Source organism: Chenopodium quinoa, unplaced genomic scaffold (assembly GCF_001683475.1).
Source record: "Chenopodium quinoa cultivar QQ74 unplaced genomic scaffold, ASM168347v1, whole genome shotgun sequence".
Lineage (NCBI taxonomy): Eukaryota > Viridiplantae > Streptophyta > Magnoliopsida > Caryophyllales > Amaranthaceae > Chenopodium > Chenopodium quinoa.
In genome coordinates, this window is record NW_018744593.1 from 2,602,969 (window position 1) to 2,747,147 (window position 144,179).

At 39.5% G+C, this 144,179-nt stretch overlaps 7 protein-coding genes, 1 long non-coding RNA gene and 1 pseudogene across 20 annotated transcripts; 4 read left to right on the forward strand and 5 right to left on the reverse strand.

Moving 5' to 3' along the window:
* Positions 1-11,571: 11,571 nt before the first annotated feature.
* Positions 11,572-14,673, reverse strand: LOC110699651. The gene is made up of 2 exons (XR_002506957.1): positions 12,143-14,673; positions 11,572-11,848 (listed from the first exon to the last, which is right to left on the reverse strand). It is a non-coding gene; the product is annotated as an uncharacterized LOC110699651 (long non-coding RNA).
* Positions 14,674-21,109: 6,436 nt separating this feature from the next.
* LOC110699652 lies at positions 21,110-34,868 on the reverse strand (annotated as a pseudogene).
* A 1,656-nt stretch (positions 34,869-36,524) lies between these two features.
* On the forward strand, positions 36,525-37,168 carry LOC110699653. The gene is made up of 2 exons (XM_021877163.1): positions 36,525-36,707; positions 36,848-37,168. The coding sequence occupies exons 1-2, from the start codon at positions 36,543-36,545 to the stop codon at positions 37,148-37,150; spliced, it is 468 nt and encodes a 155-aa protein (XP_021732855.1). The 5' UTR covers positions 36,525-36,542; the 3' UTR covers positions 37,151-37,168.
* Positions 37,169-55,468: 18,300 nt separating this feature from the next.
* LOC110699654 lies at positions 55,469-78,316 on the forward strand. Of its 2 annotated transcripts, none has more exons than XM_021877164.1 (7): positions 55,469-55,873; positions 55,983-56,023; positions 56,142-56,205; positions 56,368-56,556; positions 69,889-69,960; positions 77,362-77,540; positions 77,645-78,316. In XM_021877164.1, exons 1-7 carry the CDS (start codon positions 55,718-55,720, stop codon positions 77,760-77,762), a joined length of 819 nt encoding a protein of 272 aa, XP_021732856.1. In that variant the 5' UTR covers positions 55,469-55,717; the 3' UTR covers positions 77,763-78,316. The 2 variants fall into 2 exon arrangements, with proteins under 2 accessions (XP_021732856.1, XP_021732857.1); XM_021877165.1 differs by having other exon boundaries at positions 55,730-55,873; positions 56,137-56,205.
* Positions 78,317-79,132: 816 nt separating this feature from the next.
* On the forward strand, positions 79,133-83,572 carry LOC110699655 (NDR1/HIN1-like protein 10). 3 transcript variants are annotated; one of them, XM_021877167.1, is made up of 2 exons: positions 79,133-80,098; positions 83,009-83,572. In XM_021877167.1, the coding sequence occupies exon 1, from the start codon at positions 79,364-79,366 to the stop codon at positions 80,069-80,071; it is 708 nt and encodes a 235-aa protein (XP_021732859.1). In that variant the 5' UTR covers positions 79,133-79,363; the 3' UTR covers positions 80,072-80,098; positions 83,009-83,572. The 3 variants fall into 3 exon arrangements, with proteins under 3 accessions (XP_021732859.1, XP_021732860.1, XP_021732858.1); XM_021877168.1 differs by having other exon boundaries at positions 83,020-83,572; XM_021877166.1 differs by having other exon boundaries at positions 79,134-80,098; positions 83,069-83,572.
* Positions 83,573-84,703: 1,131 nt separating this feature from the next.
* On the reverse strand, positions 84,704-86,401 carry LOC110699656. The gene is made up of 2 exons (XM_021877169.1): positions 86,015-86,401; positions 84,704-85,767 (listed from the first exon to the last, which is right to left on the reverse strand). The coding sequence occupies exon 1, from the start codon at positions 86,290-86,292 to the stop codon at positions 86,032-86,034; it is 261 nt and encodes an 86-aa protein (XP_021732861.1). The 5' UTR covers positions 86,293-86,401; the 3' UTR covers positions 84,704-85,767; positions 86,015-86,031.
* Positions 86,402-94,451: 8,050 nt separating this feature from the next.
* On the reverse strand, positions 94,452-100,919 carry LOC110699657 (pentatricopeptide repeat-containing protein At3g14730-like). Of its 7 annotated transcripts, none has more exons than XM_021877176.1 (4): positions 98,321-100,919; positions 98,116-98,170; positions 96,269-97,202; positions 94,452-95,407 (listed from the first exon to the last, which is right to left on the reverse strand). In XM_021877176.1, exon 1 carries the CDS (start codon positions 100,296-100,298, stop codon positions 98,394-98,396), a length of 1,905 nt encoding a protein of 634 aa, XP_021732868.1. In that variant the 5' UTR covers positions 100,299-100,919; the 3' UTR covers positions 94,452-95,407; positions 96,269-97,202; positions 98,116-98,170; positions 98,321-98,393. The 7 variants fall into 7 exon arrangements, with proteins under 7 accessions (XP_021732868.1, XP_021732866.1, XP_021732867.1 ...); XM_021877174.1 differs by having other exon boundaries at positions 98,116-98,225; XM_021877175.1 differs by having other exon boundaries at positions 98,313-100,919.
* Positions 100,920-104,522: 3,603 nt separating this feature from the next.
* On the reverse strand, positions 104,523-116,726 carry LOC110699658 (probable sugar phosphate/phosphate translocator At1g06470). Of its 4 annotated transcripts, XR_002506959.1 has the most exons (14): positions 116,138-116,726; positions 114,636-114,805; positions 112,652-112,737; positions 112,467-112,516; positions 111,379-111,446; positions 110,975-111,075; positions 110,745-110,757; positions 110,236-110,420; positions 110,044-110,130; positions 108,223-108,317; positions 107,318-107,457; positions 106,686-106,782; positions 106,477-106,577; positions 104,523-105,005 (listed from the first exon to the last, which is right to left on the reverse strand). XR_002506959.1 is itself a non-coding variant. In XM_021877177.1 (12 exons), the coding sequence occupies exons 1-11, from the start codon at positions 116,542-116,544 to the stop codon at positions 107,337-107,339; spliced, it is 1,383 nt and encodes a 460-aa protein (XP_021732869.1). In that variant the 5' UTR covers positions 116,545-116,725; the 3' UTR covers positions 104,523-105,005; positions 107,318-107,336. The 4 variants fall into 4 exon arrangements, 2 of the variants coding, with proteins under 2 accessions (XP_021732869.1, XP_021732870.1); XR_002506958.1 differs by having other exon boundaries at positions 106,477-106,782; XM_021877177.1 differs by lacking the exons at positions 106,477-106,577; positions 106,686-106,782 and having other exon boundaries at positions 116,138-116,725.
* An 8,910-nt stretch (positions 116,727-125,636) lies between these two features.
* On the forward strand, positions 125,637-126,222 carry LOC110699877. The gene is made up of 2 exons (XM_021877388.1): positions 125,637-125,883; positions 125,981-126,222. The coding sequence occupies exons 1-2, from the start codon at positions 125,665-125,667 to the stop codon at positions 126,176-126,178; spliced, it is 417 nt and encodes a 138-aa protein (XP_021733080.1). The 5' UTR covers positions 125,637-125,664; the 3' UTR covers positions 126,179-126,222.
* Positions 126,223-144,179: the final 17,957 nt, after the last annotated feature.

Below are 144,179 nucleotides of genomic sequence, written 5' to 3' on the forward strand. Positions count from 1 at the left end.
ATCATGTCTTCGAAGATCTTTTGCATTGCACGCTGATACATAGCTCCGGCATTTTTTAAACCGAATGGCATGACTTTGTAGCAAAATATCCCTTTTGGGGTGCGAAATGTTGTGGCTTCTTGATCTTCAGACGCCATGTGGATTTGATTGTATCCAGTTGTGCAATCCATGAATGACAATGCCTCATGTCCAGTGGTGGCATCGATCATGATTTCCGTGACTGGAAGTGGGAAGTCATCCTTAGGACATGCTTCATTTAAATCGCGGAACTCTTAGCAAATTTGCAGTTGTCCATTTTTCTTCCTTACAGGGACAATGTTTGCTATCCATGTAGGGTATTCGACTTCACGAATAAACCCAGCATCAATGAGTTTGTTCACGTCAGATTCAATTTCCGGGATCAACTCTAGCCTAAATCGCCTTTGTGATTGCTTCTTTGGGCTGACACCCTTTTTGATTGCCAATCAATGGACGACAACCTTCGGGTTGAGACCCGACACTTCTTTGTAACTCTATGCAAAAACATCTTTAATTTATACTCAAAGAGTAATTTGAAGTATTCTTGCTCTTCCGCTTGGGTGAGAAGAGCACTAATGTATACAGGGCGTAGGTCTTTTAGAGAACCAAGATTTAACTCTTTTAACTCATCTACTGTTTCTTACCCCCCGTATTCAAGTGTCTTGGGAGTTTCATCAGTCTCTATTTCCTCATCGAGGTTTGGCCCCTCTTCGGCCGTCACATGATTCGTGGAAACAATCTCCTTGTGTTCCTCTATAGCATGGTCTGACGACTCATTTTGGTTGGTGAAAACCACAGTGCGAACTTTTGCCCACTACTAGAAAATAGGCTATTACCGACGGATTGGTTCCGACGGACAGGAAATTCCGTTAGAAAAACCGAAATTACCGACGGAATTATATTCCTTCGGATATTTCCGACGAATTCAAAAAATCCGTCGGAATTCCGTAGGAAATTTTCGACAGAATATAATTCCGTCGGAATATTTATAATTTCCGGCGGAAAGCTAAATTTCCGACGGAAATTCCGTCGGAATATTTAATTAAAAAAATAAAAAATCCCCTTTCCGCCCCATTTTCTCTTTCCTCTTCTCTTTCTCTTTCCTCTTCTTTTTCTCTTTCCTCTTATCTATCACTTTCCTCCGCCTATTTCCTCTTTTTTTTTCCCGGATCCTCTTCTTTTTCTCTTTCCTCTTTTCTTTCCTCTTCTCTTTCTCTTTCCTCCTCTTTTCTTTCTTCTGCTTCTTTTCTGTTCCTCTTCTTTTCCCCCTTTCTCTGTTCGTCTTCTTCCTTTCCCCCTTTCTATTCTCTCGTCAAAACCGGCGCCATCCAACAACTACAACCACGACGCAATAACGGCTACATCAACACCGTTACGAGCCACCCAACAACAACAACCACTGTCAACAACAACAACCACTGTCAACAACAACAATCACAACCACTGTTGACCAACACCAACAAAAACGGCGCAACAACAATGGCGCAACAACAACAGCGCCACCCACCCTCAAGGTTTTTGTTTTGTAGATCTAGTTTTAATTTAGGTTAGATTGTAGATCTAGTTAATTTTTTATGTAATTGTAATGTTAATTATAAATTTGATTAGATAATTGTATATTTATATATTTCCTTTAATTTTTGTTGTTTAATTATCGTTTTTTTATTATTTTTTTATGAAATTCGGTTAAAATTTGTAGATCTACTGGTTTTGATATTTTTGTATGGTATTTTTCGATTTTATTGTGTTAATTTTCGTATTTTTGGGCTAATTTATGTTTTTTGGGGTTAATTTTCTATTTTTTGGAGTTAATTTTTGGTGTGGTGATGTCGGTGGTGGTGTGTGAAGGTGGGATAGGGGCTAGTGTGGGTGGTTTCGGTGGTGGTGGTTGGTGAATCTGGGTTAGGGTTCGGTGGTGGTGGCTAAGGGTGGTGGTGGGTGGGTGGGTAAGGGTTAAGGGGGAGGGTTAAGTACGGTGGTGGGTGGGTTAGGGTTAATAGGGAGGGTTAAGTACGGTGGTGGGTGGGTATAGGGGTAAGGGGTAGGTGTGGTGGTGGGTGGATTAGGGTTGTTGGGGCTGGTAGCGGTGGTGCTGGTTTTTTTTTTTTTTTTTGGCAGCAATTTCTGATAGAATTTCCGATCCGTCGGAATTTTCGGCGGATTTGTATTTCGTCGGAAATTTACGACGGACTTTTCGGTGCCGGAAAACCTCTTCTGACGAAAAAATTTCCGTCGAAAAAGGTCGTTTTTCCTACAAAAGGTTTTCTGACAACCGGTTCCAACGGAATTCAGGGTGATACCAATGGAATTTTTCCGTCAGAAATGGCCTGTTTTCTAGTAGTGGCCTTTAAAGGTTGTTACTCAGTGATATCTATGTCTTGCGTTCGCTTCATGCGGGAGGGAACAATGCTCTTTAGCTTGTCATTTTTCGTGACATTGTCTTCCCTTTTCTTTATACCACTAAAAGCTGACTGTCTTTTTTTTTTTTTTTTTTGCTAGAGGCATTTGTCATGCCTACGCGGTTAAAGACAGATACTTTCGCCTTTAAGGTTGAGAGCTTGAAGTTTCTTTCACCATATGGTCACATTCTCCAAGCCTATCGAACACTGATATATGAACCCTCGTAGTAGATCGTCGAAGTCGATCAAATACAGAAGTTTTAGGAGGGGGAACATCATTCTCACCTTCATCTTCCTTAAGTTCCTCGGCAGTAATGTACTATGAGGAAAAGGTGTCCACTTTACGCCACACACCAATTTTGATTGATTTGGGCCGGTGAAACCCTAGGCTTGCTTTGGATTCTTGATAATTAGAACCATAGTCAAGCGTTTTTTCTGAGTGTCATTGAGTCCGTTGGGTTTAATTTCAATGACCTTACCCATAGGTGTCCCGACTTTGCCAATAGCTTGTATGCATTTTGGCCGAACTTTGCTTTGTTAAGCTCTTTTGCCTTAGATGACTCTGTTGATAACTTAGAAATTTGGTTTTGAGTTCCTTTACCTAATGGCACAGTTGTTTTACTCTTCAAGCTTTGGAGAGTAGTGTCATTCATTGGCTTTGCTACCTTGGCATCAAGGTTAACCTCTCGACACTCCAAAGGTGACTCTCCCTCCTTGCGACGTGACTTTGGGATGTATCGCAAAATAGGAGTCGAGAACTTTGACTTTTCTTTTATGACGGGCTGAGAGTCACCCTTTTCGTCCACTTCTTCCTTTTGTTGTGGCTTCTCTTTAACTAGAGATGTCTTTTTGGCACTTGAAGATAGAACAACGCTCTCCTTAACTTCTCTTTTTCCTGTTGAGGAGACTTGTGAAGGCAGTATCTCACTTGACGCCTCTTCTTCAAAAAAAACTTGGCATCAACAAAGTAAGAATCTGCTTTGCTGAAGGGTTTAACATCCCCATTTATCTTCTTTTCACCTCCACGATAGTACTTGAGACATTGATGGAGGGTCGATGCAACAAAACCATTCTCGTGCAACCAAGGGCGTCTTAGCAACATTTTGTATGATGTCTTTGTGTCAATCACATAAAAGAGAGTCGATGACGTTAAATCTCCCATTGTGAGTTCTAGGCGTATTATGCCTATTGCACGCTCACTGTCAAGGTTGAACCCTTGGATCACTATGCAACTGTTAGACAATTAATCCATCTTGATTCCTAACTCTGTCATAGTACATTTTGGCATGATGTTAACAGCGGATCCACCAACAACTAAAATGCGACTCACTTTTTTATCACAGACGTACCCCGACACAAACAAAGGTCGATTGTAGGGTTTTGACCCCATCAACAAGTCATCGTCTTTGAAAGCTAAGGATGCATTGCACGACACACATTTTGTGGTATCCTCAACAGGTTCTCCAGCATTTTTCACCTTATCGGCATACAACTCTGGGTGTTGGAGTGCAAGAGACACCTGTTGACACATCTCCTTAGGCAAGTGAAAGATTTGCCTCCATCCCATGCGTGACGGAAGAGCATCCAAGACAGTAGATATTTTTGGATCTACTACCGCCTTAGATTGTTGTAAAGTTGATTTTGTTGATGTTTCATTATCAACTTGTTCCTCCTCACTTTCCACAAAGAAAACCGTATTTGTGGTAACCACAGTAAAGTAGTTTTCTAGGAAATATTCCTCCAAAGTTACAGGAGACAACGGCTTTTGCTCAAGAAAATCAATAGGGAGGACCTTTTTCTTGCTGGCCTCTTTTGTTTTCTTTTTCCCTTTTGAATGATTGGATTTTCTCTTCCTTTGTTGCTTTCTTCTACGATGTGAAAGTTGTGGTTTAGGAGTATACACTTGTTTCCTTGGCCTTCTCCTTGTCACCAATGTCGACCCATCGTCATCGTCTTCATTTTGGGAGTTAAGATGTGTAGGGTGTTCAACCTGGGATGAGACGTCATGTCGAATAGGTTGACTCTCCACAGGTATGATCACATGCTCCAAACTTCCAAATTGCAAAGTTTGAGCCTGAAAAGATGGTTCAATAGCTACTGAGGCATGATTTGACGTCACTGGCTCATCGACATCTAACTCGATTGTCCCATCCTTCGCCAATCGCATAATTTTCTACTTAAGTGTTATTTGATAGGATGACTGATCAACCTATGATACGGACAATAATAGGGATCGGATGTCTTGTTCATTTGCTCAGGGCGCTTTGACTCAGGCAATTCAATGACTTTGTTTTCAAGCAAGTTGTCTAACATGCCAAACAAGTTGGGAAAGGGTATTTCTTAGCTTGAAGCTCTTTAAAAATGGGTTTATCTTTCTTAACAAATCTTGAAGATGAACCCTTACTTTCTTCTTTCTTCTTCCCCGAAATCTTGATGGGTGCAGAAGAGGTAGTCACAGACAACGTCTCCTTAGTCGAACTTTTGGAGGACTTGTCATTTTTACGATACTCCTTCTTTTCTTTCTTGGCTTTCGAAGAAAGCCCTTTCTTCTTCTTGTTGTAGGTGATCCAGAGCTCCATGTCATGAGCTCTCATCGCCAACTCTTGAAAAGATTTTGGCTTGATGCCCTTTAAAATGTAATGTAGTTCCCAACTCATCCCATTAATACACATCTCGATGGCAGAGGTTTTAGTCACACGATCTTTACATTCCAAACTTAGAGCATGCCAGCGGTTGATGTAATCAATGACTGGTTCTTCATCCCATTGCGTTGTTTGAGTTAGCTCAGTCATGCTAACGACACACTCAGTGCTGAAGAATCGACCCAAAAACTCCATTTCCATTTGATCCCAACTGTCAATGGACTCAGCCTCTAAGTTAGTGTACCAGTCAAAAGAGGTTCCCTTAAGAGAACGAACGAATTGTTTAACAAGCAAAACACCCCTGGTACCACCATTGCTACATGTCTCTATGAAGTGTGCAACATGTTGTTTTGGGTTACCCTTTCCATCAAAGAGTTGAAATTTTGGAGGTTGATATCCGAATGGCATTTTTCAGCTCATCTATTCTCTTCGTGTAAGGCTTCACATAATGTCGGCTATCGTGCGAACCTCCCCCTCCAAGTTGGCTCTTGACAGCATCGGTTATCATAGCTTGAACTTGTTCAGAAGTGACTGAATTTTGTGGCCCATTTAGCTTTAATCACATCGATTTAATACTACCATCTGAATTGTCATCGCTTTCAGTCTCAATCGGTTGTTTCTCAAGCTTCTTTGTCAAAACAACAATTTGTTCATGTTGCTGTTTGATTTGAGCATCTTTTTCCTCCCCATATTTCTTCAGCTATTGAAGGAGGCTACTTATTTCAGGCAATTGTTCTTCAACCATCTTAGTATGCATCATCATAACAGCAACAACAGTAGGCTTAGGTGAGATTACACTAAACTCATTGTCATGTCCTTCATCAAAATGATCAAAGGATGAGTTTGTGTGGATGACAGGCTCGAACGAACCGAACACAAGACTCTCATGTGGTCCATGAGTGGAGGACGTGACAGACCTCACAAAAGCAGCAGGACGAACACGACTTTTTCGTGCTTTGGTTAGGACTGACGCGGCACGCAAGCTTGTTGCGGCGGAGTTAACAGCAGTTTTCTTCATCCCTCTAGTAGAGATGCCCCCAGTTTGGTTGTTAAGCATTTCAGCCAACTCTGCAGCCCTTTGTTGAGGTGTAGCAGAGGTCTTTACAGCGACAATGTTCTTTAAGGCCATTGCAAGATTTTTTTTTTTGAATGTACGGAAACAGAGATGAGAGGCAGAGATAGTCCCACCGGGCGTGCCAAAATTTGTTTACACAAATATTGAGTCTAAATAAATAAAGAAGGTAAATAAAGTAACAAATGAATTTATATTAATATTTGAATTTTGGGTACAATGTCTGTATAATAGTTTATAATAAAATAAACTAAGTCCACTGATTCTATTCCGCAGCTTGACGATGACACGTGTGTGAAACCTGTAGGGTGACGTTTGATGACGTCGATTTGAGCTTGAATGTAGGGTGACGTTGATGATGTCAACCTGTATTCAAGGGTTATTTGAATACACTTGAACGAGGGCTTATGAAGCTTAATCTCGTTCAGATATGTTTGAATGTATCTGAAAAAGTCGGCACGAATTTGATGTGCTTGTTGACTTACTTCATAGTGAATTCTGTTTGATTTTATGAGCTCTTGGAATAATGATTTCTGGATCCCCTCAACTGATGGAGGAATGGTGTATTTATAGGAGATGAGAACCCCTTGAGTGGACTTGGTAGGTTTAGGCTTCGCCCATTTAATGACTTAGAAGTCTTTTAACCTGGTCCATTTGATTTATTTTATAACCCGAATTGTATTTGATTAATTGTATTATTTATTTGGGCGGGACAAAAATAATTAGAATGGATTATTAATATGATTTTAACCCAAATGAATTTATTTAATTTAAATGTAAAACACTCATAAAATTTCCGTGTCTGCAGTAAGCCTTCAATCCAAATCAGCTCACTGGTGGTGTAGCTCATACTCTTGCACTCTGCCTCACAATTCTTTTGGATGTTGTTAGAGAAAATGGTCGACAATTGAAGTAATTAACAAAGAACAATTAAGAAATTTGATAGTAAAAGAGACAAGAAATTAGAAGGTGGGAAAATCCTTCAAGCAATTACTTGAAGACTATATAAAACCCACCCAAAGCAAGGAGAATAGTTGTATTGATTTCAATTAAAGTTTACAAGAGTAATCTCTCACTAATTTCCACTCTAAAGCACAAGGGTTTCAAGAACCCTAGCTCTAATTGTATTTCTCTCAATTTGGAAATAATGAACAAAATAACCCCAAATGGGTATTTATACCCCCGATAGATCTGGACAGAGTATCAGGTAGGCACGGATGTGCCAAATATGGCATGGACGTGTTAGCCCAGATAATCAAACCAGAAGCCACTGGTCGTCTGGAACTGCAGCTGCACGGACGTGCCAAATGTGGCACGGGCATGCAACCCCTGTTCGGGTCAAAGCTCGTAGTAAAACAGCTATAACTTCCTCGTTTTTCATAGGAATTAAGCTTTTAACCTATCGTTGGAAAGAACTTGAAACAAGCTTTCACCTTCAACTTGAATCACCTCAAAAATCCAAGTAGTTTGAGAGATATGCTCAGTTGAAATTGACCCATCCAATGCTTCCTTGTTTAACACAAGTAATTCATCCCCTTAGCTTATATGCCAAACCTCGATTGATTCTTGAGTCATATTCTAACAATTCTCCACCTTGACAAGATAATCAATCATGTCAAGTAACCACAACAACCATCCGAAAAACAACGGATGTAACCAACATCTTCAACAAAGATGAAACCACCTACAAGAGGTGTAACCACCCTTACAAGGGTGTAAAAAACAACATAGTGTAGACACCTAATTGTGTCTTCCCTAAAAAAAACCCAATGATGAGTACCTTTCACGTCTTTGATTAACGAGTTCGGTAAAGTGTTGAAAAGTCTCGTGAAGTTTCCTTAAGCCTTGACCATATTTCTACCTTACCTAAAATGTTTTAATCCAAAATCATTTATTTCGTGTCCTCAAAATCATTCATTTCATGTCCAATTTATAAAAACGTCCAAACCAGATTATTTTGGTCCATAATCCTATTCCAATTATTGTTTAGTTGGATGGGGTTGAAAAGAGCTTTCCAACGATTTATTATAAGTTCGAATCCGACTTAAAACGAATAAATTATGGCCATAATACTAAACCGAGCCCAAACCGAATTTAGGTCCATCTTAGCTATGACCCAATGATTATGTGAGAGTCCAAATACCATATTCCCAATCCTAAATCCATTAGGATTCATTAGGAGCTTCTAAAATCCTCTAGAAGGTTCTAATTTATCCTTTCCCCAAAAGATAAGATTAAAGAATTTGATATTGAATAAAACATCTCTTTTTTGATAATCCTAATCCCGGCCAAAATAGAATACGTACGGATATTTGATTAACGCAATCAGATTAGAAATCAAACTTTGTACGGATTCTTATCTTTAGAAAACCATCGTGGAACGACAGAACTATCGTGCCGCGATGGACCCTGTCGCGGCGCGATACTCTTATCGCCCTGGGATGAGACCTGTTTTATTCCGTTTCGAATTCTGATCTTTTCTGATCTCTTGGACTCTCTTTTTTCCCTATAAATAGAGGTCGTTTCACCCCATTTTCAATCATCAACAATCATCATCATCACCCCTAATCTTAATCATCCCATCTCTTCTCTCTCTTGATCCCATGTTTTTAGCCTTAGCCTAAGCACACCCTAAACATATCCTTGATACTCATCCAAATCAAACACCATACCTCCATCACAAGACTTGAATACTCCTAGCCATCCTCGATGTTGCCTTCGACCTCGACGTGAAAGGTTGATAGTTCTGAGGGTTTGGTCCCAAATATATATATTTCAATTCATAATTGATTTATTTACTTTCTTGATTTAACTTTCTTGAAGTTTACTAACGTGTGTATTGTTTTAATAGCAAGAAGATTGAGGCATCAAAGTGAGTAATTCGATTACGTAATTACTTTATTCTTTGATTTTGGAGTAGAAATCATGTTATTATGATTTCTAGTATCATGATTAGGATGTTGATTATGATTCCTAGTATCATGCTTGGGATGTTTTAATTATTTCTAGAATCATGTTTAAGATAATGCTTTCATTATGATTGTTATTAGTGACATGCTAGGATTGGTTATTAATTTGTTTAATATCATGCCTAGGATCTTACTATTAATGATATTTTGATGATGTTTTTATGATGATGATTGTTGTATTAATCATATGTTGCTTGATTATTCATGATTTATTGTTATTGCTTGACCACGCCCCTTTTTGGAGGTTTAAAGGGAATTTGTACTTGAAATCACACCTAATAAGATAATTAATAATTTGATTTTAGGTTCAATATGATTTTAATTTAAGTGATCACCAATATTAGATATGATTGTGCATTAATAGTCAACCAACGTAGATTAAACAGGTTTAGGATTAACTTGATGTATGTATGTTGATCGAAAAGCGCACATGAATATCATAAGAATTAAATAGAGGCCTATTTAGGGCGGGTTCAATCTCTTTTAGGTTGGATTCGTACCATCATCCCCGAACATCCAGTCATGGTTACGGACCACTATGGAGTTAGCGATCTCCGTGATCGTGAATGGGGTATAACCTTCACACCCGTGAACGGTTTACAAGTTCCTAAAACTTGTTGGTGACTCTTTTACCTCTAGCTTCTTTTCCTTGGAACAAGGTCATGCCTAAAAGCATGAACCACAGTAGGGCTCAAAGATGAGTTTGAAAAATTCCCTACACATAGCTAATAACAGCCAACCAAGTTTGAGCAATCAAACTTTGCAACCAATAAAGGCTTAGTTAACATGTCCGCCGGATTATCCGAAGTATGCACCTTCCCTAATGCTACCTTGCCACTAGCAATAGTATCTCGAATATAGTGATACTTCACATCGATGTGTTTTGTCCTCCTATGGAAAGAATTTTGATTTCTAGCTAAGTGAATGGCGCTTTGGCTATCACTATACATTATAGAAACACATCTCTCCGACCTCAACTCTCCAACAAATCCACCAAGCCATTGGGCTTCTTTGAATCCCTCCGTCAAAGCCATGTATTCGGCTTCCGTTGTTGAAAAGGCGGTCACTTCTTGCAATGCCGACCTCCAACTGATAGCCGAACCACTGAGGCAAAACATATACCCCAAAGTGGACTTCCGATCATCAAGGTCACCACCATAATCGGAATCCACATAACCAATCAAGTCATCTCCATTCCGCCCATACTCAATACAAGTGCTAGAAGTACCCCGCAAATACCTAAGGATCCACTTGACGGCTTGCCAATGTGCCTTTCCGGATTTTCCATGTACCTACTCACCACGCTTACGGTTTGAGCAATGTTCGGTCGAGTACAAACCATTGCATACATAATGCTCCCAACCGCAATGGCATAAGGAATGGATGACATGAACTCCTTATCCTCCTTGAAATTTGGAGAATCCAAGGATGACAATTTGAAATGAGATGCGAAAGGAACGGAAACGGGCTTTACTAGTACAAAAACATTCATTTGCGTCGCTCATTTAGGGTGTATTTGCGTCGTTTCTATGTGCAACACAACAGCTCACGAAGCAAATGACGCAAAGTCATTTGCGTCGCTCATTGTGTCACTTCTATGAGCGACGCAAATAACACTTATTTGTGTCGCTTGTTTACATATGCGTGACGCAAATAACAGTTATTTGGGTCACTCGTTTGTTAAATGAATGACGCAAATAACTCTATTTCATAATAATTGTTCAGTCATTTACGTCACTTATTTGTTAAATGAGTGACGCATATAACTCTATTTCATAACATTTGTTCAGTCATTTGCGTCACTTGTATTATAAATTAGTGACGCAGATGATTGGTTTGAGGAAGAGAAAATGAGTTATTTGCATCGGGTTTTTATTGGTGGTTGCGTGGGGGTTTCAAGGAGGGGGGATGGTGGTTTAGATGGTAGCGGCCGGAGCGGCAACTCTAGTGGAGGGGGAGGTCCGGCAATCCGACGAGGGAGGTGGCTGGGCGGCCTGTCGGAATTTCTTGGGTGGTTGGGGTTTTGGCTGGGTGGTTTTTTTTTTAATTTTGATTTTTTTGTTTTTTTTTTTATTTTTTTCTTTTTGTTATTTTTTTTTAATTTTTTGACCAATCAGGACTTGACACGTGTCAAGTGACCTGATATAACAGGTTTAGTTATCGGTTGGATATGAAGAATGATAAGACACCTTAAAGTTGGGATTATTGAGGAATAATCCAAAGTTGGGATTAATGAAAATAAATTGGTGAAAGTTGGGATTAAAAAACGGTATTAATCCTTCATTCAATGAGTGATGCAAATGATGTTTTTTTTTTCAAATTTATACATTAAAGAAACACTATTTTTTTTTCATCAATTGTATCTCTTATACTGTAATGTTATAATGTAGGACAAAATTAAATCTTAATAAAGTAATTACATAAGTATATTTTTCTGCAGAGTTTCCTTTGTATTTTGGCCAACCCATAAATTTGGAAATGATGACAATGTATTATTTAACAACCTGCCAAGAAGTTTACAACTCAACATTATTGGTATCATCAACCAACACAAGAACATAGACCAACCCAAAATGTTGGTAACCCAAAATACATTCATTTCAAGCCTAAGAACTAAGGCAAAAAAGTCTAAAAAATAAATGGAGTTAGTTTAAATCTAAATTTCAACATTGCTCAAACAATAGTTTGACCAAATATCTCAAACCTCATTTATCTCCTCCCGGTATAAGGTATTGTTCTTGAAAATTCCTGTTAACACAACACAAAAACCAAAAAATAATCAATTCAAGAGTACGTGTAGCCAATTTAAAATAAATTGATGAATCAGTAATGAAAACAGCCCATACTATAATAAGATCCTCACTACTACGATGATGTTGATGTTGAACTATTTCAAACATAAAGCGCAGGACATAGTAGCCACATCTCACGTCATCCCAATTGTTATATTAGCAAGAGCGTATAATGAAACTCTAGATTGTGAAATTGATATTAGGTGATGAAGAGCTATATTATGTTGCTTCAATTGTGATGTTAAATTACCTTTAATATGAGAGAAATCGAGTAAGAAATCAACTGGTACCTCAAACTATAGAACAATTAACCTGAAAATTCAATGAATAACAAAAAGATTAGAGTTAATCTGAATATGTGAGAGAGAAACCTTTACATTCTCCCCTGCAATTCACAAACAACTTAACAACAAAAGAGCTCTCCGTAACAAAATGCCGTTGCACCCAGCCACACCACCGCACTCACCAAAAACCACCAGCCACCTGCTGCACTTACACCAAAGAAAGTACAGATAAATAGTGATAGATTTTGTGAAATCAAAGTTTACATAAAATGTAAATGTCTGATGCTAACACCAATGTAAATGTCTGATGTTAGCACCTCAGTGAAAAAGTTGCACATCAGAGTAAACCATTTGCTTTAAAGAAACCCCGATCCATAATTAATCAATATTCAAACTAAGCTATACTTCATCGAAAATCAGCACGGAAAAAAAAACAAATCAAGCTAATGACCTTAACTAGCAAATTATCCATCTTTCAAGCAGCATGATGAAGCTTAAAGATAATATCAGATCAATTATATAATTTAATAAAGCAAAACATAAGATAGCAGCACAATCAACTTGAGTGGTTCAGGATCAATATAAAGAAGTAAATTGAAAACCCATAAAATCATGATAACAATTCCATAAATTATCATACCTAGAAGCGTAAAAGTTAAAAAAATAAAATAAAATAAAAAAGGGAATCAGAAGTAAAAACAACTAAAATTAAAATTCATCACTACGATCTTAAACCCAATATAAGTCACAGATCTGTTAACTATTACTAAAACAAAACATTGCTGACATTATCTCTCTTCAAAACTGTATACGTGTCGCATTTTTATGAAATTTTTTCCCACCTAAAACCATTGATGATGCCATCTTTTTGTGATAGTTTTTTTTTTTTTTTTTTCTTTTTCTTTCTCTGAAAGGATTTTTTTTTCTTTTGTGTGATACTTCGTAAACAAGCTAATTAAATTCTTTCAACAACTTTAATCTAGGAAACCAAAGTATAGTAAATTGAAATGACAAATGTATTCCTTTCTTTTGATTTAAAGATCTCTCATTCCCTCTCCTCAATTCCTTAACACTAATATTCAAACGTTTAGAAATTTCCTAAAATATTCAAACTGTATTTCTTTTAAAAAATCTCCTTCCAATGAATTTATGACAAAATTTGAAAATATTCATTGTATATACGAGTTCTATACTATAACTTTTTTTATTAAAATCGTGCATCTCACGGGGATAATGTATACTACGAGTACGATTTAACACTAGAGATTTCATTAACAATCCCCAATTTCTACCACACAATCAAACAAAAACCAAGGGTTAAAAACAAAAATCCCAAAATCAATCAAAATTTACAAATCAGATAAGAACCATAACTCAAGTCAAAGCTAAAAATTTTAGCAAAATTAACACTAAAATTTAAAGGGTAGAACATATAAATCACAAAGATCAGTATATAATCGAAACAATATAATTAATTGTAGATGAAATCTGAAAAAATTGAAAGATGGGTGATCTAATAATACTGTTAAAAAGTGTCAACAAGAAAAATGTAGGGAAAAGCGACGAACTTTGATAATCAAAGTAAAAGAAAGTAAAGATAATAACTTGTGGTAGATTTTGTGAAATCAAGGTTTACATAAAATGAGAAATTCAAAAACCCCTCGAACTCAACAAAGCAGGCGAGCGAGAACTCCAGCAACTTTACGAGCTACTCCACTCCACCCAAATCTTTACTACCTCACCAGTGCTGCCACCGCATAAATCAGCCATTGCTGCCCCTGCTCGCCACCAACAGCAACATCAACAAGTAACAATCTCTAAATTCTATGAAAATAGTGAAGAAAAAACAAGAAGCAATCTTACCTTGGGTGAAATCGACTTCACAAATTCACCAAATTAAATGTAGAGCCTAAATGCGAGAGAACCGAGTTTAAACCCTAGCTGCTATAGGAGGTCGAATTTCAATGCTTATTGCTCAAATTTGTTCGGATTTTTGGTCGAAATTTCTAGGGTTTTTGGGGGCGAAATTTTTTAGCTTTTGATTTGAATTTTTAGTCATTATTTGCTCGAATTTAGGGTATTTTGCTCGATTTTCTGCGGTTCTCATAGTTCGAATTTCGTGGAGGGTTTTGGGTCGATTTTTTGCTCGAAAATAGGGGATTTTGGCTCGGATATGGGGGGTTTTGGGTCGAATTTGCTCGAAAAAGGGGGCTTTTGGCTCAGATTTGCTGGGGTTTTGCTGTTGAATTTGATGGGGTTTTGAAGTTCGAACGGCAGCGAGAGTTTTTTTTTGTATAATGAATGGGATCGAAGGCAGCGCTGAGTGGGTTGAATTGCATACTAAGACTACTAATAGTGATAGTCATTTGCGTCACTCCATAAAGAAAGAAGTGACGCAATTTACTCACAAAGTTATTTGTGTAGCTTGTCAATAAATAAGTGACGCAAATGACAATATCATATGTGTTGTTCCTATTAATAAAAGCGACGCAAATATGAATAAGCTGAAATATATCAGATTTTTGCTTCACTTTATAGCTAATGTCCGACACATATTACTTATAATGAAGCCAAAATATATCATTTGTGTCATTGGTTTCTACGAGTGACGCAAATGAGCATTTTTCTACTAGTGTAGCATCTCTCCAAGACCTTTTCAATGTACTTTTCTTGGGATAAGTACAAACTCCATCTCTCACGATTTCTTATAATCTCCACGCCAAGAATTTTCCTTGCCGGGCCCAAATCCTTTATTTCAAATTCCCCCTTTAACATTTATTTCACCTTCTTGACCTCAAACATGTCTTTTGCCGCTACAAGTATGTCATCAACATATAGCAAAAGATACAACAAAGAGCCATCACTCACCTTCTTCAAGTATACACAACTATCATAGTCACTTCGGGAGAAACCATGCCCCAACATACATTGGTCAAATCGTCTGTACCATTGCCGAGGTGATTGTTTCAAACCATACAAGGACTTCTTTAATAAGCATACATGATCCTCCTTACCCTCAACAACAAAACCATCCGGTTGCCGCATGTATATTTCCTCCTCAAGCTCTCCATGCAAGAATGCGGTTTTCACATCTAACTGCTCCAACTCCAAATCATGCATGGCAACAAGAGCAAGTAATGAACGAATAGAAGTGTGCCTTACCACCGGTGAGAAAATTTCATTGTAGTCGATTCCCGGAACTTGGCTAAAACCATGTGCTACAACTCTTGCTTTGCACCTTGGCTCCTCAATCCTTGGAATTCCCTCTTTGTACTTATAGACCCATTTGCAATCAACAATTTTCTTGCCCGTGGTTTCTCTACAAGCTTCCATGTATGATTCTTGTGAAGAGATTCCATCTCTTCTTCCATGGCCAATTGCCATCTTTTGGAGTCAATCAACACACTCCATTGCTTCGGTATATGAAGATGGCTCAACATCGACTACATCACTAGAAACATTCAATGCATAGGCCGCCATCTCCTCAAAATCGAATCGAACCGGAGGCTTTATATGCCTCATAGCTCGTCCATGTGCAAGACTTAATTTTTGCACTTGGTGGGAAGATTGTTCCTTCCTAGGGGTGGTGGACTTCTTAGGGGAGGAAGTGGAAGGAACATCTCCACCTTTTTGTGGTGTTTCTACACCACCATCATCATTAAGAACTTCATCAACCTTCTCATGAGTATGTATCAACACCGTCAACATTCTCCACCTCCTTCTCGGCAAACTCAAAAGAAAAAGTATCACCCTTTTGAAGAAATACGGACTCATTAAAGGTAACATCTCGGCTAGTATGATTCTTGATGTGCTAGGGTCCCAAAGTCTATAACCCTTGACCCCATCCGTGTATCCTAAGAAGATACACTTCTTTGCTCTAGGCTTCAACTTCCCGTCATTCACATAGGCATAAGCCGGACAACCGAAGACTCTCAATCCGGAATGATATCTCGGCGTACTCGACCACATCTCCTCCGCCGTCTTCAACCCAAGAGCGGTGTGTGGTGACCGGTTTGCCACATGAGCCGCCATTTTCATCGCTTCGGCCCAAAATCCCTTGCTTAGCCCCGCTTGGAACAACATACACCGAGCCTTTTCAAGCAAAGTCCTATTCATCCTTTCTGCCATTCCATTTTGTTGCGGTCTACCGGTACAAGTGCGATGACGAGCAATGTCTTGGTGAATTCTTTCTCCACGAACTCAAGCCCATTATCCGTTCGCAATCTCTTTATTTGCCTTTCGGTTTTCTTCTCAATCAAGGTTTCCCAATCTTGGAACTCCTCAAAGACTTGATCTTTGCTTTTCAAGAAGAAAACCCACCCCTTCCGTGAATAATCATCAATAAAGGTGAGCAAATAGCGGTGATCACCTAAGGATGGCTTTCTATAAGGACCCCACAAATCCAAGTGAATATAATCAAGTGTACCCTTGGTTCTATGTGTGGCCGCCTTGAAGCTAACCCTTCTTTGTTTCCCGAACGCACAATGCTCAGAAAATTCCATAGAACCCGTAGCTTGATTACCCAATAGACCCCTCTTGGACAATTCCGACAAACCTCTTTCACTCATGTGCCCAAGCCTCATATGCCACAACTTCGTATTATCGGACTCAGAAATTGACGAAGACACTGCCGATGCCGAACCCTCAACCGCCGACCCGATTAACTCATAGAGTGAGCCAATCTTCTTGCCTTTCATCACAACTTGAGCCCCCAAAGCAACCTTAAGTTCACCATTTTCAAGAGTGCACCGGCAACCATTGCTATCCAAAGTGCCCAATGAGATCAAGTTCTTAGTCATATCCGGAACATGACGCACATTTGATAGAGTGCGGACCATTCCATCAAACGTCTTGATCCTAACCGCCCAAATCCCCGCAACCTTGCAAGCCGCACTATTGCCCATTAGTACCACTCCACCTTGAACACTATCATAAGTAGAGAACCAATGTCGATTGGGAGTGATATGATAAGAACACCCCGAATCAAGTATCCATTTGTCATTGAACCTTGAATTCGATTCAACCGCAAGAAGAATTGAATCATCACTATCACTGTGAGCCACCGCCGCCGAATCATCATGGTAAGATATACTAGCAACACTTTATCCTTTATCCTTTTTCCCCTTCTTCAGGCAAAACTTTCGAATGTGGCCTTTCTTATGGCAAGCACGACAAACAACATTCTTAAGCTTAGATTTTGATCTAGACTTAGAAGTACCGGATTTAGCACCGGAATTGTTCCTCTCCTTTGGTCTACCTCTCATCACAACAAGACCTTCAACACCATGACCAAGGTCATCATTTCTAGTTGATTGATTTTCAATTAACTCCCTTTGCAACAACACATTCCTAACATCCTCAAGTGACAATTCATCTCTACCATACACTACCGTCTCTCTAAAATGCTTATAATCAGGAGGCAATGAACACAACAAACGTATAGCTAAATCCTCATCATCTAAAGTAACATCTATATTATGCAAGTCCATAACTATAGAATCAAACTCATCAAGATGAGATTTCAAGGATTTACCTTCTTCAAGTTTGAGGTCATGTAGTTTGCTCTTCAACAAAAATCGATTGGTCACCGATTTTTTCATGTAGAGCGACTCAAGCTTCAACCATAACCCCGCCGCCGTTATTTCCTTCGCTACCTCCCTCAACACCTCATTAGAAACGCTCAATTGAATCAAGGAGAGAGCTTTCTTGTCCAACTTGTTGAACTTCTCCTCCAACATAGCCGAAGGCTTCTTCTTAATCCCAAGCATTGCCTCATCCAAGCCATTTTGAACCAAAATGGCATTCATCTTCAACTTTCATAATCCAAAGTTGATTGACCTATCAAATTTCTCAGTTTCAAATTTTGAACCTCCCATGACCAAAATACCTTCAATCTTCAATTAACCAAGAACAAGCCCTAATTATACCCAAAGATCTAATCTTGGCTCTGATACCAATTTGTTAGAGCAAATGGTTGATAATTGAAGTAATTAGCAAAGAACAATTAAGAAATTTGATAGTAAAAGAGACAAGAAATTGAAAGGTGGGAAAATCCTTCAAGCAATTACTTGAAGACTATAAAACCCACCCAAAGAAAGGAGAATAGTTGTATTGATTTCAATTAGTGTTTACAAGAGTAATTTCTCACTAATTTCCACTATAAAGCACAAGGGTTTCAAGAACAAGAACCCTAGCTCTAATTGTGTTTCTGGGGATAATGAACAAAATAACCCCAAATGGGTATTTATACCCCCGACAGATCTGGACTGAGTATCAGGTAGGCACAAACGTGCCAAATATGGCATGGACGTGCTAGCCTAGATAAATCAGACATCAGCTGCACGGACGTGCCAAATTTGGCACGGACGTGCAGCCCCTGTCCTGGTCAGCGTAGATAGCTTGTAGTATAATAGCTATAACTTCCTCCTTTCTCATTGGAATTAAGCTTATGAACTATCGTTGGAAAGCTCTTGAAACAAGCTTTCACCTCCAACTTGAATCACCTCAAAACTCCGAGTAGTTTGAGAGATATGCCCAGTTGAAGTTGACCCACCCAATGCTTCCTTGTTTAACACAAGTAATTCATCCCCTTAGCTTATATGCCAAGCCTCGATTGATTCTCGAGTCATATTCCAACAGATGTTACTATTAATTTATTTATTCGTTTCTTAGAATTTTGCTGAAAATTGGCATGCATGAATCCCAATCTACATCACAACATCCCTTGATCGAGTACAAAATCTGAAGAAGTAAGATAAAAAGAATTAAGGTTGATATATAGTACCTTTTCGATACTTAAGAACATGAAGAACAGCTAAAGATGTGATTATATAGGAGCACCAAAGATGGAATTAGCTGCTGGACTACTACATAAGAAATGTCAGGTCGAGCCATATTCAAGTACTTTGTATCAAGTTCCCCAATTAACCTTCTGTAAATTTCAGGTTCAACCAAAGGAGGTCCATCTGTTGTACTCAAATTCGAGTTCTTAGGATGAGGAAAAATTGCTTCACTACAGTTTAACATATCAGTATCTGTCAACAAATCAAGGATATTTTTCCATTGATTCAAGAGTATGTGTACCAGATTTATTCCTTGACACCTCAATTACAAAGAGATACTTCGAATGTCCTAAGTCTTTGGCTTGCCTTTCGTTTGGTTAGCGGTCATAAATCATGGAAATGATAATAAATTTGGGGTAAAACACCCAAGTTCACTACCATCAGTACCTTGGTAATGGAACTTCATACCCATACATGTGAATTTTTTCATAACCTTCCATTACCACTCAACACCACTTTGCATATGGTGGGCATCTAAGCACATAGGCCTTATGTGTTTCCAAAAGTCATAGGAGACTAATATAGTAATTTGACGTCTATATAGGCATTTTTTAAGATCTCAATAGTACTTTTCTTTGTACTACTATGCATATATGTAATACCATTAGAGTATAGGTTGTCTTAGTAGTACTATTATATCTCACAATGGTATAATATTTGATATATCATTGACATCTATTTGTATCATTAGAAAAATATTTATACCATTACACCATTTAGAGGTACTATATACCTATCTTGTGGTATTTTATATTTGTATGCATATATATGTTGATATTTATAGCTTTGCCATCCTATTTTATAGTTATTCCCATATGGTAATGGGTGGTAATGAAATTTTATGAAGAAAATTAGGGTATAAAGATAACCTCATAATAGGCTCACATTACCATTGATAACGACATAAACCTTTTTTCATAAATTTACACACAAATTCAAATCTTTTTTATTCTCATTTTATAACTATCTACCAAACGTGCCATTAACAGGCCCAATCTGCTACACGAAACAGGGCCTCCATCCATATAGGGCCTCCATCTACATATGTGTTGCTTCATTATTGCTTTGTGGAGTAGTAGTTGATTGATGGGTTTGGTTCAAACCTTGTATGAACATTTTTTTCCTAATTATTTTTTGGTTTTATTGAACTGTTTTGGTTTAATTGACAAGAACTTGTAATATTGGGGTATCGTTCTTTGATAGTAGAACAGGCCTCTGTGTGTATCGGGCTAGGCCTGCATTGCCCACTAAGGTACTAGCAAACCTACCCATTACCACGTCCTCATGACGGGAACCACTTCTCTCCTGATCTTCTCTAGCTCTTTACTAACAGCTTGTGTTACACAAAAAAAAAAATCTGTTTTTTTATTTGGCAGCACCGTACAACTGTACCAGATCATTAGTGTATATTACAATTATGTTGTTTGGGGACCTGTTGATCATAATTGATTTAGGTATGCTCGATGAGTCGATGCACACATTCAGTGTCCGTAGGCCGGTCTCTCACTCTCTCGGTCTACTTTGCTGCCTCATTACTACTCTGTACTCGTTAAACTGAATCTGCTTTTGTATAAGACAGTTGCAATCCCTCCTATATTCCTGTGTATTATGCTCACTTGGCTGCATGTTGTGCTCGATTTATGTCCAAGGGGAAGCCTATGACACTGCAACCTCAAGTGGGGGTGTGGGCATCAGCTCAAGTCTCAAAACCTGATGCTGAATATTAATGTACTTGTTAACTTTGTTTTGCGTGGATTAGCCCTCGTACAGGCTTATTGAGATTACAATTACCACCTTTCTAAAAATGTACAGTTTTTTAGGTTGAGATCGTCTTTGTGTTATTTTCAATATATATTCTCGCAACATGTGATATTTGAGCTGGTATGGCAGACATTTTGGTGGGCGACTGTAGTGCTCAAAACCATTACATGATCAGTTGGTCACTTAAAGACTCATGCAGATAAGTGACTGCTAGTTAAAGGCTTATTTATCATTTCTCTTGGTATATGTAAATACATAACCAGTTACTTCCCAGTTCGAGTCACTTCATATCAATTTCAATGTACTCCTGTTCTTGATGAAAATTGAATATAAATTAAAAATACGGAGTTATACACAAGCAATTCTGTATTGAAGCAAAATCACAGCTGCGATTGTATGGACATACTTTTGCTATTATCAACAAATTCACTAAACTAATACTCGTATTGATCGCATGTACAAACCTATAAACACTTCTCTTGGCATTCCAAAAGAAGGGACTAACCTACAGTAGTTATCTTAAGAAAAAATGACCAGATAAACTGGAAAACCTAGCTATCTGATGTATAACAATAACTATAATCAGCCCTGCCATTTGCTACAAATAAATAAATGACAAGACTCGATAAATGTGGAAATAAGGAAGTGTGAGGCCAACAGACCAAGGAAAACTGGTATATCTTAATGATTCCATTAGTTGGATGTCACATAGACATCAGAGAGACCAACATTACCAGCACACCGAATAGTATTTCCATGTAAGAAGGATTCATTGATGAAATGCTGCTACTCAGCTGTCCTGTATTCACGTATGTATTTGAATTTGAGCCGGTACTTGTAGAAACATTTACAGACTGAGAACCTGCACAAACACACAAGCAACTTAGTAAGTACAACCAGACATCAAAATATATGGCATAAACTTCTAACCTCCTAGAGTTGAAGCGGATAAGATTCAGATTAAATGCAGAAATCAATTATGTAAAAAATTAAGGCTGAAATTAATATCCACTTACAATCATAGTTGACCCATCCAACCCGTTGGTTAGCCAAGTCATATACAACAATTTTGTCTTTTAGAACAAGATCTGCAGAAAACAGTGATAATGTTCATTAAAATGGATAAAGCAGGAACTTTTAGGGTAGAACAGAAAACAATAGTTCATTGCAAATCAGGTTACTAAAACTTGAGATTTTTAAGCAAAGCAAATAGCTACTCTAAAAAGAGAAATAGCAAAACTATAATTTCTTAATAAAAGCTTACCTCCTAAAATTGTCATCCCCTGCCCATCGATTTTCTGAAATCCCATGCACCAAACTGCAGCTCCAGCCTGCCACCATTAATTTCACCGTGTTAGTTGTAGTAAATGAAAGCTTTGATTTTATTCAGTCTTTAGAGATAGCTTACGAGTATCTTATAGAGCTAATTTCCTCTAGATTACATTATCAGCTATGATGATATGTTGTAAAAACAGGATGGATAACAGTCAGATGTCTTAGACATTAACTACTCTATCACAACAGAACTAAGGTATAGAGAAAACTTACGATAGAATTCTGCTCCAATAGATAGTCTCGTGGTTTGAGAACCATAGTCGCACCACCAGCAAAGTTTAAGTTGACTTGAGGAAATACATCATCAACACTGGATGTTATCAGATAACGTGTTTCCCCTCGATAATAAGGGGCGCACAGACTGAGAAACAACAGAAGAGATCTGCAAAAGAAACATAGAAAGTTTATATTCTGGAACTCCGATTTCTTTGTAATGACAAATGATAGGAAAATCTAGTCATTTTCAACAGCTAAAGGTCATATGCTTGAGATAGTATAGTTTGAACACCATTAACTACTTCCAATTAATTACAAGTTGATAATTGAAATTTAGTGCCAATGAAACTTACCGCACTCACGAAAGGATCATAAGCCTCTTCAGCAAGATAAGCCAAGGTTGTTCCAGAATCAATTATTGTTCCAGCATTGGTGGATGTAGTAAACGCTGAAGAATCAATGGCCAGCTTTTGGCCGTTGACAGAGATGCTCTGCATATTTAAATTGTAGTGTGGCCTGCAAGTGCAAATTGAAGTAATCAGAATAGCTCTTACTACAATTGGTACCAATAAAAGAACATGGTTGTATGACATTTCGGATAAACCAAGATAGGCTAAGGCGATAAAAATAAGATATTCATTACGTGCAATAAAAAGTGTTGTTGACCTTTTTTTTCCCAGTATGAGAGGTACATCAGAAGAACTGAGATTCGCACAAGGTAGGCAAATAATTCATCTGTACTTTCTTGATTATCTTTATACAAATAACAAACTTAGCCCTTAAAAATGGTTACAGACTTACAGTATAGGAATTTTTCAGACCTGAATTCTTTTTCACACAAGAAGAAAAGCAGGAAAAAAGAGAGAGGGGTGTGTCATAGAAGAAGAATCCCAGCAGAAGAGTAAAAGACAGGTTTTCTCTTTTGATTTGCTGAAATAGGTAATAAAAAAAATAAAAAAAATCGGTGTCATCTTTAAGCAGACAGATTCCAGTATCCTAAAGGATACCACTAACTAGGTCGAGAATCAAACACCATCATTAGTTTCTAAACATATAATAATGACGCTTTTGAAATAGCAAGTAAACACAATACAGTAAAATGAGTAAGCCTCATCCTAAGTAAATAAAGGCAAAAATATCCCACACAAAAGGATAGTTAGCCCTTTACAATCATCAGTAAGCATTTGCTTTTGTCAGCTTTTTCTTGTTATTCTTGTATCATTAATTCATTATTATGTTGATGCAAAGCAATGAGGGAAGCAACCAATAGACAATTGTTAACACTATGAAGAAGAAAGGAACATACATTGATGGTACAAGGGGAGTATAAACTATCCCGGGCTCCACAATACTCCCAAGGACCATAATTCCTCCACCATTATCATCTCCCCTCAAGCAGTGGGAGAATGCTGCTGGTGTAATCCCTTGTGTTGACAATTGCGTGACAACAGACATTGCCTGCTGACCAAACCCGAAAATCCCATCCACTGCTCTATCTGTCTTGGTTAAGTCACCAGTCTGAGACACACTACAAGCTGTTCCACAAAAATTTAGAAACTAAAATTAATCAACCATATTCCACTAAGTTAACATGATTCAACATTTAAGCTATAATTCATATAAATATTTAATCCTCATGCACTAGATTGAAAGACTCTTTGATTCTTACCCAAAGATGACTTTAGCTGAGCTGTTAGAAGATTGAGTGTTCCCAACAATAGTCTCGAGATGCAACAAATCAGATACATAGTAACCCTGAGTACCACTACTGATTAGGGGATTTTGCTCCCACCAATCGGAATGCGCCACGTGGGCCAATCAGGTCCTGCCAAGTGTCCCTCAGTTGGAACTGTCAGGGCTTGCCACGTGGCACCCGCTTATTCGTCCACCTTGGACCTATTATGTCATGACACGTGGCATACTCCATGCCTAATGGAGAAACCGGCCACCCAGGCCCAACTTCCGAGGGAAGCCCAATCAGCCCTAGGTTAACCTAAACCTAGGATTGGCACGTTTCCCAAGGTTATAAATACCTCCCTTAATCCTCATTAAGGGGGATGACAGAGATAACAGGCTGATCACGCTAACAAAGCAGATTACGCTAAAAACTCACATTAAACACTCTCACCTAGAGAGACCCAATCACTTTAATTTCCGCATTAATTACTCCTTAATCAAGTACTAACTTGACCGTTGGAGGCGGAGCTCCCACCACCAGGAGTCTCCGTTGTTTTGCAGGTACAGGCGTCCGGTTCCAGTCTCGGAATTGTAACTCTTCCGCAGGACATCAGAAAACCCCGAAACATTTGGCGCCGTCTGTGGGGAGAGTACTTCTGAGATGGCATCCAAGTCTGTACCGACTCCTGAAGAGAGGCGTCCCCTAGACGACTCTCAAGTTCAGTCGGACCACGATACTGAGTGAATTTGAAGTTGAAGCTCACACAGCTTCAGACGGGACCCTAAGGGCCCGACGTACCCGTCATACCGAAAGGAGGGAACGGGAACATCTTCAAACTGGAAGTGAGCCAGCAGGCGCACCGCCTGTTCGACTGATGGATCTGCTCCCATCACAAGGAACGAACTCATGACCTTCATGAGGGACTTCAAGGGAGAAATTCAAGAGTTGATCAACAAGAAGCCGCCTGCTCTGGACAAGGAGCAGTCGGCTAAGAAACCCTCCTCTTCACAGAAGAGGAAGCCAGTTCAAGGGCGAGAGGCGACTCCTCATCCTAAATCTAGGAAGCGGGAGCCACCTGCCCTTGATTTCACAAAATACCGTTTTCCTACTCCAGGAAATAGGAAACTTGTTCGTCATATTCAGGCGGACGGGTCGAGGAAATCATACACAGACGCTCGGCTACTGCTAGAGCAGAAGAAGAGTGACCGATTGTCAGAGTCGGCCTCTACTTCAAACTTCCAAGACAGTCTGCGAAATACCTCAATGAGGCATACTCAGTCGTATCATGAGAGTCAGTCAGGCGGCACCTCCCGTCAGTCCGGCTTTCATAGCGACCAGGCGGTACCAAACTTACCGTTTGTGCCGCAACAACAGTATTTTTTACAGCCACCTCCGTTTGGTGGTCATGCAGCAAAAAATGTCCAACTTATGGACTGGCAGCTACGGTTGCTTAGACTTGGTGAACAGCCGTCGGCCTTCTCCAAGGAAATTACTGAAGCCGCTCAGCCGGCCAAAGAGAAAAATATATTAGTAGGCGCCTATGACGGCACTACTAACCCAGAAGACCATCTGATTGATGTACCTTCAAGGGTTGGATGATCCTACTTGGTGCAAGTGTTTCCCAGCGACTCTCAAAGGAATCGCACAACAATGGTTCGGCAACCTGCCGACTGGTTGTGTAAATAACTTCAGGACGCTTGCTTACTTATTCACCTCTAACTTCGCCATGAACATTCCTGCGAAGAAGACGACCCTTGATTTAGGAACAATTCAGCAGGGCGAGGAGGAGGGTCTTCGTTCTTACATCAGGCGGTTTAACCTGATGAGAATACAGATTCAAGGGTTACCGGATGAAGTAGCCTATACTGACTTTTTCAGAGGTCTCAAGGACGGGTCGACCTTCAAATTTGATTTGGTCCGAAAGAGGGTGGCGACTCTTCAAGAGGCCTTGATTGAAGCGGAAGCCTATATACAGGCGACTGATCTTTGTACGGTAAAACAGTCGGACGGGAAGAGGTCCGACAAAAGAGAAGGACGACAGAAACAGTCGTCAAACAAAGATGAGAAGAGAAAAGAGGTATGGGCGGCTGATTCCTCTAAACAGCCGGCCCAGAAAAAGAAAAAAGAATTCAAATCATACTCCCCAAAGTATGCGTTTAACAAGGATAACCAGTTTATCCTAAAAGAAATCAAGGGACGGATCTCAATTGAGAAGCCGGTCCCCATAAAGGGTTCTGCAAACAACCGGAACCAAGATAAATTATGTGCTTATCATGAAGATGTTGGTCATCACACCAATGATTGCATCAGTCTCATGCGGTATCTGGACCGCATGGCTGAACAAGGTGATCTTGACACTTATGTCAAGAAATCTACGGGGTACACTTCCTCGAAAAAGCAGTCGGCCAAAAAGAATCAACAGGCCGACAGCTCCGATACAGATGATGCAGTCGTCTACACCATTGCAGGCGGCTTCTCAGGAGGCGGCCCCACTATTAGGGGCAACAAAGACCATATCAGGCGGTTAGATGTAAATTCCGTTCACCAAGAACGGCCCTCCAAATATTCATTTCCTGAGATTGTCATCACTGAAGAAGATCTAGGAGGGGTAAGAGGGCCTCATGACGACCCTATCGTTATTGAATGTAAAGTGGCCAACCAGAGAGTTGGCCGAATCCTCATAGATACCGGAAGCTCCTCGGATCTCATCAGTAGCAAATGTCTGTCGAAACTAAAATATCAGACTGATTGCATACATCCGGCATCCCACCCTTTAGTAGGGTTTGGAGGAGGAGTCGTCCACCCACTGGGACGAGTGGATTTACCCATCCGCCTGGGCGAAAAAGGGGAAGGACGACACATGGTAGTCCGGTTCCCGGTAGTAGAAGAACTCTCGGCCTACAACATGATTCTGGGACGACCAACCCTGAATAAGTCCAAGGCTGTTATAATCCCATCTCTTATGTTGCTCAAGTTTGAGAGGGATAATGGAACAGTCGGGTCCCTAAGGGGAGATCAGAAAATGGCCCGAGAGTGCTATCTCTCGGATGTCAAACCCACTGTTATGGCCACTGGGTCAAGTGGTGGAAAAACAGACCTTGACAATGTCAAGAAGAGTGCGCCTGTTCAAGAAGCAGGCGGCAAGAAGAGAAAGGCATCCTAGACAGAAGCTCAACCTGGATGGATCCAATCAGGGCATATCTGACAAACGGTACCCTGCCGGATGATCATATTTCTTTTGAATGATGTAAATAGTCAAGGGCTACTTAATAAAAGTTTGCATACTTAATATTCAATTTTGTACTAAGAGGGGCACGCCTACTAACAAACAGTCGGCTACTCTCCATAGTTTTTATTCTTACTTAAGAGGGGCATGCCGTCTGTACCTTTACAGTCGGCTACTCTCCATTGAGTATTTCACTCTATCTTCAGAGGGGCATGTCGTCTGTACCTTTACAGTCGGCTACTCTCCATTGAGTATTTTACTCTATCTTTAGAGGGGCATGCCGTCTGTACCTTTACAGTCGGCTACTCTCCATTGAGTATTTCACTATCTTCAGATGGGCATGCCGTCTGTACCTTTACAGTCGGCTACTCTCCATTGAGTATTTTACTCTCTTCAGAGGGGCATACCGTCTGTACCTTTACAGTCGGCTACTCTCCATTGAGTATTTCACTCTATCTTCAGAGGGGCATGCCGCCTGTACCTTTACAGTCGGCTACTCTACATTGAATATTTTACTCTATCACCATAGGGGCATGCCGTCTGGACATATAGTTGGCTACTCTCCATAGAAGAGGGCCGACTGGTTCCAAACACACAGCCACCCTTATACTTAGCTAAAAAAGATTAGGGCCTGGCCGACCCTGTGCCTAACAGGCGGCTACCCTCCTTTTACTTAGCACCTACGTTCACCAAGAACTAACCAAGGCCACAGGCCGAATGATCAGACCAGGCGCCAAGCCAACTGATCCAATCTTCAAAACTAATACGACCTGTCCCAACATCATAGCAGGCGTCCGGCGGCATCCCTCCGGATGAAATTCGTCGCAGAGAGCAGCTCCCTTTTGGGTGGAACATTGCTCTATAAACTAATTACACGGCACCTATACGACTGTCCCCAAGGGCAACCACGTAGCCGTTTTTGAGACAAGGATAACTCTATCACTAACCAAACCAGTGGTAGCAGTTGACATCTGAGTCAGATGACCGCCTGTATTACCTGGGATAAATGCAGGGGGTACCTCTTGAGTTAATAGCCAACAAACATTGGCGAATCAAGGGGTCTAGCCGGCCTCCGCCGCCTGGTACCTCTACTTCTCAAGCAGGAGTGACGGCGACTGAGTAACTCCAAAGTTAACTCATAGTCACTCTCTCAAACTTAGTATGGAGCCTAAAAGGTATGAGTCGTCCGCCTGTTTTTAGCAAACAGGGGCTCTCAACCACTACTCCTGCTAGGTTAACAACCTCTTGAGTTAATAACCAACAAACATTGGCGAATCAAAAGGTTCAGCCGGCCTCCGCCGCCTGGTGCCTTTACTACTCAAGCAGGAGTGACGGCGACTGAGTAACACCAAAGTTAACTCATAGTCACTCTCTCAAACTTAGTATGGAGCCTAAAAGGTATGAGTCGTCCGCCTGTTTTTAGCAAACAGGGGCTCTCAACCACTACTCCTGCTAGGTTAACAACCTATGAGTTAAAAGCCAACAAACATTGGCGAATAAAGGGGAACAACCGGTACCCACCGCTTGATACCTCTACTACTCAGTTACTTGGCGACTAGGTAACAATCATGTTTACTTGGTCAAACCACTTTCCTACTTGGTTAATTTTACAAATGACAGGACCGCCTGCCTAAAGGGGATCCAGTCTTTAAAATGGTTCGAATACCGATTGGATAAATGGCCGACTGATCGTCTAGCCTGGAAACAGACAACCAGTCGTCCAGGGGCATAGGCGGCGTGACTAACTATCCGTACCTGTCTGCAACTATTGGCCATGTAAGACAGTCGGTATAGTGAACAATTGGATATCAGAATATTCAATACTTAAACAAATTTGAAGCAAAACAAAAAATTCATTAAAAAGAAGCCGGCCATCAAAGACCGGCAAAATATTCAGAGCCCCGGCCCCCTGGCCGGAAAAAAATACAAAACAAACGGCACGCAGGCCGTGGAAAGAAGACATAAAGCTTAAGGGGGCAGATCTTCAATATTAGTAGCTGCCGCCTGGTCAGCACTCTTCTTGCTGGACTCAGCTTCAGCTGCATCCTTCTTTGATGCATTACCCCCAAGCGGCACAAGCGCCACCACCGGCTCCTCCTCCTCCAACGCTTCCTCCAACGCCTCTTCCTCAGCAGCCGCCAGGATCTCTTGATTATATGTGTTAGAACACTGGCGGTACGTTTTTTCCCATGAGGCAAAGTCGGCATTGGGGAAGAGGCGGCCCCAAGTCATGCGCTGGATTTGAGTAGAGTCTTCCATCATCTCCCGGACCAGCTCTTTCTTTTCTCGCTCGGCCTTTTCCGAGAGCTCCTGAGTAAGACTCTTCTCCTGGGTCACCAGGCGTTCCTTTACGTTGGCCAAGGATTTCTCCAAGGCTTCGTATGAGTACATCTTTAGGCGAAGAGGTCTCAGCTCGGCCTTGAGATTGTTGATGGTCGCCTCCAGCTCGTTATTCCTCTTCTGGGCCGCCTCTAACTGAGCCCGGATAGCGGCGGTAGCCTGCGCTTGATAAAAAAGAATATCAATGGTCAGAACTTCATTTTGGGCAATTTGAAACATTGCCTTATCACAGTCAGAGGCGGCCATAGCTTTTGCAGCCTTTACCTCTTTGTTCTTCCGGTCAAGCGGCTTGCGAAGGCCGTTCACTCGGAGCAGGGCCTAAGTAAAAAGGAACAGGCGTCAGTTTCCAAACAAAAAGAAAACAGGCGACCTGGAATTCAAATACTCAAAAATATGCTAAGTATACCTCAGCAAGGACCCCTGCAATCCCGTCTAGCTCAAGGGTGCCGACACCCCTTACCGCCTCCCTTTCAGCTGGAGGAACGGCCTTGATCATAGACTTGGCCACCTCTACCAAGTCAGGCTCCTGAGGGCCGGCTGCATCAGGCATAAACAAACGGATTAGACCTAGTAAAAAAGGGAGCAAGTCTAAAATTTACAAGGACAACTTCATACTTCTAGGCGGCCCAGCTGGAGTTTTAGAAGAAGTGGCCGGCTGTTTCTCAGCCGCCACATGTTTCAAACCAGGAGAGCTCGCAACAGTCGTCCTCCGGGCCATGGGGTCCGGCTGTTGGGAAGAAGAAGCTCTTGGAGCGCCCGTCTAAAAAAGAGGAAAAGAGTCAGTATATGCATAAACACCTCCAAAAAGAGGGTGAAAGGTTCGAAGCCCACCAAGGGTGCCCCCTTCTTGGGGGAGTCGGTTGAAGCTTGTTGCATGATGGAGGCCCGCAACATGGCCGCCGCAGTCTTGGAGGCGGTAATTTTGCTCATGGCGTCCGCTGCAAAAACAAACAGCAAAGTTAATAAAAGTTATAACAAAATGCACGGAACAGCAGAGTGTTCGACAGGCCGACTACCTCTTGAGGACCGACTGCTGAGGCCACAGGCGGCCAAAAAGTACTCGTCGTAGAGCCATTTGAAGCTCGGGACGCAGTGCAGGGGTACTTGCTCTCGTACCCCTGAAGTCGAGTCGACCCTCGACTCTACTTTAAAGAGTCCTTTATCCAGGATCTCTTTCTTAGCTTTGGGGGAACAGGCGGCATGCTGCGGCCGCCTGCAAGAAGGGGCGGATTCCTGTTCCACCTGTTGAGGCGCTTGTTCAGCTCTGTGTCTGAACTCTCAATGATGAAGAAGGTGCACCACCAGTCCTTCCATTTGTTTGCTTTACCTCTCGTCATGAGGTAGCCCCTGTGGCTCGTCAATTGATACCAGCCAGTACCGCCTGCCTTAGGGGTCCGGCTGAGGTAGTTCATGTGGGCGAAAGCCTCGAAGCTCGGCTCCACCCCGTGCAGTTCGCACCCGGCCACATAGCCGAGTACGTTGACCCAGGAGTTCGGGGCTAACTGCCATAACCCCAACTCATACCCATCCAAGATCCGCTGAACGGCCGGATGTAATGGGAAGCGCAGCCCAGCCTTGATGGCCGCCTCGTAGCAGCCAAAGCAGGCGCTATCATAACTGGTACCAGCCGGCCAGACGACTGTGTCTTCTGGATCTGGCACAAACACTAAAAAGTCGGGGCCCATTGTGTGGTTTGCGATAAAGCACTCCACTTTCTCTTGCATGGCTGTGATCCGGCCCCGAGGTACCGTGGAGTAGTAGGGGGTATTTTGCTCTCGGTAAGAGGCGGATGGCTCCGCCCAATCGTCCCCCTTCTCAACTGCGTGAGAAAGCCTCGCCTCTTGCAGGCGACTGTTTTTCTCTTCTGTGCCCAGAGAAGCATGGCCAGAAGAGCTAGACTCGGAATCGTCCTCTGACGAGTCCGAAGAGGACGACTCCTCCCCTCTCCCGGAGGGGCCCGCCTCCTCTCCTTTAAAAGGAGCAGGAGAGAATGAAGAATTGTCAACTGTAAAAAGGGAAGGGGTCACCTTGACTCCTCCCTCAGAACTGCCGGCTTTCAAGCCGCTTTGTTTCACTTCCACATCTGGCGCCTGGTCAGATGTTTCACTAATCGGCACCCTGTGGGAGGAGCCGTCTGAATTTGAGATCCTAGCAGTCTTTTTTGTTCTGGCCATCATGCTCTGCATAGACACAGATACAGTCGGACTTTGTATAAAGGGCAAAGATGGGTCCGGAAAAGGGCAGGCGGCACTCCTAGTCCTAGATTCAGCCGTCCCCGGTGACCGGCTGATCACTAACCTAGGTCGTGTCGTGTGCTTCCGTGGTGCCATTTCAAAAAAGAATAAAAAGAAAATTAAGAGTAAGAGAACCGACAGTTACCTGAACGAGTGACGGTTGATGAAGTTCTGAAAATCCTTTGCAGTCGGCTTGTCAGAACAGGCGGTAGGCAGAAAGGGTCCAAAATGTCAGAGCAAGTTCAGGGGTCCGAATGTTCTCTCAAAAAGTTCTCAAGTGTGAAAATGACTGAAGTCAACACTCCTTTATATAGGCGAAGTGAGAAGGCGAAGGGTCACTTCCAGAATTCAAAATTTGGGCGGGAGAATCTCTCGGCCTTTCGCCGAGTGACACCTGTAGCAGGCCGTCGCCTGTTACAGTGCGGCACCTGTCACAGGTAACACGTGACCAGTCACGTGCCACCTGTGAGGGGCAAATGATTAGGGGATTTTGCTCCCACCAATCGGAATGCGCCACGTGGGCCAATCAGGTCCTGCCAAGTGTCCCTCAGTTGGAACTGTCAGGGCTTGCCACGTGGCACCCGCTTATTCGTCCACCTTGGACCTATTATGTCATGACACGTGGCATACTCCATGCCTAATGGAGAAACCGGCCACCCAGGCCCAACTTCCGAGGGAAGCCCAATCAGCCCTAGGTTAACCTAAACCTAGGATTGGCACGTTTCCCAAGGTTATAAATACCTCCCTTAATCCTCATTAAGGGGGATGACAGAGATAACAGGCTGATCACGCTAACAAAGCAGATTACGCTAAAAACTCACATTAAACACTCTCACCTAGAGAGACCCAATCACTTTAATTTCCGCATTAATTACTCCTTAATCAAGTACTAACTTGACCGTTGGAGGCGGAGCTCCCACCACCAGGAGTCTCCGTTATTTTGCAGGTACAGGCGTCCGGTTCCAGTCTCGGAATTGTAACTCTCCCGCAGGACATCAGAAAACCCCGAAACAACTACCATCACCATACTGAAACTGATAAGCACAATTGTTTGAGTTGTCACAAAGTGCATCAGCATATTGAGCTCCCATCTTACACCGTTTATCGGAGCAAGAGATTACAGATGATGACGATGAGCTTGATGGGTTGAATTCATTAAGTTGAATGTCCTGTAAAAGATCCATTATTATTGCAAAACAACAAAATCAAGTCTTTCTAGATTAATCTACTTCATTTAAGTTTTGACAATTATAATTGAAGAAATTAATACAAAGTAATAGATTAAAAAGAGTGACTATACTTGAAGCCCAGTAGTTCCAGGACAACCAGTGCATCCTGTGCAACCAATCCACAAAACATCACTTCCGGTATCAATCTGTACATAGAATTCTTGTGCTGGAGACCCTAGTTGTACCTTTGTATAGTATAGCCTAAAAACACAATATTGTCGACTTTACAAAATTAGTAACTTTACTCCCTACATAAATTCAATACATTGGTGAGGTGCACCATATAAAGACATTAACGGTTTTACTGTTCACGCGTTTTGGCATTGGACAAGTACGGTACAGCCGGTCGTATGATGCACGGGGCCGGTCGTATGGGGCAGGCAAGTGCCCCGCGCAGCATACATATGGTAGTAGAAATTAGATTGGTGAAATTCCAGTCATACATGTTTTTTTTTTCAAAGCAAAAGGAAAATGAAAAAAAAGTTGTATGAACAAAATAACATGAAAAAAAAGAGTGATTAAAGCTACCAATATATGGCCACTAACTATTAATAATTGAATTATAAATAAAAAAGTTGGCAGATATCAATCATATGATTAAAGCAATAACAATGAAACAGAGCAAAACTTCTACATGAAGTAAAAGGTTCTATCTTTAGAAATTACCAAATAAAGAAAAAAACCACATAAATATAGAAATCATATCAAATCAAATCATATAAATTAAAATAAACCCAATTAAATTCACATCAATTTTCAAAAACCCATCAAAATTGACAACATCAAATCTCAAAAAAATAAAAACAATTATGTTTTACTAGAAATGAGTCAAATTACCCAACACGGTACGGATTAAAGGTTCCGGCAACCGGGAAATCAACAACTCCATTAACCGACTGAAGCGCACGGCCGTGCCGAGCACGGTCGTGCGCTCTAAGTTGACTCACTTCAACTCTGTCTTTAAGAGGGATAGCTCGGTGAAGATTCAGAGTCGTCGGAAAACCGCCGGAAACCACCGTCGACGGCGAAAAAGCGCCGGAAAATATTACCCATATGCAAATAGTTGCGTATAAGTTCGGATTCATTGCTTTTTGTTGAACTTGAATTTTCTCTCTCTCCTACTCCTACCAAGAACTCAACAAGAATTGGAGGAGAGAGAAATTTTTTAGTGTTAAAAAAATTAAATTTATATACTTTATAATTATTAAATTAAATTAAAGTATAATCAAGGAATGAATTGGGAGTATATATGTAAAATTAATTAATAAATAATTGATTACAAGATCGAAAATTGCATGTTTTTGCAGGATGATTTAGAGAGAGAAAGAGAGACAAAGTTAGAGAGAGAAAGTGAAGAGCAGAGGAAGAAGAAGAAGCAGCCGAGTAGGAGAGTTTGGATTACGTTAGCATTTATATGTTCTCTGCTTTTACTTTTTTTTGTCTTTTTTTTTTTAATTAATTAGGTATTTAATTAATTTTACGTAGTAAATAATTTTTTTAATATACTTTATACTACGTACTTTATACTACTACGTATTTAATTGTAGACCAACCTTTGTAATTAAGAGAAAATTCTTTGATCTTCTTATTTGCCTTTATTTTGGGAGGAGATTAAAATTGTTTAAGGCTTTAGCTACCTCTTTCGTTGCAATTTCGTTCAACTACCAAATAATTAAAGGCCATGTGCTTAATTATATGTTATCACTAGTATGGGAAATTCTATATTCGTAAATTTTCACTCTTTGTATAGCTTTTAATTTGATTTTTTTTTTCGAATGAATAGTAATATTTGTATATTAAGATGCACAACAAATTTTAAAGTATGTTTTTATAGTATATTTCCTCCGTTTCATATTAGATAACACATTTCATTTAAGCACGTTTTTTAATGCATACTTCCTAATGCAATTGAGACAAATCTAACAAAACCCCAACATGACTATATTTTTTTTCAACACGAAATCACAAAACGAGGTCAAAGCAAGTTATGTAAATAGTGAACAAAGTCAAACTGTGTCATTTAATTTGAAACGAAGGAAGTAGTTAATTACTGAATCATTTTTGAATTTTACAACCACAAAAAACACGAATTTGACTTTTAACACTACAAAAAAAAAAAGGTTTATTTTAACACCACATAAAATTTATGGATTTTACCACCACTTAACCGATTCCGTCCAAAAATCCGTCAAGTGGGGTCCACGTTACTACGTGTCGACATGTTATTAGCTTAAAAAAAATAAAAATTTTAAAAAAATAAAAATTAAAAAAAAAAACCCCTAAAACTAACCCAACCACCCCACCATCACCGGCACCCCTTCCCCACCCAAAACGCGTAGCCGCCACCCTCGCCCCCAACGGCGCACTCCCTCCCCAGCTCTGACCACTGGCACCAAAAACGGCTCCCCCTGTCCCAAAAACGGCGACGAAATCAGCCACTAATGGCTGAAATCGGCCGGTTAAGGGTCGAAATCGACCACTCAGCCCCTAAACCGGTCGATAGCTAGCGATCGTTAGTGGCCAATTTCGATGATCGTTTTTGTAGAATGGCGGCTGTATTCAGTGGGGAAACAAGTCGTGGACGGTTTACCGGGTTGGGGAAAAGGAGGAGGGCTGGGTTCCGGAGGTCGCGGGCTGGGGAAAGCGTGTGTGGTGGAGTAATGGATGCAGCTGCGTGGGTAGGGTGGGGAAAGGGTATTGGTGGTGGTGGAGGGGTGGCTGGGTTAGTTTAGGGTTTTTAATTTTTTTTTTAACCAATAGCATGACGACACGTGGCACTGTGACCCCACCTAACGAATTCCATCCATGAATCAGTTAAGTGGTGGTAAAAGCCACTTTTTTAAAATTTTTGTAGTGTTAAAATAAAAGTTTTTTTTTTCTAGTAGTGTTCAAATCCATTTTCAGACTTTTTGTGGTGTTAAAATTCAAAGTTTCCTTTTTTTTATTGCAAATGAGGGTCAAGCCCAAACACCATCAAAGAACTAAGCTACCATCCGAAGTTCAGCTACCCCGACAGTAATTACAAATACTCCGTACGAAATACCTAATAAACATTAGGGAAATTTGCCCAAAATAACACGAACTTTGGCCGGTTCGCCAATAATAACACCACCTTTGAGTTATTCCAAAATAACACCAACTTTGGGGGTGTCTTCCAAAAATGGTACAAAAAAAATGGTAACCGGATTTAGGAGGTAATATTGCTGACGTGTGTTATGTCTTTGCCAGGTTGTGCGTTGCTTCCCCTTAACCATCCAACGTGTTCTTTCTTCTTCTTTATAACCGTTAGAAAAAAATGCCAAGCCCTTTATTCTTCCTTCTTCTTCATTCTCTGTTGTTCCTCTCTCAGTAGTCGTTGCTCCATCTTCTTCCTCTGTTTCTTTGTTTTCCTCTCTCTTAATTTGTTGCTCCTTCTTCATCTTCAAGTTCTTTGTTTTCCTCTGCTCTTCATCTCTCTTTAATCGTTCGTGTTGTATCAATTTTAGTGCTCTTAAAAAATTAATCAATGGCTACAAGAAGGTCAATTTCGAACCAATCATGTTCATCCTCTAGCATAAAAAGGATGGGTAATTCGAAAATTCGTTGCAATTGTGGGAATGAAGCTTTGATTAAAACTGTGAGAAAAGGCCCTAATTTGGGGATGAAGTTCTACGGCTGCCCTATGTGGCCAGTAAGTTGTGATTGATTGTCCTATGTTTATTGCATCTTTTTTTGTTTATTGCATCTTTTTTTGTTTATTGTAATTTGGGGATATGTAATTGTAATTACCCTAATTTGGTGTTGTTTATTGTTCATATTTACTGGATGCAGGACACTCAATGTGATTTTTTCAAGTGGGTGAATGAGCAGGCTGAGATGGAAGATTATGAAGTGAAGTTGTTGGAAAAGGAAACCGTAATTGGTGAGTTACAGGTTGAACAAAAAATCGCACATGAGAAAATAAAGAAATTGCAATTAAAGAAAGGAAAATTGGAGGAAGACATCATAGGGTTGAAGAATGAAATAGTTGTAATGAAGATTGATTTAATGAAGTGTGGTAGGAATGAAAAAACGTTGTACTTAGCATTGTTGTTTTCTTGGTTGTTGTTTGGTGTTGTAATCTTCCTTTATTGATTAAGGAAGAAATGAGGATGTATGTTGAATGTTTTATGTGGAAATAAAAAGCAATCAGTGTAATTGATTAATGGATGCTTAATTGAATGTTTAATGAGTAATGTTTGCTGTTGTATTTTGTACTTAATTGATTTTCATCATAATTGCAATAGCAGTGTACAATTGACATACCAGAGCTAGATCAAAAGACCACAAATTTCCCAAATTATTTGCACAAAATGAAAAACAAACAAAACCAGAGCAATGTTAAAAGACCACAAATTATTTGCACAAATTGAAAAACACAACCACAGCAATATCAAAAGACAAAGGCAGAACTGTTATAATGCCTGCAAATGTTTCAATAATGCATGCAACTGTTTCCAAAATACCTGCAACTGTTTCCAATACTTAATTACATAAGATCTCTAACATTGTTTAACAACTAAATTGTTTGACAAATTACACACTTAGACCAAAAGCATACTTAGTAAGTACAAAAGAAATGGGGCACATAAGATCTTCACTTGATCACTGCTGCATCTGGGAGATAGATCTTGTGTTTGGTCTGGTACTTGGTGCCTGCCACACAAATTACAAAGTTATTGGCTTATTTTCCAAAAAAAAAAACAAAGCAAACACAAAAATGAAAGGGGGAGTACTAATTCTTACTGTAACAATTGGGCTTCCATCATCAGCAAACATTATCCCAATTCCTGATGGTTGTGCTCTTCCCCTTCCCCTTCCTCTTCCCCTACTTGTAGTTGTAGACCCTCTACCAGCCGAGCTTCTTCCTCTGGTGCTGCTTTGACTGACACTTCTAGCACCTTGACCTCCAAGTATCATTCTTCCACCCCTGCCCAGTTGAGTTGGCTGTGCAGTAGCAGTATGGTGGGCAAATTGTGTTGCAGGAGTTGAAGATGATGCAGTCTGTGTCAGGGTGGGTGTTGGGGTTGCTTGTGTAGATGGGGCATGTGAGGTTACATCAGTAGATGGGGCAGTCTTTCTTGGTCTTCCCTTGGGTCTTTTGGGTGCTGGTTCATCAGGGACAACAGAATCCTTGTCTTTGCAGCCTCTCTTGTTATGACCCTTCTTCTTGCATATGCTACAAGTCATTTCTACTCCTGCCCTACTCAATGACCCTGGCTTCTTAGGATTCTCAAGAGGGTGCTTAATTCTGTTCTTTCTTGGCCTACCAGGACCTATCTTGATAGGAGGGGGGTCCAAATTGCATGGACATCTTGGCCAATACCTCTCACCTTCACATGGAGGTATACAACCACTGTAGGCCTTCTTATAAGTCTCAACTTTGTAACATTCATCAACAAATACCTCAGGTTCTTGGTTCACAAAATAAATGCAAGCTATGGCATGACAGCAAGGTGGTGTATCAATGTCATTATCTTCATCACAGTCACTTAGGTTTACATCCCTTGCAACCTCTTCATGAACTGAGTTCTCCCTCTCTTCATCAACTTCAAACTCCCTCTCCTCATCAACTGCCTTTTCCTTCTCCTTCTCCTTACAAACTTTTTCTTGCAATCCCTTCACTATCTCAAGTAACTTTGTATTAACCCTCTTTACTCTATCCCTTGCTTCAATAATCTCATCATCAATGTCATCAGATTCATCTTCAAAGAAATCAGTTTGTTCTAGATCTTCACCTTCACCTTCTAGATCTATGTCAGATAGACTAAAATCACCTTCCTTCTCTTTCTCTATGCTCTCATCTACCTCAAACTGAAAATCATCTTCATCATCATCTTCAAACTCCCCACCCTCACAAAACTTCTGATACTCATGATCATATAATGGATCACTGTCATCACTAGACTCATCATCAGCAACTAATTCATTCCATTTCAAAGGGCTCTCTGGTCTGTCATCCTCCCACTCAAATTCATCATTGAAATCTGTGTTAACATCAGGCAACTCACCAGTAGAAACAAACTCTAAGGATGGGAATTGAGAAAGATGAAGAGACTGGTTTTGAGTGAAGGGTTGAGTTTCTGAAGTGATTTTCAAGGGGGGTTGAGTCTGTTTTTTTGTTTTTTTTTGGGGAAGGTCAGATGCTTTTTCTGGTAAAGTTATAGATGCTTTTTTGGGTGATGTGGTAGATGCTTTTATAGGTGAAGTGGAAGCATCTTCTTCAGTCAATGAGGGTTTCACCACCTGTGTTTGTGGTCCCTTCCTTGTGGTCAATTTTTTTCTTTTGTTCAGTTTGGGTGGGGGTTTCTCAAGTACCTTGCCTGTTGTTTTGGATATGGTAACTTTGGGGTCAGCATTCAACAAAGTACTTTTCTGACTTGTGTTGCCCACATCAACTTCCACAACTTCAGCATTTGAACCTTCTCCCACTTCTCTCTCAAACTGAACTGCATACACAACAATACTCCTATTTACAACAGCTAACTTACCCATCTCTAACACCTCAGCATCCCCTTGAATTACTCTCAAACCTTTCTCAATATTTAACCCAGGCATTTGGTAAAACAAAGCATCCACATGAGCAAGCCCACACTTACTACCATAATCCCTTAAGTCCCAGTAACAAAGTTCATCTGGGTCAACATCAAAGTTAATATAACTCCCACCCTTATACACCATTTCACCATTACGAACATGCTTAAATTGACCCCCATACCAGAATCGAACAGTCACATTATCAAAAACATGAGTATTTGCAGCAGACCCTAGAATTAAACAACTCAATTAGACTACAAACAAACACTCAAGTAATTAACCCTAATTCAGCAATTAACAAGAAAATTTATCGAGTGAACAACATAATTCACCATACAAATCAACCTAATTATTAAACCTACTTTAACAATTACCAGCATAATTAAACATACGAACATCCATATTCAAATTAGAACACATAAAATCCACCCAACAATCATAATTCAAACAAAACAAAGAAATTAAAAAAACACGAACCTTTCTTCTTCGTCTTTCTGGGCATTTTGGGAACCAAAGATCGCAACTTTTTCACTCTTCTCTTCACTTCACTTCAATGCAATTTTCTTTGGGAGCAGTAGAATTTCGGAATTGAGTTCTGATTATTTCAAAGGGAAATGACGAAATGAGGAATTGAATATGCTCTGAGATCCTCTGATAAAATGGTTCGAAGACGAAGAAAGAGAGTGAAATATGGAGGGAAATGAATTAAAGAGGGAGACAGGAGTTAGGTGTGCAAAATTTAATTACACGTTGGATGGTTAAGGGGAAGCAACGCACAACCTGGCAAAGACATAACACACGTCAGCAATATTACCTCCTAAATCCGGTTACCATTTTTTTTGTACCATTTTTGGAAGACACCCCCCAAAGTTGGTGTTATTTTGGAATAACTCAAAGGTGGTGTTATTATTGGCGAACCGGCCAAAGTTCGTGTTATTTTGGGCAAATTTCCCTAAACATTATTGATCTTATTCTAAGACTATGGATTTCTCTTTTTTTTTAAAAAAATAAAAAAGATATAATTGTTCAATCTATAAAAAAATTCAAAAATAGTAATTATATTGAAGAGTTTCCAAGGTAATTCAAACAATATTTATTTGATAAAAGTTGGTAAACTATTAACTGTTAGTTGCTAGTTACGATAGTTGCTATAAGTTTATTAGTCATCAAAATAATTTATTGAATAATAATTACTGTCTAGTAAAACTAATTAATTACTCCGATCCGTAGAATATAAAAATGGGTCGCGGCAAATGCAACCCTAAACATATAAAATATACTTTCAAAAACAGTATGGTGTATAAACTTGAAAATTTATGGAAAAAAAAAACTCACGTAAAATAGTGTAATTTATGTTCAATTTTTTCTCAATCTTTACTTTGTTACATTCTTATAAGCATATATCAATGAACTATGAGAAATTGTGACTTATTTAGAGGTGTCAAAAACTGTCCCAACCTACTAATAAATAAGATAAGTTAATTAGTTGGTCCATAATCTAATTGAATGGGTGTGTGGATACAAGTTAAACAAGTAGGAGCCAACTTTGAAAGTTTTGAAACTCAATAAAATACTCCAAAAAGTCATTTTATCTAAATTGTTGAATTATTTAAAAAAAAAAGAGAGAGAGAGAGATTTAATTTCAAATCCCACAAATTTCACAAGTTAATCCTAATTAGGCTATGTTAAAATCACCGTATGTTTGCTTTATTGATTAGATATGAACTTATTTTTTTCTGATCGGATCTGATTTGAACTTATTGTTTGATTTAACTAAACGTTAACCTTGTATGTTTGTTAATCCATGCATAAGCAAAAATAAATAAAATACGAGAAATATGTATACATATATATATAAAGTAGTATTCATATTAAATAATGAAATTTTATTAGATTTGTATTAATGTATATTTTCCAAATATGTAATTTAAAAATAAAAAATTTTATTATAAAATTAATGATATTTATTGATAAAAGTATAATTATAACTTACCTTTTTTATTTATCCGAAATATGTAATAAGGTAACTTGATTATCTTTCTTAAGCAAACAAACTTTACAAAGGACAACAATAACGGAACAACCCAAATAATAAGACAAGTTTGCTCGGCTTGCCGTTATTTTCCTTGGATTCAGCGAAAGCATTGCTCTGTTTCTTTTGCTTTTCATCATGAAAATAAGAACTAATTAAGCAAATGTGTTCAATGTTCTTCCTTAATTCCTTTTAAAAAAAGCAAGACCCAATTTATCACCTTGGTAAATAAATGACATTTTTGTAAATAAGTTGCATTGAAATTTTGTGTTTTTTTATTACAAAAATATATATTTACTATTTGTGGGCCATGATAATAATGTTAACAGAATTTTTGTAGTTAACGGTGTTACCTCACCGTTGAGTACTGTTCATCACCTTCTTCCTCCCCACCTTCCTATTCATCTTCTTCTTCCCACATTCTTCTTCTTCCTCTTGTTCTTTTTCCTTCCTCCCACCAACTTCTATCACCTTCCTCCAATCCACACCTACTTTTATCTTCTCTCCAAGCCGTTCAACTCCGCGACCACCACCATTTCTGACGGCTTCGCCGCCAAAATTTAACGAAAACTCAAATAACAAAGAGAGAAATAAAGAGTATGGTTAACCCTAAAGGGTAGGTGAGTTAATCCTCCATTGATTTTGGCTTTGCACCACCATTTCCGGCGGCTCGCCGCCATCGGAATTAAACGGAAACCCGAATATCAAAGGGAGAAATAAAGGGTATTGTTAACCTTAAAGGGTAGTAAGCTTTCGTTCCTCCATTTATTTCGTCTAGCTCGATGTTGTAGTGAAATGCACATTTTCTGCCATTGAAATTAAAGGTTGAAGGAGGAGAGAGAAAATCAAGGGAGAGGGGAAAAACAACTAACAACAATTAACACTAGTTAGTTGTCAATTACATAAATACCCCTTGATAAATATGAATTGTTTATCAAGTTATAAACTTGTATTTTCTCTTTTAACAAGTGACTTATAGATTTTTAACTAATACACTTAGGATTTGTTCATTTCACCTTAATATAATAATATTCAGTAAAAATAATTTTAGTTCAGTAAAATAAGTTAAATTCAGTAAAATTAATTTCAAGTTAATAAAAATAATTTCAGTTTAGTAAAAATAAGTAACTTTAAAGAAGAAATATAATAGGAAATCAAAAAATAATTTCAATTCAGTAAAATACCAATATTTCTATACAAATGAAAAAAATAAAAATTCAAAGAGACCTGTTATTATATATAACCTATCCTTTCCTTAGGTGTTCAGAGAAAATGAAAAGAGATCACAACTTTGAAAAACCGTTCTTTTTGTACATTATTACTTCTAATTTTTTTAGATTTTCAAGTGATAATTAATCCATAAGATACCCATAAATGGACAAGATTGTCAAGTGATTATTAATCCATGAATAAAAAATTCAAATAACATATATATTTTAGATAAAAAGTTTTATTTTAGAATTAAATAAACAACCCGAGCATCGCACGGGCACAAAACTAGTGTGTTGTAATTCAAAAACCAAAATCAAATAGACATCTCTACACAGTGGCAGTTTGGCAGATCCTGAAATTTTCCCTTATAGGTCTGGACTTTCGAAATTATCAAACAAAAGATAATTTAGTTAATTGATGTATAACGATATATAATAAAATACTTGTACAAAATAAAAGTATAATTGTGTGAAATATAATGTATATGCTTTGATTTTAAGGAAAAAAAAATAACACTTCCTCCGTTTCTTTTTAGTTGATACGTTTCATTAGTCGCGTTTGTCAATACACAAATTCAACCATTTATATATTCAATTACCGATAAACAAAATTTATAAAAAGTTGATATTTTGAAAATATATATCATGGCGAATCTAAAAAAATTTCACATAACTAAATTTTTCATTGCGTATAAATCACAAAACGCGATCAGAGAGAATATGTATTGTTTGGGGTAAAAATACCCTATGCCATGTGGTCCAATAGCAAGCTGACACGTGTCAGCCCCCAGAGAGGCCCAATGGGATCCAATCGGATGCTGACACGTGGCACTGTAACCCTAATAGGGGAACAGATCTTCCTCTACTATAAATAGCGGAAACTCCTCATTTATGATACATTCAGAAACACTCATAAATACAAACACAAAAACCGAGAAATATTAATTGCAGAATTCTCTCTGAATCAGAGAGAAAATCCACTTACTTTCCGCACTTTATTACATCCGGAGACGTTCTAACTTGATCGTCGGAGGCGGAACTCCACCCAACTGAAGTTTCGTTTGCAGGTACAGACGGTCGGCGCGCATTCCCAGAATTGCAACTCTCTCGAGGGACTCCAAAAACCCCAAAAAATTTGGCGCCGTCTGTGAGGAGAGTACTTATGAGATGGGATCTGATTATGTACCGCCTGGTGAGGGCAAGCGGCCTATGGCTGAACCTGAGGTCCATACGGACCAGGATAGTGGTGACGACTATGAGGTCGACACCTATGTGGCCCCACACGGGTCATTCCGTACCAGACGCACCCGTTTTAAAGAAACAAGAAAACGGGTGAAGACAAAGCCGGTCCCAGCAACCCAGCCGGCAAGCCTGTTGGGCAACCCCAGGCGGCGAAGGGCACAACCCTCGTCACCAGAGACGAGCTCATGAAATTCATGACGAGTTTCAAGGGGGAAATAAAAAACATAATAAAGAAGTGAACTGGCTCAAACAAGGGTTAGTCGGCTAAGAAGCCTTCTCCCTCCGGGAAGAAGCACCTCAAAGACCGGGTGCCTACTCCTCACCCTAAACCAAAGGGGGCATATGGGCCCCTGATCGACCTTCCCAGACTTCCTTTCCCTGAATCAGGGCAAAGGAAGGCCATCCGGCAAGTTCAGTCGGATGGGTCAAAAAAGACTTACTCTGACGCCCGGATGTTCATCCAAGAGAAGAGAAGTCAAAAAATGTCTGAGTCGGCCTCAACGTAGACTTACCCAGACAGTTTTCACAATACTTCAATGAAGTATTCGGAGACAAACCGAGAGAGTCAGTCACGCGGCATGTCCGCACGTACTGGCCCTCAAATTATCCAGCCGGCCCCGTATGTGCCCCAACAGCCATACATGCCGTATGGATCACCATACATGCAGCTGGCCCTCTTCGGGAATCCGGCGGCACAACAGGTCCAGCCTATGGACTGGCAGCTCCGGCTGCTAAACCTTGGAGAACAGCCGTCGGCGTTCTCCAGGGAGATAACCGAGGCAGTTCAACCGGCCAAGGTTAAGAATGTGTTAGTTGGTACCTACGATGGTACCACCAACCCGGAAGACCACCTTATGGCTTACACCAACCTCATGTACCTACAGGGGTTGGAAGATGCCGCCTGGTGCCGATGCTTCCCGGCAACATTGAAGGGCATAGCCCAACGATGGTTTGGTAATCTGTCAGCCGGGTGCATCAACAATTTTAAGACGCTTGCATACCTGTTCGAGTCCAACTTCTCCATGAACATCCCTGCTAAAAAGACAAGTCTCTACCTAGGGGCTATTCAGCAGGGAGACAAGGAGGGACTACGGTCCTATGTCAGGCGGTTCAATCTGATGAGAATTCAGATTCAGGGGCTGTCTGACAAAGTTGCATACACAGACTTCTTCATGGGTCTGAAGGACGGGTCGACCTTTAAGTTCGACCTGGTCCGCAAGAGGGTTGCTACCCTCCAAGAGGCGTTGATGGAAGCCGAAGCCTATATACAGGCGACGGAGCTCTGTGCCATCAAGCACTCGTCGGAACCTAGAAGGTCCGACAAGAAAGAGAGCCGGTCTGCTCAGCCGGCCACAAAAGAAGAGAGCAAGAAAAGAAAAGAATTCTGGGCGGCGGATCGCTCTGGTCAGCCGTCCCAGAAGAAATAGAGAAAGTTGGAGTCGTACGTCCCCAAGTACGAGTTCAAAAAGGACTGCTCCTCCATCCTCATGGAGATCAAGGACCTATTAACCATCGAAAAACCGGCAGCAATGAAGAGTCCCATCAAGAGCCGGGACAAGAGCAAGTACTGTCAGTTCCATGAGGATGTCGGCCATGACACCAATGGTTGCTATAGCCTCAGGCGGCTATTGGACCATCTGGCTGATGAGGGGGCCTTAAAGTCCTACATGGTGAAGTCCAAGGGTAACCCCAAAACCAACAATGGACAACCGTCAAAGAAACCGACTATGAGCTCTGACACTGATGAAGAGCACATCTTCACCATAGCAGGCGGTTTTGCGGGCGGTGGTCCTACCATCCGGGGTACCAAGGACAACATTCGAAAGCTGGTCAACTTAGTGGATGAGGGCCAGGCGTCGAAAGACACCTTCCCTGAGGTCCTCATCTATAAGAAGGATCGAGGCCAGGTCAGGCGGCCTCATGATGACCCAATTGTCATCGAATGCAAGGTTGCCAACCAACGAGTGGGCCAGATCCTTATTGATACCGGGAGATCGTCTGACCTGATCAGCTATCAGTGCTTGGCAAAGCTCAAGTACAATCCTAGCAGTATGCACAAGGCTTCTCACCCCCTAGTCGGCTTTGGGGAAGGAGTGGTGCATCCGGTGGGGAGGATTGACCTACCCATCCGGCTAGGAGAGAAGGGGGAAGGACGACACATGGTCGTCAAGTTTTTGGTGGTCGAGGAATTGACCGCCTACAATCTTATTCTGGGTCGTCCAACCCTCAGCGAGTCCAAGGCAGTCATCATCCCTTCCCTCATGATGATCAAGTTTGAGAGGGATGATAGGTCAGTGGGTTCCCTGAACGGGGATCAGAAGACGGCTAGGGAGTGCTACCTCTCAAACGTCAAGCCTACTGTGGCCGCAGCCGGCCAAGGCGAGGAGCCCATTGACCTCGATGACTTCAAGGAAGTCGCGCCTGCTCCCAAAGCAGCCCGCAAAAAGAGGAAGGCGGACCACCTGGTGGCCGTAAAAAAAGAGAAGCAATAGCAATCACTGATCGGGGAACGATCAGAGGATCTCCGTCCCCAGCCGGCTGGTGATAATATTGATATTATTCTAGACGACAGCCGTCCAGAAAGAACCGTAAAAGTGGGGACGGTTGCTTTTGCAAAATTGGGTACAGACTTGCACCAACTGTTGAAGGAATTCAAAGACATTTTTGCCTTTGAAGTGGAATAGATGCCAGGCGTCAGCCCGGATCTTGTTGTCCACAAACTTGCTGTGGATCCAAAAAAGAAGCCGGTTAGGCAAAAGAAAAGGAACCATAGCGAGGAAAGATCTCAGGCGGCAGCCGCCGAGGTCAAGAAGCTACTAGATGCCGGGTTCATTCGGCAATGCTACTACCCGGATTGGGTAGCCAATGTTGTTCTCGTGAAAAAGCCGAATGGTTCCAAGCGGATGTGTGTTGACTACACAGATCTGAACAAGGCATGTTCGAAGGATAGCTATCCAATCTCAGGCGGCAGCCGCCGAGGTCAAGAAGCTACTAGATGCCGGGTTCATTCAGCAATGCTACCACCCGGATTGGATAGCCAATGTTGTTCTCGTGAAAAAGTCGAATGGTTCCAAGCGGATGTGTGTTGACTACACAGATCTGAACAAGGCATGTTCGAAGGATAGCTATCCACTTCCAAAGATCGATAGTCTAGTCGACTCTACAGCCGGTCATGCCTTGATGAGCTTTATGGATGCCTACTCAGGCTTCCATCAGATACCCTTGTGGAAAAAAGATCAAGAAAAGACAGCATTCGTCACTGATCAAGGGTGGTTCTGTTATACGGTGATGCCGTTTGGGTTGAAGAATGCGCCTACTACCTTCCAACGGATGATTAATACGGTCTTCATTAATCAAATTGGAAGGAATGTAGAGGCGTACATTGATGACATGATAGTCAAATCCAAGCTACAGACGGATCACCTTGCTGATCTCCGAGAAACCTTCACCACCCTGAGGCGGCACAAGGTCATGCTTAATCCCAAAAAGTGTGTTTTTGGTGTTGAGTCTGGGAAGTTTCTCGGATTCTTGATTAATCAAAGGGGAATAGAGGCCAATCCGGAAAAGGTACAGGCGGTTATTGACATGAAGTCACCCCGCACTGTCAGAGAATTCCAAAAACTCACCGGTTGTCTGGCGGCATTGGGGAGATTCCTCAGCCGGTCAGGTGACAAGTGCCTCTACTTCTTTCAGGCAATCAAGAAGAAGACTAGATTTGAATGAAGGGAGAATGCTGAGGCGACATTCCAAAAATTGAAGGAGCACCTTCACTCTTTGCCACGGCTGGTCAGCCCTCTAGCAGGAGAGGTTCTCTACATGTACCTAGCCGTCTCAGATCATGCCCTCAGTGTCGTTCTCCTAGCTGAGAGAGACGACATACAGCTCCCGGTCTATTTTATTAGCCACGTTCTTCGAAATGCTGAGCTCCGGTACCCCTTGGTTGAAAAATATGGCCTCGCTCTGTTCATGGCAGTCAAGAAGTTAAAGCCATACTTCTTGTCACATTCGTTGGTGGTTTACATAGACCAACCCCTCAAGCGGCCAATGACAACCTTGAAGTCATCCGGCAGAATGCTCAAGTGGGCTATTGAAATGCAAAGTCTGGAAATTTCCTTCGAACCTAGAAAGGTAGTGAAGGGTCAGGCGTTCGCCGACTTCATTGTTGAAATGACAAGGCCGGCTCGGCTGGACAATGTTGATCAGGTTTGGAAGTTATATGTAGACGGGAGCTCTACTATGAATGGATGTGGTGCAGGCGTAATCTATAAGTCTCCGGAAGGGGACAAATATGAATACGCACTACGGTTCAAGTTCCAAGCCTCAAATAATGAGGCAGAGTACGAGGCCCTGCTAGCCGGTATACGCATGTGTAAGGCGGCAGGGGCGAGAAAAGTTGACGCCTGCTCAGATTCTCAACTGATAGTTAGCCAATACCATGGTGACTATGAGGCCACCCATCCGACGATGATCAAGTATCTGTAGGCAGTCAAAGATGAGGCCGGGACACTTGACGAATTTCATCTAAGTCAGGTGCCCAGGTCAGAAAATAATCAGGCAGATGCATTGTCCAAATTGGCATCATCTGCCACTTGTGATACGCCTAGGTCAGTCTTTTGGGAAGTCATGGAAAAAAGAAGTATTGAACATGATCCCATTGGAGTTCTTGATCGAAGCTCTACTTGGATGGATCCCATCCGGGATTATCTGGTAGACGACACCTTACCGGATGCCTCTTCAAAAGCGGCAGCATTGAAAAAGCGAGCTTTGAGCTTCGAGATCTACAAGGGGGAGCTCTTCAGAAAGGGTTACCTCCAGTCGTTGCTGAAGTCTGTTACCCCTGAAAGGGGCAAGGAGTATCAAGAGGATCTGCACTCGAGCTTTTGTGCATCACATATAGGCGGCAGATTTCTAGTAATAAGGGCCAGACATCAGGGCTACTTTTGGCCTACTCTTGAGGCAGACGCCATGGAAAGGGTGAAAAAAGTGTGACAAGTGCCAAAGATTTGGCCGGCTCATATACCGTCCGGCTACAGGCCTGACGGCTATCTACAACTTGGTTCCATTTGCAAAATGGGGCATGGACATCTTAGGTCCATATACGCCTGCCACAGGCGGGCGGAGGTACATCCTTGTGGCTGTTGATTACTTCACCAAATGGGTTGAGGCAGAGGCGGTCAAGGGCATTAAGACAAATAATGCCATCTCCTTCATTTGGAGGAACATCATCACCCGGTTTGAGGTCCCTACGTCTATGGTCTTTGACAATGTCCCTTAGTTCGAAACGCCTACCCTCAAGAGCTGGTTGGGAGATCAGGAGATCTCACATTGCTTCGCATCAGTTGGCTGGCCCCAAGCAAACGGCCAAGTTGAAGCCTTCAACAAGCTCATCTCAGACGACATTAAGAAGAAATTTGAAAGGGTTGGTGGTCTATGGGCGGATGAATTCCCTCATGTCCTTTAGGCCATCAGAACAACTGAAAAAGGGGAAACCGGTGAAACCCCGTTTCTCATGACATACGGCACTGAAGCCGTCCTGTCAATTGAACTTTATGAGCCAACACTCTGAGTCATGCTCTATGATGAAGACGCAAATTAGGAGGCCATGCGTCTTGCATTGGATTCACTCCTGGAGCGCAGGGGCAATGCCGCCTTGCGTCATGAGATATACCGTCTGAGAATGACGAGGGCCTACAATAAAAGAGTACACAAACAGCCCCTCAAAGTGGGGGACTTTGTGCTACGAAAAATGGAGGCAACCGGTAGGGCAAATGAGCAAAGGAAGCTAACCCCTAATTGGGAGGGTCCCTACTGGATTTTTGAAGAAGTCAGAGGTGGCACCTACCGCCTGGAAACTCCAGACGGCAGGCAGCTAGCCAGAACTGGAATGTAGATAACTTGAAAAAGTACTACTTCTAAGGACTTGTAATTTTTTTTTATAAATAGAGTATATTAATGAAAGAGTACTTTATTTCAATTATCTTTTGTATAAAGTCCCGTCTGTGCAATGCACAACCGGGCAACTACCAAGTCCCATCTGTGCAATGCACAACCGGGAAACCGTTTGCTCTAATTGAGTAGAAGACTAAGTATCGAACTTAGTTATTCAAAAGGCCAATGGCCAACATATTTTAAACCGCCTGCTCCAACATGAGCAAGCATACGGCGACGCCCATTTGGGTGAATTTGTCAAAGAGAACATCTCCCTTCCGGGTGGTACATTGTTCTACAGGTCATAAACTCAAACGGCTTAACAGGTTATTAGGTTAAAGATAACCCATGGCTGTTCGAATGACCTATCGAAATCAAGATACACCCGGTCATTGCCTCAAGGCAATACAGACGGTGAGTTAAATCTTGGTCTGCAGCCGGCTTTTGCCAAAAAGCACTACAGCCGGCTACAATTTCCATAAACAAGGTCAAAACCTTGTTGCTTAATCTGCAATTGGTTAAAATGCATACGTCCGGCCTCAGGCCGCCTGCATACCAACCAACGGCATTGCTGGATACCCTAGGGGTAATCCGCAGCCAATTAAACGAGTATTTTAGGTTGTGTTTAGCCGGCACCGCCGGTAGATACAACTTAGAAATAATTCTGTTTTGTAAACGGTCAAGGACCGCCTATTTATTAAACCGGATGCTAATATGGACGATTGCCTGTTCAGAGTTGGCAACTATAAGCAAACAACCGTCCAGGGGAAGACAGAGCCAGTGCATCCGACATTCCGCATGTATCAATTCAAATTGCAACAGAGATATTTCATTCAAGGCAAAAATTGTAAAAAAATTGTCAGCTGACTCAAAACAAAACCGACACAGTCGGCATATATATATATATATATATAAGAAATTCAATTGTCAGCCGGACCCTTTTCCGGGAAAAAGATACAAAAGTACGCGGCACGCAGGCCAGATGAAAGCAAGAATAAAAAATGATAAGCTACTGCTGCTGCTACTGCTGTTGCTGTTGCTGTTCTGACGGCTAGTCCTGACTGGAGGAGGGGCTTCTTGAGTTTGCTGGGTTTGGGCTTCTCCAGCCTCACCCGGAGCAGTCTCTTCTGCATGCTCTTCCTCCTTGATGTCGTCCCACTCTTCGAAGGGCGCCGGCTTCTCAGTCCCGAGAACCTGAGCGTCAAATACTTCTGTAGCGTATTTGTACCTCAAGTCGAAGAAAGCATAGTCGGTATCCGGATGGATCAAAGACCATGCCATCTTCATGCGCTCCTCGCAGTCGCGCTTGTTTTCGGTAACCAGCCGGTCCTGCTCAGCCGCCAGGTGGTCCTTGTGCTCCTTCTGAGTCTTGGCCAGCTCATCCTTCAGCCGGGTGACCTCAGCCTTCAGCCCGGTGTTCTCCTTGTCAGCCTCCCCCAAGGCTTTGACGTTAGCCTTGAGTTGGTTAACTTAGAGTTCACAGTCGGCAGCCTTTTTGTTGGTTGTATCAGCAGCAGCCGTGAGCTCCCAGATCAGCTCCTCCTGTTTCATCTCCCGGGCTTTAGTTTGGATTTCAAGCATAAGGGAGTTATATTGACAGACATCTATTAATTCGGTTGCCCGTCTCTAGGCATCGCTTACCTCCTCTTGCTTCTTCCGCAAGGGGGCTTTCATCCCATCAACCCTCAACATCACCTGCAAAGTCAGCCGGTAAAGAAGTTAGCTTCTCAGTCATATTACAACCGGCAATTAGCAAAATTGCACAAAAGTACCCCAACCGGTATATTACCTCAGCCAGCAGTGAGTTGATGCGGTCAATGTTGACCTGGTTGATACCCGGTACCGCCTCCTTTTCGGATCGGGTGAGAGTCCTTAGCATTCTCTTGGCATAATTCTACAGATCCGACCAACGAGAAGAGGCATTTGCATCATGAGATTTATTTGTTAGGTACTGAGCATATGGAAGCGCCTATATTCTGCCGGCTGCATGAAGAATCCCCTGACTGGGTAGCTTGGGACTTGACTCGAACAGGCCCAAGCGGCCAGGGGGGGTCAAAAGTGAGATCCATACCTTGGTTTTCAGGCTAAGGGGTGGCACCACCCCTAGCCGCATTAGAGCCGGATGCAATAGCAAGCACCCGGCTAGAGGGAACCTCAGGCTCCCTAGCTCCGGCCTCATCCGGTCTTGAGCCTAAGCCTAGATCACGCAGACTTTTGCCTGCAGATGTAGGCCTCTCAGAAGTCGGTTGTCTTCCGGCAGAGGCAGAGGCAGAGGCAGGGGCAGGCGGGACTCTCCGCCTTTGTGAAGCAGGCTGGGAGAGTTCCTCTCCCGGTCTTTTCACCATCTGTCTCAGGGAGCGAGGAACGTTCTGGCTCTCCGTCTGCAAAAGATAGCAAAGCAACCGGTTAGTATCAAGATTGTTTGCAAGACATACAGACGGCATAAAGATCAACCGGTGCTTACTCCATCGCCTTTGACCGCCAGTTGGGCCCTTTTTTTCTCAAGCTGCTCCTTCCGGATTTCAGCGCTTGACTTAGCTGGCGTTCTTTCGGGAGGAACCATCTCGAGTCCTTTCTCTGCAAAAAAAAAAAAAAATAAAATAAAATATCAGAGATCATTCAAACATCATACAGGCGGCATAAGACGCCGGTTAAGCAATAAACCTACGTTTATTCCAAAAGGTGCTAAGACCGCAGGCGAAAAGGAACGCCTCGTCTTTGAACCAATCCGGATGAGGGACAGAACTTAGGGACAATGACTTGTGTCCCATCATCTAGTGGCAAAGTTGTCTTCTTAAAAAGGCCCGGCTCCATTATTTGATCCCAAGACCTCTCCAGTATCTTGGGGAGGGCGCATTTCTTTCCCAATAGAGCCGGGTGCTTATTATAACGGCGCAGTCGATGGTTCACAGCCGAAGATGGGGAAGAGACCATATAAAATTTGCTCTTCCAGCTGGTCCATTTAGATGGCTTCTCCAAAGTCATCATGTACTCCGGATGCGTGGTCAATGTGTACCACGCATTCCAGCCGCCTGGGCACGACTCAGATAGTGCATATGTGCAAACGCCTCCTAGCTAGACGTCACGTCCTGCATTTCACAGACACCTATGTACCCTAAAATGTTCACCCAAGAGTTGGGTGTGAGCTGCTAGACGCCAAGGTCGTAACCCCTTAGAATGGCTTTGATTGTGTTATGGAGGGGGAACCGGAGGCCGGCTTTGAATGCCGCCTCATAGCAGCCGAAGTAATTATCGGTGTGTTCCAAATCGTCATCCCAGACGACGGCTGCATCTACAGGTGGAACGACGACCTCTCATCCGGCCCCTACCGGACGCTTCTCCAAAAATGCCAGGAGGGTCGCATTTAAAGTCACAACGTCCCGGGCGCTCATGTGTGCCTCTGTTGGGTTATTTATTGAAGGCCAATTGTATGCCTCCTCATCCTCTTGAGGGGCATCCGGCTCCATTGTAGACTCAGTTGAGTCGGATTGCTGGGCGATTTCCTCACCATCGTCTGAGCTCCCGGATTCCTCAAGAATCTCATCCCCGGGCGTGCTAGGTACACCCGGTTGGTCAAAAGGAGCATCATCAACCTATGCATCATCAACCGGATTTCCGGATGAATCATCTGACTGGTACTCGGGGTCAACAACCGTTTTCCTTGTCCGAGTCATTCTGCACATGAACAAAGACGGTCGGATTTGTAGAAGAGTAAGGGTGGTTCAAACACCCCCAGACGGCATCCCCAGTCCTAGATTCAGCTGTATTCGGTGAACGATTGACAACTGCCCTAGACTGTGTCGTGTGTGTATTGGGTGAGTCCATTATTCTCTAACAACCTATACAGCCGGGAAAAACTCAAAAAGTTGCAAGGGGCAGAGACGGTACCTTGAGTTGTGAAAAACTTGCTAGTAGACGGATCTTTGATTTGTTGCTTGAAGATACCCCAGACGGTACCCCTTTGAAGAGCAACTGAAGTTTGTAGAAGACTCAACCGTATTCCTAAAATGTGGCTTGAAGATACCACAGGCGGAGGAGTCCGGCTGTGTATGTTTTGGAAGCTGAAAAGAAAAAACAAACAGTCAGGCGTTTTGAAGAAAATTGCTTAAAGATACCTCAGACGGTATAAGACCGGTTGTGGGTCTGTTAGATGCAGTTTTTGAAAAAAATTGCTCAAAGATGCCCTAGGCGGTATAAGAACGGCTGTGGGTCTATTGAATGCAGTCTTTGAAGATTGCTTAAAGATGCCCCAAACAGCATAAGCCTGACTGTGGGTCTGATGAATGCAGTTTTTGAAGAGAATTGCTCAGAGGTGCCCAGGCGGTATAAGACCGGCTGTGGGTCCATTAAATGCAGTTTATGAAAGAAATTGCTTAAAGGTGCCCAAGACGGTATAAGACCGACTATGGGTCTACTGAAATCAAGAAGAGAAAATTGACTAAGTGGTGAGTTGATCAAAGAAGTACTCAAACGGTATTTTGACGTGTCTGAATCAAAGGAGCTGGTTGAACGCAAGAGCAGCCGGTGTCAAAGCTTTTTTCTCTCAAGGAAGTTTTTTGAAAAATTTGCAAAGTATGGAATGAGAGGAGGAAGCCTCCCATTTATAGGAGGGGGGCAGAAGGCGAATCGTCACCTCCCCATCCAATTCGAATCCCAAAAAAAAATGGAGGGAAGGAGACGAACCGTCACCTTCCCAGAATGTGATACATGTCACAAGTGCCACGTGGCAAGCCACGTCACACCTGTGAGGGGCAAATGTTTGGGGTAAAAATACCCTATGCCACGTGGTCCAATAGCAAGTTGACACGTGTCAGCCCCAGAGAGTCCCAATGGGATCCAATCGGATGCTGACACGTGGCACTATAATCCTAATAGGGGAACATATCTTCCTCTACTATAAATAGAGGAAACTCCTCATTTATGATACATTCAGAAACACTCATAAATACAAACACAAAAATCGAGCAATCTTAATTGCAGAATTCTCTCTGAATCAAAGAGAAAATCCACTTACTTTCCGCACTTTATTACATCCGGAGACGTTCTAACTTGATCGTCGGAGGCGGAACTCCACCCAACCGGAGTTTCGTTATTTTGCAGGTACAGACGGTCGGCGCGCATTCCCAGAATTGTAACTCTCCCGAGGGACTCCAAAAACCCCGAAACATATATCATTGACACATGTTACATTGCTAATTCCCTTGCATTCTCCCCATTAACATTGCGAAATAAAGATTTAAAATATTTTAGAATTTGAAATGATTAACAGATCGTACTAATAATTAACATCGTTTAATTGTATGACAAAGGAAATTGGTTTGCTAGAACCAATTAGGTCATTTTGGGTATCAATTATTTTTAGTTCGAATCATTTCGGGAAAAAGGTAATTATAGTTTGGGTCATTTAGGGTATCGGGTCTGTTCAGGTCAATCAAATTAAGTTAAAATCGAGTCTGGTCAATTCGGGTATTGGATCAACTTCGGGTCGAATTATTTCGAATATCACATCAATTTTAGGTCGGGTACAATTAGGTCAAGTCAACTTCAGGTATCAAGTTAAGTACTCCACTTCAAATCGGGTAATTTTCAGGTTGATTATTTCGGGTCATTTTTCGGATTACGGGTCGGGTCGGGATTGCCGGGTCTAAATTCTGAACTGCCCCATCATCAGCAGAACTCTCTGCTCACCGTGCTCGATAGTTAGACAAAAAAATGTGGAGAGTGAGACGTTTCACAAACCAAGCATCCACTGTAAGACGATCAATTCTAAGTTCTCGGAAACAATTTGCAAATCATGAATCTTTCACATTTTCCCCATTTTCTCATCCTTCAAACTCTACCTCTGTCCGCTTTCTCGATTTCTACCAGGTGTTTTTCTCTTACTATCAATGCCCTATTGAATCTTGTTCAATTTTTTTTGATGGTTTTTTTTTTTTTTTTGTATTGAATGATAATTGATGTTAATATGTATTTTCAGATGGGTAACAAAGATGCAATTGAGAAAGAACGTGCTCGACTGTATGTATTCATGATTTGTCAACTGTGTTTTTTATTTTACGAGTATATTTTTTGGATTTCAAAAATTTGATATTTATGCATTTTGATGTGTGATAATTTTTGTTTAAATTTAGGACAGTAAAGATGAGATGAGTAGGGGATATTTTGCTGATATGTCTGATCTCAAAAAAAATGGTGGCAAGGTAAATTTTTTAGTTGTTAATTTTAGACATTTTTTAAAGGGGTTTTCAATTTATTTCTGTGAAAAAATGTTGAAGTTTGATGTTATTTTGCTTGTTTTAGACAATATGCAAATGGGATTTGTTGTAAATTTGATGTTTTTGGACTTGTGTTATTCTGGTTAGATTGCTATGGCAAGTAAGACTCTAATCCCTGCTGCTGTAGCTGCAAAGTTTCCATCAGTGGAAGTTAGTTATTCTGATGGTAAAAGTTTTAAGCTCCCTATTGGGTCAGATGGAAATGTGGTTGATCGCGACAATGTGGATCTTCCTAAAGCAACTTTACTTTGTCTGTCGTTTCGTGCTAGTTCTCAGGTTTGTATTTGAACTTCTATGCTACCTCTTTATATATGCCTTGTTTCGGGTGAAAACAATGGGACCTTGTCGAAGGTCCGATGAAGTGGAGAAGACTAGATTCGATCCAAGTAATGTTGGGCCGAAGGTTTCCTGCACAGTAAACACACGTAAACTAGCCTCGGGGGTGTTGCCGAGGAAGGCCCCTCCGATGCTAAAGTCAGTACAGTGTGTAGAAAGAGAACACTATGCAAGAGAATTAATTGCTTGAGGCTTTGCTTGAATGAATGTACAAATGTAATATTGATGACTTTTATACCTTTGCATACATGGAGAAGTTGGGCCTTAGCCCAATTGGCTTGCCTTGAGGACTGATCTTTGACTTTAGCACAATTGGAGAGATGAACCTTGACCTTGGGCTTTTAATTGGATCATTTAATGCCTAGGCCCAATTGGACTAAATTGGACCCAAACAACTTGCCCCCCAGACCCGATTTGGAAGGATGACGGGTCGGGTTTGATTTAATCAGAAAAGGAGGGAAGTGAATGATTTAATTAATCCAAAAATTTGAATTTAAACCGTAATTAAATCGTAATTAATGAGATAACAACAGTTAAGGCGGATAATTGTGGAAGTTGGACGGATAATGGGCAGTTTAATCGCAAGGTCGTGTGTTTAACGGTTACTTAGTGGGGTATTTAAGAGAAATTGAAACGCGGACTCCCCGTATTCCCATTTCTGGAGATATAATTAGAGGCGCGTCATCTCTCCTCACTTATTCACCAACACAAACCCAGAATTCTCAAGAGAACCCAAGAACCCGCATCAAAACTTCGCAAATTCCCCGAGCATTAAGCTTAGAAACTGAGACTCGCCACTACCAATTCGTAAATCGGCAACTTTCGCTTCAGATTAAGGTAAATTCCTTTGATTTTAGTTTATTTTTCTTCGAATTTGAACTCCTTCCCTTTTTTTCGACTTTTTTCTTCGAAATTATCAATGGCGAGAGGAGTTAGGGGTAGAGCCCGTGCTCCAAGAAGAGCAAGGCCAATTCCCGATCCCAGGAACAGGATTGGGACCTGGAATGGACAAAGAGCAGAGTCTGACCCTGCTGAAGGGATTAGGGCGACTCCAATTTCCTCGGCTCCTCCTCAGAGAACGGAGGGGCCGAGCGCTTCTGGGCGGGACGATGAAGTTCCCGCTGTCCTTTGGGATATCCTTCCCGGGTTTTCAGAGTGGGAGGATGCCGAAGTAGCTTCGGCCATGATAAAGAACCGCCCCTACTCATGGTGGGTGGAGAATGCCGAACAGTATTGGTTTGCCGAACAAATTGAGTTGCATTACGGCATCCTTGAAGCTGATGGGTATTGGTGCCGAATGCCCGTGGCATCCGATAGAATCCATCGTCCACCCCCGGGGTATGTGGGGGTGTACACAAGACAACTTTAGTATGGGCTGAGGTTCCCTTTGGACGTATTCGTCCGAGACTTGCTGATCCATTACAATATTTCCCTATGTCAGCTAACTCCTATTAGCATCCGAAGGGTGATGACATACTTATGGGTCTGCAAGTTCTTCAGGTATGTGCCGAACCTGCACTGCTTCAAAAAGCTTCATCGGCTAGTGCCAAATATTCAAAGTGGGCACGGAAGTCATGGTTCTGGGTGGTACCGGATTGAGTCTCGGCCCCAGTACCTAACCATGTGGCCGAACGACTCTTCAGACAAGGACTGGAGAGGTCAATGGATTTGGGTTAGGGCACCCACGGACCCGGGCCACCCTTGCGTCTTCAGCGCTCCCCGGTACCTTGCTGAGCCTGATCCCGACATGGGAAGTTTAGGTCCCCCCGCAGATAACGGCCCAGATCCAAACCTTAATCAACAGAATATCTTCGGCAAGCTGCCGAACCGGGGGGGCAGCGGCCGAATGCAGCATATCCCGGAGACTTGGCTCCCCGATACGCATTATGTTTTCCAAGAGAACATGCTAGCAGCTGTCGGCCTCAGCCGAAAGTATAAGGATGGTAAGCTTCTTCGGCTGGGGCCGAGGCCTTTTAATTATCTCTTTTTCTCCTCTCACTTCGCTTTTTTATGCTGTGCCAACCTAACTGAACTGACCTTTCCCCTTTTCTTTTTCAGAGCGGGACGAGACCAACGTCGGCATTAACTACGCTCGTCTTGGCGTCAACCGAGAACGAGTTGTAACTGATCGGGCCCCCTCTATCACTGAACCGCGGCATAGAGAAGTTCATCTAGATTCTTCCCACTTCCAAATTGAGGCTGTTGCTCTGTATCAGAGGCAGAAGCCTTGGTGGAAGAAGAGAGATCCCTGGTTTCAGCTGCTGGACGAAGAAGCTGAAGCTGCCCGTACGGCCGAAGAGGTTGCACGGGTTATTGAAGCTTGTGAAGGAGGAGAAGGGTCCTCCAGGGCTGCTGAAGAAGAAGCTGCAGCTAGGGCAGCTGAAGAAGACGAGGCTTTGCTGAAGACCTCGGTGAGCTTTCAGACTTAATTTTATTTGTTTCTGTTTGTTGTTTTTTTTTTTTTTTACTCACATTCTTCCTCCCCCCTTGTATTTTACAGTCTGAAGAGAGTAATAGACACAGAGAAGGGAAAGCCCCTGTTCGTCCCGAAGACCAGATACAAGAAGAGTCCTCAGACTCAGACATGGACGAGCAGCCGCTTCAGAAAAGGCGCCGAAGAATGGCCATCATCGGCCCCCATGACTTTCAGCGGAGGCCGATGACCATCGGCGTCGAAATAAGGGAACCCGAGGAAGGCAATGGATCGCCGAGGGTTCCCCGGCCACCACCTCAATCACCTCCAAAGACCCCTCCGCCACCTCCCGAGATGGAGGTGGATCAGAAAACTCCCGAACCTAAGGGAGGGGTCCAAGAAGAAGTTCAAGAGAGTGCTGCTGAGCACAAGAATGAGGATGCCGTGATGCCCTGCTGAGGGTTTCACGGCAGACATTGCAAGAGAGGTTGAGGCCTTCGTCCTCACCCCTGAAGAAGAAGAGGTCATAATAATTGACTCTTCTGAGAAGGAGGATGCTGAGCCATCCAAAGTTAAAGAAGCTCCATCGTCATCCTTTCCTTCCTTCCAGACTCTGCAATCTGGAGAAATGGGTTTCTCGGCCCCCCGAATTCCAATCCCAGATCACATCTGGGACCTCATATGGGGTCAGAACCGAGAAGGTGCTGCAGCCTACTTCGGCGATTTTGCTGGCATGTCCGAAGTAGATAGGGCAAGAATCTGGTCGCTGAAGGCCACTACTGGGATGGGCGAATCCAGCAGATCAATTCCTGACCCAGCCAGGTCTAACCAACTGCTGATGATGCAGGTGATTTTCCTTGCCTTTATCTCCTTTAAAATTCAGCTCTTTACTTATCATTATTATTATTATTTTTTATTTTAACTTGTGCTCCTGTTTTCAGTTCGTGCACAATCAGACTCTCACTGTAGAGCTGATAGATACCCTACAAGATAGGGTAGATGCTGCCGAGCACAACAAAAAGGTAGCTGAAGAGGAGTTAAAGTTTGCTAAGCTGAAGCAAGCAGCAGCTGAAGAGAAGCAGCAGAAGGGTGAAGAATATGAGAAAAAAGCTGCTGAAGCCTTCAAAACCTTCTGCGATGCTATGGAGAAGGAAGTTTTTCCCCCACTGATGGAAGGGGAAAAATTCCTCCAAGAGCACATGGGAGTGGACATCTCCAAATTCAAGGCTACCATTGAGAGCCGAATCCAGGAAGGAGCTGCTGCACAAGCTGAAGTGCAGCAACGGCTATAAGCTCTTGAAGCCAGCAGAATGGCTGCTGAAGAGATGCTCCAAGCCAGGGATGTCCAACTCTCAGAGGCTGCTGCTGAAGCTCAGAGAGCTAAGCTCCAAGGATCAGCTGATGGCCAAAAAGGAAGAAGTGGCCCAGGCCAGACAGAGGCTTCCCAAGTTCAGCAGCAGCTGAATGAGCTGAAAGGTTCCTCCTTCAAGCTCGTCGATGAGCTGAAGAAATCCAAGGAAGACTTGGAGGAGACCCAGAAGAAGTTGGCTGATGCTGAGACTCTACTCAAAGTCCGTGTCTATACCCAGGAAGAATATGAAATGGGTTTCAGAAACGGGTTCAGAGTGTGCCGAAGAGTCTGCCTTCATGCTGAGCCGAAGTTGGACTGGTCCAAATGTGCTGAATGGGTCTAGGATCCCGAAGACCCTCATATGAAGTATGCAACTCCAGTCGAAGCTGAAATCCTTAAGGCTGAGGAAGCCGAAGAAGAAGCTGAGAGAATGGAGTTGGAGGCTGAACAGAGGGAAAGGGAGGCTCGGCAGAGTGCAAAGCCTGCTTCTTCTGCTGCTGGGGCTGAGACCACCATGGGGCCCAACAATGCTGACCAGTCTGATCCTCGGGCTGAAGCATAGGAACTCGGGCAGTCGTCTTCAGAATCTTGTGGTTCATCATGCGCTCAACTTTAGACTTGCCGCTTTCTGAATTTTTGCCTTGTTTGTTTTTTGCTTCAGCTTGCCTTGTCGTACAAAACAGTTTATTTTTTTTGCTTCTGTACGTATTTCGGCAGCTGTTATTTTCCGCTTGTGGGCGGCTGCCGATATAGTTTCTTAACTTATTTGAACTTGTAGCTCAATTTCTGAGCATAAATTATTAATTTGATGTTCTTTTCTTCAGCTGCTTTGTTTTTGAGTGCTTTACTGTTTCTTCAATTCTGCTGAACATGAACTTGCACTGGTAGTGCTTCTTGCCCCCCCAGAAATTGAAGTATGGCTTCAGCTGAATAAACAATTTCTTTATTTCTTAAAAATGGGTATTCGAAACACAGGCCAACTGAAGGCAATGCTTCGTATAATGGCTTTCTGGGATACAAGGCTCAGTTAAGGCAATATCCCAGAATTGTCCATGGACTCATGCCTTTGGAGAACAAATCTTACTGAAGCTTGACTTCAGCTGAAAGACTAGAGTTCTTTAAAAAGACGAGTTTGCCAGCAACCAGAAACCCAGTTACCCGAAGGCGAAGGTTTCAGACGAGGCTGAATAAACAATTTCCAACAGTTGCTGTTATCCTTGATTTTCTGTCTATCATTGAAAAATGGATATCCGAAACACAGGGCCAACTGAAGGCAATGTTTCGGATAATGACTTTCTGGGATACAAGGCTAGTTAAGGCAATATCCCAGAATTGTCCATGGACTCATGTCTTTGGAGAACAAGTCTTACTGAAGCTTGACTTCAGCTGAAAGACTAGGGTTCTTTAAAAAGACGAGTTTTGTCAGCAATCTGAAACCCAGTTACCCGAAGGCGAAGGTTTCAGACGAGGCTGAATAAAAAACCCTTAAAGAGTAGATAGAACCGAGAAAACTTTGAAAGGATAAAAAGTTGCGAATATTTATATAAATGGCGGCTCCAAGGCCTTTCATTAATTCAAAATGTACTTACAAAGATTGTTCTGCCCCGAAGGGTTTACACATGATATTTTTTCAGTACATCAGCGTTCCAGTGATTTTTCAACTCAGTTCCATGCCGAAGTCGGTATGTCCCTGGCTGAAGCTCATCACAGATTTCATAAGGCCCTTCCCATGCTGCTGAGAGTTTCCCATGGATTCGGCCTTTCTGAACTGCAGCAGCATTCCGAAGGACAAGGTCTCCAATTTTAAGAGGCCTTGCATGGACCCTTCGGTTATAAAATTTGCTGATTCTCTGCTTATAAGCGGCCATTCTGTCTCGGGCTGAGTCTCTTACTTCGTCGATGAAATCGAGAGATTCCCTCATCAGTCGCTCATTCTCAGCCGAGAAGTGGTGCACTCGTAGGCTCTCAGAGCCAATTTCCACTGGAAGAACGGCTTCGGCACCATACACCAGTTCTAAAGGTGAATAGCCCGTTGCCTCTTTTTCAGTTGTCCGAAAGGACCAAAGGGTTCCAGGGAGCTCCTCCAGCCACTTGGACTTTTGATCTTCCACCCTCTTCTTGAGGGCATTTAGGATCTGTTTATTTGCAGCTTCGGCTTGTCCGTTACTTTGCGGGTGGCATACCGCTGAATATGCCAGTTTGATGCCGAACTGATCTGTATACCGCTTCAGTGGTAAGTTATCAAATTGCCTCCCATGATCGAAGACAAATACTCTCGGGATGCCAAAACGAGTGATGATATTCTGCCAGATAAATTTTCTGACAGTTTGCTCTGTGATGTTCGAGGCTGCTTCGGCCTCAATCCATTTACTGAAGTAGTCAACACCAACTATCAGCCATTTTTTCTGGTACACAGCCTCTGGAAATGGTCCTAGTATATCCAGTCCCCATTGGGCAAACGGGAGTGGATTAAGGATCGGCTGAAGATCCCTTGCTGGCTGGTGGATAACTGGAGCGTATTTTTGACATTTTTCGCATTTCCGGACCAGCTCCTTAGCATCTGCGATCATGGTGGGCCAGTAATATCCAGCCCTTAATGCCTTGTGGGCTAAGGTCCTTCCCCCAATGTGGTTCCCACAGATGCCGAGGTGAATCTCCCGTAGGATATAATCTGCATCTGTTGGTCCCACGCATTTCAGCAATGGGGCTGAGAAGGACTTTTTCAGAAGTTCCCCCCTGAAGACAATGAACCTTGAGCTGGTTCTCTTCATCTTGGAGGCCAAAGCTTTATCTTCAGGAGTTTCTCCCCGAAGCTTGAAAGCTAGGATGGGGTCCATCCAACTAGGCTCTGGGTCAGCGCAGCACACTTCAGGTGCTTCGTCGACACTTCTCTCTCGACGCACTTCTACATAACAGATCTGTTCAGCTCGATAAGAGTTGAACTGGCAAGTTTGGAGAGTGCATCGGCTTGAGTATTCTGACCCCTTGGGATCAGCTGAACCTCAAAAGTTTTCAGCTCTGCAATGACTGACTTGGTCTTGGCAAGATAAGCTATCATGGAGGGCTCTTTGGCCTCGTAGCTGCCGCTAATCTGATATGCAACTAGCTGAGAGTCTGTTTTCAGGCAGACATGATCGGCTTCCAGGGAGATGCACAATTCTAGGCCGGCGATTGCTGCCTCATATTCGGCTTCGTTGTTCGAGGCCTTAAAAGAAAATTTTAGTGCATACTCGAAGGATTTGCCTTCGGGAGAAGTTATCACTACTCCTGCCCCCGAACCGTTTTCGGTGGAAGATCCATCCGTAAACACGGTCCAGACTTTCTTTTCATTGTCTAGCGCTTCTTGGTATGAGCATTCGGCCAAGAAATCCGCTAGAGCTTGAGCCTTAATGGCAGCCCTCGGACGGTAGCTGATGCTGAATTCGGTGAGCTCAAAAGCCCACTTGGCTAGCCTACCAGATTTTTCAACCTTGCCGAGAACTTTTTCCAACGGCTGATCAGTTAAGACCACTATCTGATGGCAATCAAAATAGGGCCTCAGCTTCCGAGCAGCTACTACTACCGCGAAAGCGACTTTCTCGAGTAGAGGGTAGCGAGTCTCGGCATTCGTCAGTGTATGACTGACAAAGTAGATCGCTTGCTGACTTTTACTTTCTTCCTTCAGCAGTACTGCACTGATGGTGGCTGGGCTAACGGCCACATACAGGTACAAAGTTTCTCCTTCTGCTGGGCTAGCCAGCGTTGGGAGTTGAGCCAGATGCTCCCGAAGCTGTTTAAAGGCGTCTTTTTGCTCTTCCTCCCAAACGAGCTCTTTTGTTTTCGGGAGTTTCAGGGCTTTGAAGAAAGGTAACCCCTTATCCGAAGCTCTGGAAATGAACCTCGAGAGGGCTGCCATTCTTCCGGTGAGCCGCTGAACATCCCGCTTTGTTTTCGGCTCAGGAAGGTCGAGCGCTGCTTTGACTTTGGAGGGATTGGCATCAATCCCCCTTTTGCTGACTATGAACCCAAGGAATTTCCCTGACTTCACGCCGAAGACACACTTCTTCGGATTCAGCTTCATTTGATGCTTTCTTAAGGTGGCGAAAGTTTCAGCCAGGTCCTTAACATGGTCCTCAGGTTTTTTTGCTTTTGACGATCGAATCGTCGACATAGACTTCCATGTTTCAGCCCTTTTGATCGGCAAAAACTTGATCCACTTGCCCCCGCATTTTTCAATCCGAAGGGCATCATTTTGTAATTGTACACCCCAGCGTTCGTGACGAATGCTGTCTTTGCTCGATCGTCGGGGTGCATGAAGATCTGATGATACCCCGAGAATGCGTCCATGAAACTAAGCAAGGCATGACCACTTGTCGAATCGACTAGCTGATCGATCCTCGGCAAGGGATAGAAATCCTTCGGACAAGCCTTATTTAGGTCCGTGAAGTCAACGCACATCCTCCAGGTACCATTGGCCTTCTGAACCATCATCACATTTGCCAGCCATTCTGGATATTGGCAAGGCTCGATGAAGCCTGCCTCCAGCAATTTTTTGACCTCGGCTGCGATGTCTCGGTTCTTATTAGCGGAGTAATTCCGCTTCTTTTGCTTAATTGGTCGACACGTTGGGTCAACATTAAGCTTATGGGAGATGAGGTCTGGACTTATCCCGGGCATATCAGCTGCCGAGAAAGCAAACACATCTCTGTTGTCCCGAAGGAGCTGAATAAGTTCACAACGGGTGTTCGGATCAAGGTCCATCCCGATTGTTACACATTTCTCAACGCCTCCTTCGGCCAACTCAACTGTTTCAGTCTGTTGGTCCATGTCCATTGCTGATGGACTGGACTCTTCAGAATCTGGCCTGCTGCCTATGTCAGCAGGTGTCCCAGTCTTTTTGTTCTTCGGCTGACTCTCTGAGTCTTGCTGTTCAGCTGAAGAACTAGCCTTTTCCCTTTCGGGCCCTTTACCTCTGGGTACAGATCCTTGGCCGAAGCACTTAGGCCTTTCGGCTTTTTTGTGCTTGGCTCCCTTTCTTTTTCTTTCTCCTCCTCATCCTTGTCGCCATCTGGGCGACTACTGGATGGCTTGAGGTAGTTGCACCTTCGGGCGTCCTTTTGGTTGCCCTGTATCCTTTCGGGGAAGCCAGCGTCTGAGACGTAAATCATCAGCTGATGATAAGTTGAGACGACCCCTTGGATCTCATGAATTATGGGTCTCCCCAAAATCACGTTGTACACTGAAGGAGCGTCAATGACCAAAAATTCAATCATGACGTTCCTGGCTGCCTCATCGCAGCCGATGGTGATAGGAAGTCTCACCTTCCCATCTGGATAAGTTGAAGCCCCGTTGAACCCGGATACCGGGTAGGGTACCGGCGTAAGGTGCTTGGGCTTCAGCTTGATTTGATTGTAGGCCTTTCGGAACAGAATGTTTGCTCCGTTGCCACCGTCAACAAGGACCTTACTGACGTCGTGGTTGGCCACCGTGGCGATGATCACCAACGGATCCTCGTGAGGGAACGTTATCCCCCGGCAGTCGGCGGCTGTGAACGTCATGTTCGGCACCGGCGATTGGGGAGACTGAATGTCAGCGTTGTTCACCTGGTGAGTCAAAGCCCTAAGGTGTCGCTTGTGCTCCCTACGAGAGCATATTCCTCCCGAGATAACATTGATCGGAGAGAATTTCCCCTCCGGCTTTTTACTGTTCTTCCGGGGGAAGTCGAGGTCTTGCCGAGAGTCCTTTGCTGACTTCTCGGACTCTTTTTTTTCGCGGTGATCCGCGATGTATTTTTTCAAGTATCCCTTCCGGACCATGTCCTCTATCTGGTCCTTCAGTTTGATACACTCCTCAGTGTTGTGTCCCGGAGATTCGTGGAACTCGCACCACTGATTTTTATTTTTTCGCTGATACCACTCAAGGAGTGGTCTCGGCTTTTGGTAACTCTGCTCCTCCTTCGTCACGCTGTAAATTTTGGCGCGTGGAAGAGAGAGCGGAGTGTAGGACTCGTATCTGCCTGTGTATGAGGCAGATTTTTCCTTCTTTGGGTCGCTGGCCGAAGATTGCTCCGAGGCCTTTGACTTTCCCTTTGCCTTATGGCCTTGGCCTTCAGACAAGGGTATTTGTCTTTGTTTCCCTCCCCCGAATTGAGGTTGGGTTTTCGCTTTGTTCCATTCTTCGGCTTGGATGAACTTATCCGAGGCATTCAGAGCTTCCTCCAAGGTCTGCGGGGTATGCATGACCATGAAGTCTAGGAACTTCCCGGGCTGAAGGCCATTCTGCATTGCAAAAACGGCTAGCCCCTGGTCCTTGCCCTTGTTCCTGGCCGAAGGGACCACGCTCCGCCCTCTTAGAGAGGTAGGAGTGGTTTTCGTCCCTGGCTGGGAAGTCTGGGCCTCGGCCGCAGGGAACGAGAGGCGACTGTGCACGCTCGGTTCCTTGCCGCCGAGTCGGTCGAGGACGCTTCGGCGAACAGTCTCAGGTTGTTCTCTCGGTGAGTAGATTCTGGCCGAGAAGCTGAGCTGCTGCTCTTATGCGTTTCTGGTCGGGAGGATGAGGATCCTTTGAAAAATTGAGGGTTCTTTTTCCTCTCTTTTTCAGTTTTCCAGGTATCCTCTTCCCACTCTCCCAGTTCCCGGGAGGAAGGAAGCTTCCCACCATCACGGTCTAGCTTCCTCCGTTGACGCCGGGTATGCGGAGGAGTTCGATCACGAGGTGGTGGCATATTTTGTGCCCTCATTGTCTCCATGAGCACTGCCAGCGCTCTTGCCACCTCCTCCGAGCTGGGCCCCGCCAAAGGGGTCCTCGGCCGAGTATGGGAATGAGAGCGCACAGTTGATGGTTGGCTTTGGGGCACTGAATGTGTCATATGATCGGACTCACCCCTGCTAGACCGAGAGTGACTCGGCCTATGATGAGAGTTATGAATTACGGGAGAAAGGGAATCCTCCCTGTATAATCCTCCCCCCGAGCTAGCACCCTTGGGAGAGTTCCGGTCCGGCGAGGGTGATGGTGTAGGGGTTTTAGGCTTTTCGCCTGCTCCTTGACGGAGACCTTTGCTCTTGCGGTTCTTAGCCATTGCTACTAAGATTGTTGCAAGATGATCTTGGTTAGAAATTTGGCTTAAAGATTTTTGAAAGTCGTCCCCACAGACGGCGCCAAATTGTTTCGGGTGAAAACAATGGGACCTTGTCGAAGGTCCGATGAAGTGGAGAAGACTAGATTCGATCCAAGTAATGTTGGGCCGAAGGTTTCCTGCACAGTAAACACACGTAAACTAGCCTCGGGGGTGTTGCCGAGGAAGGCCCCTCCGATGCTAAAGTCAGTACAGTGTGTAGAAAGAGAACACTATGCAAGAGAATTAATTGCTTGAGGCTTTGCTTGAATGAATGTACAAATGTAATATTGATGGCTTTTATACCTTTGCATACATGGAGAAGTTGGGCCTTAGCCCAATTGGCTTGCCTTGAGGACTGATCTTTGACTTTAGCACAATTGGAGAGATGAACCTTGACCTTGGGCTTTTAATTGGATCATTTAATGCCTAGGCCCAATTGGACTAAATTGGACCCAAACATGCCTTATATGTTAATTGTCTCGAGGATTATGATTTTTTCCGAAGTTGAAATTGGGGATTGAAGTTATAGTTTATGAAGATCACATTGTTGAAAACTTGTTTGCATTTCAAAGATTAGGTAGGCATGGTTCTTAAAATTGGCTTACCTTGTCAATTACTATTTCTCTGAAGTGATTCAGCCTTTTGGATTTTTAGTGTTGCTGTCTTATCGATCCTTTTGTTTCATCCAAATTAATTTGTATTATACCATAATGAAGAATTGAAGAGATTAATGTATCATATATCCGCCAGCAACTCTTTTGTATTTTCCTAATCTTCATGCCAAAAATGTCCTTACCCGTGAATTGCATTAGGCTTCACCCTATATCCATTTTTTAGGAAGGATTTCACATTCACTCTCACATCTACGGGCTACAATCCAACTCTTATAAGGACCTGGTGGCTGCATTACTACTCTAGGAATTATCACACCAGAAGAAGCTCTGCTTTCTGAATTTTGAATATTCCCTGGTGGTGACAAAGTATGTTGTATTAGGTAGGAATTTCTCCTGAGTGATCTCTTGTAGCCGTTGCACTTGCTCGGTGATCCAGATATCACCCTCCCAACTTTTGGGTCTAGGCGTGGCATTTTAAGCGACATTCTTTTTATTATTTATTTATTTATTTATTTTTACTATCATGGGCAACAGCTTGACTTTTTTAAACTATCAGGTTGTTTCAATCATAGGCTATCATCTGATCAGATATTACTTCCTTTAGATTCTCAACCACTACCATCTCTAGCCATTGCTATATTAAATTTGCACTGAGTTGACTGGCAAATGAAATTTTTGATGTATACTTCGGCATGTAATGAACCCTTGTAGCACTCCCATCCCTGTTCAATGATCTTTCACTTCGACAATTATGAAGACCAGGAAATATGACTCATAGGGGTATGACTTGAAGAGATTCAGCTTTTAATATCAATATTTGAAATCCAGTGTTTGAGGATGATGGCAAGATCATTCATGATGTGTGGCTCAGAGTAGAGGACATTTCTATCCTCAATTGTCCTTAATATCACAATACAGTATCTTCATGTTGAAGTATGGTAGGTCGTGATAAGATTCCATATTGCATCAATAGGTTTTCCTAGATTTATAATTGTCAGTCTCCACACAACATAGAGATTTAAGAGCAGCATGTTATTTCTCAAATCTACATATAACATCATCTTTGTGCGATTGAGCCACTGGATTTTGTATCCTCAATGATAGAAACAATATAAGTCAAACCCTTTTTATTAGCAGTGAGTCTACCTCCCTTCAAATCTTTGGTGAGGGTTCCAATTGAAGCTCCCTATCTCTTTCCTGAACAACATTCCCATCCTGCAAATTCAGCCTTCAAGCGACATATTAGCATGAGAGGATTTTTGGTGGGTCATTTGATATGGCTGGCTTTACCCAGACTTTTGGCCCTTTCCAGACGTATCACTTTGTCCATTTTCTCAGGTTGTCCACTTGATCTGAATGTTTCAGGTTGTTGAGTCTTGTTATTTAAATGTAAACTTGTGTTCTTGCTGCAGCAATATTGTCCTTTTGAATGTTATTTATGGTTTGAGCACTTACACACAGCCACTGCTAATATGTGCAATACCAGGAGATTTGATTTAGCTGTAAGAAGAATGCTCGGTTATTTTTCATGTTGGGAATCTGTTTTTCAATGTCTTGCTTTTTTAATTTGTTAGAGATCTTGCATTGGCTCTCTTGGTCCAGTACTCCAGTGTGAAAAGTGTTGACTAAACAGCTGTGATATCCTAAAATACAAAATGCTTAATATCTTTAATTTTGTGCAACAAATCTGGATCTTGGGCCCTACTGGCCTAGGGCATTTTCTTTTTTTAAGATTTTTAAGGTGACATATGCTTTCTGCGGTAGCTCTGTGGTCTGACTTTTCCATGTTCATTTACAGGCAATGAATGATACTTGGAGCAAACCATTTCTGAATGCTTTCGGTGATTCCAAGAATATCCACCTTTACGAGGTACATTATGCTTTAAAATGTATCTTAGGATTAAAAAGTGGGTTGGCCTTTTGCATCCCCTATGTGCACAAGGTTAACCACAGCCCACAGGTTCTATGATATTTTTAGTAAGCTGTGTTGTGTGGTTGAGTTTTTAGTAGCTGATGCTTTAATATGTGTTTTGAATGCATATGGTATAATTCTAATCTTTGATGGTTCAATAAGAAATACAAACAAGTCCATGCAATGTGTTATGTGGCTTAGGTATGCTCTGGGGGCTTCCTCCCTAAATTATGTATATGCTTATTTTTATTTATTTGACCTGTTGATGGTATGAATTGTGTTTAACATAAAATTAAGATGTTTATATTATTTTAAGTGAATTCTTGTATAAACCTGCCTGGATGACTTTGTCTAATTGATAACTAAGTTCAACCATCCTAGCATTACTTCATCCAATTCACAGGTCATATTATCATCTATTTTATGTATCTTTCAACTGAAATTCTCTAGCCTTTTGCATCTACATATTTACTTTTATGTGGGATGTTCTGCATTGAATTTAATCCCTATAATTTCTGCAAAAGGTGAAGTCTATTACATACTTCGTATCTATTTATCATGTTTTCATCCTTGCAGCATTCCAGCTAAGTTATTTAAAGCTCTAATGCACTTTTTGTTCAACAAATGAATAATTACTGTGTGGATCAAAATGATCATATTCCGTGGGTTGTAGCTAAAAATCCTTTGCATAGACATTGTTGCTGGGCAGTAGGCTAGACATTTGAAATGCAGTTTTAATTTCTAAGGTCTAGTGACTATAGAGTTGAAATTCATTGTAGAAATTTTCATTTCTAAATTTTTTACTTCCAAAAGAGGTCTTGGCACAATCACCTAAATTTCCTGGCAGCTTAGCTGATCTTTGATTTAGGTTTTAAGGATTTGATGTCGTTCCAGAGCTTTAAACATTTTGCAATACTGGTATGACTAGTGCTAGTAGCTTTTAGAATTTTGAGGGCTGACCCTAGTCAATACATGAGGTTTGGAGTAACTAAAAAAGAATATATTACATAACCTGCAGAATCATCTCTGATGAGCGGTTCCAGCTCTCCCCCTACGGAATATTACTAATGAAAAATATAATGAGAAGCTACATCTAGAATAAATCTTTCTAGTTTTATGCCTGTTTATTGTTGGCTAGTACTATATAACATGTTAACTACTCCTAATAGAGAATGAAAGTTCTAGAGAACTATGTGCAGTATGGGATGGTGGGTTTCGTATAGATTCAGAAGAATTTTCCTGGTATCTAGCAACCACTTACTCTTGGGTTTAGATGTAGTAGTTGGGATTTTTATGCAGTGTGTTGCCTGTAGGTTTATGATGGTGCTGCTGTCTCCGCAATTTATTGATCACTTGAGGGGGTGGTTTTCCTGGAGAAACTGCAGTGTGAAACTCAGTGAGTCACAATCCCCAGTAACTAAAAGCTGAACTTGTCCAGTATTGACAGTGTGATTTGTTTTATGTGGATGCTTGAGCAACTCTTTGATGGGAAAGAGTATGGCTGGAAAAACAAATTGGTTGCTTTTTCGCCCTTTACCTTTTTTAGTCAAATTGGTTCAGTTGTAAATGGTGACAGTTGTAGTCATAGAAAGAAATGGCCAGGGATCTCACTGAAGGCCAATCCTCATTTTAGTTTGCTTCTTTGGGTTTTACTGTAAATGAAAGGAGGGTAGACGAGCACAAGCTTCTCTAACTTGAACATATAGCTTTTTGCCTTTGGGCCTTTCCACACAAATAGTAGTCGATTTTAGTAGTCAGTCAGTAAAATAATTCTCTGAGATCCATGAAAATTTGGGTAGCTAGCTATTGCTTGAGGCTACCCCTTTAACAGGTAAGGTTAAATTTTGAATATTCAAGCTCACTAGTCAGGGAACTGATGGCAGCTGAAGTCATGCTCCTACTTTATGTTGCAAAAATGCCCAAGCATGCACCATGGACCAATTGATTAGAAATTTATTTTTATTTTTTGTTTTTAGTTGGCTTGTCACTTAGTGAAAAAGCTGAATTCAAAACAACATAACAGAGTTAACTACTAGTTTCAAGCTATGATTTGTGGATGGAATCACATTATTTAATAGATAAAGTGTATAAAAACCGAAGATCTGAAATAAAAATGAGGATAAAGGAATTTGGGAAAATATCTATACTTATTATTTTAAAACACAAACCACAAATCATTCATATACCACATGTCATCATAAATCACCTATATGCCACATGTCACCTCCCTTCATCTTTCCTTTTTTGTATTCCTTTTTAATATAAAAATTAAAATAAATAAATTATATAATGTTTGAATCTTTATACATTCCGTAACTTGCAAATTTAAGTAAGAACATGAAGTGTTTCATTTCCATCATAATTAAATAAAGTTGTACTAATTAGTACACATTACATAAACACATGAAGTACAATAAAAATAGTCTTTTCATCTCTTAAGCTTAAAATAAAACATAAACTAATATGTCATTTCATATCCCGCAATATTAATGTACATATACCTAACTAAATTCCTTCATCTTCTTCCACAGTCTCACCCTCACTCTTTTTTTCTTTTACGTTTTAGCACTGAACTTCATTCACCTCAATAGTCATGAAAAAATTACTTCGTATTTTATATCAAAAGTTCCAACTATTAAAAAGAATACCTACATATAAAAATAATCTAAGTAATAACCCGTGCATCGAACGGACAAAAATGCTAGTTGATTATTAATATATAATCCCAGTTGGACACTCCCTACTACAAAGTTTAACAAAATTAGATTCACTCAATAATTTTTTGATTCTCTTACCTAACAAAACAAAGTTCATTCAATAATCACAGTCCTTTGATTGGTTGGACATTCCCTACCACAGTACTACCTTGAATCCTTTTTGTTCTTCCCACTTTGACTTTTTTTCTTTAATTGATTTTTTATTTTTTATTTTTATTTTTTTTTATTTTTTATTTTTTTTATCACACAAAAAGATTTTAAATGGGAAGAACAAAGGAGATCATAAGGTGTATTGTCATAACATTAATTTCACTCAATAATCTTCTAACCTCCTTCCCTCTGGCACCTCTAATGCACTCTTTGCCTTCCTCACCAAGCTAATCTTAATCAACTAATAGACCATACCAATTTCCTCTAAGATCCAGGCTAGTCTATTACCATCATATCCTGTAATCAGCTATTACCAAACATGGAAAATTCAGTTCTTTTGGCAAGTTCAATTGCCCTTTTTGAGTCTAGCTTTACACATGAGGCAAGTTATCACTTGGCAAGCCAGGCTCCCACTTAAATGAGCATGGCTTCTCATGTAATGATTTGAGGGTATATGGATATAACTTGTTGAGGTCAAGCTTGTTATGGCTGCTCCCGGCTTGTTTATTGATGGCTGCGTTATGGTGTCTGTAAATCTGTATGCCAACCCAAAAGTTGAGGACTTTATTTGGGAACATTAGTGGCATTTCAATGAGAGTTGAGATGTTCAGTGTGCAATTTTAGAGTGGACAGCTGATGAGGGTAGTGGATTGTAATTAGAATATGTGCAGGTACATAGTATGGCCTGATGATTAATCTGAGTGCTCTATATATTGGTATCCCCTGGAGGAATAAAACGGAATCTTGAGAACCAGAGAAGACCCAAAATTCAACAAAGAATACACCAATAGTCCATCAAACATTTCTTCTTTGTCCAAGAACATGGCCCAGATAATGATTCATTTTCCTAAGGTGTTGACCCAATCAAATTGATAGACGTTTGACCGTCACAGCGCGAATGTTAGAATTGTTTCTTCTACCACATCTTTCACAAGAACACGACTTAGTATTGCAGAACTTTTTTAATGTCCCCTTTGAAGATCTAGATGATGAAAATAAGAAAGTCACTATCTTTTTGATTGCTATAGATTTACAAACGAGAGAATTCTATGTATTTCGATTGATGGTTGAAAGAAGGGGAGCAACCACGGAAGATTATCAATGGTATCGGCATTTTCTTGATGAAGAATGGGTGAATTTTGTCAGACATTGTGAATTGAATGTGGGGGATCGAGTAGAGTTTTCTTGGGCAGATGATGATTATTAATTGCAATTACAAGTTTTCGATCCCTTTCATCCCAAGAAAAATTCGGAGTGTTCGAATTCGTTCGCCTAATAAAAAATGGGGATTGTCGATAATTCGTGCCACAAAGAATTATCCTCAGCACGTATAATTGAATTCTTGTTCAATCAATTATTCAAAATCTTGAATGTTGCATGTTATGAAATTTTGTTTATGTATCTTTTGATGGTGTACAATTGATGTTTTTGATTGAGATTTTAGAGTGGGTTTGTTGAAAGAGTCATGTCTCTCTTCCAGATTCAAAGGATAATTTAGTTAGAGTGATGGTAGAGAGCTTATTTTCTTTAATATTTAGCTTATGATGATATGACTCTCTATCCTCACTCTAACTAAATTATCCTTTGAATTCGGAATAGAGATATGACTCTTTCAACAAACCAACTCTAAAATCTCAATCAAAAACATCAATTTTACACCATCAAAAGATACATAAACAAAATTCCATAACATGCAACATTCAAGATTTTGAATAATTGATTGAACAAGAATTCAATTATACGTGCTGAAGATGATTCTTTGTGGCGCGAATTATCGACAATCCCCATTTTTTATTAGGCGAACAAATTCGAACACTCCGAATTTTTCTTGGGGGATGAAAGGGATCGAAAACTTGTAATTGCAATTGATAATCATCATCTGCCTAAAAAAACTCTACTCGATCCCCGACATTCAATTCATGATGGCGGACAAAATCCACCCATTCTTCATCAAGAAAATGCTGATACCATTGATAATCTTCCATGGTTGCTCCCCTTCTTTCAACCATCAATCGATATACATAATATTCTCTCGTTTAAAAAGATAGTGATTTCATATTTGCATCATCTAGATCTTCAAAAGGGACATTATAAATGTTCTGCAATACTATGTGAAAGATGTAGTAGAAGAAACAATTCTAACCTTCGCACTACGACGGTCAAACGTCTATCAATCTCTGATTGAGTCAACACCTTAGGAAAATGATTCATTATCTAGGCCATGTTCTTGGATAAAGAAGAAATGTTTGATGGACTATTGGTGTATTCTTTGTTGAATCTTGGGCTCTTGAGCTATGTAGACAGCCTTTCTAAGCTAATCGGATGGATGTGTCCCCGTTGTTTTGTGCAGATTAAGCCTCTAAGATTGGATATCACGTGTATTTGGCCGGTAAATCTCATTTGTTGTTCTAGAAGGTTGGCTTTGGTATTAGAAATTTAGAACTAAGCAATAGTGACACCAATGGGTTAGTATGCTGAGGATGATAATAATTTAAATTTCTTTCATATTTTGTGGCACACGAATCAAAGCTCAAATTCGAATTGGTTACATGACCTAGGGAAAAAAGAGAAAGATAGAGTGGCTCCTATGCTATTTGTTTAGTCAAATTAGATTGATAAGGTGTCCATCTCATTTCTAGGTGCCCCTGAGAGATCAATCTGCACATTTTTTGGCAATTGGCTGAACCACATAATAGTCTTTTAGCAAATAACATTGAGATAATGTGGTGCTTGTAAAGTTTAGCTTCTTAAAGATAGTGTGTGCTTATGATATACATAGCTTTTATGCCTGCCTTTTTTGTAATCCAGGGCATATTGTCACGTGCTGACTACTTTGCCTAGTCACACACCGTGCGCCACCCGCTTACAGTTCGTCGTAAGACGAGTCAGACTTTCTTCTTTGGCACTACTCCTTGTGTCCACGTAGCACATCCATTTGTGCTGTTTGAATAAGTTTGCTAGCACGTTCCCTTGGTGCTAACAAGGCCCCTTTGTTGAACTAAACACTCTCCCTTAGTGCCTTAGTCCGAATTTGACAATTGAGCGCACAAGCTATCACCCTTGCTAATATGCCCGACCACTCACTTGGCACCCTCGTGCCTTGGTTTTCCTTACACTGTCTAAGTGTTTAAAGGAAAGAGATAGAGTTGCAAGAGACCACAAGTGCTTTTGGAATGCTTTTGTATTACTCTCAACTTGAATGTACAAATGAGCCTTGGAGCCCTATTTATAGTGCTCTATCCTACTTACAAGGAGTATCTAGAAAATTCCCAACCTCCTCAAATGGAGGGTTCTAGACTACAAGGATCTAGAGAGTTTCCACCTCCTTAGGAACTACATATATTGAGGTTTCTACATCCTTCCTACCTAGAATGCTAAGGAGAACCCTAGAACATTCTAGAATATTACCAGAGTTATGTACATATATAGAAGAACTTAGAAGACTTGTAATATGTACCAGACCTTCCTTGATTATTTTCGAGTCACCCACTCTAGAATAGTCTTCAAAATAACCTCGTAGAATAGCCTGAAACCTTCTAGAAGCTTCCCGCGTTTTCTGCCGCCAAAAGTCGTACTTCGGGACCTCATCTCGAAAAAGTGACATCACCATGGTCTTTTTTGGCCCAAAATACGGTGGACCCCTAAATTTGGGCCCATCTGGACTTCGTTTGTGCCCTTAAATGGCCCATTATTGTGTTAATGTCACTTGGGTGTTCACTAGTTTTACAAGGCTACAACTAAATAAAGCTCTATAGGGGGAAGTGTGCTGCTGGGTACCAAGGGAAAGCCCCATAGCCACGATTATGCCTTGTTGCCAAGTGACTCAAAGGGGCTACCCCAGTCAATCAGTCCATTTGTGTTATAAGAAATATATAATAATGTTTTGTATTGTTTTTTCTCCAAATTAAAAAATAAAAAAATCCTATAGCTAGCTCACCACGAGCCAGTAGCCACGACAAGACCAGATCTACATTTCCACCACCGAAAAGGACGAGAGAGGAGAAACCATAACACCACCGGCCTTCCTCTTTGTCGTCTTCTTCAACAACCATGGCGGAATGCCCCTAGTAGAAAAAGGTGTAAATTAGGGCCATATCAACCCCTTAGGGAAATCCTCTTCTTTGCGGAAGCAATTTTAACCACCATAGGTGGTGGTGGCGGTGGTCTGCAATAGAGATTTCATGGAGGAAGAAGGTGGGTTGCTGTAATGGAAGAATGGAGAAAGGAGGAAGAAAGGGATGAAACTTACAAAATTATCCCTAATTAAACAAATAAAATTACCCATATACCCCCTGACTTACATTGCTTGTCAATCAGACTGACAACAAGTATTTCCTCGTGACCCCAATGACGCCCATCTTTGGTGTGAGAGATGACCCGTGACAGTATGCTATAATATTTAAAGGAGATGCATGTACATCCTTTCAATTTCTTTGTTCATTTTCTTTTCACTGAAGATGAACTTTATAACTGCAATTTTTCTTAACCTCAGGTATCATTTGTGGACTCATGGTTACTGTCACGAAATCCTGTGAAGTGGCTCTTGCTTCGAATGATGAAAAAATCAAATCCAGCTGAGAATTCAGGCGCTCTGCAAAGACAGTTAGTCTATTCTTTTGGCGATCACTATTACTTCAGAAAGGAGCTCAAGATATTGAACCTTTTGACTGGGTATTGGATCTTCGGCTTTTTTTAGTAGTTTACCTTGTTCAGTAGTCTAACCTCTTGAGTCTTGAGTACTTTGTTAATATTTTTCAAAAAATGTCTTTTCACAGGTACATGTTCTTGCTAGATAGTTTCGGTAGAATAAGATGGCAGGGTTATGGAGCAGCAACAGAAGAGGAGTTATCATCACTTCTTTCAAGCACTTCTCTTCTACTGGAAGAAAAGTAAGCTGTCAAAATCGTTTAATGTCAGCAGCTGTTAACGTGGATCATCTGTCAAAATTTTGGAACATAACATGAATAAAGAAACTTCTGGGACTACTTTAGTAAAAAGAAGCATTGATCACTTGTTATCTTTGTCTCTATCAACCGTAATTTCCCAGTGGGGATTGACAGCACAAGTCACCCTTATAAAGATACCCCCCATTACTTTGGGTTATGTTGTTTGCTTGCTTGATGCACCCACCAAGCTAGCATTAGAGGTTCTCATTTCAATCTTAACTTCGACCTACAAACACCCCTTTTTGGTCTTTGAGCTCTATAGGGATTTAGAGTTTCAGATTACACTTCGGTTTGGTTATTGTATTTTGAGAAGATTCCTCATTTATAATGTTAGTTTACCCCCAAGTATCCCCTGTGATGGCCTGATGGGGCTTGAATTTTTGAGTGTGGGTGTATACATTGCGTTTTAATTACATATATAAGCAAAATGTGTAGTCATGCCATATTGTGTTTTGTATTCTTCTGTTAAGTCTAATGGTGACCTCTAATTACTGCACTTTCTATGCGGTGGAATTTTTTTGGGTTATATTCTATAGTATTCCTCTACTTTTGCATATATTTGAAACGTGCATTTATTGCTGTTTAACATGACTAGCTTCGACATTAAATGACTTATTTTTAACGTTGATCTAAAAATAACCAACTCACCCTTAGTAACACCATATCACCACCAATGCCCACCATTTAAGCCACCCTGAAACCACCCCTATCTACCTAAAACAACCCACCACCATCAAAATCACCCACCTCTATCTTAAATCTACTGAAAAATCTCCAATCCATATTTATTAATTTTTATACCATTGTAAATAAACTAAAACAACCGACCCCCATCGAAATCACCCACCTCTATCTTAAATCTCCAATCCATGTTTATTAATCAACTTGTATACACTAGTAACGTAATACATAATCTACATGACTATATATACAACTGCACCGTATAAGCTCATATGCAGATAATATAGATTATATTTTTTGCCCTATTGTACATCCTCAAAATGTAAATCTACATAATCTACATATTGGTCCCCAATCTATACATGAGCTTATAATCATGTAATTTTTTTCTCCTATTGTACATCCTCAAAATGTAAAGACGTAATATATCAGGGGATCGGTACTTTTGAATTAGGAAGAGAAGAACGTTGACATTTACTAGGATGCTTAGTGCTATTATCGTCTGTAATCATAATTATAGTGCATTAGTGCCCCTACATTGTATTTGTAATTGTGGGATGGACTTTGTCAGGTTGGGGCTATAATGCTTTTCCCTTGTCTTAATCTTAGCCTTTTGAGATGTGATCACATGTATGTTTAAAAATAATGTGTACCGTAACACAATATTAATAGAATATTAGAATGGAGAACATATACTAGTATAGTAATCTAAGAAAAGCAAAAGGTAAAAAACCCAAAGTGGCCAAAGATTGGCAATCCCTTGGCATGATGAGTTGTTATTCTCTTCAACCTCATTACACTCTCCACAATCATCATCAGAATCCCCCAATTTGTTCCTCTGCAACAACAAAAAAATAACGGCCTTGAATGACAGACCAATCACGCCCTGCCACCGGGTACCCGGCTCCACCCCAAAACGGTTACCCGCCACCGCCACAATCCAACTATTATTATCCAAACTACAACGCGCCACAACCATACTACCCTTCCCAACCACGCGCTACCTTCTTCCGCCGCTTCTTCGCGGCACTCATTGCTGTTTTCATCATTTTCGGCGTCATTCTCCTCATCGTTTGGCTCGTACTCCGCCCTCGTATCCCATCCTTCACCGTCGATTCTGTCACTCTTTCTTCCCTCAACACCTCCACCTCTCCTTCCCAGATCTCCGGCACTTGGTCCTTCCACTTTTCCGTCGCTAACCCTAACCACAAGCTCCATGTCTACTACGACGAAATCGAGGCTCGTTTGTTCTACAGAAACTCGCTGGTTTCCCAGAATCAACTTCCGCCGTTTGACCAGGGGACTAAGAACGTGACCACCATGGATGCTCAGCTTGTCGCTTCCTCTGCTTACCTTGAATTGGATTTGGTGAACAAATTGAAGGATGATCGTTCTAGAGGTAGCGTCAAGTTCGATGTTCAAGTGTTGGCGTTGGTCAGGTTTAAGGCTGGTGGTTGGAGAGCTCGAAGACGGTTTCTTAGGGTTTTTTGTGACGATTTGTCTGTTGCATTTTCATCCAATTCTACCAAAGGGAATTTATCCGGTGGGCCACGACGGTGTTCTGTTGATATCTGATTCCTCTTCTTCATCTTCTTTTTCCAGGTGATTGAATTGATTAATCTTTGCTATTAATTCGCTGTATGTATATGAATTATGTACGACACTGAAATCAGAGATACATTATCACGTTTATTTTCTACTTCGTAGTCTATTAATTGGCAAAAATGTGTAGTTTGTTACATACTTCGTATCTATTTATCATGTTTTCATCTTTGCTGCATTCCGGCTAAGTTATTTAAAGCTCTAATTAATGAACTTTCTGTACAACAAATGAATAGTTACTTGCATGTATAATCCTTTGCATAAAAGCATTGTTGCTGCGTTAGGCTAGACATTTGAAATGCAGCTTTAATTTCTAAGGTCCAGTGACTATAGAGTTGAACTTCTGTTGAATTTTTCATTTCTAAATTTTGTACGAGACCCCAAATCATTTTGGGACTGCACAATCAGTCAATCACCTAAATTTCCTGGTAGCTTGCTGACCTTTGATTTACGTATTAAGGATTTGATGTCGTTTCAGAGCTTTTAACTTTTTGCAATACTGGTATGAATAGTGCTAGTAGCTTTTAGAATTTTGAGGGCACGCTGACTCTAGTAATTACTTAAGGTTTGGAGTAACTTAAAAACAAAATATTAGATAACCTGCAGAATCATCTCTGGTGAGTGGTTCCAGCTCTCCCTATACGGAATATTACTAATGCAAAATGTAATGAGAAGGTACATCTAGAAAATATCTTTCTAGTTTTATGCCTGTGTATTGGTGGCTAGTACAATAAACATGTTAATTACTGTTAACAGTGAAAGTTCTAGAGAACTATGTGCAGTATGGGATGGTGGGTTTTGTATAGATTCAGAAGAATTTTCCTGGTATCATAGCAACCACTTTCTCTTGGGTTTAGATAAAGTAGGTGTGCAGCATGTTGCCTGTAGGTTTATGATGGTGCTGCTGTCTCCGCAATATATTGATCACTTGAGGGGGTGGTTTTTCTGGAGAGACTGCTGTGTGAGACTCACAATCCCCAATAACTAAAAGCTGAACTTGTCCAGTATTGACAGTATAATTTTTGAAAAAAAAAATTGGGTACAATTATGTACTCCATAAGAGGTGTGGATGCTCGAGCAAGTCTTTGATGGGGAAGAGTATAGCTAGAAGAACAAATAGGTAGCTTTTCACCCTTTACCTTCTTTAGTCAAATGGGTTCAGTTGTAAATGGTGACAGTAGTATTCATAGAAAGAATTGGCCAGGGATCTCACTGAAGGTCAAGCCTCATTTTTGTTTGCTTCTTTGGGTTTTACTATAAATGAAAGGAGGGTAGATGAGCACAAGCTTCCCTAACATGATCTTATAGCTTTTTGCCTTTGGGCCTTTCCTACACAAATAATAGTCAATTTTATTAGTCAGTCGGTAAAATAATTCTCTGAGAACCATGAAAGGTTTGGTAGCTAGCTATTGCTCGAGGCTACCTCTTTAATAGGTAAGGTTATAAATTTGTCTAGAGTATTCAAGTTCACTAGTCAGAGAAGTGAGGGCAGCTGAAGTCATGCTCCTACTTTGTGTTGGCAAAAATACCCAAGCATGCAACATGGACCAGGCCGATTAATTTGAAATTTATTTTGATTTTTGTTTGAGCTGGCTTGTCACCAAGTGAAAAAGCTGAATTCACAACAATTTAGTAGACTGAACTACTAGTATCAAGCTGTGACTTGTGGATGGAATCACATTTATTTAATAGATCCAGTGTATAAGAACTGAAGATTTGAAATATAAAAATGAGAATAAAGGAATTTGGGAGAATATTGATTATTGGTATACAATCCCAGGCCTTTGATTGGCTGGACACTCCGTACTACAAAGTTTAACAAAATCAGAATTCACTAAATAATTTTCTGATTCTCTTACCTAACAAAACAAAATTCACTCAATAATCACATTCCTTTGATTGGTTGGACATTCCCTACTACATTACTAGATTTACTATCTTGAATCCTTTTTGTTCTTCCCACTTTGACTTTTTTTAATCTCACTAAAAGATTCTAAATGGGAAGAATAATGAATATTAGAGGGTATATGCAAGGAACCAGAAGCTTCCTATTTTATTCACTTATTCCTGCAAGAAATGGTGCCAAAGGTGGTTAAAACTACCTAAGGGTAGAGTAGTAATTCAACACTAGTTTGTTATGAGATGCCTGGCAAGAGGAGTTTTGTTATGGGTTGCTTAGGAAGAAGAGTTCTGTTAGAGGCCTTTAAATATAGATGCATTGTAATCTGTTTTGCATGCTGAATATAACTCTGGGAGTTTTTCCTTTTAATTTTTCCTTGAGGGAGAGCCCGTACCTTTCGAAAGTAAGGAGGTTGTTTTGTGTGATTACTTGGATCATCATTTACTATTCCTTGTTCTGTTCTCTCTTTGACCTGCTGCTTTTCACCTCTAGTTCCTAGCTGTATATTGTCATAACAATAATTCACTTAATAATTTTCTAACCTCCTTCCCTCTGTCACCTCTAATTCACTCTTTGCCTTCCTCACCAAGCTAATCTTAATCAACTAATATGCCATACCAATTTCCTCTAGGATCCAGGTTAGTCTATTACCATCATATCCTGTAATCAGCTATAACCAAACATGGAAAACTCAGTTATTTTGGCAAGTTCGTTTGCCCTTTTTGAGTCTAGCTTTACACATGAGGCAAGTTATCACCTGGTAAGCCAGGCTCCCACTTAAATGAGCGTGGCTTCTCATGTAATTATTTGAGGATGTATGGATATAACTTCTCGAGGTCAAGCTTGTTATGGCTGCTTCCGGCTTGTTTGTTGATGGCTGCGTTATGGTGTCTGTATGCCAACAAAAGTTTAGAACCTTATTTGGGAACATTAGTGGCATTTCAATGAGAGTTGAGATGTTCAGTGTGCGATTTGACAGTGGACTGATGAAGGTTGTGTATTTTACCTAGAATTTGTGCAGGTTCATCATATGGCCTGAAGATTAATCTGAGTGCTCTCTATATTGGCAGTTTGGTATCCCCTGGAGGAATAAACCAGAAGCTCGGGCTCTTGAGCTCCATAGCCAGCCTTTCTTAGCTACTCAGATGGATATTCCTGTTGTTTGGTGCAGAATATGCCTCTAAAATTGGATATAGGAGGTCCAACTCTTCTCTCTGGTGTTGGCTTTGGTATTAGAAATTTAGAACTAAGCAACAATAGTGGCACCAATGGGTTAGTATTCTGAGGATGATAATATTTAAATTTCTTTCGTATTTGGTGGCACTTGGATCAAAGCTCAATAGTGGCTGCTATGCTGTTTGTTCAGTCAAGTTAGATGGATAAGGTGTCCATCTCACAAAGTTAGGGTTGATGTATGAACTTAGGCCTAAAAAATGTTCATAACAAGTGTCAAAAGGAAACTAGTGTGTATCAATTGGTATAAGTTGAGTAGAAGTGTGTAGCTTTACTGCAGTATTTTATGGAACAGAAATAGCTCTTCTCTCATCCATCTGCCCCCTTCCAATTCTATTTTCCTTATTAGTCTCAAACTTTTCTTTGAAATTAAACATTTTTATCTTCATTTTCATGTATAAAAATTAGGAAAAATTCATTTTAATAATCCCAATTTTGGACGATTTACTTTTAATAATCCCCACTTTGGACGATTTACTTTTAATAATCCCAACTTTGGATTACTATCTAATAATCCCAACTTTGACATCACTTTGCCTCTAGCAGTCCCAACCTGTCAACAAGTGGTCAACAACATGCTATTATTGGTTACAAAGACACGTGTCAACACGGGATTGGTCCAAAAAAATCTTTTAAAAAAATTGAAAATAAAAAAATTAGAAACGACAACCACCCTTCCCTATGCCAGCCACCTCCATGCCACCCACATCCAGCCTGACCCCCTACAAGACCCCTCTCTCCTAACATCGGCGCATAACCCCCTCCCCCTAACCATCGTAACCTTCCCCGTTAATTCCTATTTCTGAATCCAATTATTTTTAATAGATTTTGGGGTCTAAATTTCTCTAATCTATTAAATCAATTGGCTGCAATTATATTGAGGTTGTAAGGATAATATATCTATTAGATTAAGGCCTTGTTGGGCAAATGGTTGTTGGCGGTTGGCTGATTCACTTGGCTTATTTGACCAGCTGGAATGTTTGGCTGTTTATAATGGCTTTTGAAATTGGCTGTTTAAGCTGGCTGTTTATGAAAGTGTTTGGTAAATTTAGTTTTTGGCTGTTTATTAGATAATTTGTGGGCCAACAAGCAAAAGCCAACAAAAAAAGCTAGTCAAAGCAGCCTTTTCATTTTCGCTTAAAAGCCAGCTTTTTCGCTGAATGAAAAGCCAATTACCAAACACTTTTTTTGGCTGTTTGACCACGTAAAAAAGCCAAAAGCTAACCAAAAAGACACCAAAAAACCATTTACCAAACATGGTCTAATTTTGCATATATATATATATATATATATATAAACAAGACTTATGATGAAAACTAAAAACAGAAAATCTCAACCATCCATTATTACTAACAAGATCCAACGGTTTAAACATAGAGTCATTATATATAAAAATAACGTAACTATATACAAAAATAGGGTAACTATATCAATTTTTACAACATTTACATTAACGTCACTATATACAAAAATAAGGTAACTATATCAATTTTGATCATATTCTCATAGAAGCACTATATACAAAAGTAGGGTAAATATATCAATTTTGACCACATTTACATAAAGGTCATTATATACAAAGATAAGGTCACTATGTTGCTGAAAATCCATGAAACAGAGGCATCATCCTACATATTCATACCGCAATTGGTCATCAACAGTTTCACACACCAAAACATTGTGACTTGATAGATTAATTAACAATGCCAACACATTAATGAATTTCTTCTCATGCTTGATACTACTCCCTCCGTAAACCAATACCCACAAACAAACATATTTATCCTAGATTATACATCTATCTTTGGGTTCCGAAAAACTAATTGTTAATCAAAGAAATGCATAATCATCAAAAAAGCACTTTTTCAAATTGATATGATTATACATTTATACTATAAGTAAATAGTATGATGATGATGAAGTAATTGAAAGGGCAGTGATTGAGATAGAGATCTCATTGACATGTCGCTTGCTGGGAGCCCAAGCTGGTTGAGAATCAACAATGCCATTGACAAAACCTCCATCTCTCTCTCCAATCTCTTCTACCTCTCTCCCCAGCATACCCACTGCTTCCAGGGCTTGCAGGAGCTTCCCTTTCCACCTCTCTCCATGCCATACCACCACCTCACAGAGGATACCTCCCCTTCCTTTGTACTCTCTAGCACTTCACCATCCTTCATTGACTGGTCAGATTGCTTAGTCACAAAGAGCTGCTTGCGGGCGGATTTTATACGGGCTAATTCTTCTATCTCCTATTTCAGCACAACCCAACAACAACACACAGTAGCTATGCGTTTCCACAACAACCACCAGCCACCTTAATTAATTCGCCTAGCCATCCATGTAGTTCATCCACCTCGCACCCTCCAAATCCACAACCAACCTCCGCCAATTCACATGACCAGCTATCGCAATAACCACCATAGCAGCCAGTCGCAACATCAGCAGCCGCATCTCTATCGGACGCCCACACAGCGGCCACCAATTGCTCCAAAAATTCGCCACCAAAGACCGACTCCAACATCAGCAATTCAACCTCCAACAATCAACAATTCAGCCAATTAGAAAATACAAAATTAAACGAAAATACAATTGCATTCAGAACCGGAAGAAAGTCGAGCAAAAATTACACATAAAATACAATTGAAGCTCGAGAATGCCAAACGATGAAATTAAGTTGAATTATAACATAATTACACTCATATGAAACTCGATTAAGAATGAAATAGCTCAAATAAAGTTTATTGATTACAATCAATTTCAAACAATCAAAACCTAATTACCTGAAAAAGGAGGGAGATCAATGACCATGTTTTTGGGCATGCTCAAGATGACGACGTTCCTCGGGAAGAGCAACAAGGTAAGAGAAGGCCATACCACCAAAGCAAACATGGTAAAGAGGCGTGATTGAATCAGTCTCGATGTATTTAGCATGGTAACCGTCGATTCCTTTGGCAAATGATTCCTTGAGGTAGGAGAAAGATAGCATAGACTTCACCTTGCCGGGAACTTCCTTCACTGTAACACCTCGAAGCTTGTTGATGAATCTACGCAACGCCATTGTTGTTCGATAAGAGAGAAAGTGAGGAAAGAGAGAGAAAAATTGGGGATCGAATTTCGATTATAACCTTAGGATATAATCTCATCCGTTGATTAAAATTCAATGGTTAAGATTATCTATTTTTAGTTTTTAGCTTTAGACTTGTTTTCACATGATCTATTATATATATATATATATATATATATATATATATATAAAAAAGGAAATCGCATTGCTTAATTTGATGTTGGGTTCTAGAATTAATTGAAAGTAGCTGTATCTCAATTGGGTTTTAATTTCTTTGTTTTACGATTGAGTTTTGTAAGCTTGTTTCCTTAATTTCAAGCAGAGGAGAGAGAAAAGCAGAGGGGACGAGGAAGGCACGATGGAAGGGGGAACGGGGAGGGGGGTCTGGGCGGCGCCGGCCGACGCCAGGGGGCAATAGAATCGTGCTGCGCGTGGGTGGTAAGGATGTTAGGCTGTTTTTTTTTAACTTTTTTTTTTATAATTTTTTTAATTTTTTAAACCAATAAACATGTGACACGTGTCATTAAATAAAATAATTAAATAAATAAACTTATTTGTTCATCAGTTAACCGATCATTGGGACTGCTGGAGGCAAACTGATGTCAAAGTTGGAATTATCAAATAATAATCCAAATTTGAGATTATTAAAAGTAAATCGCCTAATACAGAGATTATTAAAGTAAATTTTTTCTAAAAATTATAAGAACTAGATATTAATAACTAACACATACATGGTACAAAAATAAGCAAAGCAAAAATCCACGTCCCTACTAACGCCTATGACCATTGACCCACTAACAACAGTCCTAATAATATACCACTTGCTTAACAAATCAAACCCACTAAACTACTAATTAAACTAAACTATAGGAATTGAGTCGCATTAGTTAGAGACTCGCGCGCATCCCACTACTTTGAAGCACTACAATCAACAACATTACCTCCATCAAGCAATTATAGATTTAGAACTAAAAAAAAAAAAGGCAAATTTCTCTTTTGTTCCACAAATTTCACCTTTTCATTCAACTCCATATAGTTTAGGATGAGTTTGACATTCACAAGTTCACGAGACCATTGAACTACCAACATTTATTTATATACTAGTATAAATCCCGTGCAATGCATGTTTTTTACAAAATTTTATTGCGACTGACAATGTTTAGTTATTACTACAATAATTAATTATAAAAATGAATTATATTACTGTACATAATAAATAACTTCATTATTTATAATAAATAAAATCAAGGTTAATACCCGCGCTTGCAATACACTTAAGTCCCACACTTTGATAGGCACATGGGTAATTTAATTGATTATTTGTTTCATTTTTAGTGAATGGTGGAGAATTTAATTTTTGTTTTATTATTAGCAATATTGTTATGATTATAGTCAATGGGTATTTTTATCTAATATTCCTATAATATTAAATACAAAAATACATAGTTATGTATAAATATATAATTTGATAAATTATTTAGGATATATATTGCATATTTGTATTATATTTACAAAATGAGGTGCAATGTTAATAAAAGTATAAATTTTTACAACTTCATTTATTTTACTTTTTCATCGAAAATTGTTGATGGGTTTATGTTTGAAAATAAAATACAAAGTACAACATATGCATAAAATTATACAAAAAAGAATAATTTGAAGTCTTATAGAAAATTACTATTTTAATACAGAGTACACAATAAAAAATGGTAAGAAAGATATTGTTCTTAAAAAATGAAAAGAAAGATATAAAAATATATATTGGTAGAACATATATGGAAGAAATTTGATTTGAAATATAGAAGTTAATATTTGACAAAAAAAAAATCATTTAGGCGGAAAATTTTTTAATTAGAAGATGACATGTGCCATCCCAAAATTTGCCTTTAGTATAAAGTTATAGATTTATCATTGAAATTACCAAGTGTTTAAAGGGAGTTACAATATGAGAATAGTAAAATCAGATAAACAAAAGTGAAAGAGAAAATGGGTTTGTATTCTAATAAAATTTAGGTAAAATATGTTTTGATTTCGGTTAAAAACGAGAGATAATTAAATCATATAAGTAGTAGATAAAAAAATATTTGTAGAATATGACCTTTCTATGATTCTATCTCGCCTTGCTTTTCACATATGTATCCCCATGTCCTAAGATAAAGTGCTCGAATTTATGGGTGGTTATCTCTAGAGGTGTCAATTTGGATAATTGAATTGAGTATAGGTCGGGTCTATAAGAGACGAGTCTGTTCGGGTCAAAATTATTCTTTTAACTCGGTTCAGGTATTCGTCATAGTCTATCGAGTCCGGGTCGGATATGGGTCGAGTCAACTCCAGATCGGTTCATGTTCGGTTCGGATAAATTCGAATCGGGTTCAAAACGGGTTTATCCGGGTTAATTTCGGGTCGGATGAATTTGAGTCGGGTTGATTTCGGTTCGGATGATTTCAGTTCAGTCAAGTTCGGTTTGATTAAGATAAGGTCGATTCAGTATTTGGTCAATTCCGATTCAAATCCTTTCCATGTTTGTCTAGATTTTGGTCGAGTTGACCAAATTCAATATCCAAATAAGGTCATTTTTAAAATAGAGTAATTATTGAATTTTTACCTTATTATTGGGTCGATATCAAGTCATTCATGTGTCATTTCTCATATTGCATGGTTAATTATTACGAAATGCGAAGATTTAGTTTTCTCATTCAATCAATTCTTGTGTAATATTTATGTTGGAGCCAAATCTAAATTGAATAATTATCGATGACTTATCATACCTACATACATAAGTGAGACGATTAGTAATGAACTATTGATAGATTGATAGATGATAGTCACATATGGTGATATACAAAAAAAGAATGTCCTCTTTTTAAGGTACTATTATTCAATTGTTTAATCTCATGAGGCTTCTATTTATTAGGCGTGATTTCGAGTACAAATTCCCTTTAAATCTGCAAAAAGGAGCGTGATCAAGCAATAACAATAAATCATGAATAATCAAACAACATATGATTAATACAACAATCATCATCATAATAACATCATCAAAACACCATTAGTAGTAAGATCCTAGGCATGATACTAAACGGATTAATAACAAATCTTACCATGTCACTAATAATAAGATCAAAGCGTTATCCTAAATACGATACTAGAAATCATAAAAACATCCTTAACATGATACTAGGAATCATAAAGACATCCTAACATGATACTAGGAATTAAAATAATATTGTAAATATGATTTCTACTCCAAAATCAAAGAATAATAATGAGGGTGATTGAATTACTCACTTCGATGCTTCGATTTTCTTGTTATTAAAACAATACACACGTTAGTAACCTTCAAGAAAGATTAAATCAATAAAGTAAATAAATCATATATGAATTGAAATAGAGATTTAGGACCAAACCCTCAGAACTATCAACCTTTCACGTCGAGGTCGAAGGCAACGTCGAGTATGGTTAGGAGTATTCAAATCTCGCGAAGGAGGTATTGTGGATGATTTAGATGTATCAAGGATGTGTTTAGGCTAAGGCTAAGAACATTGCAATCAAGAGAGAGAATAGATGATTATGATGATTGTGATGATTGATGATGGTTGTGGATGGCTATTGTCCATGATCTGAAACGGGAAGAAACGACCTCTACTTATTAGGAAAAAATAGAGTCTTAGCGATTAGAAAATATCAGAATTTGAATCGGAATAAAACAGGTTTCATCGCGGAATGATAGAAGTATCGCGGCGCGACAGTGTCCATCTTGGCGCGATAAGACCATCGCGGTACGACAGTGTTCATCGTGGCGCGATAAGACCATCGCAGGGCGACAGGACCATCGCGCCGCGATAGTTCATACGGAGTTTGATTTCCAATAGAATTGGGTTAACGAAATATATCCGTACGTCTTTTAATTTGGACGGGATAAGGACTATCATATGAGAAGTTTTATTCGGCTTTGAACTCCTTTAATCTTTATCTTTTAGGAAAGGATAAATTAGAACCTTCTAGAGGATTCTAGAAACTCCTAAGGAATCCTAATGAGTTTAGGATTGGAAATAAAGTGTTTGGACCATCACATGATCAATTGGGTTGTAGGTAAGGTGGACCTAGGTCTAGTTTGGGCTTGGTTTAATATTTTAGCCATAACTTATTTGTTTTAAGTCGGATTTGGACTTATAACACGAAATGAATGATTTTAAGGATACGAAATAAATGATTTTGGGATTAAAGTCACGAAATAAATGATTTTGGATTAAAACATTTTAGGAAAGGTTAGAATATGGTCAAGGCTTAAGGGGAACTTCACAAGACTCTTCAACTCTTTACCGAACTCGTCAATCAAAACGTAAAAAATACTCATCATTGGATTTGGTTTTTGGGGAGACACAATCAAGTGTCTACAATATAGTAGTATAAGAACTTGAAAAAAGGATCATAGTTAATAATAATATTAATTCTTTATTTTATAAAAATAAAATTAAACCTTAAAAAAAAATTACTTGTTTAACAGGTCACCGGTCATTTGGGATTGTTTTGGACGAATGAAGTATAAAGTTGGAATTATTAAAAACCAGTTTTGTGCCCAGACGACGCCCGAATAACTGATAAAATTTTAGGATAAACTTTTTGGCTTGAATGTTCATTAATACGGTTATGTAATTATAGAATAGTGTACTTTTTGTAGATTTGTTTGTAAATAGACATCTATATTATTATTGACTTGAAATTATTGTTATTGAATTTAAATTATTTTTACTCAACTAAAAGTATTTTTACCAAACCAAAATTACTTTTACAGATTAAAACTTATTTTTACTGATTCTCTGTTATTTTTTTAACTAAATTAAATATATTATACATGGATCTCATTTTAAAAAACTTTTTGAAACAAATTTTATGATGGAAATAAAATCAAGTTATAGGATATTTATTAAAAGTTATGATTAATTTTTTATACATGAAATATTAGAAGTATAGTGATAAAAAACTCTATACAACATTTTTTATCTTAAAAAATCTATCCAATGCCCGGGTGATGTTCAGATGGTTGATAAAATTTTAGTATAAAATTTTTGGCTTGAATGTTAAATAAGGTCAAATAATCCTTTTTGATAATTCAGGATACTTAGACATACAATATCATATAACTTATTTACATAATAGAGTACTTATTTCAAAAATTATATATTTAATTTATCAAAAAGTATTATTGTATTCAAATAGTATAAAATAAGATATCTATGTTGTTATTGACTTGAAATTATTTTTATTGAACTTAAACTAAAATTATTTTTACTGATGAAAATTTATTTTTACTTATCTTTCTATAATTTTTAAAATAAATTAAATATATTATAAATTGATCTTATTTTAAAGAAATTTTTAAAACGAATTTTATGATGTAAATAGTATTGAGTTATAAGATATTTATTAAAAGTTACAATTAATTTTGTATATCTATAATATTAGAAGTATATCGATAATAAAACACTATACAATATTTTTATCTAGTTTTGTGCCCGGACGATGCCCAGATGGTTCATAAAATTTTAAGATAGCATTTTTACTTGAATGTTAAATACGTTCAAATAATTCTTTCTGATAATGTAGGATATTTGGACATACGATATCATATGGAGTGTACTTTGTATAGTTTTGTTTGTAAATAAATATCTATGTTATTATTGACTTGAAATTATTTTTATTAAACTTCAATTATTTTCACTGAATTAAAAGTATTTTTACCAAACTAATACTATTTTTACCGATTAAAACTTATTTTTTACTGATTCTCTAATATTTTTTTAAAATAAATTAAATAACAATGCATTTTGTATGCAACTAACCACACCATCTTGTCGGACAAAGTAACCCCTATAAAATTGATCGAGTAACCCCTGTAATACTAACCAAGTAACCTTTAACACTGACTAAGTAACCCCTATCTATAACACTGATTGAGTAACCACTATAACACTAATCAAGTAACCCCTATAGCACTAACGAAGTAACTCTGATATTGTAATAGTTGGTGACATGGTTTGGCTAGTTACGTATAAAAGTTTGTGATTAAATATATTATAAATGGATCTTATTTTAAAAAACTTTTTAAAATGAATTTTATGATGGAAATAATACCGAATTATAAGATATTTATTAAAAGTTATGATTAATTTTGTATATATGAAATATTAGAAGTATATTGATAATAAAACTCTATACAACTTTTTTGTCTTTAAAAATCTATTCAAAATCGCTTACTTAGCATCATATGTGTCACAATAATAACTATTTGTCGCCTACGTGGCGCGACACTTGGCGAAAAACTGGAATGCCAAGTGTCGCTGTCTCGTGGCCTGGCTGCGAGACCGACTTTATTTATTAGTGATATGATATGATATGATATGATATGATATGATATGATATGATAACGAAAGTTGGAATTATTTTGGGCGGACGGAGCAAAGTTAGGGTTATTCTTGACAATTTTCCTAAAATTTATTAATATAAAACCTTGGGCCTCACACGTACACACACCTTTCTTAATTATGTTTATTAGTTTAAGACAGATTGATGGCATTCCTATTGATTGAAGCTACTACAATTATAAATAGATTCATTTTGCATGTATATGATTATTCATTATTACTCTTGTTTTACGTAGAAAATTAGCCTTTAAAATCAGCTTCTTGAATTTGGAAAGCATGAAGAACTCAACGTTGGTCTCTATCCTTTTAGTCTTGTGCTTTCTTCTCTCATCAGGTAACTTAAATCTTCTAATAAATATTTACTTTTTGTTGCATAGTATTTTGTACTCCCTCCATTTCTTTTTATTCTAAGAAAATGTTAGTGGGAAGAACAAAAAGATTTATATTAGAAGAGTATAATGGTCTTAATGAACAATCTAATTTGTCCATTTATGCAACCTGAAAAGAAAATACATATTTCCTTAGTTCTAATTTGTTTTGCTTTTTTTTTTTTTTTTTATTGTCATTTTTTTTTTCCTATTATGTCCTAATTTAATTTGTGTCTTTCTATTTTTGCCACGCGCAAATATTGTATTTAAAGTTCTCATATTGTATTTTATTCAACTTGTACGTTTTGACCGTACTTATTCATTAAAACAACTACAATTGATAATCACACTAATATTTTTTATTAACATAGCAAGAAAACGCAAATTTTACCAAAAGCAATACATCAAATCTTATCAAAGATTTCAAATTCATGTTTAACTCAAATTCAGGCTTATTATAAACTAATATTTCATCTCATAATTAAGCATATATGATTCATAACTCAGTAAATTTGTACATTTTGGCATTATTATTGCATTTCTCTAAAAAGGCTTTATTATTTTATTTTTATTTTTTGGCTTGGAAATTCAGAAACAAGAGGTTGCATGAGCATGCCTTGTGGATTTATAGGCAAATGCACCCCAAATTCTTGCAAGAAAGTATGCGAAGGAATTGGATCACAAACACCCATTTGCATCTCTACTACTAATTGTTGCTGCCTTAGTGATCAACCAACAGCTTTGCACTACCTTTTTTATAAGCAACAAAAACTTCAAGGGAACTAATTAGCCTCTATCCTATTAATGTTTCCTTTAATGCCGCTTATTGTATGTATTCTTGTAATTTTAATCTACTCCATTCGAATTTAGTTGTTCAAGGTTAACCTCGATATTAATTTTGGACGGAGGAAGTAGTATTTAAACCTAAACACTTTTAACTATAAAGTTTTGACGAACGTCAAAATTGCATTTTATTGGGGTTTGGTCTGTAATAATATAATACAAAGTTGCTTGCTTTACATTCATTGAATGGTACGATACAAAGTTACTTCAACACCATGATAATATTTCTCTTGATGGAATAACTTCTAAATACAAGTATATCTTTTAGTAAACCTGAAGCATCTCCCTTTATGTCCAATTGTTCTTAATTGCCAAATTGGCAAGTTCAACTGGTTTAATTAGGTCATTTTATATGTTATATGCTTAATTAGCAAGAAAGAACAACTCGAAATTGTAAAGATGGTATCGCCATTATGCTCTACTTTGGTTTTATGCATATTTGTCTCTAATCGGGTAATTTATACCGGTTAATCACACAAAATGAGATTATGAATGAAATTAGCACGTCTAATATAGATGCTTGGAAGCCACCACCTACTAGGATTTAATTTGGGAATACAAACATCCGGAGTTACAATAGACATGTTGCACATTCCATAATAACCCATCAAGCCTAATAACACTTCTAAACAAGAGTGGGTTACATCGGAAAACTATAGCCGTTTGATCTAAACAGACACATCTTCTTGGATCTCGATCAATCATGAAAATACGTACTTTATATTCACACCAGAGGTAGCAAGAGCCACAGTATACCATGTGGATTTGTGGATACATAGGCATATGCACATGCACATGCACAATGGAAGCCTGCGAGAGAATATGCAGTAGCCCGATCACTCAAATGTATCTCATTACCCAAATGCATCTCAGACACTAACTGTTGGTCTGTTGCTGCCTTAATTGTCAATAGCTTCCAATCAAATGGTTGCATGCTACCCTGTTTTCTAAGCAAGAGAAGCATCTATGAAAAATTTCTCCCAGCTCTGAATATATTTTTTACATATTACAAAGTAATAAAAAAAATAAAAAAAAAAAACAAAGTTGTTCCTGTTGATTACATTGAAATCCATAAACTTCCTGTAAAGTTGTTCATACATCAAGTTTGCTAGCTATAACAGCCGATTCTTCGTTATCGTAACTTGCTACTCCAACCTCAGACTTATTGACCGTAGTAAGCTGAAAGCCAGCCCGGCTGTCATCTGACATTTTCGAATCTTTAACAAGCAATTACAGCCAGCAATATGAATTGCAAAATCACAGTTGAAGTAATTCAAATTTACAAATTAAAGTGGAGCACTTTCTATGATTCTATATCAAATCTTCAATATCTATTCTAAAGTTCTTGAGAACAAAATAGACATTGGCTCGATCAATGAACATGTATAAGAAAGGTATGATACAGTTGGGGGTAATCCCTTGTCCTAAGACTCCAGGAATAACCATGTCATCTGGACATTTGAGTTCTGGACCCTGAAGTACGAAAAAGGCAACATTAGGCTTGTTAAAACAGACAGCTATAACAAAAGATTTACAATCTATCCTTCCTAACTTCAAAGTACACCTTGCTAATTTTTTTTCTCCTTATTATATTGTCCTCTTTGGTTATTAATATATGCTTACCCAATCAACCCTTCTTTTCCCACTGCAATGTTAGTTTAAATTTGCTTACACCTCCTAAGCATTGACAATATCTCTGAGACTTGTTTATGTTTCAGCAGCATAGAGAAAGGAGGGAAGAGTTGTGGTTTCACAGCGCAACTATTCAAAATACATATAAGTTGATAAATTGCTTGTCTTAATAAGAAATCTAACTCTACAAACCCAAACACCTCAAGCAAATAGATAAATTTGACGATTGATAAATACATGGTATATGATACCAGTACGAGAGAATCTATGGAGAACAATGGCAAAACAATATTCCAACAACTAAAAAAAATGCTAGCCTTTCCTAGCAACATCAATGCTGCAGAAATAACATTTATTCAATCAAGTATAATAAACAACATTTACTGATTGAACACTCAGCAGGTAACAATATCAGATAATTTCAGATGCGTATGTAAGAGTCTGAAGGCAGAACAAAGAATGAATAGATTTAATGGTATAAAGCACACTTCAAGCATGTCACACATCCTCCCCCCCCCCCCCCCCCCCCAACCCCCTCAATTGGTCTTCTAAGTTCTTGACTTTAAATATTCTACAATTTTGCTTATAACATTCTTAAATGGGGATGGTAACACAGACACCAATCTGCTTCATCATTTAAATAGGCCCAATTGACTACAGATGCTCAAAACGTAAAGATGTTGTATATTGGGGGATTGGTACCTATGGATTATGAAGAGAACATTGACATTAAAACACTTGCAATTTGTTACTAGGATGCTTTATGCTACTACCGTCTGTAATCATAATGAAAGTGCCCTTGCATGGTAATTGTGGAATGGACTGTCAGGTTGGGCAAGAATGCTTTATTTGATTACTGAACCTGGATTGTGTATCCACAGCTCACTCTTCTTTTCTTCCTGGACACAAAATCACACTCTAAGATATTCACTGCATGCTACTTCTTACAATAACAAAACATCGACAGCCAAGCCAAATCGACAGGAACTTACTGATTTTTACTAAGTTGTTTAACTAATTACGAACATCATAGGAGCTTCGAAGATCTACTAAAATTATGTTTTTGTTTTTTTTTTTTTTTTTTGACAAAATTTCTTAATTTCTAAATTGAAATTTGAAGACCTGAGAAAAGGGTAAGGCAATGAGATGATAATTAATCTTGTTTATCAGCCGCTATAATGTTATCTAAAGTTTATCTTATGTGAATAATGCAGCTATAAGCCAGGACAAAAGTAAAAGACAAACTTATCTAATGCATCATCTTATAGTTATTAAAAAGATTATTTCCAGCACAGAACATAGGAATATACGAAAACATTATCCGAAAAGAAGATGATATGGAGGGGAGAGGGAAGGTAATGTGACAAAATAATGCTTACTCTAAAGGAAAGACAAGAAGAAATACCAGAGAGGTGGATTTACACTGCAAACTACAGGGCAAATTTGAACATTTACAAAGTAGATAAGCTCATTGGGTATTAAGATGGGGTGAGAAAATGGAGGGATAAAACCATATTGCACAAACATAAATTTCAAGTATAAGAGACATACCAAAGTGAAAATGTAACAGAGATGAAAAAAAGTGATACACTGCTCAGATTGATATCCAATGCCGTTGCAAGAGCCGTAGGGAAAACTGTAAAATCCAAAGGCAATCTGTCGCATTAGTTATCAGATAAGTCAATGTTAACAGTCCAATAGTAACACTAAAAGGTTTGGACCAAAATTGGATTTAGGAAAGCCTAATCTATTCCATCCAATGTACACCCCTATATATGGCGATTAGCATCTTACAAAACACATACTTCATAAGAAGTACAAAATTAAGAGGCTTTTGACCAAATTAAAACCTTAGTTAAGATTTTCGCTGGATAGCATATTCACTAAGTAATTTGGAACTAGAAAAGCTAATTTCCAAAGTGTTATTATAAGCGCAATACAAATTCAGCATTTTGAAGGCTTATATTGGAGAATAGTAAACTCCATTTAATCTTTTCATAGCAGTTTCAATTAACACATACCCTCATATGTTATTTTATATTTCCAAAATGCTACTCCTTATTAAATTGCTGACTAAGAGCTGCTAGTTTACCAAAATCTTCAACTAAATTGCTAGAGCTAACAACTACAAGTAAAACATCAGATTTGTCTCAGACTGAAGAAAATTAATCAGCAGTGAAGAAAAAAGATCATATCTGTTTCTGAACAAGTTTAGAAATAATTAAGCATTTAATACAGGAAATACATATTTCCAAACAATAAAAGCATTATTTAAAGTTAAAAAAAAAAAAAAAAAAAACATAAACAAACAAGTAGAACAAAATTCCCTTCATCCCAAGGATATTTTGATTATGACTTATGATTGGCAGAGGATAAGTAAATTCATCAACCCATAATAAGGTCTGTTCTTTCAAAGAACAGTTTGATTACAAGCTGAGGCCAAATTTTTGCAAAGACCAAACTGGTTTGTGCTGGCGCTGGGAGGTTTATCAGACAAGTTCAAAAATAGAACACTAAGTCGAAAGAGTTCATACATAATAGTAACTTACAGAATCAACCAAATCATATCATTGATCATTCTTCCAATATGCTGCAAAATAGGCACTGCCAGATATACACTAAGTCAGTTCAAAGCCATTCCATAAGTGCAGTCCCTAGCCTAGCAACCCAAACAAAGTCAAATTTAACAAAGACATAACAAAGGGCTTTATCAGTTGTCTAAATTTAAACAATGAACCAGACTTACCACCTCACCTTCATCTAACCAGCATATTCAAGAAAAATTTCAATTGTACCTCACCGCTGAGAAAAAACAAGTTACTATTGTTTATAGGGCAGAAAGAGCATATCCATGCTCACAAAGAGGAGCAATCAATGAGTCTAGACTGGCATAGATTGAGTTTGCTTCAGGATGGTTCTGGTCACCAGTAACGAAGATATGGACACTATTATTGACCTCAATCCAGCTATAACCAGGATTCTTGTTTATGTTTTGTCCCTTCATAGTCAATCTTAAATCTGACACTGCTTCATATTGACCAGCAGCACCATAAATATTTGACATTAATACATAACTTCCACAGTGTTCGGGATCAAGTTCATACATATGCTTGGCAGCAACTTCAGCAAAAGTAGAATTTCCATGGAGCCTACATGCTGCTAAAAAAGCCCTCCATACAACAGCATTACTCTCAATAGGCATTGTCAATAACAATTCATAAGCCTCATCAAGCTGCCCTGCCCTACCAAGCATATCAACCACACATGCATAATGTTCAATAGTAGGAGCCACACCATATACAGACTCCATTTGTGAAAGGTATTCACGGCCCTGCCTTAGAAGACCTGCATGACTACAAGCTGACAGAATAGCAATGAATGTCACCTCATCTGGTGCTATTTTTTCAGCACACATAAAGTCAAACATAGATAATGCCTCATTCCCTTGGCCATGCATGCCAAATCCCATGATCATGATATTCCAAGATGCCACATCTCTGTAAATCATCTTGTCAAAAACCATGTATGCATACCTCATACTACCACATTTTACATACACATCCATAAGAGTATTGTTTACCAGCAAGTGGTCAAAATCACTCACAGTTTTACTACTTCCAAGCCCATTGGCAATCATGTACCTATGGATTTCCTTAGCATGCAACAGAGCAGCCAGGTGAGAACAAGCAGGAAGTACTGTTGTAATAGTGACTAAATCAGGTCTAGCACCAGCGTCTAACATCCTGTGGAAAAGTTCCATTGCTCCATGTTGATCACCAGATTGTTCATGAACACTTAAAATTGTATTCCATGAGAATAAGTCCTTTTCTGCCATACACTCAAAGATCTTTGAGGCATCATCAACACATTTGCATTTCCCATACATATCAATCAATGTATTTGAAACTGAAACAACCGATTCATAACCCTTCTTTATTACAAAACCATGCATTGAACGTCCGTTAATAATGTCCGCACTCATAGCCAAGGCTGATAAAACCCCTGTAGCGGTGAAGTTATTTGGCATAGAACCATCTTCATTCATCCTCCTAAATACTTCCAAAGCCATTTCAAATTCCTCAATATGAACATAACCATTGATCATAGCATTCCAAAGCACAACATCCCTCACAAGCAACTCACCAAACACATTATAAGATTCACTCATAGCCCTGAATTTCAAATAGCAATTGACCAAAGCACTGCCAATAAATACATCCGATTCCAACCCAAACTTAAACAACAAAGCATGAATCTTTTTCACTTCAACAACTTCTGAACAGCCCTTAATTGCACAAGGAAAAGTAAACTTATCTGGCTGTAAACCTTGATGCCTCATATCCACATAAAGCTCAAAACCTTCATCATTTAAATTATTGCCAACAAACCCCGCAATGATTGCATTGTATGTAAAAACATTATGAATATCTTTGGATGTCAAAAACACAGACAATGCATAGGACATGTGATCACACTTAGAATACATGTTTATGAGGCTCGTAATCGATAAAGGAGACCCCAAAAGGTCGTGTCGAAGCATCCATGAATGAAGTTCTTTGCCTTTGTACAAATTGGAGTGCTTAGCAAACAGCTGTAAGAAGGAAATACATCCAGGAATGGTCGCAATGTTCGGTTCGAAAGGCTGTAGAGAGGATATTGAGGCAAGCCCAAGAGAGCAAAACCGAGGTCTACTAGCAACAACTGAAAAGAGATTACTTCTTCCATAAAACATGATACAAACAAAGTAATCCTTCCCTAATCCCTACCAAACTGTTTAGAATAAATTAACAACTAAAAAATCTTCCGGCCTTTCGGGTTCTAAAACCAGGCCCGTCGATGAGCATGGGCAACAGGGGCACCCGCCAAGATAATAGGTACATTTTCATAATTCAGTCCTAACATTAAAGGGTTATACACAAAAGTCTGCAACACAATAGCAACCGAGTTTGACTCAAATTAGGCTTGAAAATACGGATAAATTCTTCTTGCTTAAGATTATCGATGTATATTGCACATAGAATAATTCTAACAACAAAATTCCTAGTTATAATCTATCACAACTTCGGAGATTATAATCAATAGTTCAATAATTCACCTTAGAAGAACCCTAAATTACTGAACACAAATCAATGAAAGTGTGAAACTAAACCATTGACTGATATTAGTAATTAATGATTAAAGATAAAAATCTTATCTCAGAAGCTGTTTCAAAGGAGTTGAGAAAGCTCAGAAGCCGCTTCAATGGAGAATTCAAAGTGTGTTTCAATGGAAGAGATAGAGAGAAGGGTGCAGCACTGCAGCGTAAGAGTGTACATACGTCGTTTTTTCCCTTTTTTTTTTTTTTTTTTTTTTTTTTTTTAAAAAAAAAAACAATGAAGTACTCCGTATTAATCTCTCAATTTTTTTTTGGGTTTTTTTAATCGTGATTGTTGAGTTTTTAAAATGTACCCATACTTTTTCAAAATTACAGAATGTGCCCTCCAACTTAAAGTGTTTATTCAATCGTACTCTCTAATGTTAACCTAATGTTAATAATTGTGTTAACTATTAATTACCCGGAGAGAAACTTCAAGCCCAAATCGGGTTAGACTTATATAAAGGGATTAACATTAAGTATTTTTTCCAAATTTTCTCATCTACTTTTTCTTCATTCTTCAAAAAGCAACCATTGATATGTCAAAATCTCGGCGTACTTCTTTTCTTATTTCTCATCCGATTATTATTACTTTCTATTTTTCTTACAATTACTAACGTCAGAGGGTACGGATGATTAAACAACTTAACTTGGAGGGCACAACTTATAATTTTGAAAAAGTATGAGCACACTTTAGAAACTCAACAACCACAAGGGCATAGCTTAGAAAAAACCTTTTTTATTATTATTTTTTTTTAAAGCATATAGGTGGTTGGGTGAATGAAATCAAGAATGCAAATGGTATAAACTGGGTTAGACTTGTGCGATGCACGATTTTTTCAAAATTTAACAATTTAGCATAAGAGAAGATCAAACAAATCTAATAATGATTGATATTAGCCTTGTGAATCATTAAAAAAAAAAAAAGAAAAAAATAAATCCAATAAATTACAACAAAATAAAAAGAGATTTGAAAGCAAAAGGAAAAACAACACATTTTTTGTGTGGCTGGCAACAACATTTGTCGGGGTTACTTATTCAGGAGTTACTCGGACAGAGGTTACTCGGTTGGTCAGGAGTTACCCTTGAATAAATAACCCCGGCCGTACGGTGTGGCCAGCCGCATATAAAAATTTGTGAAGAAAAAAAAGTAGATTCGAATAAGAATAGAATAAATTTAAGCTATAATAGATGTAAAATTTCCTTTCAAAAAAAAAAAGATGTAAAATTTCATTGCACCACAACAATATGGTTGAATATATACTTGAATTTAGTTTTATTATTATTATTATTATTATTATTATTATTATTATTATTATTATTATTATTATTATTATTTGTATTTTTTTATATTCCAAATTTAAAGAGAAATTCAATGTACCGTATTACTCCACAATTTATAGTTAAGAGTCAATTTTAGCCTTCTTATAAAAAAAATCTGTTAACTATTACTAAAACAGAACATGCTTACATCATTTTGGGCACATGTCAAGCTATTATTAAAAAAAATTCCGTCAAAACAATATATGATGTCAGGTTAATATATATATATATATATATATATATATATATATATATATATATGTATATATATTGTTTTATTGTTCTATTTAGGTTATTTTTTGGAAGAACATTATATAGTTTTATTGGAAATAACAGGCATCTAAAATGTAATATAATGTAAAGACTGTAAAACTATGACTTTAAGGATTTTCAATACAACTAATCTACAGTATAAATAAAATAAAATAAAATAAAAAAAATTCTCAATTTAGTTTTCATAATTTTTTCCTAATTATTTCATTTAATTTAAATTTTCTTCTACACATTGCATTTGTTTATTCCACATGAGTTCCCTTATTATATCACAAATTAATTTAGGAAAAAAAATTATTATTACCGTGCATTGCACGGGCACTAATCTAGCTAGGAAAAAAAATAAAGGACGTTTAGGCATGAAAAGAAAGAAGGAGAAGTTGACACGTGTATAACTTGGGAGAAATGATGATTTCAGCGGCTGTTATTTTAGTAATGGTTATATATTTCATTAAAAAAATTGCTCAAAAAAACAAAACTTCACTAAAAAAAAAGATAATTTCTGTCTCTAAGTGTTCTTCTTAATTTGACCGGACAAATTTGTTAAACACATCTTTCACTACTCCATATCTATTCTATTAACTATTACTAAAATAAAACGTTACTGACATCATCATTGTCCACCGTCATAATATTTTTTTTTTCACGCCTAAATGCAAGGATGATGTCATTTTTTTTTGTTGTTTTTTTTTGTGTGTGTGTGGAGCTACCATATTTAACAATTTTGAAATTTGAATATTAGAAACTTCTACATTACAACTATAACCTATCAATTTATCCTTAAAAAAATGAAACAATTGTAAATAGCACACTAATAAATGGACTCCTAAATTGAAATATGTATTAGGCAACATTGAACAGGTATTATATCATAATTTTGATGAAAATATAAAATTTTAAAATTACAAATATTTTTGTACAAGGTGCATAATTCTTATTTATATTTATCCTTTTTTAAAAAAACAAAATGTACAAATAACAAAAATAGATTTTATATAAATCGTACATCGCACGGGTTCTAACTTAGTTAAAATAAATAATTATATACTTGTATGTCAACTACATTAATTAGTTAAAGTATTTAACGTAGTACCCAATGTTTCATATCAAATCTCTTCTATAATATTAACCTTGTGGCTCTCCTAACACAAACAAAAATAAAATAAAATAAAAACTAAGTTTATATGAAACATTGGGTACCACTCTAAATAAAATAAAAACTTTAGGGAGTATTTTATAGCAATTGTATACTTCATTTATGGTACATTTGGAAATTATTTTAAAGATTCCTTCAAAGTTCAAACTATCTCGTATTTAGGGGTAATGTGAGGAGTGAAAAGTTAGTGTCTCGACATAATTAAAGAAATACTTGTATAACAATGGACTTTTTGTAAGAAACTATCTAATAAAACCTAAATTTTGTGAGAAACTCCTTAATAATAATAAAAAATAAAAAATAATAAAAAAAATAATAAAGAAAAAAAAGGTTGTAAGAAACTACCCAATAAAAGGTAAAATGTTGTAAGATACTACCTTTGACCGAATTTCCATTGTTGACTTAATTTTACGATGTTGATCCACCTTAAAACAACCACTGAAACCACCGTGAGGGTTGGTTTTCATGGTGGTAAGGTTATTTTCGGGGTGGTTGGAGGATATTCCGAGTTGGTGAGGGTAATTAGTGCTTCGGGATGGTGGTTTTTGGGGTTAGAGGTGGTGGGTTTGGGGTTGAAAGGTGGTTTAGGTGTGGTGGAGGCGATTTCAAGTAAGTTGTGATAGTTTTGGGAATGAAAGCGGTGGTTTCGAGAGTGTTTTGAGGTCGATCAACGGTGGATGGAAATCCGGTATAGGTAATATTTTACAACATTTTACCATTTCTTAGGTAGTTTTTTACAACATTTTTTTTATTAGGTAATTTCTCACAAAATCTAGGTTTTGTTAGGTAGTTTTTAACAAAAAAGTCCTATAACAATTGATAATTAATTGACTGGCTTAGGAAAAACTTGGGCAATAAAATTAACGAGTACTACAATTTTGACAAACTAAATAAGTAATGATCTGGAGCAACTAAAAAAGGTTCAATGCCCCTTTTATTCACATTTTCTATCATCTAATTTTCAAATTTTAACATGTTTTTTCCTTGGTGACAAAATTGAATAAATGAGTACAGTAATTAATTTTAAAAAATTTTGTGTGCATTGCGTGCATATGGAGTAGTATAGTATATGCAAACAGATTAACTTAATATGTATGTCTTGATGATAATCCGCAGTGATTTGTTGAAAAAATGCTTTACAATTTATCCAAAATTGAGTACTACAATGTTTTGCAATGAACAAAATTGGCAATCACACACATGTACAGAAGTTTGCTAATAACACCTTCAGCCTAATTGGAGAAAGCAGTAAAATTTCATGTCTTCAGTAATACATGTACAATCTAGTATAACGGTACAAAAATGATACAGCAAGCAGCCTGACGGTGTATAATACGAACAGAGGCAGCCGCTTTTAGCTGGGAGGGTTCATGTATGGTATGCCCATGTATCACCTGAACTGTGTCTGCCATCAAAACCTGCAGCTTTGGCAGCGATCCAACAAGAAGTTTGAAGACAAATTACGTTGTGTACATACAGTTTGCCTGGAGAAGATGTTTGATGCACTTTTTACAAGTTGATTTTAAGCTGAATGTGTCCCCATTGAGGGAGCCCTGCAAAATAAGGCAAAGCTTTAGTAGATTTACCAAAAAAAAAAAAAAAAAGGGAAATGCAAACCAGAACTTCTAAACAAACTTTAAAAATCAATTCCCACCTTCTGATTCTATCAATGTTGTGGAGATAATTGAATATTGAGGTAAAACAAAGTTTGGAAACTTTACTTCAATTTGTTGTAGTGCCCCTTTGTGTAAAGAATATATTTTCCCAACTCACTTTTAACTAGAAAAAGAAATTGAATTCTATAAATTCAATGATGTGAAGGTGCACTAAGCATTGAGTCAATAACCTATAGATCCAGACCATCAAGCAAACATGCATGTAATGGGCAAAAACGCAGGGATTTTGACCAGGAGGTGCCAAAATAAGCAAACTTTAAGTTGAAAAACTCTTGGAGAGAGTGATAGCTGAGTCTAACATAGGTGCACATCAATGTGGTCTTGGCCTAATGGCAAAGACGACTGGCCTGTGTAAGTCACAGGTTTGAATTACTTCTACCCTTTGTTATTTGTAATGTCCTTGTAGCTCAATCGGACCAAAATAAATACTACGTAAACAAATAATAGGTGAAATGGAAAGAAAGGAAATTTTTTAACTCAATCAAAAGCTGTTCACGCAGTTCCTCAAGGATTGATGCAAAATTTTAACTGGAAGAAGTATTTTTGATGCATGTACAAGGAAGCAACTCCTTTGAAAAAATACTTTTTCGGGCATTTGGCTACAGATGCTGAGACTTGTTGCATTTATCCATGGGGATCTACCAGCAGAATATGTTCTTAGATTGTTGAACAGTAAAATTGGACATAGCGTCACATGATGAACAGAAATTTAAGGTATATAAGGCATGGACACAAATTGTGTAAGTTATGCAATATGGTGTAGAAAGAAACATCAATAGTTCAGAAGGTAGACCTATTAATTGTGGGCTGGATCTTCTGACAGGACACGGATTATACTAATATTAACCCAATAAAAAACTTGCTCCCTCGCTCTGTCCCTTTTAATTTTCAATTTAACTTTCCCTACCAAACTTCTATCCTGATATTGATAACTATATGAATTACAGAGTAGTAAAAAGAAAAAAGGATTTTGTAAAAGTATGTTCAACCATGAAGCAAACAATATAATTGTCGCATCACCAAGCACTATATCATGCATTAACAGTGTAGAAATTAATTTTTTTTTAAAAAAAAAAGGTTAGTTTGTCTCCCCAAGAAATGGAATGAAGAAGCATGATTATATGGAATCTAGTGTCACAGTGGGTGACATGAACATGAAAATTTGGTTCTCGGATAATTCTTGGATAACCTTACCTAGCTAGGACAAAAGGGTACGTATTTTCTGATGTTATTGACAGACCTAAGTTTTTTTTTTTTTTTTTTTTTTTTTTTTTTCTTTTTTTCTTTTTTTCCCAACGCATATGATAAGAGGAATGGGGGTATAAAACTAAGTATAGACCCTACATACCTTAACAAACTATGCCTCTGAATAAAGGTTTCTTCATTGATGATGCCAAGGTATTGGTTTATATAGAAGGTAGTCAATTATGTGTGGTTCAGGTAATTGAACTTCACAATCACAGGAGTTAAAATGTTAGTTGATCCTCCCTAGTACACAAAAAAAATATATTATATAAATTAAATTAATGGGAAAAAAAGTTTAATAGCTCCACTCACACATGATTACAGGAACAACTTCCAACTGTCCAAATGTCAAACCTCTTTCTGTGAGCCCACAGAACTGGTGATGCGAATAGTCATGCAAGCTAATATACTACATATTAGGAAATTTATCAATCAAGGTACAATCAGTTTTTCAAAAAGAAAAGGAGATATGCAAGAAATCAACTTGCCAAACAACGGACAGGTAGATCAATGGAACACGATAGCAGATAATATGAGTCCCTTTCCCTCTCTTTTAATATCCCTACAGCAACTTATGAGATAAAAAGAGACAACTCCCCTGAAATAAGATTCCACTACCGCAAGCAATGCTTACATTAAATAAAGCTGCATATAAATTGCCAACTCATTGACCGATCAGGATGCCCATTTCAGAAATCTACTTTTACTAATGTAATTCACACTTATCCAGCTATCCCAAGTGTAACTGGAGTAAGATACTTTCCCAATCAGAAGTTCTACACAAAGCAATGATTGAGTAAAATAAGGGGGGAAATCAAGGGAAAAAGTCAGCAATACTGTAACTTCCAAATTCCAATAAAGTAACTCAGTCAAGTTCCCTTGTGGGAGTGGGGGTCATTAAAGAATGAACTATGAAGTTCTTCTGCATTGATGCAAATTCGTACCTCATAGAATCAAAAGGTTTCAAATGCCATCATGATGATCATCGGACTCTTCAAGAATGACATACTTTGCAGGGATATTAGTCGCTCCTAACTGCTCCCCGGCATTTTCATGGACTTCACCTTTCTGATGCTTCTGATATCTAACCCACAAACAAAAAAAAAAAAAAAAAAAAAAAAGGTAAGAGCAGAAGCTAAGCATGAAAAAGATAAAAAATTTACCTTATTTTTTGTTATATCTCAATTGAAATTCTTTTCACTACTTTTTATTTATTTTTATTTTATTTTTTTATTATTATTACAGTTATCAGCAACATATTACTGCGTATAGTTTTACTGGATATTTTCACCACTAGTTTGAGACATGAAGCATAGACATTAGAAGTACAGTATGGTAATAGTAAATAATGGTGGTATGTAGTTGTAATGGACTGGTTTTCTAGCTTAATATTTCAGATTTGACAATGCAAGTAAATAAAGATTAAAGCTTGAATATTGATTGAAATTGGCAAGGGGGTTACAAAGATAGGTTAATAGCTATCTAGAATGATTCTAGAGTAAGTTTTTGTCTCATGTGCACAGGTGGCATCTTTGGTTCATTGCCAATTTTCCCTTATCATGTACTACGTGTGATGGCTACTAACATACTAAGTTACCCGTAATACCCTCCCCTAAGTCAGTTCCTTACAGTAGTCTGTAGTCAACTTGTGGTACTCCAGGACTTCAACAATAAAATTAGATTCAAAAGCAAACAGCAAACATAAAGTTCTCGATGTCTGTAAATTGGTGGATAAAGATCAGAAAAATTTGTTTCAGGTGATAAAAGCACATTGAAAATCATTTTTATGACGTAACCTAAAATCGTAAGCTACATCACAACAAAGAAGGTCATATTGGCTTGTACTTACTTGTACCAATTAAATAAACCGACACCAATCATGATTATCAGAAGACCGATCCCTTTCAACCAAGTAAAGTCATCATGGAAGTAAAAGACAGCAACCTGAAAGCAGTAAATAGGAGTTCAGTAACAGCCATCAGATCTTTGAGAATAAATTTTCAAGTTGATTAACTTTCAGGGGAAAAAAAAAAGGATAATCACTGGTAAAATTTTAAATGCAAAAACAAAAAAGGTCATTCATATCATCAATTAACAGCCCAAACAGACGCGGAAAGCACGAATATCATCTGAAGTTAGGACAATCTTAAATCTTAGCTGAGTTAGCTCTCACCTGGTCTTCATCTATATTTCATGATCAAGCAGTGACAATGGAGATATTCTTCAAAATGACAATCTCAAATCACTCACGACAATTATACACATATCTTGCAGGTAGATCAAATAATTTGACGCTGTTTCCTTATCATATTTTTTACAAAAAAAAAAAAAAATAATAATTAAAAAAAAAAAAAAAAGTTTAACTCATTCCTGAGATTATTTAATCTTTTTCTTTTCTTTTAAGCCAAAGAAAAGTGGGATCTTTCCTCTTCAGATGATTTTTACTAGGTACCCTGCCACTGCAAATCTTTTGAAGTTGACTTTCTTGGTTTACCCTTTAGTTAGCATAAACTGGAAAGGACTCCAGAGTCCAGACAAGAGAAGGATTTAAAAATTTTGGGCCGACAAGATGTGTCACTAGTAAGCACTAATAAGATAATAATCAACATTTCAGTTCAAAACGAATGGCACAGAGCTTATATTTCCTGTTATCATAAAAGCCAACTTAATATATAATTCAATACAATTCAAACTGGAAAGGACTCCAGTAAATAAAAGAATTTAAAATTTTTGGGCCAACAAGGCGTGTCACACTATCAAGCAATTTATCGTTTGTTTTTTTAGGATGAGGCTAACTTCCTCTATAGTTGAATGTTTAGAATTAGTGGGAGAATGATTTTCTTGGACAAACATTTTCAGATTCAGCATATTATAAATTTCAATACAATTTTTTGGGTTTTTCCACAACACCGGGAACATACACTTCTATGAGTATCTCAGTACATAGGAGACAAGACTGAGATTATTTCAGCCACGTCTCATATAGCAATATAGCATTACAATAAACATTTCAACTTCATCTTCACAAGTCCATGAAATGAAACTAAATCAAATTAGGCAAGAAAACATATTTTTAGTCAAACCTGCAAAGATAGATTATGTTCCTTTTATCAACTATCCTAGATTACTTGTCAAGTTGTCATATCTAAAAATCATGACCGACAATAAGACTAGGAATTTTTGGAACAGAGCATGCATACTACAAATGCCATAGCATCAATTGCCTGAAAGTTTACCAACATCTTAAGTAAATATTTACTCTTGTTTTACTTACTTTTTGGCAAGCAAATTAAGATATTAGACTCGGTAAACAGACAAATTAATTGAAATAATTTTACCACGCTAAAAAAAAGTATTAAGTTATTATGGTTTAAAACTTTAATTTTTATAGCTTAATCTGTTTGTTTACCTTTTCTAATCACTTCTTCAAATAGCGTGCCAAAAAAGAGTGTTGCAAGTATTTAAAAAAAAAAAAAAGAGGAATATTAAGCTTCTACAAGTGCATGTAGGAAATGCTATCTATGACAAGTATATGGAAAACTGAAAGCAGACAACCAATAGAATCACAAAAGGCCAGTGAACACAAAAACAGCACATAGAATAACAGATATAATTATGACACAATTACATTTTCACAACTAATGGGAAAGTTTTCTGGAAGTGTTCATACAATTATGGTAACGGCCTCCTTAACAATACCCGCTACTGTGACTGTCATGGCACTAGTTACTGAGATCAGAACATACTCTGTCAGTACCTGGAAAAAAAAAAAAAAAAAAAAAAAAAAAAGACATCAGAAGGAACTTAAGTCTGACTCGCTTATGTGACCACCGGAAAATTAAAAGTACTTTGTATAAGTTACCATAAAGAAGGCCAAGGTACCGCCAAAAAGCATGAGCAAACAACTTCTTGTGATATGGCAGGAGCTGTTAAAATATTCATTCTGTGGGAACTCATGCCAAGGGTCCAACAAAAGTGACATCAAACCAGTCGCCAGTGCCATTATAGGGGTCACATAGCTCATGAAGGTAAGTGGATTCTTTAAACCTGAGGGGAAAAAAATTCAAATTTTAGCAGTTGGCCACAAGGCTTTTAAGCAAGTAGATTAAGTTTAGAAAGTCACTTCATGATGGCATTAAGGCGTACAAAAGAGGCTAACCTCCACTATTCCCCCAACCATCCCCCCCACCCAAAAAAAAAAAAAAAAAAAATCTAGTGTCTTGCAGCAGTCTAGTTAAAGAGAGTACATAATTAATTAGTCATTATTTCCAAGATGAATTATAATAGTATTTTGGTAAGAGACTATGGCCACAACATTGTCATAAATTGCTTATGTTCATAATGGATTAGCAAACAAAACACGGTACTCACCATAGGATTCTTTCTTCAGCGCAGTTTTTTGTTAACAGCAAATACAACCACAATGCAAATCAACCGGCCATGGCAAAAAGAAAGTTAGGATTGAAACAACAAAACCAAAATCAAAATTGTCAAACTACAGCAGCAAGCAGCCTTAAGAAATCATCTATCATGACCATTGAGCTTACTAATCTCAACAACTAAGCATAATATTGGAAAATTGAGCATGGAAGTAGCAATACCTGGAGCAGAATCTGTGTCATACACCAGCGAAATCCAGACATAACAGCAGCAAGCATAACAAAGATAAATCCCCAAAACTCAAATTCTGTTTCCTTTGCAACTGCAAGTAAAAGAAAATATGAATATGTCAAAAGTAATTCCATTAGCCACTGTATTAGCAATAACATCAAGCACTGCTAACTGCTGTTTTGCAGCTACTGTTAACCCGATAAACAGGCACAGCCACAGACAAATACAGATCGTCATAGCCTTTTTGCTTTGCAGAAATAAGGTTACAAAATTCAATGCATTAGACCCAACCTAGGGTCCCTAGTGTTATTTTCAGCTCTTCTACTTTTATAAGACCTTGTTTACATCCATGGCCATGAAAAGATTGAGGAAAAAAAAAAAAAGTTGAACATACCCGTCAAAAGAATTCCAAATGAGATGACTAGAATGATTCCAAAAAGTTTAAGACTTGGAGACTCCAACCTAAATCAACCAAGATACATTAGAAAATTTATATCAAGAACCAAGAATGTCAAATTCAAGCGGCAAGAATAAGCATATGAATGTCATAACATATTTGATACTTAGTTATAGTAGGAATGGAGATTAATATTGATATACCTGAGTACTAACAAAAGTACATCCCCTATCTACGAAAAGAGGTAGCTATCTTTTTGTTTTTTGTAGCTATCTAAATTTGTAAAAATACCCAAAAAAAAAAAATGAAAGCTAAAAATGGATTTTGTCCTATCATAGCATTACTGAAACTTAATTTATATTAAAAAAAATATCAATATCACCTCATCTTGCCTTAGAGGATTTTAAAAAAGGCTCTGTGCATTGGCAAAAAGGGTTAAAGGGGTGTTTTGCTTGGGAAAGTAAGAACAAATTAGAAATTAATGAAAGTTCTTGCTGAAGCTTACTGGTAGAAACCATGAAGCTGTTAACCCTATAGTAGATAGATTGGAATTGAATGTTGACCATCCAATGTTAGATGATTTTACTAATCCTAAAATCTTGTATATTCACAGCTCACTCTTCTTTTCTTCCTGGATACAAAAGCGCACTCTAAGATTTTCACCCCATGCTACTACTAATACGAATGACACATCAACAACAACCAATTGGCAGGAAATTCTAGTACAATTATGTTGAAACGGTAACAAGAAAAATTCTTATTTTCAAATTTAAAAATAAAATTTGAATACCTCAATTTGGAAGAGGAAAAGGTAATGCATAGAGATGAAAGTTAACTTGATTGTCAGCCTCTACAGTGTTATCTATACTCTCTAGCTTTATGCGAATAGTGCAACTATACGACTAGACATGAATAAAAAGCAAACTTTTTTAATTCACCATTTAATAATTTTCAAATTTTTTTTAGACGATTAAAAAAAAAGGGGAATAAATCCATCGTAGAACTTAAGAATATGCAAAGACATAATCAGAAAAGAAGTAAGACGATTTGGAGGGGAGAAGGAAGATATGACAAGGTTTGCCTACCTGAAAGCAAAAGCAAAGACAAGAAGAAATATCGGAGAAGCGGATTTACACTGCAAAATACAGGAAAAATTCGAACAATTACAATTTTACAAAGAAGATATGCTCATCAGATTTAAAGAAGGAGCTAGAAAATGGAAGCATAAACCATACTGAACAAACATAAATTTCAAGTATAATGGACGAACCATAGTGGCAAATGTAACAGAGATGAAAACAAGTGATGCATTGCTCAGATTGATATCCAATGCCGTTGCAAGAGCTGTAGGGAAAACTGTAAAAGGCAGAGACCATCTGTATTGTTAGGTATCAGATAAGTCAAAGCTATATTGCTAACAGTCTAACAGTAACAGAAACTTTTACTACAAAAAAATTTAAATAATGACATTAAGTCATCCATCCATCTGCTAGCTATAGAAAGAGACTACAGCACACAACATGCCCCTACAGTTCCAAATAAAATAATCAGTGTAGATTATCCATATATTTTTTTGTTTGGGGGGGGGGGGGGGTAGGAGGTGAATTGGAGGGATACAGCGAGGTTTAGAGGGAAACTTGGTAACATCTTGCTAACTCATTTTAAGGTACAAACCCAATCCCCGACCCCCACCCTCACACCCTCTACTAGCATACAATAAGAGCTATGTACATCATATGCTATTAGAGGCTAAACACAATCTAATTTCAAATCTAGAGTATTTTTTATTACTACGCTGTGAACTTCTTACTCCATTAACAGGCCAAGTAAGCAAACAAAGCAATGATGTGCGCAAAATCCAAGATAAGTAATGGTGTCGGCATAAGCCAAGACAAGCAATGCCATGTCATAGACAAGATACTTACAGCTATTGTGCAAGTGGCCAGTCCAGTCCTTTCCCTAGGATCTTTAAGGTAGTAATTTCTGAAGTAAAGGATTGTAGCATTAAGTCATGCCCTTACAGTTCCAAATAAAATAATCTGTGTAGATTATCCATATTTTTTGGGGGGGGAAGGTGAATTGGAGGAATACAGCGGGGTTTAGAGGAAAAACTTGGTAAAATCTTGCTAACTCATTTTTAGGTACAAACCCAATCCCCAACCCCCACCCTCACCCTCACCCCCACCCCAACCCCAACCCCCACCCCCCTCCCCCCCCCCAAAAAAAAAAAAAAAGAAAAGAAAAAGAAGAAAAGCATTCCTCTCAATCCACATAATTTTTCCCCATCAGTCTTCCTCCTTCACGATACAACATGGCGCTAAGTACAAAGCTTCAATTGGCCAAATAGTTTCAACCCATCTTTGGTCTCTTTCAGTCACCTTAAACCACATTTTTCACAGGCCAGTCGAATAAAGGAACAACAATACATGTAAATGAAGATCAATTTCAAAACCTTGGTATTCCCCACAGAAAGTGAAATCTTATGGAAGGTAATATTCACGAAGCCCCAATAAAAAAAGAAAACAAAAAAAAAAAATAAAAAATAAAAATCTTAGACCAAAGTCCTTCAAACCTAAAAATCACAAAACACCATTTAATTGTCGCATTGGGGTCCAACACCAACACATGTGGGATACACTTAAATATGCGTCGAAAACCATGTCTGGTTTTGATTTTTTGATATTTTGAGACACTAGGACACAAATGCCACAAGGGCACAAGGAAACTAAAAACAAGATGAATCTAGCAAGATCCTACATGGTTATTGTTTTGAAAATATATATTTCATTAAAGTAAAAGAATTCATTTGCAACGGAATATCTCAAGATTCCAAATGAGATAAATTTTATTAAAAAAAAAAGGAGTCGAGTGATCTTTTGAATAAATAATCACAATCCTTTTTTGTGAAAGTTATGATTTATGTGCCCCACTTTTAGATTGGCATTTTATCATGTCAATTTTGCATTTGTACCATGTCCATATCGATCTTGTGTAACCTAGCTTAAACCTATAAGATAACAATTGATAACTTTAGCCATAGCCAAAGGAGCTATTGTCTGAGAGCTTCAAAGGGCTATGATTTAAGAATAAGCATAATAAAATTATTGTCTTCAATCACTAAATCTTAAGGGATAATATCTAACTAGTTTTAATAAGATGTCCAACATTTAATGTCATAAGAGAACATAATTGAATCGAATTGGAAACCAAATAAACTTTGTAGAATATAAACCAAAGTAATTAAACTGGCATACCTTTAGAAAAATAATCCCTCCATGTCATGCGTACACCTTTATGAAATCTTTCATACCAAATGTAAGTAATAGCTCTAGATAAAACAGCTTGCATAGCAAAGTGAAATGTGTTCATCAACAAGGGAGCTGGGAACTTCCCCATATGATCCCCTAATAGAGATTTATTATACCTAGGCACAACAAATTTACAAGTATTAGGATGTTAATCGCTTTGGCAAGGAACAAAAGATGATTTCAATATATTTAAAACAAGAAAAAGAGAGGGGGAGAAAAAGCATCCTAACTAACTACAAATAATGCTATCCGACAACTACACTAATATACCAGAAGTGAATTCCCTATTTGCCTTGGATATCAAGGGTAAATCTTTATCTTACACAATACGCTTCACAATACGCTTCACAAATAGAAGCTTAGAACATCCAATTTTGCTACTGACTTCTCAACACAACTTGTATACATATTTCTTCTTAGGAAAAACAAGGCTATTTTACAAGACGGTCTGTGTATACCTATCCATAAGCATAATATCACTAAAACAGCATACTCCCAAACCAATCATATTAAACCATATTCTCTATAAGTTATTAAAGTTTAATACTTTCTACAAAAAACTAAACACCCGTTAAAACATGATAAATTTGGTAGAACGGTAATTTAGTGCTTTTAGATTAATAATTAATGACCAACTTAATGTAAGGATTTGAACTAAGAGTATATATGAAGTACATAATGACTAGCATAATCTTTTTATCCCCTTCAATCCCTCAAAGAAAAGCCTTCCAATAACAAGATACAGGATGGAATGTGGAACCATTAAGTTCTCAATTCTGAGTCTCTGACACATTTGTATAGTTTGTCCTAGTCCTAAGATGGTTGCTTAAATCATCATAAGATGCAACATTATTGTTGTGCCAAATATCATGACAATTTTTAAATCACCGTATATAACACCATTGTTTCTCTTCAATCTCCAATTTTCAAAGTTGACCCATTTGTTCCTCACTACAAAGCATAAATAAGCATGTCCATCCAGTACCAAAATGGTACCATAGAATAATGCAAATAGACAAAACCAACTTGCGAAGCATCTTATGACGCTACACTATCAAGAACAAACACTCATACATATAGACCAAACTCCAATTTCCTCAATACACTATTTCAAACTCTTAGCAGTTACAATCGTGCTTTTGCCAAGCAAAAAACACCCAAAATAATAGAGTTTTAAAGTAAAAATGTTACATAAAAATTGGCACGGCATACATATTCAGTTGTCAACATAAATTAGATTGTCGAATTGGCTTGCCGACAATTTACACAATACACATTGAGTTTATACCAAATCCTTACCATCCCAAGCACTCGATTAATCAAGTAATAAAAAATAGGTCCTAATTCAGAATCAAACTCAATCCATAACTCACAATTCCAATACAAAAGCATATTTCTTAAAAGTAGGAATAGCTAAACTCGAAATTAGAGCAAGAAGATTGACTTACAGTGTCAAAAACAAGCTAAAAGTGTACCAAACACAGATAAAGAACAAAGTCTTGAGCACATTAGCAGGTGAGATTTCAGTCTTGGAATCCGAATCCTGAATACTCCGATTCCCATTCCCTTCGTTTTCAACATTAAAAGGAACATAACTCTCATTCCCATTCCCATTCCTATCATCTCTCTCCAAATCACCAGGTTTGTCCATTCCAATTCCTGGCTGATCAAATGGCAGTTCAAATTCGTCGTCGTCGTTGTCGTTATCGTTGTCGCTATCGCCTTCGCCTCGTCGTAGATGATGAGTTTGTCGGAGCTGGTTGAAATCGCACCAGCCAGAAAACGAAGGCTCACGACTGAGAGAAGGGCGGGTTAACAGCTCATTGTGCTCTAATGGCGACTCAGTGGGTATCATCTCCTTCCATTAGAGCTCCAATTACAGAGGCATGATCTTCGACGAATTTGCAGATCGATGAGAGAGAGAGAGAAAGAGGGGGTGGGCGGGAGGAGATCGGATCTACGAGAAGGAAGGTGGGGATTTTGCTTTGTGGAATGTCAAAGACTCAATTGTCAAAATGGGTTCAAACGTTGTCGTCGTTTGGTGTGGGTTTGTTGGAAGGTAGAGGTGATCAATTAGTCAATTACGGTCCGGTCCACTAACCTGGCCTCATCCAGCTCGAGAAAAGGATGGGTTTGGATAAGCTAAAAAACACTTTTTAGTTACCAGGGTGGGTCGCGCTAGATCAAGCAAACAAGTCGTTCGGGTCAGGTCAATTTCGGTCAGCAAATATTCGGGTCGGGTCGGGTCAATTCGGGTTTTGGGTCAACACTTCAGGTTAAGTTCGGGTCCGGTCAGTTCGGGTCGGGTCAGTTTGGGTCGGGCCAATTTTTAGGATCAATTTTCAAATCAATTTCGGGTAAGCTCAATTTCTGGTCGAGTCAATTCGGGTAGGGTGCATTCGAGTCGGGTCAGTTCAGGTCGGGTCAAGTTTGGGTCGAGTCACCAAAATAAATTCAATTAAAAAAATAGTTGGAAAATAAAGTAAAATCGTTAAGAAAATAAAAAAAATCGCGAGTACCTATTACTTAGGAAAGAAAGAAGCCCTAAAATAAGTAATTCACCATTTCACCCTATTCACTTCAGGAATTGGGTCACTTCGGGTCGGGTCGATTAGGGTCAATCAATTCAGGTTTACATCAGATCTAGTCACTTCGGGTTGGGTCAAGTTCGGGTTTTGGGTCAATTTCGGGTCAGGTCATTTCAGGAATCGGGTCACGTTCGGGTCAACTCCATTCGGGTTGGGTTGGGTAAGTTCGGGTTCGGGTCATTTTCGGGTCAATGGTGTCGGGTCAACTTTTGGGTCATGGGCCGAGTCATTCGTGTCGAGTTAGGATTGCCAGGTCTAGCTCGCGCGTCATAGCAGCCACATCCGTGGAGCTTTTTTGGTTTAGATTTATGGAGTATGTTACTTCTTTAGTTGTTGCCATCATAACACTACACGAAACCAACAAATTGGCAACGGTTCAAACCCCCCCAAAGGCAACGGTTTTGAACCGTTGAGTATTTGAGGGTTGCCAAATTCCAAAAAAATTGGCAACGGTTCAAAATCGTTGCCAACTCAAGCAATTGGCAACGGTTAACCGTTGCCATTGACCATGCCGCATTTATTTTTTGTTTTTAAAAGTAATTGGCAACGGTTAACCGTTGCCAATTGCTTGAGTTGGCAACGGTTAACCGTTGCCAAAGCCAATGGCGCGCTTTTTTTTTTATTATTTTAAAACATTGGCAACGGTTAACCGTTGCCAATGACCTGTATTGTTTTTTTTTTGGCTGCACTAATATTGACCTGTTTTTTGTTTTTTTTTTGCTGCACTAATATTGACCTGTTTTTTTTTTTTTTTGCTGCAATATTATTATTATTATTTTTATTAATAATAATTATTATTATTATATTAATAATAATAATATTATTATTATTATTATTAATAATTATTATTATTATTATTATATTAATAATAATAATTATTAATATTATAATATTAATAATAATAATAATAATAATAATAATTATTATTATTATTATATATGATAATAGTAACAATAATTAGTAACATTAATAACAAAACATAAATAATTAATAATAACAATCGCAAGAGATGATATAATAAATTAGAAAAATGTTTCATGTATAGTACATAATTAATAAGCTAAGGCTAGGATTGATGAAGAGATTATATAGTACAAAAATGTATGACGATATTTACAAATTAAATGTGATGTAGGTCACCAACATCTCCCGAATTACATGGAGTTCCTCGCTCGTGTATGGAAGTCCCGTTTGCCCCTTGCAAAACTTAGAATACACAAAACGTGAGTTATTAGAAGTGAAATAATAATAATTGGGGTTAGTTATAGGTGACTAATGCTTGAGATTACAAGAAAAGAGCAAGTAAGAGGTTTTGGGACGCAATTTCAACCAAAATGGCTCAAGTAAGGCCATTTTGGCTACTAGGATGCCTATTTTCTATATTTCTTGTCTATTGAACTCATAACTAGTTAAAACATGTCATTATCACTTAGTTATAGGTGACTAATGCTTGAGATTACAAGAAAAGAGCAAGTAAGAGGTTTTGGGACGCAATTTTAACCAAAATGGCTCAAGTAAGGCCATTTTGGCTACTAGGATGCCTATTTTCTATATTTCCTGTCTATTAAACTCATAACTAGTTAAAACATGTCATTATCACTTAGTTATAGGTGACCAATGCTTGAGATTACAAGAAAAGAGCAAGTAACACTAGTAGAAAAAAAGAATTAGGCAACCCCCCTATGGCAACGGTTCATGAAAACCGTTGCCAACTTGCTGTGAGCGCCATTTTAAAAAAAAAAAAAATGGTTTTATTTGGCAACGGTTAACCGTTGCCAATTGATAAATTTTTTTAAAAATAAAATAAAAAAATTAAAAGGGGTAGATTGGCAATTTAAAAAAAAAAAATTCGGGTTTTTGAATACAAACAGCAAGCTGTGCACTAACGTTCTTCTTTCACCTCCAAAAACGCGCACCTTCCTCTCCCCAAACCATTCCTCCATTGAATTGAAGCTTCCATTGAAGGGTTTTGTTCTTCTGCCTCCCTCAAGCACGCACTCCCCTGTTCTTCTGCCTCCCTCAAGCACGCACTCCCCTGTTCTTCTGCCTCCCTCAAGCACGCACTCCCCTGTTCTTCTGCTTTCACCCCTACAAGCACGCACGCACTCAGGTCTTCTCTTCTGCCTCCCTCCATATATAGCAGCTCCTCCATTATTGAAGTATATGTAGCAGCTCCTCCATTGTTATAGCGCTCCTCATTGCTAGGTAAGTCGTAATAGCGCTCCTCCATTGTTATGGTTTTGAAGAATTGGTCTTTAAATTAGTTAATATTGACAATGCAAGTTGCTTGTAATTGTTAGGGTTTGTCAAGAATTGGTCTTTTGTGTTAGCATGAATTGGGTCTGTGATGTTGGAACTTGAATAGAGTTATTTATAGTTAGAAGTTCCTTGGTATTGAAAAGATGATATACCCTTGTATCTTATTACTATAATTTGACAGATGTTTGTGATGATACCGTGTCTGTCAAACTGGCTTCGAATGAATTGAATGAAATTTTAGCAATGCACCAACTGCCCTCAACCTTGTTGCTGCTTTCATTGCTGAATTTCAGCCAAAGACATGGATAGAAAACAGTTGTTATTGTATTTAGTACAAGCTACATTTACCTATATTTCTAAATTGTTATGAGAACTTTATTTATCATCACTAATAAAGTTGAGAATTTTATTTTGTTTATAGGATAATTTAGTCCTTTTTATTTAAGAGAACAAAGTTGAGAGTTTAGGGTTTAGGGTTTAGGGTTTAGAGTTTAGGGTTTAGGGTTAAGGGTTTAGGGTTTAGGGTTAAGGGTTAAGGGTTTAGGGTTTAGGGTTTAGGGTTTAGGGTTTAGGGTTTGAATACGCTTTTCTTTATGAGTTGCTTCTCACTATATATATGCGTGTTTCAGGCTAAGAAATGGGTGTCAAGGGCTTCTAGGGTAAGATCATCAGTTTGGAGAGTGGGCGGAAAACATCCTGGTATGGTATCTTACTTTGACTGTCCTTGTTCTTGCATTGCTCACTAACATCATTCTTATCTTTTCCCTAAATCTGGTTTTCTATTTGTGTTCTATATAGGTTACACTGAACAAGATTATCAGGAATTTTTGGGCGAAGCATAGACCTTGGCATTGACCTTCTATTTGAGAGTGTTGAGCCTTTATAGGTACTCAGGTATATATATATATAACTTTATGTGCTTTAAATAAGTTCTTGGTTGCACAATTTTGTGGAGATGGTGTGTGATATAACTTTGGTGCATCTTCTATCATGATGTGTGATTAAAGTGGTGGTTTTTAACTGATTGCATGTATCATCATATGCCTAGATACCCGTTCAAGGCTTTCTCATTAGGAGAAAGTCTTGAATAGTCCCCGGTTAGGACTGTTCTTGAACGTTTACTCTCACTTAGGTGGTGAATGTATGTCAGTTTTTCGATTTTAAGGAACATCTTGGCTTAGCATTTCCTCGATCACCATGTTCTCTGGGTACATATGTGGGTAAGTAATTACCTACGTCGTGTACTTGGAGAACTGGGGGAAATGCTGCCGGATTTTCCTTAAAATTGGAAATCTGATATACATTCACTAGTGAGAGTAAACGTTCAAGGATGGGTTAGGTTGGAGTGATAAGGACCCTTTGGAAGCATATATGCATTTTTGTATCTATATGAATGTTATATGCATGTTGTGTGTTTGAATTTGATTTGTATATATAATAGATGTAGCAATTATACATTATTCGTAATATGTTGCCATGCCTTAGAGACAATTTACTTAATGGAGAGGGATCGTGGATGGATGTATGGTAGACGTGATACATTGGAATTCTTTAATGGGGTTCAAGAGTTCTGCGAGACGGCTTCATCTTATCAGCGCAGAATGGGTTTCGAGTGCCTTTATTGTCCTTGTGTTGATTGTAATAATATGAAGGTGGTCAATAGTGTTGATATCATTAGAGATCATGTAGTTTGTCGTGGGTTTAGGGTTAAATATCATGTGTGGATTTGGCATGGTGAAGAAGGAGAGTACAGTGGGGATGTTATTGGGTATGATGTGCATGATGATAGAAGAAATGATATCCGTGGGGACGAGGAATACAAGAATGATGAACATATTGATGATGATGGTGCTGAGGAGGGATTTGAGGATGATCCCGTGGACGAGGTTGAGGATGAAGGTGTGGATGAGATGATGCGTGGTTTTGAAGGTGACGTGTTTGAGTCATTATCGGAGGCTTCTAAAAAGCCTTTGTATCCTGGGTGCAAAAAATACTCCAAACTATCAGCCGTGCTAACTCTTTTTAACATTAAGTCGAAGCATGGGTGGACGGACAATAGTTTTACTTCCTTGTTGAGCGTGTTAAGTGAGATGTTGCCAGATGGGAATGAAATTCCTAAGTCTTACTATTACGCTAAGAAGCTCATGTGTCCATTTGGTTTGGAGTATAAGAAGATACATGCATGTCCTAATGATTGTATTCTTTACCGAAATGAATATGAAAAATTGGAGGAGTGTCCAAGATGCAAGAAGTCGCGCTACAAGCGCAAGAGTTGCAACGCTGGTACGAAGGGACCTCCTGCTAAGGTGTTGTGGTATCTTCCCATAATTCCTAGGTTTAAGCGTTTGTTCTCTTTACCAAAAGACGCTAAAAACTTGAGGTGGCATGCAGAGGGAAGAAAGAAAAACAGAATGCTGAAGCACCCAGCCGACTCCCCGCAATGGAAGAACCTTGATATGAAGTTTGGGGAATTTGGTGATGAAGTCAGAAATTTAAGGCTTGGTTTGTGCACGGACGGGATGAATCCATTTGGCACTCTTAGTACCCAGCACAGCACATGGCCGGTACTTTTAGTGATCTACAATTTGCCTCCTTGGTTGTGCATGAAACGGAAATATGTAATGCTTTCACTCTTGATATCGGGGCCAAGGCAACCTGGAAATGACATTGATGTGTATCTTGCGCCATTGGTTGATGATTTGAGAAAGATGTGGGACGAAGGGGTTTCCGTGTTTGATGCTCATAAGAATGAGATGTTCACATTGCGTGCAGCTCTTATGTGGACCGTTAATGATTTTCCTGCATATGGCAACTTGTCTGGGTATAAGAATAAAGGGAAGAAGGCATGTCCCATTTGTATTGATGATACGCCAAGCAGACGCCTTGATCATTCTTTCAAAGAGGTGTATTTGAGGACAAGAAGGTTGCTCAGGCGCGATCACCCGTACCGTCGGCAGAAAAAGGCTTTCGATGGGACGGTGGAGGAGGGGACTGCTCCTAGGCCACTGACTGGTGAGGAGGTTTACGCTCGGGTCAAGGGTGTACGAACAGTATTTGGGAAATATGAAAAAGCGGCGGAATCAGTTGCTCTCTTTAAAAAAGAATCAATCTTTTGGTTGCTCCCGTACTGGAAAGAACATGACGTTAGGCACTGTCTTGATGTAATGCATATAGAGAAGAATGTGTGTGACGCTCTTGTGGGAGCGCTTATGAATATTCAAAACAAGACAAAGGACGGAAAGGGTGCACGTTTAGATTTGGAAAAGATGGGGGTGCGTCCAGAATTGTGGGTTCAGCAAAGGGTTAGTAAGGGAAAGGAACAGGAAAAGGAAAAAGAAATGGGTTCGAAAAAGGGAAAGGGGAAGAGCAAGGGAAAGGGAAAGGCCGCGGATGCGTCGAAGAAGAAAAATGTGGGAAAAGCCAAAGAGGGGAAGGCCTATTTACCTTCGGCTTGCTACACATTGTCAAGGGTAGAAAAGCGGAGTTTTTTTGAAAGTCTGTATGGCATTAAGGTTCCATCAGGGTACGCATCTAACATGAAAAGATTTGTATCCTTAAATGGAGAATTGAAGCTGACAAGTATGAAATCCCATGATTGTCATGTTCTGATGCAAGTTTTTCTACCAATTGCAATACGTGGTATTTTGCCAAAGCACGTGAGGGAAGCTATTACAAGCCTCTGTTCGTTTTTCAATAAAATATGTAGCAAAGTGTTTGATCCTTGTACCCTTGATGCTTTACAGGCGGATGTGGTTGTGACTTTGTGCAAATTTGAGATGTACTTCCCGCCCTCGTTTTTCGACATAATGGTGCATTTGATTCTTCATTTGGTGCGTGAGATTAAGTTGTGCGGTCCAGTGTTCTTGAGGTGGTGCTATCCTTTTGAAAGACACATGGGTACATTGCAAGATAAAGTTAGAAATCGGGCTCACCCGGAAGGAAGTATGATTCAAGGGACCGTGGCCGAGGAGATTGGTAATTTTGTGGCCGACTATATAGCCGTTGCTGAACCTATTGGTATTCCTACTTCTCGACATGAAGGTAGACTTGATGGTCATGGCACAATCGGGTCGAAACGAATGTCACCTGATCGAGAGAAGTTCTTACAAGCACACCTATATGTGTTGCACCATGTTGCAGATGTTCACCCATATTTAGACGAGCACATGGCTAGTTTGCGTGATGATTTTTCGTCGAAAGGTGAAAGGGCACTGACGCAGTTTCACAATAAGAAGTTTGTAAGTTGGTTTCGTGATCGAGTGATGGGTGGAATGGATGAGAGTGTCACAGCTACAGTAAGGTGGCTTGCTTATGGTCCTACGGATGATGTTCGCTCATTTGAGGGATATGACATAAATGGGTACACATTTTGGACTGAGCGTCAAGATTTGAAATCGTCCTCGACCCAAAACAGTGGTGTAACGGTTGTGGCATCGTCAAGGGAGTTTGCAAGTGCTAAGGATAAATCACCCGTTGATGCAGAGTTGTCATACTACGGTCGAATTCAAGAAATATGGGAGCTTGATTATTGTGACTTCACGATTGCTCTTTTCCGGTGTAAGTGGGTTGATAATATCAGGCGTAACGTCAAATTTGATGACTTTACTCTTGTAGATCTTGGCAACCTGAATGATAGTGCGGAACCGTTCATCCTTGCATCTCAAGCTAAGCAGATGTTTTACGTATCTGACCCTGCCGACTCAAAATGGTCTATTGTGCTAGCCGGCAAAAGAAGAACCCTTGGCGTTGGAGATGTCGAGGATGAGGAAGAATATGATGCCTTTGATGACTCGGCACCTTTCACCGTTCCTAGACCTGCTGTGCCAAATGAGATAGACGACCAAGCCAATTATGCTAGATCCGACCAAGCCAATTATGCTAGATCCGACCACGATGAAGGAATATTAAATTGAGGTATTGTATATTTTCTGTTAGTTTGAATTTCAGGCATAGAAAGAATAAAAAAATCACATTTTAGGTGAAAATGTGAAATTGTTGAATTACTTGCCCATTTTTCTTATATTCTTTTAAATGAATAAAGTAACTTGCATCACCATTTTCAGAGTTTATTTGTATTATAATTCAGCAATTTATATATGATTATAAGTTTACCTTACAATTCAGCAGCTAATAACGTGTTATGTTTGTAATGACAGGTTTTAACATCTAAAGGCGGACGATCGATTCCGTGTTCGAGTTGAGGATGTTGAATCTAACTCAGATGATTCATCTAATGATGGGGACCAGCCGTATGATGTGAACAAGGAAACTGATTTGGGTGAGCCAGAAGATCAGGCGCAAGATGTATTGGAGAGAATGATAGATGACTTTGAAATTGCAGCTGAGCAAGCGCCTCCAATCGATAATGCCATTGTGGAGCCATTTCGTGAGGATCAAAGTGGAGCGGGGGTGCAGGCACCAGCGAAGAAAAAGCAGAGGGGTCCGACGACAGCTTTCAAGAAACCTGTCGGTCCTATGGTCTTGGAGTATGACAGGGTAGGGCAACCCTCAGGTAAATGGCGTCGTCAGTATGCTGGTCAAGTTGGGATTTGTGCGCGCAAAATCCCCATTACGCTTCGTATGAGCGACGTACCTACAGGCTTGATTGACACGTTTTGGAATGATACCAGGGTAAGTTTGATTTGATGTGATTATTTATAAACAATTTCAATTTATTATTATGTTATGGGCAAACCAATAATGTTTGTTATTTGTGCTTGCAGAGTCTATTTAACATTCCAAATGAGTACGCCAAGCGAAGGGTGTTTGAGTCCTTACTTGCGGCAAGATTCAGAAGCTTCAAGTGTAACTTAGTTCGTCGGTTTGTAACAAAGAAACTTGTGAGGAAACCAAAGAACAAGAAAGGAGGTGGCAGTGATGATGATGTCATCGATGAAGAGAAACTCCCTTGGCAAATATGGCCTAGCATATTGAAGGATGATTGGGAGGCTTTCGTTCATCAAAAATGTAAAAAAGAAGAAATTGTAAGTTTAAAGAACTCTGATGAAAATTGTGTTGTAATTTATCGTCTTTTTTATTAGTAATGAAACTAACATATATATCTTTTTATGTAGGAAATGAGGGAGCGGAATTCCAGGAATGCATTGCAAAAGCAATACCACCATCATATGGGAGCAATGACGTATGATGAATGGAGGGATACGTGGGTGAGTGAAGGAGTATACCCCACTGCGCTTCTAGGGTCCTCCACAGCGCTGTCTGACTCCACGACCAGTACTTTGGTGAGTCGTGCTGGGGATTTCTTTTGCTCTATGCATTCGCGGGACAAGAAGACCGGAAAATGGTCCATCAAGGCTCTGGAAACCAAAGAAATGACAGATAAGCTAGTAAGCAACTATGAACAAGTGAACTAACTTATTCATTTGCATGTATATCACTTTATATAAACATTGACTTCATGTTGCCATTTTGTTTTTGCTACAGCTTGAGTACACTGGAGAGCTTGTTGAAGGAAAGCTCGTCCCGACGGTAGAGAAGGACCCCTTCACCTTGGCTATGGGAAAGCCCTACCATCCGGGACGGGTATTAGGTGCTGGGGGGAGCTTGCTAGGATGGGAGAAGGTAATGGGTCCCGAATATACCAAATCTGGAAGATCCCGAGAAAGTGTGAACTCACCATAGAACTTCGATGCCACAGTGGCATCAATTAAAGAGCAAGTGCGCAATGAGATGCGCGAAGAGTTCAATGCATGGGCGAAGCAAATGAATTTGCCGACCTTGCCCTTTTCCTCGACAACACCGGCCGACGCAAGTAGCCACCCACGAAGAGAAGGAGAACAGGAGGTAAATGATTAGAATTCAACTCTATAAGTTTTGATATGCTGAGTTACGTGGGTACGGTTCTAATTAATGTTTCACTATCAATACACTACTGCAGATTGATACTCCTTCACATGCGAACTCAAGGGGGCTTGATACTCCGACACCTCATCACTTTCCTATTCTAAAGGTGATTTTGTGATTACTTGTTTGGATAATGATATTTGTTTTTGGATTGTGTTGTGAAATGGTTAAGTTGTCTGTAAAATGGTCGAGTTCGCTGTGTTGTGTTGTCAGTATGCTTTGTTGATGTCATGTGTTGTTGTTGTTTGCTCTTCCTTCTCATTCTCCTCATTCTCCTCTTCCTTCTCCTTCTCCTTCTCTTTCTCCTTCTCCTTCTCCTCCTCCTCCTTCTCTTTCTTCTCCTTCTCCTTCTCTTTCTCCTTCTCCTTCTCTTTTTCCTTCTCCTTCTCCTTCTCTTTTTCCTTCTCCTTCTCCTTCTCTTTTTCCTTCTCCTTCTCCTTCTCTTTCTCATTGGGAAGCGGAGAAGGTAGGAGAGGCTGCCGGAGAGGCTGCAGCAGCTGTGCAGCAGCTATGCAGCAGCTGTGCAGTGCTGTACAGGCTCGCAGCAGCTGTGCAGCCTGCAGCTGTTGCCCTTCGCGCTCGGTTTTTTTTTTTTTTTTTTGCACTCGTTTAGTTTTTTTTTTCTTTTTTTTTAACTAGCACCTAAGATACTTAGTGATGAATATGTATGGCTTGAAACAACCTTAAAAAAGCAATTTCACAAGTTTGAGGTTCATTTACAGTATTTACGGCTCGAAATGGCCTAAATGAGTTCTAACTTGCCCATTTTTCGTGATTTTAGCTCAATGCTTGATTTAACTCCTATATTACACCTAAGATACTTAGTTATGATGATTTATGGCTTGAAACGACCTAAAAAAAAGCAATTCCACAAGTTTTAGGTTCATTTACAGTATTTACGGCTCGAAATGCCCTAAATGAGTTCTAACTTGCCCATTTTTCGTGATTTTAGCTCAATGCTTGATTTAACTCCTATATTACACCTTAGATACTTAGTTATGAATATTTATGGCTTGAAACGACCTAAAAAAAGCAATTCCACAAGTTTTAGGTTCATTTACAGTATTTACGGCTCGAAATGGCCTAAATGAGTTCTAACTTGCCCATTTTTCGTGATTTTAGCTCAATGCTTGATTTAACTCCTATATTATACCTAAGATACTTAGTTGTGAATATTTATGGCTTGAAACGACCTAAAAAAAGCAATTCCACAAGTTTTAGGTTCATTTACAGTATTTACGGCTCGAAATGCCCTAAATGAGTTCTAACTTGCCCATTTTTCGTGATTTTAGCTCAATGCTTGATTTAACTCCTATATTACACCTAAGATACTTAGTTATGAATATGTAAATGAAGTATCTTCGTAATTGGTGCAGGAAGAGACCCGTTGAGAACTTCTTCACTCGGGCGAATCATATGATGGACCTTTGCATGTTGTCGCCTATGGTAGTGCACAACCGACCGAACAAGTTACGGTCCATGGCCGACCTCTTCTGCCTGAGCATTATTCTGTCGGGATCCATTATGTGGTTCCCAGGTCCGAGGACCTCTTAGTACCTGTGCCCGTGGAGGAGGATGAGTTCACTACACTATGGGCAGCAAAAGGTAGTTTTGTGCAATGGCCATCTGTTTGGATACGGTTGATGAACCAGGTAATTAAGATTTAGATTTCACGCTTTAATCCTTTCTTCCCAAGAGTTGGATGGAATCTTTTCTAACCATTTGTGTGATCATACTTATTAGCCATCGAGGAAAAGCCAAACGCCAAAGAAGAGGGTGGAGGGGCCAAAGAACATAAGTGAACATGGCTCGGTGAGTGGAAAGGCGTCGATGAAGAGCCCTTCACGAGGTTCAGCTACGCAAGCTACTCCATTAGTTGAAGACACGGTGCTTCAATCGCTATCTCAGGAGTTAGCTTATTTGCACAACCGTGTTTGCGTGTTGCCTAATGACAGCCCCATCCAAATCCAACTTCCTAAGGAAATGTACTACGATGACGATGCAACGGCATGGCTATTCAAAGAAGATGTGAAGGAATTTCTAAGTGGTGCAATGCTTAACATTTCCTTCATTCAAATATCCATGAGGTAATTCAACTGGTACTCAATTTATGTTATTCAGTTTAGTGGTGTTTGTCGTTTGGTTTTCGATTAACATTGTGTTATCATGCATGCAGAGCACTCCAGGAGCAAATATGGTTTTGGCTACTAGGATGCCTATTTTCTATATTTGCTCCTGGAGTGCTCTGCATGCATGATAACACAATGTTAATCGAAAACCAAACGACAAACACCACTAAACTGAATAACATAAATTGAGTACCAGTTGAATTACCTCATGGATATTTGAATGAGGGAAATGTTAAGCATTGCACCACTTAGAAATTCCTTCACATCTTCTTTGAATAGCCATGCCGTTGCATCGTCATTGTAGTGGAACATTTCCTTAGGAAGTTGGATTTGGATGGGGCTGTCATTAGGCAACACGCAAACACGGTTGTGCAAATAAGCTAACTCCTGAGATAGCGATTGAAGCACTGTGTCTTCAACTAATGGAGTAGCTTGCGTAGCTGAACCTCGTGAAGGGCTCTTCATCGACGCCTTTCCACTCACCGAGCCATGTTCACTTATGTTCTTTGGCCCCTCCACCCTCTTCTTTGGCGTTTGGCTTTTCCTCGATGGCTAATAAGTATGATCACACAAATGGTTAGAAAAGATTCCATCCAACTCTTGGGAAGAAAGGATTAAAGCGTGAAATCTAAATCTTAATTACCTGGTTCATCAACCGTATCCAAACAGATGGCCATTGCACAAAACTACCTTTTGCTGCCCATAGTGTAGTGAACTCATCCTCCTCCACGGGCACAGGTACTAAGAGGTCCTCGGACCTGGGAACCACATAATGGATCCCGACAGAATAATGCTCAGGCAGAAGAGGTCGGCCATGGACCGTAACTTGTTCGGTCGGTTGTGCACTACCATAGGCGACAACATGCAAAGGTCCATCATATGATTCGCCCGAGTGAAGAAGTTCTCAACGGGTCTCTTCCTGCACCAATTACGAAGATACTTCATTTACATATTCATAACTAAGTATCTTAGGTGTAATATAGGAGTTAAATCAAGCATTGAGCTAAAATCACGAAAAATGGGCAAGTTAGAACTCATTTAGGGCATTTCGAGCCGTAAATACTGTAAATGAACCTAAAACTTGTGGAATTGCTTTTTTTAGGTCGTTTCAAGCCATAAATATTCATAACTAAGTATCTTAGGTGTAATATAGGAGTTAAATCAAGCATTGAGCTAAAATCACGAAAAATGGGCAAGTTAGAACTCATTTAGGGCATTTCGAGCCGTAAATACTGTAAATGAACCTAAAACTTGTGGAATTGCTTTTTTAGGTCGTTTCAAGCCTTAAATCATCATAACTAAGTATCTTAGGTGTAATATAGGAGTTAAATCAAGCATTGAGCTAAAATCACGAAAAATGGGCAAGTTAGAACTCATTTAGGGCATTTCGAGCCGTAAATACTGTAAATGAACCTAAAATTTGTGGAATTGCTTTTTTTAGGTCGTTTCAAGCCATAAATATTCATAACTAAGTATCTTAGGTGTAATATAGGAGTTAAATCAATAATTGAGCTAAAATCACGAAAAATGGGCAAGTTAGAACTCATTTAGGCCATTTCGAGCCGTAAATACTGTAAATGAACCTAAAACTTGTGGAATTGCTTTTTTTAGGTCGTTTCAAGCCATAAATATTCACAACTAAGTATCTTAGGTGTAATATAGGAGTTAAATCAAGCATTGAGCTAAAATCACGAAAAATGGGCAAGTTAGAACTCATTTAGGCCATTTCGAGCCGTAAATACTGTAAATGAACCTAAAACTTGTGGAATTGCTTTTTTTAGGTCGTTTCAAGCCATAAATATTCATAACTAAGTATCTAAGGTGTAATATAGGAGTTAAATCAAGCATTGAGCTAAAATCACGAAAAATGGGCAAGTTAGAACTCATTTAGGCCATTTCGAGCCGTAAATACTGTAAATGAACCTAAAACTTGTGGAATTGCTTTTTTTAGGTCGTTTCAAGCCATAAATATTCATAAATAAGTATCTTAGGTTTAATATAGGAGTTAAATCAATAATTGAGCTAAAATCATGAAAATGGGCAAGTTAGAACTCATTTAGGGCATTTCGAGCCGTAAATACTGTAAATGAACCTCAAACTTGTGAAATTGCTTTCTTAAGGTTGTTTCAAGCCATACATATTCATCACTAAGTATCTTAGGTGCTAGTTACAAAAAAGAAAAAAAAAAACAAAACGAGTGCAAAAAAAAAAATAAAAAATAAAAACCCGAGCGCGAAGGCAGCAGCTGCAGGCTGCACAGCTGCTGCGAGCCTGCACAGCACTGCACAGCTGCTGCAGCCTCTCCGGCAGCCCCTCCGGCAGCCTCTCCTACCTTCTCCGCTTCCCAATGAGAAAGAGAAGGAGAAGGAGAAGGAAAAAGAGAAGGAGAAGGAGAAGGAAAAAGAGAAGGAGAAGGAGAAGAAAGAGAAGGAGGAGGAGGAGAAGGAGAAGGAGAAAGAGAAGGAGAAGGAGAAGAAAGCAAAGGAGGAGGAGGAGAAGGAGAAGGAGAAGGAGAAAGAGAAGGAGAAGGAGAAGAAAGAGAAGGAGGAGGAGGAGGAGAAGGAGAAGGAGAAGGAGAAGGAGAAAGAGAAGGAGAAGGAGAAGGAAGAGGAGAATGAGAAGGAAGAGCAAACAACAACAACACATGACATCAACAAAGCATACTGACAACACAACACAGCGAACTCGACCATTTCACAGCCAACTTAACCATTTCACAACACAATCCAAAAACAAATATCATTATCCAAACATGTAAGCACAAAATCACCTGTAGAATAGGAAAGTGATGAGGTGTCGGAGTATCAAGCCCCCTTGAGTTCGCATGTGAAGGAGTATCAATCTGCAGTAGTGTATTGATAGTGAAACATTAATTAGAACCGTACCCACGTAACTCAGCATATCAAAACTTATAGAGTTGAATTCTAATCATTTACCTCCTGTTCTCCTTCTCTTCGTGGGTGGCTACTTGCGTCGGCCGATGTTGTCGAGGAAAAGGGCAAGGTCGGCAAATTCATTTGCTTCGCCCATGCATTGAACTCTTCGCGCATCTCATTGCGCAATTGCTCTTTAATTGATGCCACTGTGGCATCGAAGTTCTATGGTGAGTTCACACTTTCTCGGGATCTTCCAGATTTGGTATATTCGGGACCCATTACCTTCTCCCATCCTAGCAAGCTCCCCCCAGCACCTAATACCCGTCCCGGATGGTAGGGCTTTCCCATAGCCAAGGTGAAGGGGTCCTTCTCTACCGTCGGGACGATCTTGCCTTCAACAAGCTCTCAAGTGTACTCAAGCTGTAGCAAAAACAAAATGGCAACATGAAGTCAGTGTTTATATAAAGTGATATACATGCAAATGAATAAGTTAGTTCAGTAGTTCATAGTTGCTTACTAGCTTATCTGTCATTTCTTTGGTTTCCAGAGCCTTGATGGACCATTTTCCGGTCTTCTTGTCCCGCGAATGCATAGAGCAAAAGAAATCCCCAGCACGACTCACCAAAGTACTGGTCGTGGAGTCAGACGGCGCTGTGGAGGACCCTAGAAGCGCAGTGGGGTATACTCCTTCACTCACCCACGTATCCCTCCATTCATCATACGTCATTGCTCCCATATGATGGTGGTATTGCTTTTGCAATGCATTCCTGGAATTCTGCTCCCTCATTTCCTACATAAAAAGATATATATGTTAGTTTCATTACTAATAAAAAAGACGATAAATTACAACACAATTTTCATCAGAGTTTTTTAAACTTACAATTTCTTCTTTTTTACATTTTTGATGAACAAAAGCCTCCCAACCTTCGATATGCTAGGCCGTATTTGCCAAGGGAGTTTCTCTTCATCGATGACATCATCATCACTGCCACCTCCTTTCTTGTTCTTTGGTTTCCTCACAAGTTTCTTTGTGATAAACCGACGAACTAAGTTACACTTGAAGCTTCTGAATCTTGCCGCAAGTAAGGACTCAAACACCCTTCGCTTGGCGTACTCATTTGGAATGTTAAATAGACTCTACAAGCACAAATAACAAACATTATTGGTTTGCCCATAACATAATAATAAATTGAAATTGTTTATAAATAATCACATCAAATCAAACTTACCCTGGTATCATTCCAAAACGTGTCAATCAAGCCTGTAGGTACGTCGCTCATACGAAGCGTAATGTAGATTTTGCCCGCACAAATCCCAACTTGACCAGCATACTGACGACGCCATTTACCTGAGGGTTGCCCTACCCTGTCATACTCCAAGACCATAGGACCGACAGGTTTCTTGAAAGCTGTCGTCGGACCCCTCTGCTTTTTCTTCGCTGGTGCCTGCACCCCCGCTCCACTTTGATCCTCACGAAATGGCTCCACAATGGCATTATCGATTGGAGGCGCTTGCTCAGCTGCAATTTCAAAGTCATCTATCATTCTCTCCAATACATCTTGCGCCTGATCTTCTGGCTCACCCAAATCAGTTTCCTTGTTCACATCATACGGCTGGTCCCAATCATTAGATGAATCATCTGAGTTAGATTCAACATCCTCAACTCGAACACGGAATCGATCGTCCGCCATTAGATGTTAAAACCTGTCATTACAAACATAACACGTTATTAGCTGCTGAATTGTAAGGTAAACTTATAATCATATATAAATTGCTGAATTATAATACAAATAAACTCTGAAAATGGTGATGCAAGTTACTTTATTCATTTAAAATAATATAAGAAAAATGGGCAAGTAATTCAACAATTTCATTCATTTTCACCTAAAATGTGATTTTTTTATTCTTTCTACACCTGAAATTCAAACTAACAGAAAATATACAGTACCTCAATCTAATATTCCTTCATCGTGGTCGGATCTAGCATAATTGGCTTGGTCGTCTATCTCATTTGGCACAGCAGGTCTAGGAACGGTGAAAGGTGTCGAGTCATCAAAGGCATCATATTCTTCCTCATCCTCGACATCTCCAACGCCAAGGATTCTTCTTTTGCCGGCTAGCACAATAGAACATTTTGAGTCGGCAGGGTCAGATAAGTAAAACACCTGCTTAGCTTGAGATGTAAGGATGAACGGTTCCGCACTATCATTTAGGTTGCCAAGATCTACAAGAGTAAAGTCATCAAATTTGACGTTACGCCTGATATTATCAACCCACTTACACCGGAAAAGTGCAATCGTGAAGTCACAATAATCAAGCTCCCATATTTCTTGAATTCGACCGTAGTATGACAACTCTGCATCAACGGGTGATTTATCCTTAGCACTTGCAAACTCCCTTGACGATGCCACAACCGTTACACCACTGTTTTGGGTCGAGGACCATTTCAAATCTTGACGCTCAGTCCAAAATGTGTACCCATTTATGTCATATCCCTCAAATGAGCGAACATCATCCCTAGGACCATAAGCAAGCCACCTTACTGTAGCTGTGACACTCTCATCCATTCAACCCATCACTCGATCAAGAAACCAACTCACAAACTTCTTATTTTGCAACTGCATCAGTACCCTTTCACCTTTCGACGGAAACTCATCACGCAAACTAGCCATGTGCTCGTCTAAATATGGGTGAACATCTGCAACATGGTGCAACACATATAGGTGTGCTTGTAAGAACTTCTCTCGATCAGGTGACATTCGTTTCGACCCGATTGTGCCATGACCATCAAGTCTACCTTCATGCCGAGAAGTAGGAATACCAATAGGTTCAGCAACGGCTATATAGTCGGCCACAAAATTACCAATCTCCTCGGCCACGGTCCCTTGAATCATACTTCCTTCCGGGTGAGCCCGATTTCTAACTTTATCTTGCAATGTACCCATGTGTCTTTCAAAAGGATAGCACCACCTCAAGAACACTGGACCGCAAAACTTAATCTCACGCACCAAATGAAGAATCAAATGCACCATTATGTCGAAAAACGAGGGCGGGAAGTACATCTCAAATTTGCACAAAGTCACAACCACATCCGCCTGTAAAGCATCAAGGGTACAAGGATCAAACACTTTGCTACATATTTTATTGAAAAATGAACAGAGGCTTGTAATAGCTTCCCTCACGTGCTTTGGCAAAATACCACGTATTGCAATTGGTAGAAAAACTTGCATCAGAACATGACAATCATGGGATTTCATACTTGTCAGCTTCAATTCTCCATTTAAGGATACAAATCTTTTCATGTTAGATGCGTACCCTGATGGAACCTTAATGCCATACAGACTTTCACAAAACCTCCGTTTTTCTACCCTTGACAATGTGTAGCAAGCCGAAGGTAAATAGGCCTTCCCCTCTTTGGCTTTTCCCACATTTTTCTTCTTCGACGCATCCGCGGCCTTTCCCTTTCCCTTGCTCTTCCCCTTTCCCTTTTTCGAACCCATTTCTTTTTCCTTTTCCTGTTCCTTTCCCTTACTAACCCTTTGCTGAACCCACAATTTTGGACGCACCCCCATCTTTTCCAAATCTAAACGTGCACCCTTTCCGTCCTTTGTCTTGTTTTGAATATTCATAAGCGTTCCCACAAGAGCGTCACACACATTCTTCTCTATATGCATTACATCAAGACAGTGCCTAACGTCATGTTCTTTCCAGTACGGGAGCAACCAAAAGATTGATTCTTTTTTAAAGAGAGCAACTGATTCCGCCGCTTTTTCATATTTCCCAAATACTGTTCGTACACCCTTGACCCGAGCGTAAACCTCCTCACCAGTCAGTGGCCTAGGAGCAGTCCCCTCCTCCACCGTCCCATCGAAAGCCTTTTTCTGCCGACGGTACGGGTGATCGCGCCTGAGCAACCTTCTTGTCCTCAAATACACCTCTTTGAAAGAATGATCAAGGCGTCTGCTTGGCGTATCATCAATACAAATGGGACATGCCTTCTTCCCTTTATTCTTATACCCAGACAAGTTGCCATATGCAGGAAAATCATTAACGGTCCACATAAGAGCTGCACGCAATGTGAACATCTCATTCTTATGAGCATCAAACACGGAAACCCCTTCGTCCCACATCTTTCTCAAATCATCAACCAATGGCGCAAGATACACATCAATGTCATTTCTAGGTTGCCTTGGCCCCGATATCAAGAATGAAAGCATTACATATTTCCGTTTCATGCACAACCAAGGAGGCAAATTGTAGATCACTAAAAGTACCGGCCATGTGCTGTGCTGGGTACTAAGAGTGCCAAATGGATTCATCCCGTCCGTGCACAAATTAAGCCTTAAATTTCTGACTTCATCACCAAATTCCCCAAACTTCATATCAAGGTTCTTCCATTGCGGGGAGTCGGCTGGGTGCTTCAGCATTCTGTTTTTCTTTCTTCCCTCTGCATGCCACCTCAAGTTTTTAGCGTCTTTTGGTAAAGAGAACAGACGCTTAAACCTAGGAATTATGGGAAGATACCACAACACCTTAGCAGGAGGTCCCTTCGTACCAGCGTTGCAACTCTTGCGCTTGTAGCGCGACTTCTTGCATCTTGGACACTCCTCCAATTTTTCATATTCATTTCGGTAAAGAATACAATCATTAGGACATGCATGTATCTTCTTATACTCCAAACCAAATGGACACATGAGCTTCTTAGCGTAATAGTAAGACTTAGGAATTTCATTCCCATCTGGCAACATCTCACTTAACACGCTCAACAAGGAAGTAAAACTATTGTCCGTCCACCCATGCTTCGACTTAATGTTAAAAAGAGTTAGCACGGCTGATAGTTTGGAGTATTTTTTGCACCCAGGATACAAAGGCTTTTTAGAAGCCTCCGATAATGACTCAAACACGTCACCTTCAAAACCACGCATCATCTCATCCACACCTTCATCCTCAACCTCGTCCACGGGATCATCCTCAAATCCCTCCTCAGCACCATCATCATCAATATGTTCATCATTTTTGTATTCCTCGTCCCCACGGATATCATTTCTTCTATCATCATGCACATCATACCCAATAACATCCCCACTGTACTCTCCTTCTTCACCATGCCAAATCCACACATGATATTTAACCCTAAACCCACGACAAACTACATGATCTCTAATGATATCAACACTATTGACCACCTTCATATTATTACAATCAACACAAGGACAATAGAGGCACTCGAAACCCATTCTGCGCTGATAAGATGAAGCCGTCTCGCAGAACTCTTGAACCCCATTAAAGAATTCCAATGTATCACGTCTACCATACATCCATCCACGATCCCTCTCCATTAAGTAAATTGTCTCTAAACATGGCAACATATTACGAATAATGTATAATTGCTACATCTATTATATATACAAATCAAATTCAAACACACAACATGCATATAACATTCATATAGATACAAAAATGCATATATGCTTCCAAAGGGTCCTTATCACTCCAACCTAACCCATCCTTGAACGTTTACTCTCACTAGTGAATGTATATCAGATTTCCAATTTTAAGGAAAATCCGGCAGCATTTCCCCCCAGTTCTCCAAGTACATGACGTAGATAATTACTTACCCACATATGTACCCAGAGAACATGGTGATCGAGGAAATGCTAAGCCAAGATGTTCCTTAAAATCGAAAAAACTGACATACATTCACCACCTAAGTGAGAGTAAACGTTCAAGAACAGTCCCAACCGGGGACTATTCAAGACTTTCTCCAAATGAGAAAGCCTTGAACGGGTATCTAGGCATATGATGATACATGCAATCAATTAAAAACCACCACTTTAATCACACATCATGATAGAAGATGCACCAAAGTTATATCACACACCATCTCCACAAAATTGTGCAACCAAGAACTTATTTAAAGCACATAAAGTTATATATATATATACCTGAGTACCTATAAAGGCTCAACACTCTCAAATAGAAGGTCAATGCCAAGGTCTATGCTTCGCCCAAAAATTCCTGATAATCTTTTTTAGTGTAACCTATATAGAACACAAATAGAAAACCAGATTAAGGGAAAAGATAAGAATGATATTAGTGAGCAATGCAAGAACAAGGACAGTCAGAGTAAGATACCATACCAGGATGTTTTCCGCCCACTCTCCAAACTGATGATCTTACCCTAGAAGCCCTTGACACCCATTTCTTAGCCTGAAACACGCATATATATAGTGAGAAGCAACTCATAAAGAAAAGTATATTCAAAACCCTAAACCCTAAACCCTAAACCCTTAACCCTAAACCCTAAACCCTTAACCCTTAACCCTAAACCCTAAACCCTAAACCCTAAACCCTAAACCCTAAACCCTAAACTCTCAACCCTAAACCCTAAACCCTAAACCCTAAACTCTAAACTCTAAACCCTAAACTCTAAACCCTAAACCCTAAACCCTAAACTCTCAACTTTGTTCTCTTAAATAAAAAGGACTAAATTATCCTATAAACAAAATAAAATTCTCAACTTTATTAGTGATGATAAATAAAGTTCTCATAACAATTTAGAAATATAGGTAAATGTAGCTTGTACTAAATACAATAACAACTGTTTTCTATCCATGTCTTTGGCTGAAATTCAGCAATGAAAGCAGCAACAAGGTTGAGGGCAGTTGGTGCATTGCTAAAATTTCATTCAATTCATACGAAGCCAGTTTGACAGACACGGTATCATCACAAAAATCTGTCAAATTATAGTAATAAGATACAAGGGTATATCATCTTTTCAATACCAAGGAACTTCTAACTATAAATAACTCTATTCAAGTTCCAACATCACAGACCCAATTCATGCTAACACAAAAGACCAATTCTTGACAAACCCTAGCAATTACAAGCAACTTGCATTGTCAATATTAACTAATTTAAAGACCAATTCTTCAAAAACCATAACAATGGAGGAGCGCTATTACGACTTACCTAGCAATGAGGAGCGCTATAACAATGGAGGAGCTGCTACATACTTCAATAATGGAGTAGCTGCTATATATGGAGGGAGGCAGAAGAGAAGACCTAGTGCGTGCGTGCTTGAGGGGTGAAAGCAGAAGAACAGGGGAGTGCGTGCTTGAGGGAGGCAGAAGAACAGGGGAGTGCGTGCTTGAGGGAGGCAGAAGAACAAAACCCTTCAATGGAAGCTTCAACTCAATGGAGGAATGGTTTGGGGAGAGGAAGGCGCGCGTTTTTGGAGGTGAAAGAAGAACGTTTGCACAGCTTGTTGTTTGTATTCAAAAACCCGAATTTTTTTTTTAAATTGGCAACGGTTAACCGTTGCCAATCTACCCCTTTTAATTTTTTTTTTAAATTTTATCAATTGGCAACGGTTAACCGTTGCCAAATAAAACCAATTTTTTTTTTTAAAATGGCGCTCACAACAAGTTGGCAACGGTTTTCATGAACCGTTGCCATAGGGGGGTTGCCTAATTCTTTTTTTCTACTAGTGTAAATAAGGGATTATTGTCTTTAAAAATAAAATTAATAATAATAATAAGGGAATTTCTCAAAGGTAACCATAAACTATTGCACATTCTCAGTGGTAACATTTTTTTTTTCAAAATCTCTAGAATAGCATTAGTTGTCTAATTATTCTCTAATATAGCATTATTTTACTAATTCTGACCTAATTAACCTAAAAAGACTAACCAGGGTTAAATAAATTAGAATTGACTAAACTACCCCTTTTTAATTCAATAAATGCGAAGCCCCAACCCCCCTCCCCCACTGATCACTCATTCAATTCCTGCTCCTCCATTAACTGCTACGAGTCCAAAGCAAGCATCGAACATCAATCAACGTTTTTCAATCGAAATCTCTCAAAGGTGCTAAATTTCGACTCTTGCAAGGTATTTCATCCTTTCTTAACCCTAAATTTCATATTTTTTCGAATCTTTATGGGCTGTTGTTATGAATGCCCTATTTTTTGAACGGATGACTATAGTTGAAAAATCGGGGGTTTAATGTGCCAAATTTTAGGTCTTTCACGAAATAATCCGGATGTTGCGTTGTTTACTGATGTGTGGATTGTTCTTTTGTTATGTATGTGAATGCCTGAGGTTTTATAATTACTTTGTTATCTGTTTTTTCAGGGTACTCGATTTTTTTGTCTAAATGTTGCAATTTTCTCTCGAATATGCTAAATTGTGACTGTTGCAAGTAATTATTGTACTACTATGTTGTCCATTGTTGTGTTTATGAGTGTAAATTTATATGGGAGTTCGATTGTTTTTGTTTGACTCTTACTATTTAAATCTGATAATTGATTATTGGGATAATGTTGTTAAAAATGGTATTGAAATGCCTTAATACCTTACCTTTAGATATGTTCATAAGATGCAATACCACTACCTTAATAGTGATTGGGACTTAATGAAGATGTTCTCTAATTTGGCTGGAAAGAGTGTGATACACATATGGGTGTATGATGATGATAGTCCAAGTTAGTTTTTTAAAGATGCTAAGGCTTTAAGGACATTCAGGAGTGCTAGAATGATTAAGGAACAAATCAATGGTGTGGCAGAATCAGCTGGTATCTCAGATTGTGGTTATAGTGGGATTGGGAGGCATAATGATGCAACTGTGGTTGTGAAGCAATTCTGCCGGAGTTCACCCCTCAACAACAAAGAAAGTTGAAGCATGAATCGAAGAAGTACATATGGGATGATCCCATTTTGTACAAGATAGGGGTGGATGATCTTTTGAGAAAATGTGTTCCCGACGATGAAATTCAAGGTGTGCTTCATATGTGTCACTCATCACAATGTGGTGCCCATATGGGAGCAAACAAAACAGTGGCGAAAGTGTTGCAATGTTTGCTATTTTGGCCCACTCTCTTCAAAGATGCATGGGTCTTTGTGAAAACTTGTGACAAGTGTCAAAGGGTCGAGAACATTTTAAAGGGGAATGAGATGCCTCAAAACTTGGGTATTTATAGGGAATGGAGACTTGATCTCCCTTCTCCCATCAAGGTGAGAAATTTGCATTTTCCTCTATTTTATTTTAATCAAAAAGCAAAATAAAAATGCAAGGTAATCAACAAGCTCCAAGTGTCACATGGAGGGAGAGAGTAGGTGAGGACCATTCAAGGGGGGGGGGACCAAATCCCCTTGCTCACCAAGCAATCCCTTGAAATCAGGCCCCTAGCACCAAGGCTGGGCAGCCTATCCAACCAGCACGCATCACATGCGCAGCAAGCCAGCACGCAGTATATGCGTAGCCAGCCAACACGCATGCATGCGATGCTGCTGCTTGGTGCGTGCTGCTGTGCGAGTGACGAGTGCTTAGTACTGCTCGCTAGCAAGTACGCACAGCCAGCTGCTGCTGCTTGGTGCTATTACGCTAGCAAGCGCGCACAACCAGCTGCTGCTGCTTGGTGCTGCTACGCTAGCAAGCACGCACAACCACACACACGCACGCATGGCTTGCGATGCTACGTGATATATTGTGCGATGCCCAAGCATGCTGCGATGCTAGCGATGATGCGGCTGGTGCTGCTATGCTGGCAAGCACGCCCAGCCATGCATGCACAGCCACAGCACACACACGCATGCGGTTTGGAACCTCGCCTAGCTTAGCACTCGCAGGGCTAGACCAATGTGATGCTACAGCTTGGCTCGTACTTGTCGCTTGCTTGATTTCACGTCTCGTCGAATTCTAAATTCGACTCGAATTGCGACGCTCGGTTTCGACGCTCTAAGCTCCACATCCGACGTCTTTGTTCGTAATACTTTAATGACTCATCTAATCCGTCGGATTGATTCGTCGTCTCGGATCGGTTATTCGATAGGGGTGCGACCAGAAGGGTTCTGTCAATATTAACCCGTAATATTAATTATGCATTAATATTACTGATCGGAAGTGGCCTCCACCTAGGCATTCCGATCACTTGACCTCACTAAAGAATTAGCTTTGTAATAATTCCGAACCCTCTATCGAAATAATACACTTGTTGGAAGGACACCATTCCTTTCAAAAATTTGGCGTTCCACGAGCTATGATAAGCGATGGATGGTCTCATTTCGCTCATAGAACATTTAAGGCTTTATTGGCCAAGTATGGAGTTCACCATAAGGTTGGTTTGTCTTACCATCCTCAAACAAGCGGCCAAACGGAGGTATCTAATAGAGAAATCAAGCTCATTCTTGAGAAAATCGTGGCTAGAAGCAAGAAGGATTGGGCGGCAAAGCTAGATGATGCCTTGTGGGCATAGCGTGCGGCCTTTAAGACTCCCATTGGAACCACTCCTTACAAGTTGGTTTATGGGAAGTCTTGTCACTTTCCCGTAGAGTTGGAGTACAAGGCTCAATGGGCAATTAAGGCCTTGAATTTCAATATCAAAAGTGCCGGAGAAAAGAGAATGTTGGAATTGCATGAGCTAGAGGAATTAAGAATGAATGCATACAATAGTGCAAGCTCCTAAAAGGAAAAATCAAAGGAATTCCATGACAAGCATATTATCAAGAGGGACTTCAAGGAAGGTGATAAGGTTCTTCTCTACAACTCAAGGCTAAAGCTTTTTCCCGGAAAGCTTAAGTCAAGGTGGAATGGCCCTTTTCAAGTGGTTAAGGTATTTCCTTATGGCTCAATCGAGGTTTGGAGTAAAAGCACCGGAACGTTCAAGGTCAACGCCTTAAGATGTACTATGAGGGTGACAAAAGAGGTGTGGTTCACTCCATCAAGGTGAAAAATTCAATGACTCCGATTAGTGTGATCGGAAGGGCGTCAAGCTATTGAAGTTAAAGAAGCGCTTCCGGGAGGCAACCCGAGTATAAAAAAAACAAAAAGAGAAAAAAAAAAGGAGAGAGAGAGAGGGAGATAATAAAAAAAATTGAATGAGTAAAGGAAAAAAAATGGAGAAGAGGGCTTATTTGAATTGATTTTGCTAACATTTTGGGTGAGTATATGTTCTTGTGGTTTTGATGTAGGATTATGGAGAAAAAGGAGCAAAGAAAACAAAAAAACAGTAAACCTATCAACATCTTGGAGCGGGCGCTCCTACCTTTATGCACGCCCGCTCTAAGCTCAAGCAAAGAGCATAACGCTTCAAGCTAGGCTGGAGCGGGCGCTCCTCGTGGACTACACATCGCTCCACCTGCTCCGTACAAATCAGAAGCTACATGTATCATAAGGAGCGGGCGCTCCAAAGAGCTTGCACGCCCACTCCAAACTGCTTCAGCCAAAACAGGTTCATCAGGTCTTGGAAGGAGCGGGCACTTCAACACTATTGCATGCCCTCTCCAAATGTTGAAGATTCAAGTCAAGAAATTCTTTAAGTTTTGGAGCGGGCGCTCTTGAGGATCTACACGCCCGCTCCTTTTTGGGTCTTGCAATCAGAATCCAAAGTCAAAGTTAGGAGCGAGCTCTCCAAGTGCACTGCACGCCTGCTCTAATCTGGGTTCCAAAATCAGTGAACAAGTTCAAGACTTGGAGGGGGCGCTCTAAGATATCAGCATGCCCGCTCCAACAAAATGCTGTAGCTAAATTTTTTTTTGGAGCGGGCGCTCGGAGTGACTTGCACGGCTGCTCTAATCTGGCAAGAATTTCATAAAGTTAATCAAGTATAGGAGCGGGCGCTCCACGCAATCAGCTTGCCCGCTCCTACCAAAAGCCGTAGCAAAATTGTAATTCGGAGCGGGCGCTCCTCCACTCCTGCACGCCCGCTCTCAACTAGGCAGCTGCTGTCTGACAGTTTTTCGAAGGCTGGAGCGGGCGCTCCTATAAGCCTGCACGCTTTCTCCTGTTAGATTTGGGTAAAAAAAAAAGTGATTCTTGTTTCGGGGTTTTTTGATGTGTCCTGCGGGAGAGTTACAATTCCAAGAATGCCCTTCGACCGCCTGTACCTGCAAAACCACGAAGACTCCGGTTGGGTGGAGCTCCGCCTCCGACGATCAAGTCAGTGATGTACGGGAGGAAGAAAGTGCGTAAAAGAGTAATTACTTCTCGCGTAATGGGAGAATTCCGCAATTAAGATTGCTCGGTTTTAGTGTAAAATGTATTTATGATAGTATTGAATGCAATGGATTGTAAGTGTATTCTAATAGAAGGAATTGAATCCCCATCAATGAGGATTCCCCCACTATTTATAGTGGGGAGCATTAGTTCCCTATTTAGGGTTCCTAGGACACGTGTCAGCAGGGGATTGGAGCCCTGCTGACCAATGGCAAGGTGCCACGTGTCGCGCTGCCATTGGGCCACGTGGCTGGGGTTAAATTACCCCAAATATTTGCCCCTCTCAGGTGCTGACGTGGCAGGGTTGAAAGGAATGGTGTCCTTCCAGCAAGTGTATTATTCCGATAGAGGGTTCAAAATTATTACAGAGGTAATTCTTCAGTAAGGTCAAGTGATCGAAATGCCTAGGTGGAGGCCGCTTCCGATCAGTAATATCAAGGTACAATTGATATTACAGCTTAATCTTAACTGAACCCTTCGGGTCGAACCCAATCGAATCTACGATCCGAGACGTCGAATTAATCCGAAAGGATCTAATGAGTCGACAGAGTTTTACGAATACAGACGTCGGAAATCGAGCCTAGGGCGTCGATACCGAGCGTCGCAAAATCACAAGCAACAAGTATGAGCGTAGCCGTAGCTAGGCTAGGCTAGCTCATAGCATGCCTAGGTGCACCATGTGTGTGCTAGGCGCACTATGGTGTGCTAGGCACCATCGCAGCCTAGGCGCACCCTGGCAGCCCATCGCAAGCTAGCATGGGTGCCTAGGTGCGCATGGCA

Excerpts from the sequence above, each read along its gene's own strand:
- LOC110699653 (XM_021877163.1), top strand. The coding sequence starts at position 36,543 with ATGGCTACAAGAAGGTCAATTTCGAACCAATCATGTTCATCCTCTAGC. Across the intron at positions 36,708-36,847 it reads ACGGCTGCCCTATGTGGCCA|GACACTCAATGTGATTTTTT; the intron begins GTAAGTTGTGAT and ends TACTGGATGCAG.
- LOC110699654 (XM_021877164.1), top strand. The coding sequence starts at position 55,718 with ATGTGGAGAGTGAGACGTTTCACAAACCAAGCATCCACTGTAAGACGA. Across the intron at positions 56,557-69,888 it reads CGTTTCGTGCTAGTTCTCAG|GCAATGAATGATACTTGGAG; the intron begins GTTTGTATTTGA and ends GTTCATTTACAG. Across the intron at positions 77,541-77,644 it reads ATATTGAACCTTTTGACTGG|GTACATGTTCTTGCTAGATA; the intron begins GTATTGGATCTT and ends GTCTTTTCACAG.
- LOC110699655 (XM_021877167.1), top strand. The coding sequence starts at position 79,364 with ATGACAGACCAATCACGCCCTGCCACCGGGTACCCGGCTCCACCCCAA.
- LOC110699656 (XM_021877169.1), bottom strand. The coding sequence starts at position 86,292 with ATGGCGTTGCGTAGATTCATCAACAAGCTTCGAGGTGTTACAGTGAAG.
- LOC110699657 (XM_021877176.1), bottom strand. The coding sequence starts at position 100,298 with ATGTTTTATGGAAGAAGTAATCTCTTTTCAGTTGTTGCTAGTAGACCT.
- LOC110699658 (XM_021877177.1), bottom strand. The coding sequence starts at position 116,544 with ATGATACCCACTGAGTCGCCATTAGAGCACAATGAGCTGTTAACCCGC. Across the intron at positions 112,738-114,635 it reads GAGGGATTATTTTTCTAAAG|TTTTCCCTACAGCTCTTGCA; the intron begins GTATGCCAGTTT and ends TGCCTTTTACAG. Across the intron at positions 110,131-110,235 it reads GTACCTTGGCCTTCTTTATG|GTACTGACAGAGTATGTTCT; the intron begins GTAACTTATACA and ends TTTTTTTTCCAG.
- LOC110699877 (XM_021877388.1), top strand. The coding sequence starts at position 125,665 with ATGGGAGCAATGACGTATGATGAATGGAGGGATACGTGGGTGAGTGAA. Across the intron at positions 125,884-125,980 it reads AAGAAATGACAGATAAGCTA|CTTGAGTACACTGGAGAGCT; the intron begins GTAAGCAACTAT and ends TTTTTGCTACAG.